Here is a 144179-nt window from a genome sequence, read left to right on the forward strand (position 1 = left end):
CACAGCTAGAAATTTCTCTTAGCAGAAAGTCAAAAAACAAAAGGTTTCATTGCATGACTCCAAACATTTTTTTTCAACTCTAGACTTTAAAAAGCTAACTATAAAAGTAGAGCTACATTTAGGTTAAAATCCATATCCTCACCTTTTCATCATCTAAGAAGCAAATAAAGCATACTAAGATTGAGATCAAATGTGCCCTCCAAAGAGGAGGAAATTAGATAAGCCAGACCTTCAGGCACAGACTTTACTAGCAGGAGAAAAATTTCTTATGCTATGCATAGGGCTCCAGAACAATAAGAAGGGAGATGAGCCATTTTAACAACAACCATTAATTTTTTATTAAATTTCTAGTCAAATATAACAAAATAACTTTTCTTTTATAAAACAACTTAAATACTTAAATATTTACAACATTGTCAGTTGGGAAAAAGACAAACAAAGAGAGGGAAAAATGAAGAAAAGTATATAAGAGACAAATTCAAGCACATAATAAATACAGCCTATTGGCATGCCTGGCTGGCCCTGATGCCTGCTGCCAAAGTGCCAGATCCTCAGCTTGATAATCAGTACATAAAAATCTCATCCAGTGTTGCTATGTCCAAGGGGGGAGTTTTGGTGACTTCAAAGAACTTTCTGCAAGAGAAAGAAAGGTCAGTTCAGTATAAAATAGGTCAAAGCCAAACAGACTTCAAGTGGTTTAAGTGGGACATAGAGCCCTTCGTTTGCTATCTTGCTTTAGTAGAAAGGAAGACAGAAAAGTGTCTGAGACCATTTCTCTTAAGTGAATGTAGTCTGTGTGTAATGTTTCAAAGCATCTCCAAGAATGACCACAAACCCAACCTCAGCTATGGCTTGGTACTTACTCGTGAGAATACTTCGTATACACAGTCTTGAGCCTATCACAATAATGGTAAGTCAGCAAGATGTTCAGCTGTCTAACCAGAGGGTGAAGCTCAAAGGTCGTGTAGCCACTGTAAAACTCCAAAAGAGGAGCCTGGAAGAAAAAGCATGAATAGTGAAGTCTACCACAGAAGGCTACCCCCTCCATCTCTATTGCCCCAAGCCCAAATTTCCCATCTATGGTATAGGCAGGGATGATATTTAAAACATTTCAACCAAGATACATCATGTAAAGGTACAAGATTCCAATGATGAATGTAACTGTATTGTATACCTAAAATGTACTGATAAACTTAATGGATAAAAAAAAATAAAACATTTCAAAGACTCTTATCTGGAATAGGTTTCCACTAAAATCTTTTCCAATGGCTATATCTATATGCTGTATGTATCAGTAAGAGGTTAGCTTTGATCACAGATATTCATGTAAACTGAAATCCATCAAAGTTCTAAAGTACAGGATTGATTTTATAATTTACTCACTCTTAGGCATATAATTAATGACCAAACAAACCCCAAAAGAAACTGGGTGTCAACTCAGCAGCTAAGAGAAAATAAAAGCTGCTCCTCATCTCTACCCCTAATGACTATCATTTAATATATACATTTTCTCACTCAACTGTAAGAATGCCTATTATAGGAAGAAAAGGGGCAAAGGGGAAGGAAGTGGGAGGGCTAAGGGAAAGGATAGAAGGGAATGAGATTAATATGAGAAAATGGAAAAACAGGAACAAAATCTTTGTAAATAGGGAAGAATGGAGGGGTTGAAGGGAGGGCTGGGCAAGGGTGAAAAATAAGAACCAAGAGAGATTATGTAAAGTTGCAAATTTCCAATGATGAATGTCATTATATTGTATACCTAAAATGTACCAATGATTAGAATGAATAGTTGATAATGCAAAATAGGAAGAAAAGGTCCAAAGGGGTAGGGGTAGTGGGAGGGGCAGGGGGAAGGAAAGAAAGGAAAGGAAAAATGCCGAGAAATGGAAAAAATGGAAATAAAGTCTTTGTAAATAGGGAAGGGTGGAGGGGGTGAAGGGAGGGCTAGGAATGGGGAAAATATAAGAACCAAGATGCATTATGTAAAGGTACAATTCCCAAAGAGAAATGTAATTGTGTTGTATACCTAAAATGTACCAATAAAAGAATTTAACAAAAACAAAACAAAAAAGAATGCCTATTATGTGGATGAAGCAATATAGTAATGATTAAGAGCAAAGTTTCTAGAGGCAGACTGGTTCTGTTTAAATTGCAGTTCTAAACCAGGTGTGGTGGCACACATCTGTAATCCCAGCACTCTAGAGGCTGAGGCAGGAGGATCATTGTGAATTCAAGGTCAGCCTGGGGTACATGGCAAGTTCAAGGCCAGCCCAAACTGCATAAGCAAGATCCTGTCTCAAAAAAACCAATAAATAAATAGATAGATAAATAGATAAATAAGTTCTAGTTCTACTAACATCATGGCTGGCAGCCAGTGATTTAACTTCATGGTGCCTCAGTTTTCCAATCTGGCAAATGGGGATCATTACAATAATTACATGATAGGATTAAATGAAAAAATATATTAATCACATAGGACAGGGTCTAGCATATAATAAATGCCCCCAAAATGCTAGATAGAATTAGTATTTCTAAGTTCTGTGTAGAATTCTGGGAATACAAATACAAAGATGAATAAGGTACCTGCCCTTCAGGAGTCCAGTCTGAAGGAGGAGAGAAACACGAAAATAGAGGCTACAAAATGTATGGTCAGTGCTGTGATGGAAGTGAACATGGGCTACTTGAGGAAGAGAGCAACAAGACACATGAACTTGTGACTTGGAGAGTCACAGAAAGTTTTACAGAAGGGGGCACATTTGCAATGGGTATTGAAAGTCAAGTAAGAACGAGTTCAACAGGCAGAGAAAGGAAAAGTTTTTTACTTTCCCAAAACTGCCTTGTCTTTCCTGAGCTCCTTCAAGTATGCTACCTGAAAGTCCAAACATTTTACCTGGAAGTAGGGATGAGGATTAAGAAGCCTATCCGTTTTTTATATGGTGGCCCCTGAGACACCTCTGCAGGAAACCCAGGGATTCCCTGAGTACTGTTTGGAAACCAATGCCATGAAGGTCAGTCATCCAGATGCTGAACAGAGACTAACACAATATACTGGGCATGTTAAGTAAGATTAGATATTGACATTGCGGCAATGCAGACCCTCAATGTTCACCTTGATTGCTAACAGTAGCCTACTCACTGGTGTTCTCATCTGTATAGTCTCCTTCATCTAATATTCCTTTTATACTGCTATACCAGTACTATTTCCAAAACCGTCAAAAAGGAACATGTCACTTTCCTTCTTAAAAAGCCCTCATTGCCCTAGTATAAAGTGGGTCTCTTCTGTTTATCATGCATATGGGCTAAGTCTCAATCCTCAGCACCACACAAGGACAGACAGACAGACATACACACACACACAAACACACACACACACACACACAAAGAGGTAAAGGGAATTCAAGATCTCTCACAATCTAAAAACAATCTTCCATCCTGGTCTCATCTCTTAACATTCCATTAAAATACACTCTGCTTATCCATAGGAAATGTCTTACTCTGCACCAAACACATCACATTCCTTCCTTAATCTTTTCAATTATTGTTCCCTCTACCTCGAATATTTGGTTTCTCACAAATTCCTAGTCATCTCTCAAGACCTAGTTAAAAGTCACTTCTTCTATGAAGCCTGCCAGAAGAGGCAGCGTGGAGCTAGACTACCTGAATTCAGATTAAGGTCAGCATTTAGTTGATATTCACTGGTTTTGCCATCAAATGTAAAAACACAGAAATATTTCTATCCTAGTTAGCACATAAGTTGCTGCCATAAGCTGCTCAACTTTCCCCTTCAGGACTCAATAAGCTACAGAACCCAAGGCTCAAAACCTGGCTCAGCATAGGGCCTCCAGTGCCATACTCTGGATCAATGCCCATATCCATTCTAATTATATAGTAGATTTAGATTTTTGAGCACGAGGTCTACCTCTACCTCTATTAGTTGTGTAAACATGGAGTGTCTTACCTGTAAATAGGGATAAAAGTACAGATTGTTAGGGTTGTAAAGATTAAGTGAGTTTAATATACAAAGTGCTTAGATTACTATTTAAGCAGCCAATAAATGCTAGCCATTATGATTGTTAATTATTTTCATTATAATCACTGCCATTTACTGAATGCTCTCTCTGCCCCATGAAATTTTGATATGACTTACCCAGGTTTATGCAACAGTTACACAGATCTTTCTCAGCATACAGAGGTTTTTACCATCAGTAGTGGCTAGGATTCTGGATGGGAGGGGCTGAGATACAGTACTGCACTTGTGAGCATATTATACCCACTTAGATTGCATGTTACACATCAGTAAGAATCCAAAGCTCCTAAAGTTGCTTTTATCTACAACTTTATAGTTGATAAAGAACCACATAAGAGTTTTACTTGTTTTGAGGTAGAAAGCTTTGGAGGTCTTTCTCTTCAGAGGACAGCACTATAGTCACGTATCGAAGTACCCTGTTATACACATAGACAAACAGTTTTGCTATTTTTCAGTAGTGCTTTTCAAATTCTATTTTAACAAGCTCCCTCAAGGGCCAACTTTGCTGAGGGGACTATAAGGAAAAGGGGTAGGCTAGGTCAGGGATATGAATCAGGCTCAACTTACGTCCTATGACAAGTAGATAGTCTTAGGCTTTCTGGGAAGCATTTTTGGAATAAAGAGTAAAGTGACTAAGAAAAATGAAATGAAATATTTTAAAACCATTGCTGTGGGAACACTTGCTCCTCAGTTATCCAGGTGCTAGATACTTCTATCTGTGAGAGTATGTGACAGTTTTGTCACTATTATGGTTATATCTAGGTGTACCCTAAAGCCTCATGAGATCATAGGCAGTACCTCTGAAAGGTGATTAGATCATGGGAGCTTATAGTTGACTTGCTATTAGGAGGTGGGGTCTGGTCCAAAGATACAAGTCACTGGGGGCATGACTTGGAAGGGTTTACCTTCGTTCCTCATCCCTCCTTTGACTCCATTCTTCCTGGATGCCATGAGGTGAGCAGCTTTTCTTTGTCCAGGCCCTCTCACAGTGCCATTCTAAACCTTACAGCCAGCACCTGGACTGAAACTTCTACTAACTGTGAGCCAAAATAAACCTTCCATCCTTTAAATTGTGGGCATTGAGTAGTGTCTCAGTGATGAGAAAGTGACTAAAACAGATTTTGGTACCAAAGAAGTGGAGTGGTTGTTGTGATTATCTCACCATGTGGTTCAGAAGCTGTTGGAACTGGTTTGTAGGAGTTTGGAAAGATTTGGAGATATTGCCTAGAGAAGTCCTAAAATGTTTTATGCCAAGCTTTGATGGAAGATTCTAGTGAAACTCAAGAAGACCAGAATGCTGATAAAAATGCAGACGGAAAAGATAAGGCTCAGGAGGTTTCTGTTGGGAACAAGGACTCCATTGGCAGTTGAACTCTAGACCATGTGTGTTATGCTCTGGCAGAAAATTTATCTACATTTTGCTCATGATCTGAGACAATGCAGGAGACTGAAATTAAGGAGGAAAAAGTATTTAATCTGGTAGAGGAAATTTCAAGACAGACTAATGTTCAGGCTGCAGCATGGGTACTGCTTGCTACTTTTAGTGAGATCTACTGTGAGAAACAGGAACAAAAACCCCATTTAAAATTTTCAGTTTTATCAGAGAGGAAGCATTTATACAGATGGAGCAGAGAAGAACTTCCTTGCTGGAAAGATTAGTATTTTTAAAAAGCCAAGTACTTTGGATCAGGACAATAGGAAAAATGGCTTGAGGGCATATCAGGAATCAACAAGACCCCACCCTTCACATGCTCTACTTTTGCACAAGTTGCAAAAGTAGAAGACTTCACATTGAGAAGAGAGACATAGGGCACCCTGCTCAATAAGTGCTGCCTAGGGACTACATTCACCAGGATTTAGTTTACAGTGTCATCTACCCAGGCACTCAGAGACCCCTGCAACTACAATCAAGGAAGCCTGGCTACTGCTGGAACTAGTGGCAGACCTTGGTGTCACCCACATGGTGTAGGTTTTATAGGCATACAGAATACAAGAGTTGTAGGGTCAGGAAGGTGTCTACCCAGATTTCAGTATTCCTGTGAGGTCAAGCAGTATGCCTCTCAGATGGCAGTGCATGATGTTTTAAGAATGAAGACAAGCATGCATTAGAAACCCCAGGAGGTGGAGAAGCCAGAAATATGAAACATTTGAGGAAAGCCATAAGGAGAGAGAAAAGCCAGCCCAAGAGAGATGTCATGAGGGCTGCAATCACTAGCAATGCCATAGGGGTGGGGCCACCTAAACCTTTTGGAGTTCACATCTCACTGCTACAGGATTTAATGTTTGTCCTACTTGGTTTCAGCCTTGTTTTGGCCCATTCCTTTCTATCTCCCTTTTTCTTCCTTTCGGAATGGGAACATTTACTCTGAGCCATCATATGTAGGGGCTCACATATTATAAGAGTTTGCCTTGAGTCTCTGAGGAGACTTCGGACCTGGACTTTTCAGCAATGCTGAAACTGTTAAGAGTCATGACTCTTAGAGATAGGCTAAATCCATTTTGCATAAAGAGATGCACATGAGTCTTAGGGGGACAGGGATGGAATGTTATGGTTCATATAAAGGTGCCCCCTTAAAGGCTCATCTGGGAGGGTCCCAAAATAGCAGGGCAGTGACTGTCAGCAACCTAGCTTCTCCAGAACAAAGCGTCTAGAGTCGGGAAAACAAAAGTGGAGAGAGGAAACAAAGTGAGTGGAAATAACCTGAGAACTACAAGGGAAATGACAGAAAAGAAAATTGGATTGAGTGATACAGAAGAAATAGATCACACCACAGAGGAGAGACCATGCAGTGCTGCTGACAGTGGCCGGTTAGGAATCAGATGGGAAGTAAAGTAAAACAAACAACTTTTTTTGCTCATGGAGAACCAGAGAACTGCATTGGGACTGAGAGAACCATCTACAGTTAGAAATAGCAGGGAGAGCCCAGAACACTGCTTCCAGATCAGCCTTCTGTGGTCAATGGTAGACTAGTGATCTCAGTACAAGTGCCTGCCATGTTCTGGTTTGAGCTCCACTCCTTAACCCTAGGATAAGGAAGAGAGCCACACGTCCAAAACAATGGAAAATTTTCTTCTACTATTCTTTGATTGCATTATTTTTTCATTTTTTATTTTTATTTTATTTTTTAAATTTAAAAAAGTTTTTTATTCTTTGCTATTTTCCTTCTATACATTTTACCCCACATTTTTATTCCATTATTTTACCCTTTTTTCTTTTAAGAGAATGTGTATGTATGGTTCTCTTCCTCTTGCCTTTTTGCTCCCAATATAGTTAATACAGGGTAAGGGAATGCTTCTTTGTCCCTTTATATCCCTCCTACTGTTATCCATATCTCTTCACCTGACTTTTGAAGTGGGAGGGGTAGGAGTAAGGAAAGAAGGGAAAAGAATAAATTGTTTTTCTTGTTTCTTATTCATTCTCAATTTTTCTTTTATTTCTACTTCCCCTTTTCATTTTTCTCCCTTTAACTTTTTCTCTAATATTTACATCAGTCATAGTATCTTTTCCCATCCTCATTTCTCACTACCAATTTTCTATTTGGTTTACCCTTATCTCTTGCTAAATATACAACACACCCCTACCATCATTAGGATCCTTTGCCTTCTTCCTATTTCCTCTTTCCTATACCACAGAGCAGAGAACTTAAAGAGGAGGAAAACAGAAAAAATTTTAATTTTCTTTTTTCTCTTCACTTCCCCTCTCTGACATTACCTAGTTCCCAACCTCCCTGAGCTTTAGATAACTGATTCTATAAAATTACTGTTGAATGATCCTTTTCACCATTAGAGGAGACACAGTCATCATATTTAGTGCACATTAGCTGTGTGTCAAGACTTGGGTTGTTATGATGCTTACACTGTAACTGTGGATTTCTTCTCCAGGCTAAAGGGAGACCCCAAACTGGGTCTCATCTCAACTGGATCAACAAGATACCATGGTAACAAATTAGCTTATTACTACTGTAGTTAACTGGATTGCATAGGAATAATCCTGACTCAGTGAACAATTTAGTGCCAGTGAACCTGTCTGCCAAATCCATCATCACACCCAGAGAGAAAGAGACAACAACAGTTCCTAGGCCCAAACTTGGAATGGATCAACTGCAAGAATGCCTGCAACCTGGCTGGAAGAAGCCCTGACTTTGAGTTAGCTTCAGTATTATTATGGTAGAGGGATCACAAGAGTCACTGGGGTGTGAGAACTCAGTGTCTGGCAAAGAAGCTATTGGGAATCACATATGCAATGTCTCATTGGAATATTTAATCTGTATTCCCATTAGACATTTTAAAGGTTTAAGTTTTTGTACATTCCTTGATTTATTTAGTAATGTGGGGTTATGTTATGTTCTTTTATACTTTTTGTGTTTGTTAGGTTGTTGCTTTTGTGTATTTGTTCTTTCATTGCCTCTGATTTAATAGATGTCTAAATTATCTCCCTCATCTCAGCTCTCTGGCTATTTCTTCACCTCAACCCCCAACCCCCAAGACAACATTATCAACATATTTCTTTATTCTTTTTCCAAACATGTAAACTCCTTCTCCCAAGTTTTTAAATTCCCCACAGTTAGCTCCCTCAGTTATTCCTATCTTCTCTAGTATTATTCCTCGATGCTCCCCATCCTAAGCCTTTGACTCCCATATCTTAGCTAGATTGCTGTCCTACTATCAGCAAGTTCTGACAACTTGCTTTCCTGAATCACAAAGTAAACACCCTTTCTCCCATATCTCACCTATGCTCTCACAAAATATTCTCTGAAAACTCAAAACCCCCCAACTCAACTAAAAGTACAGCAATAAAATCAGACCCATCAACTTTTTCTTCTCATTTACCCTATTCCACACTTCAAATCTCTCCCTTAGGTGTCTAACACTCCTCACACAACCACTTCCCATTCTCCCCACCCCACCTCAATCATCTCAGTGAAGAAAACCACAAATAATAAATTGTCAGAGTACTTAGAGAATAGACAAAGGGGGGAGTGTAACTGCAAGGACTATCATATAAAAGTGTTGTAAGATTGAATCTGTGGAGGCTGTTACAATCACAAGTAATTCTTTCAGCAAAACACAGTGACAGAGTTGAAATCACTTAAAGTAAATAACAGAAGGAGTAAATACTAGCACTGGACATACAAAGCTAAAATTTATTCTGGGGATGCAACATCCTACTCAAAATTTCCACACAACCCACAAACATTGCTCACTTCTTCAGTCCTCAACCTGCAGTAACATCCCCAAACAAGGAGGAGAGAAAGAGGGGCATATATATATATATATATATATATATATATATATATATATTACATATATATATATATATTAAAGCTATACACACAAACAAACACAGGTATATGTAGGAGAATGGGGAAGTTGGTAAATAGAACATCTCCAACCCCCCACCCAACTCTCTTAAAAGCAGAGCAAGCCATCACAAAGGGAGAAGAAAACAAATACCAAGTAGCAGAAATCTATGAAATGTTCAAAGAAAGGATGAAGAAAATAGATGAGTTCAAAGAGGACATGAACCAAAAGTTCACAGCAATTTCACTAAATATGCCACAGTGAATTTCAGGGAAATAAGTTAAAAACTGGATGAATTAAACAAAACAGTTCAAAAATTGAATAACAGATTCAACAAGAATGTGAAATCCTCAAAAGGATGTCAGACAGAAATACTTGAAATAAATAAGTGGTATATAGTCAGGCATGGTGGCACATGCCTATATCCCAGCAATCGGGAGGCTGAGGCAGGAGGATCACTGTGAGTTTGAGGCCTGCCTGGGCTACATAGTGAGCTCAAGTCCAGCCTGAACTACAGAGTGAGACCCCATTTTTAAAAAAAGTAGTATAGAATTCATAAATTGCAGAAATGACCAGTGTAAACACAGTGTCTGATACTGAGAACAAAATAGTGAAGTAGGATAAAGAGCACAAAGAAGCCGAAAGGAAAACAAGAGACTAAGAGAAGACTATCCAGCAGCTTCTAGATGATGAGAAGAACAATCTAAGGCTAATTGGAGTCAGAGAAAATCTAGAATATTGCACAGATGGATTCACCAACATGCTTACAGAAACCATAAAAGAACATTTCCCAAATATGAGGAAAGAGTTTAATGCAAGAATCAACTAGATCAAATGACACCTGCCAGCTGGGCATGGTGGTGGATGCTTGTAATCCCAGCACTTGGGAGGCTGAGGCAGGAGGATTAACACAAGTTCAAGGCCAGCCTGAACTGCACAGGAAGACCTTGTCTGGAAAAAAAGAAGAAGAAGACACCTGCCTGACCAAACTTGGGATAGTCAATACGTGAACAAACATGCTGGCTGACTGACACTCAGGGTAAACTGTTAAGTGGTTAAAATACAAGTAAGTGATGCTTATAGAATATCAAATAATTATAATGGAAAAAGAAGCTCACCAAGGCATATCCTTATTGAATTACCAGATATACAACAAAACAGAATTTTTAAAGTAGCTACAAAAAAACAAAAAATCACGCACAATGGTAAACCAATTAGAATCACAACAGACTTCTCAACACAAACCCTGAAGGCCAGAAGATCTTGAAGTATTTCAAGTCCTGAGAGCAAATAACTTCCGACCCAGATTAACTTACCCAAGGAAGCTATCCTTCAAAATAGAAGGACAAATAATGTATTTCCATGAAAAAGACCAGCTCAGAAAATAGATGAGTGCTAATCCGTTTAGCACTCAAGTATACTCTTGACAGAAACAAGGAATTGGATACAGCTAAAAACACAGAGGGAACTAGTGGAATCAATGGAAAAATAGCAACAAAGACATCAGGAAAAGAGAAAAAAACATTCACCAAAAGATAAAGAAAGCAATGATAATAAATAACCAACACATGGGCCAGGCATTTAACTCAGTGGTGCTGCCACCTCCCTTGCAAGCACAAGGTCCTGAGTTCAATCCCATTAACAACAAAAAAAAAAAAATTCAAAAAATAACTAACACACACATCTCAGTCATAGCACTCAATGTTAACGGCCTCAAATCTCCAATTAAAAGACACAGACTGGCAGACCAGATCACAAAACAGAACCCAACAATCCGTTACATTCAATCAACTCATCTAATCCAAAAAGATATTCCTAGACTAAAAATTAAAGGATGGAAAGCAACATTTCATGCACCAGGACCCTGGCAAGAAGCAAGGGTAGCAATTTTAATATCAGACATGACAAATTTTAAGCTAAGACTAATTAGAAGAGAAAAAGAAGGTCACTACATACTACTTTTAAGGGAACAATCCAAAAAACAGAGAAACATTGATAAACATATATGCACCAGATACTGGAGCACTTATCTTCATAAAAGAAAAAGTGTTGAAATTAAAAGATCAAATAAACATTAACACAATCATAGTAAGGGATTTTAATAACCCACTTTTACAAAGAGATAGATGAACTAAACATAAAACCAATAAAGACATTTGAGAGCTGAACCACACCTTTGAACTTATGGACTTAATGGATATATACAGAGTAATTCACCCAACTGCAACAGTACAAACAGCACACGGTATTTTTTCCAAAATATATCACATACTAGTCCACAAAATCAGCTTAAGTAAATATAAAAAAATAGAACTTACCCCATGCATACTACCAGACCACTGTCCAAAGAAAATAGAAATCAACAACAGAAGAAATTTTAGCAAAAGCTCCTGGAAAATTAATAATATACCCCTAAACAACAAATGGGTCATAAAGGAAATCAAAGAAGAAACTAAAAATTTTCTAGGAGTTAATGACAATGACTGTACAACTCATTGAAACTTCTGGGACACTATGAAAGCAGTTCTAAGAGGAAAATTTATCACATTCAATGCTTACATTAGGAAAAAAGAGCAAGCTCAAGATACTCAAGAAACAACAATAATCCATGGAAAACTGAAATTAATGAAGGAAATTATAAAAATGAGAGCAGAAATCAATGAAATTGAGACCAAAAAATAGTTTTTAAAAAAATCAACGCATCAAAGAGCTGGTTCTTTGAAAGAATAAATAAAATAATAAGGCCCTAGGAAGACTTACCAAAAGAAAGTGAGAAAAGACATCAGTGCAATTAGAAATGAAAAAGGTGAAATCACAACAGATATTGTTAAAATCCACAAGAGAGTAACTACTTCAAAAAATGATATTTCAACAAATTACAAATTTTGAAGAAATGGACAGATTGATAGACACATAGAAATTACCAAAACTAACCCAAGAATACATAAATATGCTTAACAACCCAATTACAAGCAATGAAATTGACACAGTAATAAAGAATCTAGCAACTATAAAAAGCCCAGAACCTGATGAATTCACTAATGAATTCTACAAAACCTTTAAAGATTTTATATCATCAATACTCTTTTTTTTTGGTACCGGGGATTGAACTTGGGACCTTGTGCTTGCGAGGCAGAAGTTGGAACCACTGAGCTAAATTCACAGCCCATCATTAATACTCTTTACGTTCTTTAAAGAAACTGAAAGGGAGAATGTTCCCAAAATCATTTATGGAAGCTAGTATCATCCTGATCCCCAAACCAGATAAAGACCCAACTAAAAAAGAAAACCATAGGCCAGTCTCCTGAATGAACAAAGATGCAAAACTCCTCAACAAGATATTAGCAAATAGAGTGCAGAATATTATCAAAAAGATTCTACATCATGATCAGGTAGGTTACATCCCAGAGATGCAAGGATGGTTCCACATCCATAGGTCAAAAAATTTAATACAGTGGACCCTTGACTTATGAACTCGATTGGTTCCCAAGGGCTGGTTACAACTCAAGTTGGTTGTAAGTCAATACAGCTGAGATCTGGATGTCTACCTGGGTATACCCTATAGATAACAAGAGGTAGATGAATCTTCCATTAACCCAAGTTGTTCGTATATCAGGCCAGTCATAACTTGAGGGTCCACTGTACATCACATAAAGTGAAGCAAACTCAAAAACTAAATCATAGCAATAGATAACAGAAAAGGCTTACTACAAAACAAAACACCACTTCATGATAAAAACCCAGAAGTAAACAGGTATAAAAGCATTTATGAATATAATAAAAGCTGTAGTATATGAAAAACCAATAGCCAATATCATAATAAATGGGGAAAAACTAAAAGCATTTCATCTAAAATCAGGACTAAAACAAGCATGTCCACTATCACTTCTTCTATTCAACATAGCACTTGAAATATTAACCATGTAGGCAAGAAAAAGAAATAAAAGGGATTCATATAGTAAAGGAAAAACTCAAATTATTATCTGCAGATGACATTATACTCTACATAGTAGGCTCAAAGAACTCCACCAAAAAGCCCTTAGAACTAATAACTAACTTCAGCAATGTACCAGGATACAAAATCAAGACACAAAAATCATTAGCATTTGTGCACACCAACAATGAACAGGATGAGACGGAAATTATGAAAACAGTACTATTCACAGTAGCTTCAAGAAAAATCAAATATCGAGGAATTAACCTAACCAAGGAAGTGAAAGACCTCTACAGAGAAAAATATACTACTCTGAAAAAGGAGACTGAAGAAGATATCAGAAAATGGAAAGATGTCCTTTGCTCTTGGATAGCCAGAATTAATACTGTCAAAATAGCCCTACTCCCAAAACTGTTATGCAGATTCAATGAAGTCCCAATCAAACTACCAACAGCAGGCTGGGGATGTAGTTTAGTGGTAGAGAACTTGTTCAGTAGTGTAAGGCCCTGGGTTCAATCCTCAGCACCACGAAAGAAAAAAATACCAACAGCATACTTTACAGCTCTAGAGAAGCCAATCTTTAAATTCATATGGAGCCAGATGAGACCCAGAAGAGCACAAGCAATTCTGGATAACAAGACCAAAGCAGGAGGCATAGCAATAATTGACTTTAAGCTACACTACAAAGCAATAGTAATAAAAACAGCATGGAACTGAAACAAAAACAAGTACATGGATCAATGGAATAGAATTGAGGATACAGAAACGTCTCCAGACACATTCAGCTATTTGATCTTCTACAAAGGGGACAAAAAGCATATGTTGGAGGAAAGATAGCCTATTCAACAAGTGGTGCTAGGAAAACTCATTAACTGTGTGCCAAACATTGAAAGTGGACTCTTATCTCTCACCATGTACTAAATTAAAAGTAGAATGGATCAAAGATCTAAATATTAAAACAGAAACATTAAATCTACTGGAAGATAAAGTAGGTAAAACACTCTAAGACATAGGTGTACAAAAGGATTTTCTAAATAGAATCTCAATTGCACAAGAAATAACAGAAACACTCAACAGATAGAAACATATCAGACTAAAAACCTTCTGTACAGCAAAAGAAGCAACCAATAGAGTGAAGGGACAAACTACAGAATGAGAAAAACTTTTGCCAGTTACTCCCCAGGCAGTAATATACAAAGAACTCAAAAAAATGAAACCACCTGAAATTAAAGACACAGTCAAGAAATGAGCTAGAGAATTGAACAGATATTTCACAGGGGAAGAAATACAAATGGTCAACAGATACATGAAAAAATGTTCAATACTCCGGCCATTAGAGATATGCAAATTAAAACACTAAGATTTCATCTTACTCCAGAAAAAACTAGCAATCATTAGGAAATCAAACAATAACAAATGCTGGTGTGGCTGTGGTAAACTACTACAACCAGCATGGAAATCAGTACAAAGATTTCTCAAAGAACTGACATTAGACATTCCATACGACTCAGTGATCCCCCTGCTAGGTATCTTCCCCTAAAGAGCTTAAGACATTATACTAGAGTGATAAATGCATACTGATGTTTATACCAGAACAACTTGTAATAGCTAAATCCTGGAAAGAGCCTGTATACCCAACAACAGATGATTGGATAAAAAAGTAGAATCTATATATAATGGAATACTACTCTGCTATAAAGAATGACAGATTTGAGACATTTCTAGAAAAACTGATGCACCCAGAAAATATAATTTTGAGTGAAATAAACCAGACACACAAGCTTAAGCACTGTATGGTATCTGTCATTTGAGTGAGGCAAAGTACAAATAAGTGATAAGTAATAAAGGATGGATAGAATCTGACATGGAGATAGATCTCTTGCAATAGGGGAGTGGTCCAAGGGGAAAAGCGTGAGAGGTAAGGAGTGAAAGGGAAGTAAAATAAAGACATGCCATGTATAGAAACCTAATAACCTCAATTAATGTAAACATTATATGTCATAACATGAGCTAAGATTAATGATATCAATAAGAATGAAAAATAGGATGGGGGAATTGAAGGAAGAGGGACGGAAGGGGAAGAGAATTTTAAAAAAACAAGAAACAAGGTATGGTATGTACACATAACCACTCCCCAAGATGATTGTAAACGGCCATGAACTTCGAACAGGTACTAATAAAAAAAGTCTCATGTCGGCATAGGCAGGACCTTTGGAAGTTGACTGGTTTATGGGGGCTTATAGTTGACTTGCTGTTAGGAGGTAGGTTCTGGTCAGGTGAGGCAGATGACTGAAGGCATGACCTGAAAGGCCTTACTTCCTTTCTTGGTTCCCTTGACTCTGTGCTTCCTGGATGCCACGATTTAAACTGCTATTCCTCCTCCATGCCCCTATGCTATACTGTCCTGCCCTAGAGCCAGCTGACCATGGACTGAAACATGAGCGAAAATGAACCTCCCCTCTCTTAAATTGTGGGAGTTGGTATTTTATCCCAGCAATGAGAAAAGTGATTAAGACAGCTCACCAAGACCTTCCCAGAGCCCCAGTTTATACAACCCCCTACTCCTCTCCCAAATACTTACATAATTTTTGAGCTTCTTCATGTAGAGGGCCAAGAGGAAAGAGGCAGCAGCTAGCTTGGAAGCCCTTTCGTGGACATAGTCATATTTCTGCAGGGTCATCTCGCAGATGAAGCGAGACAAAGTCAGTGTCTTCATGCTGACATTGAGACACTAAAGACAGCAAAAAAGACTTGTTCAACAATAAATTCATAAAAATAGTTCCAAGCAGAAGACCCCAACTCCAATTATCTCACCCCTCGTGTAAATAGCTCTTTGTGTGAACAGTGTACCTCTCCTGCCACTGGACTTACCCTAAAGTCCTTGTCTGCAAAAACAGACTCCTTATAGAGAGATTTTGAAATTACCAGTGAGATTTGCAATCATTAGGATTTTAAAAGAAATTATAAAATTTGTACCCTCCCACTTCCTCTTTCTATAGAAGCCATCCTTGGAAAAGTCTAAGTCTCCCAACTGTGACATTGCACCTCATTCTACCCTAGAAGTGTTCCATGCTCCAAAACCACCTTTTCTTCTTTGAAAAAAAAATTGTAACACACAGCATAGAGAAAAATGCACAGCACACACTTGTAGGATATAATAAATAATTTTATGTGGCCTCCTCTGAAACGAATACTCAAGAAAGAAAGAGAACATTGTCAGAATTTCCTCAAAACTTCTCATGTATCCCTACCTGATTAAAGATTCTTCTCCCTCACCCAACTCTGCCTTTATCTCAAAATCTTAAGGTACACTGTGTTAATTTGTAATGTGCCCTCTCCTCCATTGCTTCATAAAGATAGTTATTTGTTTTCAGTACTGGGGACTGAACTCAGGGCCTTTATAATGAGTTACATGCCCAGTACCCCTTCCTTTAATTTTGAGACAGGGTCTCATTAAGTTATTAAGTTGCCCAGGCTGAGCTCAAACATCTGATACTCCTACTTCAGCCTCCCAGAATGCTGAGATTATAGGGCTGTGCCACCAACACTGGGCTTAGACTGCCAACTTTTAAGTTAGGTAATTAGCAGTCTCTCTGGGTCAAGACTAACACAGAAGTAGAAAAACAAGGAAATGCCACCTCCCTCTTACCAAAGCATATCTGCGTAGATAATGATAGGCAACTGGAATGTTGATGTCAAACTTGAGGGTTTTCAGGATGCTCATTTCCATGGCAATCATCTCGTGTCGTTGATACATATCTTCACAGACATACAGGAAGTCATCCACACAAGGTGGAAAGAGCTCCTGTGGGTGAGGGGAGAAGCAGTCACAACCAGGCAGAGAGCTCTCTCCTCTCTGCTTATAGGTGAAAGGCAGAGGGGAAGAAGGGTGAAGGATAGGAGGCAATCATATTGCCTGCCACACACTTTCAGGGAAGCTCTGAAAGCCAGCTTCAGGTCGATCTGAGTGGTTCAACAGAAAAACAAAAGCAGAGAAATGAGAGGGAGGCCTGCTGTAAAACTGCACCACCATCAGAGGCAGACATAGCCTAATGGTATGGATTCTTACAGTGACAGAAGCAATATAAGAGGGCACAGGGCCTGACAGCAGCGATCTTCCCTCCTAATGAATGAGAACCAAGAATGCAAGATGTACGGTCCGTTCTGGGGGAGGAAGAGAAAGATACCAGCAGAAAGGAAAGTGTTACAGTTTAGATCTAAAATGTCCCCCAAAAGTCTCATGTGTTCAGAGCTGGGGATTTGGGAAGGTGATTGGATCATGAGGGCAGTATACTCCTCGGTGGATTGATGGGCTATTAAGAGATGGGACATGCCTTTGAAGGATATATATTATCAGCCCCTTCTTCTCTGGCTCTTTCCCCCTCTCTCTCTGCTTCTAGCTGCCATGAAGCGAGCAGCTTTCCTCTGCCATGCCCTTGTACCATGATGTTCCTGTCTAATATCAGGACTACAGTAATGGAACCAGCTGACCATGGACTGAAACATCCAAAACTATGAATCCAAATAAACTTTCCTCCTTAAAGTTGACTTTCTCATCACAGGGAGCCAGAGATGGAGAGAATGTACATGGGGCAGGATAGGGAGGTGCTGAGAGTTAAAGGAACCACTGCTCTGGGAGTGCTTTCCCATCTCCTGTCCTCTAGAGATTGAAGCTTGGATTTGGGGGAACCATCCGAGCCAAGAAAACCCCTGATTCTCTTCCTATCTCTCTCTCTCTCCCCTCATATAGTTTCAGATCACAGACTGGACCAACTTGGTATTGTAGAAAAAGAAACTGAGGTCCAGTGAAGGTAAGTGACTTGGTCAGGCTCATATACTAACTCCTTCCTTTCTCTCCTCATCCCATCTCCACAATTCCCCTCATAAAATATTCTGGTATTTTTTTAATTCTATGAGAGGAAGACACCTCTTATCCATAGGATTTAGCAGGAGCTCTTTGTCCTGGCCACCAGATGACAGATATCCCTGGTTCTAAGATTTGTTATGAAGTACCCCCCGCTTTCCTTCCCTTCTTCCTCTGTTCACCCTTCCTCTCTCTATTGACCAAGGTTCAACTTTGAGGCTGATATCTCCAGGAATAAGCCATGAGCATGAGCAGGAATGAGGGGGCATGAGATGGAGAGGAGAGGGCACAGGTATAGAGAGAAGTAACAAGGGTTTGGCAGGGGAGGGAGGGAGGGAGAAAGTTGGGGAGGGAGGGGGAGGACAGTATATGAGCTTCTCATTGTGACAAGCATGGTCCATTGCTGGGGCAAAAGACCTAACACCCACAAGTTAATAGAAGACAGGTTTATTTTGGCTTACAGTTTCAGTGGATTCAGTCTATGGTAAGCTATCTCCAAGGCAGAAATGGGGCACAGCAGAACAGTTTGGCAGAGGAAAGCTATTCAACACATGGCAGCCAAAAAGCAGACAGAGAAGAGAGGATCCAGGGACAAGAATACACCCTTCCAAGTCATGCACTCAGTGGTCCATTCTTTTCAACCAGGTTACACCTGTAGAAGTGAGACATTGTGGGAACATTTTATATCTAAACAATAATATTCTACCTCTGGCCCCCAAAAGTCTCATGTCCATCTTATTATGCAAAATGCATTTAGTCCATCTCTAAGAGTTGCCAAAGTCTTAACAGTTCCAGCACTGCTGAAAAGTCCAAGTCCAAAGTCTCTGAGACTCAAAGCAAACTCTTAGCTGTGAGTTCCTAGAAAAATAAAAAAGTTAAGCACTTCTCAACATACAACGGCACAGGGTAAACATCCCCATTCCAAAAGGGAGGAATATAGGAACAATAAGAAATCAGACCAATGCAAGGCTGAAAGCCAGCAGGTCAAACATTAAATCCTACAGCTGCATGTCAAGCACCAGGGGCAGACTTTGGTGAGATGTGAGCTCCAAAGGGCTTGGGCAGCCTATGGCCTTATTGGTTGCAGCCCACATAGCTTCTTTCTTGGGCTGGATTCGTTCACTGACAGCAGCATTCCTCCACAGCATTCCATGTTCATGGCATCTTCAACTTCCTAGGGTCTCCATTACACCTTCACTCTCACAGCTTTATGCATTGCCCTCTCATGGGCCCCTGGAAGGAACTGTGACTCTGCCATAGATTTTTGCCTGGCCTCTTAGGCCTTCTTTTGAAATCTGAGCAGTAGCCTCTGTGATCCCATAACTTTTGCATTCTGGATACCTGAAAAACTATCACCATATACCAAGATCAGTCACCAACTTGAGCAGTAGCTGGCCTCCCTTGGACCATGGTTTAGCAATTTCTGAGTGTCTGGATGCCCAAACTCAGGTATATACTTCCCTAGGCAATCCTGAATAAGCAGGCATTCCAGGGACACTCCTCTCAAATGAAAGATTTACAGTGTTGTACCCTTGAGCCTAGGATGGTTGGGGTCTTGCTGATTTCTGAGTTGCCCTTAAAATATCTTTCTTTTTGTCCTTGTACAAAATACTTGGCTTCTTTTTAATATGAATCTTTTTGGCAATCATGTTCTCTTTTGCCCCAACTTTGTAACCACTTCCTCTCTGGCAAAACTGCAAACCTTACAAAGTCCCTATCATGAATGTCATCATTATGTATATACAAATGTATTAATAAAATTTTTTAAAATCATTCAGCTCTGAAGTTTGCTCCTGATTCTCAGTACAGATCTGGCTAAAAGTAGACAGCAGTACCTATGCTGCAGCCTCAACTTTGAGCTGCTTTGAAATTTCCTCTTCCAAATTAGTCTGTCAGCCTTAATCTTCATCTTCCACAAGATCTCAGGACATGGGCAAAATGTGGACGAAATTTTTGCCAGAGTATAACACACATAGCCTCTAGTCTACCAGTGGAGTTCTTGTTCGCAACTGGAACCTTGAGTTTGGTCTTTACTGTGCACATTCCTGTTTTTTTGTTTCTTTTTTTTTGTATTAAATTCCTTTATTGGTACATTGTAGGTATACAACACAATTACATTTCTCATTGGGAATTGTACCTTTATATAATGCATCTTGGTTCTTATTTTTTCCCCATTCCTAGCCCTCCCTTCACCCCCTCCACGCTTCCCTATTTACAAAGACTTTATTTCCATTTTTTCCATTTCTCAGCATTTTTTCCTTTCCCTTCTTTCCTTTCCCCTGCCCCTCCCACTACCCCTACCACTTTGGACCTTTTCTTCCTATTTTACATTAACGATTATTCATTCTAATCATTGGTACATTTTAGGTATACAGTATAATGACATTCATCATTGGAAATTTGCACCTTTACATAGTCTCTCTTGGTTCTTATGTTTCACCCTTGCCCAGCCCTCCCTTCAACCCCTCCATTCTTCCCTATTTACAAAGATTTTCTTCCTATTTTTCCGTTTTCTCATATTAATCCCATTCTCTTCTACCCTTCCCCCTAGCCCTCCCACTTCCTTCCCCTTTGCCGCTTTTCTTCCTATTTCACATTACCTATTATACCTTTTAGTCCTTATTTACACTTTCAATTTCTCACACCAGAGAAACTATTAGGTATTTACACATGTGTGTCCTATCTATTTCACTTAAGAGTATTGCCTCAATGTGCATCCACTTAGCTATAAATGTCTCTCATTTCTCATTTTTTTTGGCTGAGTAGTACTCCATTTTATAAAAAAACCACATTTTCTTTATCCAGTCTCCAGTTGATGGGCATTTGGGCTATTTCCAAGTTTTAGCTATTACAAACTGCGCTGCTATGAACATGGGTGCACATATATCACTGTGGTATGATTCTTTTAATTCTTTGGGGAAGATCCCCAGCAGTGCAATAGTGGGGTCAAATGGGACTTCCAGTCCTAGTTCTTTGAGGTATCTCTGTACTGATTTCCACAGTGGTTGCACCAGTCTACACTCCCACCAGCAGTGGAGCAGGGTTCCTCTTTCCCCACAGCACTGCCAGCATTTCTTATTGGTTGATTTCATGATAGCAGCCATTCTTTCTGGAGTGAAGTGGAATCTCAGAGTTGTTTTCATTTGCATCTTTCGAATGACCAGTGATGTTGAACATTTTTTCATGTATTTATTTGCTATTTCTACTTCTTTGTCTGAGAAATGTCTGTTCATTTCAGATGCCCATTTTTGGATTGAGTCTTTAAATTTGGGAGGTCTGATCTTTTTAAGTTCTTTATAGATTCGAGATAGTAGACCTTTGTCTGAGGAAGAGCAGGTGAAGATTTTTTCCCACATTGTGGGTTGTCTCTTCACACTGCTGGTGGTTTCTCTTGCTGTGCAGAAGCTTTTTAATAAGAAGAGGTCCCATTTGTTGATTGCTTGTGCTAGTTCACGGGCAACTGAGGTTTTGTTCATAAAATCTGTTCCTACACCAATGTCTTCAAGGGTTCTACCTAACGTCTGTTCCAACTGGTTCAGAGTTTCTATTTTAATATTTAGATCTTTAGTCCATTTTGATTTTAGTTTAGTGCATGATGAGAGATATAAGTCTAGTTTTAACCTTTGGCAAGTTGAAGCCCAATTTTTCCAGCACCATTTATTAAAGAGGCTATCTTTCCTCCAGTGAGGGTGTTTGGCTCCTTTGTCAAAGATGAGATGGCCGAGTGTGTCTGGCATTGTTTCTGCATCTTTTGATCTGTTCCACTGGTCCTCAAGTCTGTTTCTTTGCCAGTACCATGCTGTTTTTATCACAATAGCTTTGTAGTATAGTTGTAGGTTGGGGATTGTGATACCCCCTGCCATGTCTCTGTTACCTAGAATTGCTTTTGCTATTCTGGGTCTCTTCTTGCTCCAAATGAATTTTTGGATTGTTTTCTCAAGGTCTATGAAGTATGCTGCTGGGATCTCAATTGGAATTGCATTAAATCTATATAGCAGTTTTGGAAGTATGGCCATTTTCACTATATTAATCCTTCCTACCCAGGAGCAGGGGATGTCTGTCCATTTTCTGATATCATCTTCAATCTCTCTTTTCAGAGTGCCATAGTTTTCAGAGAAGAGGTCTTTGATTTCTTTTGTTAGTATGATTCCTAGGTATTTCAGTTTTTTGGATGCTATTGTGAAAGGAATTATTTGCCCTATTTCTCTCTCAGTGAGTCTGTCATTCGTGTAGAGGAAAGCTACTAATTTTTGTGTGTTGACCTTGTAACCAGCTACTTGACTGAATTTGGTTATTAAGTCTAGAAGACTTTTGGTGGAGTTCTTGGGGTCTTCTATATAGAGCATCATGTCATCTGCAAATAATGACAATTTGACTTCTTCTTTTCCTATCTTTATTCGTTTTATTTCTTTCTCTTGTCTAATTGCCATGGCTGTTTCCAGAACTATATTGAACAAGAGTGGTGATAGTGGACATCCTTGTCTTGTTCCTGATTTGAGTGTGAAGGATTTCAGTTTTGGACCATTTAGTATGATATTGGCTATTGGTTTTTCAGAGATGGCTTCTATCAGTTTGAGGTAGAGATCATCTATTCCAATGTTTTGTAGGGTTTTTATCATAAATGTATGTTGGATTTTGTCAAATGCTTTTTCTGCGTCTATGGAGATAATCATATGTTTTTTGTCCTTGGCTCTATTGATATAGTGTATTACATTGACTGATTTGCGTATATTGAACCATCCCGGCATCCCTGGGATGAATCTCACTTGATCAGGGTGTATGATCTTCTTGACGATCTTCTGCATTCTGTTTGCCAGTATCTTATTAAGGATTTTTGCATCTATGTTCATTAGTGAGATTGGCCTATAGTTCTCTTTTTCAGTTGGGTCTTTCTCTGCTTTGGGGATCAAGGTGATGCTTGCTGCCAGGAATGAATTTGGGAGTATGGCTTCCCTTTCAATTTCATTGAAGAGTTTAAACAGCAGTGGCAGCAGTTCCTCTCTAAATGTCTTGTAGAATTCAGCAGTGAAGCCATCAGGGCCCGGGCATTTCTTAGGTGATAAGTTTTTAACTACGTTTTCAATTCCATTGGTTGATATTGGGTTGTTCAGAATTTTTAGGTCTTCTTCGTTCAACTTTGGTAATTCATATGTATCTAGGAATCTGTCCATTTCTTCTGTGTTGTCCATCTTATTGGCGTATAGGTTCTGGAAGTACGTACTGATGATCATTTGGATTTCTGCTGGACCTGTTGTAATTTCACCCTTTTCATTTCTAATTGCATGGATCTGGGTCTTTTCTTTCTTTTTTCTGATAAGGTTGGCTAAGGGTTTGTCAATTTTGTTGATTCTTTCGAAGAACCAACTCTTGGCTTCATTGACTTTTTATATCATTCTCTTAGTCTCCATTGCATTGATTTCTCCTCTGATCTTTATAATTTCCTCCCTTGTAGGAGCTCTGGGGTTGTCCTGCTCTTCCTTTTCTAGAAGCTTGAGGTTCGGCATCAGGTTGTTTAATTGGGCTTGCTCTGTTTTCCTAATATGTGTATTCACTGCTATGAATTTCCCTCATAAGACTGCTTTCATTGTGTCCCACAGATTCCAATATGTTGTATTGTCATTGTCATTGAATTGAAGGAACTGTCTGATTTCTTCTTTAATTTCCTCTATGACCCATTGGTTATTCAGAAGTGTGTTGTTCAATTTCCATGTGTTATGACATTTTTTGAGTTTCTTTTGCTTTGGATCTCCAATTTCATCACACTATGGTCTGATAATATACAGGGGATAACTTCAATTCCTTTGCACTTACTTAAACATGTTCTATGTGTGAGTATGTGGTCTATTTTGGAGAATGACCCATGTGCAGCTGAGAAGAATGTGTATTCTGATTTTGTGGGGTGGAAAACTCTGTAAACATCTGTTAAGTTCATTTGTTCAAGAGTTCGATTGAGTTCTAGTATTTCACTACTTATTTTTAGTATAGTTGATCTATCTATTTGTGACAGTGGGGTGTTGATGTACCCCACTACAATTGTATTAGTGCACATATGACTTTTCATGTCCGTTAGTATTTGTTTTATATAGTTGGGTGCACTAGTGTTTGGTGCATAGATATTTATGATTGTCATCTCTTCCTCTTGGATTCTTCCCTTTACAAGGATGTAGTGTCCTTCTTCATCTCTCTTAATCAGTGTTGGTTTGAAATCTACTTGATCTGCCAAGAGGATAGCCACTCCTGCTTTTTTTCAGGTTCCTGTCACATGGAGTATTGTTTTCCACCCTTTAACTTTCAGTCTATGAGTTTCCTTTTGAATTAAGTGTGTTTCTTGTATGCAGCATATTGTTGGATTTTGCTTCTTGACCCATTCTGCCAGTCTATTTCTTTTGATTGGTGAATTGAGACCATTAACGTTGATGGTTATAACTGAAATGTATTGACTTGTCATTGCCATGACTTTTTCTTTTTGTTGGGTTCTCCCTCTTTACATTTAATTTCTTGTCATGCCAGATGGGTTCATTCTGCTTTGCTTTCTGGGTTTGTGATCCTCCATGTCTGTTCCTAGGATATTGTGTAAAATTCTTTGGAGTGCTGGTTTGGTATTCATGAAGTTCCTAAAGTGCTCTTTGTCATGAAAGTGTCTCATTTCTCCATCCATTTTGAAAGATACTTTTGCAGGGGTAAATCAATCTGGGTTGGAGGCTGTTTTCTTTTAGGGCTTGGAATATGTCACTCCAAGCTCTTCTTGCCTTGATGGTTTGTGTTGAGAAGTCTGCTGTGATTCTCATGGGCTTTCCGTTGTATGTGATTTGTTTCTTTTCTCTGACTGCTTGGAGAACTTTGTTCTTCTGTTGTGCTTCTGGAATCTTAACAATTATATGCCTATGTGTAATTTTTTTTTGATCAAGGCTATTTGGAGTCCTATATGCCTCACTTATCTGTATGTCAAGCTCTTTTCCCCTGCTTGGGAAGTTTTCTGCCATTATTTCTGTGAAGACATTTTTTATGTCATCTGCACTCCCTCCTGTTTCTTCATTGAGCCCAATCAGTCTTATGTTATTCTTCTTTGCATCATCTAGCAGCTGCTGGATTGATTTCTCATGTTCCCTTATAATTTTGAAGCAATTTTTCTTTTCCTGGTCACTAATTGCAATCTTATCTTCTATATCTGAAATTCTGTCCTCACATTGGCTCATTCTGCTGTGTAGACTTTCAGTGGAGTTTTTCATGTCTTGGAAATCTATTTGCATCTGTTTTATGGATTCCATTTGCTTCTTATGTTGGGATTCCATCATGTTCCTGAGCTCCTCTCTAGATTTATTCATCATGTCTTGCACTAGGGGCACAATTTCTCCCGTTTTCTGAGAAATTATTTCTGATTTCATTTTTTCCAGATCCCCTTTTGTTGCCAGTTCAGTGGGTCCAGGTGGTTGAGTATCAGAGTGTTCTGTCTCATTTTCCTTTGGGGTTGCTGTAGGTGATCTGGAAGTCTGGTTTTGAGACTTATTTACATGTTTTCTCATTTCGACTGGGGTGGGGGGCTGTTAGCACCTGCACTGATTACCTCCTCTGAGGTGGGTGAGGTGGGACAGGGGCCGGGAGCAGGGTTAGGGATGGTGACCCAAAAGCCCTTTCCTGTGGGCTGGGAGCAGCCGGAGGGATGGTGGCTGGGAAACCCCTTCCTCTGGACCAGGAGCAGTGGGATGGTGGCTCAGAAGCCCCTCCCTCTGGGCCGGGAGCGATGGGAGGGATGGTGGCTGGGAAGCCCCTTCCTCTGGACCAGGAGCAGTGGGACGACGGCTCAGAAGCCCCTACCTCTGGGCTGGGAACAGTGGGACTCAGTACCTTGGTATGGTGGTCTGGTGTCCTCTGCGTCTTTGTAGTGTGGAATCAGGTGGCTGCCTGTCTGCTGCGGGGTGATTCGGTGTCTTCTGCACAATTTAGGACCTCGTTAGGGCGTGCACAGACCTGCCTGTCTGCAGCGGGCTGATTCGGCGTGTTCTGTGGGACTCATGACCTGCCTGTCTGCAGTGGGCTGATTCGGCGTGTGTTCCGTGTGACTGGGGACCTCGGTAGGGTGTGGGCAGACCTGCCTGTCTGCAGGGAGGTGATTCGGCATCTTCCGCGCAACTCAGGACCTTGGTAGGGCGTGCACAGACCTGCCTGTCTGCAGAGGGCTGATTCGGCGTGTTCCACGCGACTGGGGACCTCGGTAGGGTGTCTGTGCACATTCCTGTTAGTATTCTGGTCTCCCTAGCTCCAACCAGAATTTCCCATCAATCTATGCTTACGGCATTTCAGAACTTCTCTATCCCATGTCTCCAAATCATCCCCAATCCCTCTCACAAACCATTTCCAAAGAGTTTTAAACAGCATAGCCAGGTCTAGTCAAAGCAATGACCTCACTCCTATTGTCAATTTTCTCTATTAGTCACTTTTCTGTTGCTGGAACAAAATACCCAACACCCACAATTTAAAGGAGGAGAGATTTATTTGGCTCAAAATGTCACTAGATCCAGTTCATGGCCAGCTGGCTCCAAAGCAGAAATGGTATGGTAGAACGGCATAACGGGAAAACTGTTCACTGTATGGCAGCCAGGAAGCAGAGAGAAGGCAGGAGCAAGGAATGATAATACAGCCTTCCAAGTCGTGTTCCCAGTAACTCATTCACCCTAACCATGCTCACTTCCACATGTGAGATATTTAAGGAACATTTTAGATCTAAGCTCTAATACCAGCACACAATTAAACAAAACCACAGTTCTAAAATTATTTGATCTCAACAAAGTTGCTACTTCTCTGCTCTCAAACCCTAAGTTTTCATATAACCATCACTGAATAAAGAAAAAAGGGGAGTTGAACAAGATCAGTTAACACCTAGGAAAAGGGAAAGAATCAGAAAAGTTAGCTAGAGGGATTATAGTAATGAAGAAAAGACTAGCTACTGGCATTTATACCACTACTTCAAAAATAACTATTTCACCTGGATCATTTGACTCACTGCCTCCTCTACCAAGTCACTTTCTCTTGAATGTCTCTAGCACCATGGTTTGGAAATGCTTCGTTATATATACAGAACAAGACACCACGAAATGGGGATGGAGGTGGTACAAGAAAAGGAGGAGGTGCAGAAAATCATGGGGAAGAAGGAGGTTTTTTAAAAAAAACTACCCATTTAATTAGGACATATACACATAACATCTCTTCAAAGAGGAAATTAAAGAATTCTGCTGATGCCAGAAAACAAATACACCACCACTGCCAACCAGTACCAGCTTTGAGTTAAACAAAAAATTTGATAGGAAAATATTATTTGTATCTATAATTGGATAAACACAGATAGACACATATACACAGAATATGTGCATACATGTACATGTGTACGTGTGTGTGTGCATACAAATACATATATGTATTAATTATCTGTTTGGAATGAAATCCTGATTATGTTAATTCTCTCCACACCTTAAGGACACAAGACTCACCTCAAACTTTGCTGCAATGAGAAAGGCAGTTGAACCAAGGAGTTGCAGCTTGTCCTTCCTGCACAGTTCCTTCATCAGGTAGTGATCCACCAGTTTCACTGCCAAGTACAGAGTCTCATGACTCATATTAAAGCTCATCTGGAGGAATACAAAAAGAGGACAAGAATGTGGATAGTGTATGGAGCCCATCTCCAGATAGATCTCACTACCTGAACCATCTATGGCAACAAGGATGGTCCTGGCCAACTGGGACTCTGCTAGTCATGCAGAAGCTGATGGGTAAGGTGCCTATGCATATCTCCCATGCCTTTGAGGACCTTGGCATTATCTGTCCTTACATATTTGGATAGATGACAAGTCTTCCAAGCCAGAGAGACACTCTGCTTTCTCTTTGAGCATCTTGAGTGGACACACTCTCTTTCCTTAATCTCTAATACATAGATTCTTGCTTCCCTCCTTTTACTACTAACTTTTACAGTAAACTGTTAAAAGAGATCATGTTTATTTAACTCTAAACTACACAGATTTGTTTATTAGTATATTGATTTATTTGTTCCTTTTCCCAGTTAGATATACTATTAGAATATACTGACAGGGAGTATTATGGCTTGTATCTAGATGTGCCCCCTAAAGCCTCATGCACTCATAGGTGGGGCTTTTCAGAGGTGGCTGGTTCTAGAGTGTGTGAATATGGATTAAGGATGATAACTAAATTAGTTCACTGATTGGATTAGCATAGTTCTGGGTGTAGATAATGGGAAGGCCCATTCTGGGCGGCACCCATCAATAGGCTTATAGCTTGAATGGGATAAAAGGGAAAGGGAGGACCGATGCTGCTGCTTCTTGTTTTCTGCCTGACCTGCCATAGACTTTCTCCTCTACAATGCCCCTCTGCCATGCTGCCTTGCCTTAGAGTCAACTGATTATGTACAGAAACCTCTACAAACTGTGAGCTAAAATTATATCTTTCCTTCTCTATCTCATAGGTGTCAGGTACTGTGTTCCAGCAATGAGAAAGTAACTAAGACAGGGGGCAAGTACCAATAGCACAATTTGGAAGACAACTGCAGGATAAGAGAAGCCAGAGTAGGATTAAAGAATTAGGAATATAACCCTCTTCTTTTCTTTTTCTAATTTTTTTTCTAATTTATCACTGTCTTGGCTTCTGTGACTCGAAGAAACTTTCTGCTATAGTCCTAGTCTCATAGTTTATGCTGGCCCAACACAGCATCTTTGTAGATTTTTTTTTTAAAAAGGGTACCTTTGATTGGGCCGGGGATTTAGCTCAGTGGTTCTGCTGCCTGCCTCACAAGCGCAAGGACCTGAGTTTGATCCCCGGTACCGGGGGAAAAAAAAAGGGTACCTTTGGGTGAATGCAATTCTTCAAACACACATATAATAGTAGATAATGACTTTATATGAAAGGTGTAGCATCCCCACAGTCAGAATGCACAGCTTGGCAAACACAGTCTGAGTTACACTTCACATTTATACACAAAGAGTCCATCAATCCTCAGTGATACTTCTTCCTCCCAGCCCCTCAGTAAGATTCAAGAACAATAAAAGCTACCCTACTTCAACACCTCAACTAATGCATGAATATTCTCTATCATTTCCATAAAATATTTAGTTCCTGCTTTACAAAAAACAAATACAGCCCAGTCTCTCTTGTAAGGGTTTTAACAGAAAATTTTTCATCTTGGATGAAATCATCCTTTCTGTCTTCACTTCATTGGGTCTTCTCTTGTACAGGCTACTTTTATTGACTGGAACCTTAGGTGACCAATGAGATGCACTGGAGAAATGGATGTATATTTGTATAGGCAAATGGTTATCAGAAGATGGTTGAATAAAACAGTTCAGCAATACACATATTAAGTTTCTGATCACAAAACTACCAAGAAGTTCTATCTGTTCCTGGAATATGGCCTTGATTTTCTCAGAAATCTGCACTAGTTTCCTATTACTGCTATAATGAATTATCATAAACTCAATGGCCTAAAGCAACATAAATTTATTAGATTATAGATCTGGATGTCAGAAATCCAAAATGGGCTTCCCTGAGCTAAAAGTCAAAGAGTCAGCAGGGCTGTGTTCCTTTCTGGAGGTTCTAGCAGAGAATCCATTTTCTTGCTTTTTCTAGCTTCCTTGATTTGTAGCTTCTTCCACCTTCAAAGCCAGCAATAACTAGCCTAATCTTTCTTGTTACATAACCCTCTATATCCCTATTCCACATATAAGGACCTTTGTGATTACACTGGGCTCATCATAGTTTAGGATAGCTCCTCTGGCTTAAATTCAGCTGATTAGCATAGTAAATTAGCTGATTTACTATGTCAGGTAACAAATCCACAGGTTCTGGGAATTAAGGTATGGATATTTCACTCTGCACACCACACTGTCCAAAGGAATATTATATGGTAATAACCAGATGAGAAGAACTCATGCAGATAAAAGATAATGACTACCATCTAAGTATCCACTCAAAAAACAAAAATATCATAAAATCCACACCCATAAAAAAGCTGTACTTCAGGAAGAAGCAAGAGGATCACAAATTCAAGCTCAATCTAGGCAACTTAGTGACTTAAAGAGGTCTTGCTTCAAAATAAAAAGGAAAAAGGGGCTGGGGGGCGGACAGTTCAGTACAAAGGCCCTGGATTCAATCCCCAGTACTACAAAAAAAACTATTTCCAGGGCCAGGGATTTAGCTCAGTGGTGTTGTGCCTGCCTTGCAAGCACAAGGTTCTGAGTTTGATCCCTGGTACTGGGAAAGACAAAAAAAGCTACATTTCTCTATGTACTATATGTAAGTATATGTACACATTAATGTATTACTTATATAATATTTTAAAGACAGTCAAAAAATTAATAAAATGATAAGATATACAAAAAGGGTCTGGAAGAATATACTCTAAATGATTTAGAGTTGTTACCCCCAAAGAGTAAGAAGAGTGTTGAAACAAAATAAACTTGGGCTAAACCAGCCTCTGTACTTGAACAGTAAGTTTAGACCAAAGTGGCCTCTGGGAACTACAACTTTCTTGATACACAAGCAAGTAGTAACCTAACCCTTGTAACTAAGTAACTGAATCTCAATCATACAAGTTGAACCTCCAGCGAATCAGAGGACAAAAGGTGCCAAAATATGACCTCTTAAGGTAAATGCCACCTGTGGCCAATAAGATTTTTTCTGTAGGTCACTTCCTTGTCTCTGGCTATAAATAAAACCCGTATATGCAGGGGGATTAGGTATTCTAAACATGCTGGTTCTAGAATGCTGCCTAGTCACAAGAATATTTTCTTGCTCAAGTAAATTTTATTAAATTTGTCAGATTTTCTTCAAGCAGGAGAAAAGGGCTGATTTTATATATACATACACACATAAAAATATACACAAATACATAAACATAAATTGATTGCAAACATTAATTTTGTACTTTAAAAAATTACATGAGGGAAGTTAAAGTGAGACAGTAGAGAAGAAAAATGTCAAGAGAAAGTGTAGAAACTACAATAATTGTAGGTGGTTAACACAATGTTCCTAGTCTTTGGTTAGTGAAGCAGAAAAAATAAATTAGCATATAAATTATATAAGTTATTAAACCAAAATTGATATGATTTTTTTGCCCTTGAGAAATACAGTTCTAACAGACTCACTGAGACAGAAATAGGGCAAACAATTCCTTTCACAATAGCATCCAAAAAACTGAAATACTTAGGAATCAACCTTAACAAAAGAAATCAAAGACCTCTTCTCTGAAAACTATAGCACTCTGAAAAGAGAGATCAAAGAGGATATCAGAAAATGGAAAGACATCCCTTTCTCCTGGGTAGGAAGAACCAATACAGTGAAAATGGCCATACTTCCAAAACTACTATATATATTCAATGCAATCCTTTTGGAATTCTAATAGCATACTTCACAGACCTTGAGAAAACAATCCAAAAATTCATTTGGAACAAGAAGAGACCTAGAATAGCAAAGGCAATTCTAGGCAACAAAGACAAGGTAGGGGGTATCACAATCCACAACTTGAAACTATACTACAAAGCTACTGTGATAAAAACAGCATGGTACTGGCAAAGAAACACGTGTGAGGATCAGTGGAACAGATTAGAAGATGCAGAAACAACTCCAGATACACTCAGCCACCTCATCTTCAACAAAGGAGCCAAACCCCCACTAGAGGAAAGATAGCCTCTTTAATAAATGGTGTTGAAATAAACGGTTTTCAACTTGCCAAAAATTAAAACTAGACCTATATCCCTCACTATACACTAAACTAAAATCGAAGTGGATCAAAGATCTAAACATTCAAATAGAAACACTAAATCGTTCGGAAGAGAGGTTAGGTAGGACTCGTGAAAACACTAGTGTAGGAAAAGATTTCATGAACAAAAGCTCAGTTGCACATGAACTAACACAAAGAATCAACAAGTGGGATCTCTTCTTATTAAAAAGCTTCTGCACAGCAAGAGAAACCACCAACAATGTGAAGAGACAAGTCCCAGCGTGGAAAAAAAAATTTACCAGCTGTTCCTCAGACAAAGGTCTACTATCTAGAATCTATAAAGAACTTAAAAAATCCCATCTCCCAAATTTAAAGATCCAATCCAAACATGGGCCTTTGAAATGAACAGACATTTCTCAGATAAAAAAGTAGAAATACCAAAGAAATACATGAAAACATGTTCAATATCATTGGTCATTCAAGAGATGCAAATGAAAATAACACTGAGATTCCACCTCACTCCAGAAAGAATGGCTGTTATCATGAAATCAACCAATAACAAATGCTGGTGCGGCTTTGGGGAAAAAGGAACCCTTCTTCACTGTTGGTGGGATTGTAGACTGTTGTAACCACTGTGGCAATCAGTATGGAGATACCTCAAAAAACTAGGATTCGAGGTCCCATTTGACCTAGCTACTTCCCTGCTGGCTATCTTCCCAAAAGAATCATACCACAGTGATATATGTGCACCCATGTTCATAGAGGCACAGTTTGTAATAGCTAAAATGTGGAAACAATCCAATTGCCCATCAACTGGAGACTGGATCAAGAAGATGTGGTTTTTTTTTATATAAAATGGAGTACTACTCAGCCATAAAGAATGAGAAATTAGAGACATTTATAGCTAAATGGATGCACATTGAAGCAATACTCTTAAGTGAAATAAATAGGACAGACATGTGTAAATACCAAATAGCTTCTCTGGTGTGAGAAACTGAAAGTGTAAATTAGGATCAAAATGTATAATAGATAATGTGAAATAGGAAGAAAATGTGCAAAAGGGAAGGGGAAGTGGGAGGGGTAGGGGAAAGGAAAGAAGGGAATAAAATTAATATGAGAAAATGAAAAAAATGGAAACTAAGTCTTTGTAAATAGGGAGCAGTGGAGGCATTGAAGGGAAGGCAGGGGAATGGGGAAAAAATAAGAACCAAGATATATTATGTAAAGGTACAATTTTCCCATGCTGAATGTCATATTATATACCTAGAATGTACCAATAAAATTAATTTTTAAAAAGTCATTTCTGGCAGCAAGCATTACTTTACACTTGATCTTAGCCAAAAGGCCGAGAAGCGATAAGCATTACTTTAATTCCAAAACCCGAAAAGGATCCAACCATAAAAAAGAACTCCAGGACAATCTCTTTAATGAACATAGATACATAAATACTGAAAAACATACTGGAAAACATAATGCAGCAAATCATCAAAAAGATCATACACTATGACCAAATGGGATTTATTCCAGGGATGCAGGAATGGTTCAACATTCTCAAATCCATTATGTAATAAACCATATAAACAGAAGCCAGAGCAATAATTACATGATCATCTCCACAGATGCAGAAAACGTATGGGACAAAATCCAACATCCATTCATAATTAAAACCCTTAAGAAAATAGAAATAGATCTTTATTGCAATCTGATAAAAGCCACCTATGACGAACCAATGGTCAGTATCATACTAAATGAAAAGAAGCTAAAAGTTTTCCTTCTAAAATCAAGAAGAAGACAAAGATGTCCATTGTCACCACCCTCGTTCAATATAGTTCTTGAAACATTAGCTTGAGCAATTAGGCAACAGAAAGAAATAAAAAGGATATGGATAGAAAAAGAAGTTAAATTATCATTATTTGCAGATGACATGATCATCTTTATAGAAGACCCCAAAACTCCACCAAAACAATGTCAGAATTAATAACCAAATTCAGTAGTACAACAGGATGCAAAATCAACACTCAAAAAGCAATAGCATTCCTGCATATAACAAACTCACTGAGATAAAAATGAAGGAAATAATACTTTCACAATAGCATCAAGAAAAAATGAAATACTTAGGAATTAACCTAACAAGGAAGTGAAAGACCTCTACAATGAAAACTATTGTACCGTAAAAAAGGAGATAAAAGAGGATATCAGAAAATGGAAAGCTATCTCCTATTCCTGGGTAGGCAGAACCCATACAGTCAAAATGGCCATACTTCCAAAACTGTTACAGTAAATCCTTGGTTTATGAGATTAATTCGTTCTGCTTGCAATCCAAAGCACATGTATATCAAAGTAGAGCAAGAAGCAGGTGTGATCATGTGACATTAGGCATGATATACTACTCGTATTGCAAAATATCACTCGTTTATGAAGATAAAATTTCTTAGAAATGTTTGCTTGTCTTGTTGAACACTCACAGACCAAGTTACTCACAATCCAAGATTTGACTGTATACAGATTTAATGTAATCCCAATCAAAATACCAATATCATTCCTTACAGAACTAGAGAAAGCAATCTTAAAATTCCTATGGAACCAGAAGAGACCTAGAATAGTAAAAGCAATTCTGGGCAACAAGGGCAAGGCAGGGCCATCACAATCCTGGACTTCAAGTTATACTACAAAGTTACAGTGATAAAAATAGCATCATATTGGCAAAAAAAACCCCAAAAAACAAAAAAAAACAAAACAGATTTGTGATTAGTGGAACAGAATACAGGATGCAAAAACAAATTCTGGAACACTCAGCTATGTTATCTGTGACAAAGGGGTCAAATCCTTTCACTAAAGGAAAGATAGCCTCTTTTAACAAATGGTGCTGGGCAAACTGGCTATCCACATGCTGAAGATTGAACCTAGACCAATGTCTTATCACTATGTACTAAACTAAAAATAAAATGGATCAAAGATGTAAACATTAGAACAGAAACAATCTGCTGGAAGACAAAATAGGTAAAACACTTGAAAACATGGGCGTAAGTGAAGTCTTTCTGAACAGAACACCAGTTGCACAAGAAATAATACCCCAAATCAACAAATGGGATCACATCAAATTAAAAAACTTCTGCACAACAAAAGAAACCACCAACAGAGTGAAAAGATAACCTACACAATTGGAAACATTTTTGCCAGCTACTTCTCAGATAAAGAACCAATATGAATATATAAAAAACTAAAAAATGTTGGACATCCCCAAATTTAAAGATCCAATGGAAAATGAGCATGTGAAATGAACAGACATTTTTCAGATGAAGAAATACAAACAGCCAATAGATCCATGATAAAAATATTCAAAATCACTGGCTATTCGAGAAATTCAAATTGAAACAACACTGAGATTCCATCTTCCTCCAGAAAGAATGGCTATCATCAAGAAATTAATCTATGATAACAAATGCTGACAAGGCTGGGGGATAGGGAGGAGTAACCTTTCTCCATTGTTGCTGGGAATGTAAACTGGTACAACCACTATGGAAATCAGTATGCAGATTCCTCAAAAAGCTACAACTGGAAATTCCATTTGACCCAGCTATTCCTCCCTTCTAGGTATCTTCCCCAAAGAGTTAAAGCACAGTGATGTATGCATATCCAAGTTTATACCGGCACAATTCATAATAGCTAAATCTTGGAAGCAATCTATATGTCCATCAGCAGATGAAAATGTGGCATTTATACACAATGGAGTAGTACTCTGCCATGAAGGATAAACTTGAATCATGTGTTGGAAAATGGATACACCTTGAGACCATAATGTTAAGTGAAGTAAATCAGACATGTGAGCTTAAATATTGCATGTTTTCTCTTATATGAGAAAGTACAAAATAAAAGATAATAGGAAAAAAGAAAAAAAGTTATTATAAACCAGCATGGACAATATATCTAAAAATGTACCTTGATTTTATATACACTTGATCTTACCCAAAAGGCCGAGAAGTGATTCCTTGATTTAGTATAATTGTTTTATGTGTTTTATAAATTTTGGGGCTATTAGTCTGGTTGTTAATCTGTATGTATGATAATTAACTTTATAAAAGGACTTATGAATAAATGAATCTGATACTGGCAAAAAGGGGGTGAAGGGGAAGGGGAAAAAAAAGAATTGAGATGTTATGTACATGCAGCAATTCCCCACAATAATGTAATAATTATGTACTAAAAATGTATACTAATATAAATTAAGAATGGAATCATTACAAGGGATATAAAACAATGCCATGTACGAGGCCAGGGATTTAGCTCAGTGGTTTTGCCACCTGCTGTGCAAGCTCAAGGACCTGAGTTCAATCCCCAATCCCAAAAAAAAATAGCATGTACAATCTATGACAATAACTATGAAAATATCCATAAAATGGATATTTTTGGAAACTATATATTATGAAATTGATCAAGAAGGGTAAAAATATCTTATTAAGACAATAACCATTAGTGGTATCAGAAAAAGTTCTCAAAGAATCTTATATATAATGGCATGCATCAGTGGGTTCATGGGCAAGTTCTTCAAAGAAAATATAATTCCCGTGTTATCATTAGTAATGAAAGAAAATTTCTCTAATCCTATTAAGAAGCTAAAGCAACTTTGGTACCAACTTAGTAATGAAAGTATCTTTCACCAAAAGTTCACAAAGTATTCTTATTTAGGAATAAAGATACATATATTCTAAATAAGGTATAATCACATTAAATTCAACAGTTAAGTAATGACTAAATTCAGCAAAGTGGACAAGTAAAATATAATACATAAAAAGTATTGATTGCCTTCTCAATACACAAGCAATCCAATTTTAAATTAGAGGGAAAAGGTCAATATATAACAGTTTAAAAAATGTTCAGTGCCCAAGAAAAACATTTTAAGTTAGGGAGGCCAAGATAAAGACAAGTTTTTAAAAATTAAAATTAACAGAAAAGACCAGGTATCTAAAGAGGCATACCATAATTGGCATGAAATTTTCAATGTTGTAAAATCTGTGAATTCTCCCTAAATTAATCCCTGTGGGCTATTTTTGAAAACGTCTAAAACTCTTCTATACCTCACCTGAAAGCATCAATGTATAAAAATAATCAGCAGTATTTTGTAAGAGATGAATAAAGAGTCAATCAATGTATTACAAAGCCATAACAATATAAATAACGCACTACTTATGTTGGAATTGACAAACAGATCAATGGAATGGAATTAGAGAGAACACAAACTCAAGTAAATATGCTAAAGATATCATTTCAAAGAGTAGATAATGAAAACCAATAAAGGGTATTAGAATAACTGGATAATCCCTTGGTGAAGATGTTTAGATGTTGATATAAAAAACAAAATAAATTCCAGACAAATAATTTAAAAGTAAAAATGAAATTATAAATCTTATAGAAAAATTCAAATAAATATTTATATAATGTTGAACCAGAGAAGACTTTGCTACACAAGAAACAAATCTGAAAGACAAAAAGGAAAGAACTGATAGACTTGAATACTTAAAATGTCAATTCATTTGTATATCAAACTAAAATATACTGAAAACTTTCACTTACTAGATAGCAAAAAATATAACTTCCTGTGTTAGTAAGATTATGGGGGGAAAGGTGCTGTCATTTAGTATTATGAGCATGAGATATTTTGGTATAAATCTAACAAACATGTACACAGGAAATGTATGGTTAAAAAAAGAAATTGAAGAAAACTTAAATGGAGAGACTATAGTCATAAGTTGGAAGGTTTGGCATAGTAAAGTATTAATCTGCAGAGCTATTCAGGTACCAAACTACCTTCACAAGAACTAAGGAAATCAGGGGAGAGATTATAGTGTCTAGTTTTAATATAACAAAAAGAAAAGGCACATTGAAGAAGCAGGAAGAAAAGAGTTGCTCACATCACCCCTCCAAGCAGCCCAATTCTGAAAGACAAGTTTCCCACTTGGTAGAGGGAGAGAGAAGGAAGTCCTGGCTTTAGGCTTGAAATCCACTACTAGGATTAGCATGGTAAAACCACTGCTGGGAAGCCTGCTTAGTATTTCTTTAAAAACAGGTGTAAACAAAATAAGACTAAGAGACTGGAGTAAATACCAAATCCTTCAGTACCCAGATGGCTTCACATGCCAATAAGCATGAGGATTTCTCTGGAAACCATTACCTTACTTAATACTCAAAATACGGTTCTAAAAATTGACCAAGGGGAAATAAATATGGGAGAGCTTTCAGATTAAGAATTTAAATACCTGTTTTAAGGAAAGTCAATGCGCTTGAGGAAAACAAAGAGAAGTATTTTAATATTCTCATAAAAAACTTAACAAAGAGATGGAAATAATTTTTTTTAAATAACAAATTCTTGAGCTGAAAAATACACTCATTGAAATTAAAAACTCAGAAAGAAGGCATCAATAGCATGGCAAATCAAACAGAAGAATTGGTATCCTCAAAAACAGGCTATTTGAAAATCCATGGAGGACCCAGGCGTGGTTGTGCATGCCTGTAATCCCAGCACTCAGGAGGCTGAGGCAGCAGGATTGCAGTGAGTTCAAGGCCAGCCTGGGCTACATAGTGAGTTCAGGGCCAGCCTAAATTACAAAGAGAGAACCTGCCTCAAAAAAAATTGCATGGAGGAGAAAAATGAGTGAAGACCAATGAAGAAACCTTATGGGAATTTGGCATAGTATTAAAAGAGCAAATATGAGGGTCACCAGGGTTCAAGAACTTGAAAATGCCAAAATAACAGAAATAGTACTCAAAGAAATAACAGAACGCTCCCCAAAAGGATGCAAAATAACTAGGAACAGGAAGGAAAAAGGTCATAGTGAAATTTAACTTAACCAAATCTACTCCCAAAACATCTTAAAATCAAGCTCTCAAAGACAAGATAGAAGAGAAGATTCTCAAGGCTGCAAGAGAAAAGAAACATAATACACTGGAGTGTCCCAAATTGCCTGGCAGCAAACTTCTCAGCAGTAAGCTTATAGACCAGGAGAAAGTGACATGAGATTTGTAGTACCAAGGGAAAAAAAAACACTGTCAAACAAGAATACTGCCCACAGTTTGTAATAGGCAAAGTTTGGAAATAGCCCAAGTGCCCATCAACTGGAAACTGGATAAAGAAAATGTAGGGATTTTTTATAAAATGGAGTACTACTCAGCCATAAAGAACAAGAAGCTAGAGACATTTATAGCTAAATGGATGCATATTGAGGCCATAGTCTTAAGTGAAATAAATAGGACACACATGTATAAATACTGAATACTTTCTCTGGTGTGAGAAACTGAAAATGTAAATAAAGACTAAAATGATTAAAATGAATAAGTGATAATTTGAAATGGGAAGAAAAGGTCCAAAGGGGTGGGGGAAGTGGGAGCAGAAGGGGAAAGGAAAGAAGGGAAAGGAAAAAATATATGAAAAGGAAAAAATGGAAACAAAGTCTGTGTAAATGGGGAAGGGTGGAGAGGGTGAAGGGAGCACAGGGAATGGGGAAAAATAAGAACCAAGATACATCATGTACAGGTACAAGTACCCAATGATAAATGTAAATGTATTGTATATCTAAAATGTACCAATAAAAGAATTTAAGGGGAAAAAAATACTGTGCACAGCAAAGCTATCCTTTAGAAATGAAGGTGTGGTAGCACCATTCTAACCACAGAGGAGGAGGCTTCCAGGCCAGCGTACCACCACACCCAGCGCAGAACAGGAGGAGGCTTCCAGGCAGGCATAGCAACACTCCCAGTAAAGAAGAGGATGCTTCCGGGCCACATTAGCAATGCTCCCAGCTCTGAGGAGGAGGCTTCCAGGACACCATAGCATGGCTCCCAGCACAGAGGAGGAAGCTTCTGGGCTGCCTTAGCACTGCTTCCAGCACAGAGGATGAGGTTTCCGGGCCGCCATACCACTGCTCACAGTGCAGAGGAGGTGAGCCTCGTGATGACAGCACCACCAATCTCCCATACCACCACACCCTCACCCCCACTGAAATGAGAAGACATGTAAACTAGCCTCAAAACCAGACTTCTAGATGACCTATAACAACCCCAAAGGGAAATGAGATGGAACACTCTGATACTCAAACACCTGGACTCCCTGAACTAGCAACAAAAGATGATCTGGAAAAAATGAAATCAGAAATAATCTCTCAGATAAGGGCAGAGATTGTGCCCATAGTGCAAGACATGATTAATAAATCTAGAGATGACACGGATAAAAAAAATAGAGGAGCTGAGGAGCATGATGGAATCCCAACACAGGAAACAAATGGAATCCATAAAACAGATGCAAACAGATTTACAGGAGATCAAAAACTCCATTGAAAGTTTACACAGCAGAATGAGCCAATATGAGGAAAAAATTTCAGATATAGAAAATAAGATTGCAATTAGTGACCAGGAAAAGAAACATTTCTTTAAAATTGTATGCGACCACAAGAAATAAATCAAGCAGCTGCTACATGATGCAAAGAAGAATAACATAAGACTGATCAGAGTCAATGAAGAAACAGAAGAGAGTGTAGATGACATAAAAATACTGTTCAGAGAAGTGATGGCAGAAAACTTTCCAAGCAGAGGAAAAGAACTTGACATACAGATAAGGGGGGCAAATAGGACTCCAACTAGCCTTGATCAAGAAAAAAAACTATACATAGGCATATAATTGTTAAGATTCCAGAAACCCAGCAGAAGAACAAAATTCTACAAGCAGTCAGAGAAAAGAAACAAATCACATACAAAGAAAAGCCCATCAGAATCACAGCAGACTTCTTAATGCACACCTCAAGGCAAGAAGAGCTTGGAGTGATATATTCCAAGCCCTAAAGGAAAACAGCCTCCAACTCAGATTGATGTACCCTGCAAAACTATCTTTCAAAATTGATGGAGAAATAAGATGCTTTCATAAAAGGCCACTTTAGGAACTTCATGAATACCAAACCAGCACTCCAAAAAACTTTGGACAATATCCTAGGAAAAGACAACAAGAATAACAACTACAGGAAGCCCAGCAGAATGAATCCATCAGCCATGACAAGGAATTAAATGCAAAGTGGGAGAACCAAACAAAAAGAAAATGTCATGACAACGATGAGTTGAAACATTAAGTTATAACCATCAAATTAATGGTCTCAATTCACCAATCAAAAGAAATAGAATAGAAGAATGTGTCAAGAAGCAAGATCCAACAATATGCTGCATACACGAAACATACTTAATTTATAAAGAAACTCTTAGACTGAGAGTTAAAGGGTAGAAAACAATACTCCATGTGACAGGAACCCGAAAAAAAGCAGGACTAGCTATCCTCTTCGCAAATCAAGTAGATTTCAAACCAACACAGATTGAGAGAGACAAAGAAGGACACTACATCCTTGCGAAGGGAACAATCCAAGAGGAAGAGATGACAATCATAAATATATATGCACCAAACACTAGTGCGCCCAACTACATAAAACAAATACTAACAGACATGAAAAATCAAATGAGCACTAATACAATAGTAGTTGAGGACCTCAATACGCCATTGTCACAAATAGATTGAGCAACTAGACAGAAAAAAGCAACAAAATACTAGAATTCAATCAAACTCTTAAACAAATTAACTTAACAGATGTTTACAGTGTGCTCCACTCCACAAAATCAGAATACACATTCTTCTAAGCTGCACATGGGTCATTCTCCAAAACAGACCACATACTTGCTCATACACCATGTTTAAGTAACTGCAAAGGAATTGAAGTTATCCCCTGTATATTATCACACCATAGTGCGATGAAATTGGAGATCAATAGCAAAAGAAACTGCAAGAATTTCATAAAAACGTGGAAACTGAAAAACACACTTCTGAAAAACCAATGGGTCACAAAGGAAATTAAAGAAATCAGACAGTTCCTTCAATTCAATGACATTGACAATACAACATATCAGAATCTATGGGACACAATGAAAGCAGTCTTACAAGGGAAATTCATACCAGTGAATACTCATATGAGATAAACAGAGTGAGCCCAATTAAACAACGCGATGCTGAACCTCAAACTTCTAGAAAAAGAAAAGCAGGACAAACCCAAAGCTTGTACAGGGGAGGAAATTATAAAGATCAGAGCAGAAATCAATGCAATGGAGACTAAGAGAATGATACAAAAAAAAAATCAATGAAGCCAACAGTTGGATCTTCAAAAGAATGAACAAAATTGACAAACCCTTAGCCAACCTTGTCAGAAAAAGGAAAGAAAAGGCCCAAATCCATGCACTTAGGAATAAAAAGGACGAAATTACAATGAACCCAGCAGAAATCCAAAGGATCAACAATACCTACTTTGAGAACCTATACAACAATAACATGGAAAACACAGAAGAAATGGACAGATTCCTAGATACATATGAATTACCAAAGTTGAACAAAGAAGACCTAAAAATTCTAAACAATGCAATATCATTCAATGAAATTGAAAATGTAATAAAAAACTTACCAACTAAGAAAAGCCCGGGTCTTGATGGCTTTACTGCTGAATTCTACAAGACATTTAGAGAAGAACTACTGCCACTACTGTTTAAACCCTTCAATGAAATTGAAAATGAAACAATACTCCCGAATTCATTCCTGGAAGCATGCATCACCTTGATCCCCAAAGCAGAGAAAGACCCAAACGAAAAAGAGAACTATAGGCCAATCTCACTAATGAACATAGATGCAAAAATCCTTAATATAATACTGGCAAACAGAATGCAGAAGATCATCAAGAAGATCAAACATGTTGATCAAGTGGGATTCATCCTATGGATGCACAGATGATTCAACACATGCAAATCAATCAATGTAATACACTATATCCATAGAGCCAAGGACAAAAACGATATGATTATCTCCATATATGCAGAAAAAGCATTTGACAAAATCCAACATGCATTTATGATAAAAACCCTACAAAAAATTGGAATAGATGGTCTCTACCTCAATCTGATAAAAGCCATCTATGAAAAACCAACAGCCAATATCATACTAAATGGTCAAAACTGAAATCCTTCACACTAAAATCAGGAACAAGACAAGGATGTCCACTATCACCCACTCTTGTTCAATACAGTTCTGGAAACATTAGCCATGGCAATTAGACAAGAGAAAGAAATAAAAGAAATAAAGATAGGAAACGAAAAACTCAAATTGTAATTATTTGCAGATGACATGATACTCTATATAGAAGACCCCAAGAATGCCACCAAGTCTTCTGGACTTAATAACCAAATTCAGTAAAGTAGCTGGATATAAGGTCAACACAGAAAAATCAATACCCTTCCTCTACACAAACAACAGACTCACTGAGAGAGAAATAGGGCAAACAATTCCTTTCACAATAGCATCCAAAAAACTGAAATACCTAGGAATCATCCTAATGAAAGAAATCAAAGACCTCTTCTCTGAAAACTATGGCACTCTGAAAAGAGAGATTGAAGATGATATCAGAAAATGGACAGACATCCCCTGCTCCTGGGTAGGAAGGATTAATATAGTGAAAATGGCCATACTTCCAAAACTGCTATATAGATTTAATGCAATTCCAATTGAGATCCCAGCAGCATACTTCATAGACCTTGAGAAAACAATCCAAAAATTCATTTGGAAAAAGAAGAGAACCAGAGTAGCAAAAGCAATTCTAGGTAACAGAGACATGGCAGGGGGTATCACAATCCTCAACCTGCAACTATACTACAAAGCTATTGTGATAAAAACAGCATGGTACTGGCAAAGAAACAGACCTGAGGACCAGTGGAACAGATTAGAAGATGCAGAAACAATGCCAGACACACTCAGCCATGTCACCTTTGACAAACGAACCAAACACTCTCACTGGAGAAAAGATAGCCTCTTTAATAAATGGTGGTGGAAAAATCGGGTTTCAACTTGCCAAAGATTAAAAGTACACCTATATCTCTCACCATGCACTGAACTAACATCAAAATGGATTAAAGATCTAAATATTAAAACAGAAATGCTGAATCAGCTGGAACAGAGGTTAGGAAGAATTCTTGAAGACATTGGTGTAGGAAGAGATTTTATGAACAAAACTTCAGTTGCCCGTGGACTAGTACATACAATCTACAAGTGGGATCTCTTTTTACTAAAAAGCTTCTGCACAGCAAGAGAAACCACCAACAGAGTGAAGAGACAACCCACATTGTTGGAAAAAGTTTTCACCAGAGGTTCCTCAGCAAAGGTCTACTATTTTGAATCTATAAAGAACTTTTAAAAAATCAGACCTCCCAAATTTAAAGACCCAATCCAAAAATGTGCATCTGAAATGAACAGACATTTCCCACACAAAGAAATAGAAAAGGCAAATAAACATATGAAAAAATGTTCAACAATACTGGTCATTCGAGAGATGCAAATGAAAACAACACTGAGATTCCACCTCACCCCAGAAAAATGGCTGCTATAATGAAATCAACCGATAACAAATGCTGGTAGGGATGTGGGGAAAGAAGAACACTGCTCCACTGTTGATGGGATTGTAGACTGGTGCAACCACTATGGAAATCAGTGTGGAGATACCTCAAAGAACTAGGTCTGTAAGTCCTATGTGACCTAGATATTCCCCTCCTGGGTATCTTCCCCAAAGAATTAAAAGAATCATACCACAGTGATATATGTGCACCCATGTTCATAGCAGCACAGTTTGTAACAGCTAAAACTTGGAAGCAGCCCAGATGCCCAGATGCTTGGAAGCAAGAGACTGGATACAGAAAATGTGGCTTTTTTATAAAATGGAGTACTACTCAGTCATAAAAAATGAGAAATTAGAGATATAGCTAAATGAATGCACATTGATGCGATACTCTTAAGTGAAATAAATAGGACACACATGTGTAAATACTAATAGTTTCTCTAGTGTGAGAAACTAAAAGTGTAAATAAGGACTGAAAGGTATAATAGATAATGTGAAATAGAAAGAAAAGGGGCAAAGGGGAAGGGGAAATGGGATGGGTAGGGGAAAGGAAAGAAGGGAATTGAATTAATATGAGAAAATGAAAATGGAAACAAAGTTTTTGTAAATAGGGAGGGATAGAGGAGTTATAGGGAGGGCAGGGGATGGGGGAAAAATTTAAGAACCAAGAGAGATTATATAAAGGTGCAAATTTCCAATGATGAATGTCATTATATTGTATACCTAAAATATACCAATATAATTGAATTTTAAAAAAGATTTATTGATTTCTTACTATGTGCCAGGTACTATTCTGGGCTCTCTTTCCCTACTACAAAATAATATTTAAGTATTCATAGCTTATTCCCTTGGTTTCTATCCCTGGACAAACAGCTACCTGTCATGTCTATTGCACTGCCTTTCCTATTACCCATTCCACCCAAGCTTGAAAGACTTTGTCATTGATCCCATTCCAAATCCTTAGATTGGACTGATTTATAAGATTTTAAAAATAGAACTATCAGACTATTGCTGCCTTTTTTGGAAAAGGTCTCTCCTTCAACTGGGTTCTCACAGTATTTTATTCATAACATTCTTAGGGTACTTAGTACATTCTATTTATTATATTTACTTATCTGCATATCATAGTTTTCCCCCTAAATCATAACTCTTTGAGAGAAGGAACTATGGCTTTTTCAGCTCCGTAAATCCAGTGATAAACTTTTTCTGGTGGTGTTGAATAACTATCCAAGAAAAAGAGTTGCATCTCCTTAAGGAAACAGCTATCAGTCTTACCTGTACTTCCACCAACCAGTCCACAAGAATGGCCCTCATGTCACTGGTGATCTCAGTCTGTCTTTTCATGTATTTTTTAAGAATGAACTTTTCCTGGCATCAATGAGAAGGAAAGATTAATAAATTCTTTGTGTAGTTCAAAATTGTAACAACAATTAACTTCTCCCCCACAGTTCTAATTCATTATTTTCAGCTAGTATAAGATAGGGGCTGATCAAAGTATCTTTTTCCAGACAAGTTCCAGTTATCCTTGGGAAAGTGGACACACATAATATTCAAGTGTCAGAATTGACATTAAGGAATCCAGGGCATTAAGGTTAAGAGCACATCTATGGCTACAGATGAATGCCAAAAAGCTTTTGCCTCTTCTTTGCAATTCAACCTAAAAAGTACTACCCTGCTATGAAAAGCAGTTCTTTTCAGGCTTTAATGTAGGCTGGCTTAATTTAAGGCAGGCTTTCAAGACCCCTGGAGATCTTGAAAAACATCAGATTCTGATTTAGAAGATCTACAGTGGGGTTATGTTTCTGCATTTCTTACAATATCCCAAGTGAAACCAATACTGCTAAGCTAAGAATTACATTTTTAGGAAAACAAAGTTTTCTCACCTTCTCTAAGGTACAGATAGTTTCAAACTTACAATGGTCAACTTAGTAGTTTCTCAACTTTATGATGGTATGAAAGCAATATATATTCAATAGAAACCATACCAAAGCCTGATAAAAATTCTACTTAGTAGATAATCTTGGTATTGTCTACTCCATTGAAAGAGACAGAAGAAAATTTGGATCTTATGAACTCTGGTGGTAAAGGAAACTGGAAGATTTGAAAGGAAAAAGAAAACTGCACAAGGTTAGAGAGCTGAAATGAAAGGTGTGATTTTACATAAAGTGCAAGAAACATGCATAGAAAAGGAAATCTCAAAGAACAGCCACTCAGAAACAAACTACTTGACAATCTCTGTATCTGAGATTGTCTCCTTTGTACCTATCTTCAAGAAAATCAGATTTTAGTCCCTATGCCAGCTGTACCATACATTAGTTGTATGACTCTAGGCAGTTTTCCCTGTATGTAAAAGGGAGATGATAATGTCTGCCATCTTGAAATTATTGGAAGAATTAAACAAGATAATGTCTATAAATCCCTTAATACAATGTCCAACTGACAGAAAGATACCAATAGATGTTAGTTGTTGCTATTATTGTTTCTTTCACTATCATTATTATCTTGCCCTCCAACTTGCATGTTAAAGAATGGAATAATGAGGAAATGAGAACTATAAATTATTGCCCATCTCCAGCTATCTACACACCTCTCTGTCTTTCAAGTAACTGAAGATCTCCTTGGCATATACTGAGCTGAAAGATGGATCATGGTGGTCCTTGCCAATAGCTTCAAGTGTGTTTATCTGCTTGGAAACCATCAAAAAACATATTAGAAAAGAGTCCAAGGAAAGCTCATACACATTAAGAATGATGCTATTCTCCCCACTGTTTCCTTATACTAAGGTTCCTCAAGGCTCACGTATCTATCCTGAGCTATCCAGAGCACCCCTGGCCCTGGAATTCCCTATACTATACAATGATTCAGAAATACCTAATATATGCTTGCTCTGTCCTAGAAACAAGGCATCCTTTTATGGGTAAGCTCAACTCTCTAAGAAAGAAATTCTTGTTTTATTATTTCAATTAGGTCACCTGCCTTTTTAAATTCCCAATGCTTTGATCTGGCCCAATTCATCTTAGTAGCCTTTTCCTCCCTTCTACACCTTTATTCTGGTTGTTTTGCCTAAAAGAGGGATATTTCTCTGCCTGCTTGCTAAATTCCATTCCTTTATTCTTCTAATTTACAACTTAAAGGCCACTTTTCTTGGGAAATGCCCATGTGAACTTTGCCCATCTTTGACTGAAGTTCATGTGATGCTGAGTGAAATTACTAAGAAAGATAATGCCCTGAATGAAATTATCTAACCATTATTGCAAAGCCCAAGTATGCAACTCAATATTCCAGACCCTTGTGGATATAAATACTTTCTGATAGGTTAGGTATATCACTGTGCCAATCAGGAAGTCAAGATATTCTATAAGGCCAGCTTGATATAAGAGAAAATGCCAAAGAGCCTACTAAATTTATCCCATATTGCAGATAACCACGGGCTATAAAAATCAGAAGAGATTATTCTGCATTACCTATCATTAAATAAAACCAGAGGTAAACTCAAGGACTATCTCCTTCTTTCTAGGTAGAGGGACTTCCCATAACTTATTATATACAGCTCAACTGCCTAGGAAGGAAAACAAAAAGATCTCTTTGGGCCTAGGGATATAGTTCAGTGGTAGATTGCTTTGCATATGTAATGCCTAGGGTTCAACCTTGGGCACCAAAAAACTCTCTTTGCTAACAGCTACCTCCAGGAAAACAAAAAGCATTTCATCTAATTTAAGAAAAAAAAAAGAGATGAATACCTCCTTCTGTGTTCTGCTTTGAGGTGAGAAAGGTATTTTGGAACCAGATTCATTTGCACCGGACTTGCCCACACTGGACATATTAGCAGCATTGAACTTGTCTGTACTGGATTCAACAGCATTGCTAGACACACGTGGGCTGTTCTCAAGGATCAAGAATGTTTCTGGAAAAATATCTTCCTTGTTGGCAAAATTCTCTTCTAAAGCTAACGGCTCTTGAAAAGACAACTCATTCTCAATGGTGGGTTTCTCATTCATGGCTAACATATTCTGGAAGAAGAATGGTACATTTATAGTAGATTTCTCCTGCAAGGCTAATGGCTCCTTGGAGAGGACTTCATCCTCCATGTTGGACTTCTTCTGAAATGCTAATGGCTCTTTGAGGATAGCCTCCTTCTCAGTGCTGGGCTTCTCCTGCAAGGACAAGGGCTCCTTTAGAGCAGTTTCCATCTCAGTGCTGGGCTTCTCTTGCAAGGCCAAAGGCTCTTTCAGCATAGCCTCAGACTCAAGGCCAGCTTTCTCCTGTAAAGCCAAAGGCTCTATGAAGAACCCTTCCTCCTCAATAGTAGGCTTTTCCTGCAAGTTCACAGGCTCCTGAAAGACAGGCCCTATCTCAATGCTGGGCTTCTCTTGCATGGCCAAAAGTTCATTGAAGTGAGCCTCTATGTCAGTGGTATGCTCCTTAAAAGCAGTCTCCTTCTGAGTGCTGAGCTTCTCCTGCATGGTCAAGGGCTCCTTGAAGAGTCCCTTTTCACTGCCCACATACTCCTGCAAGGCCAGTGGCTCTTTAATAAGGTACATTTCATCATTGGTGATTTTCTCGTGCAAAGCCAATTGCTCCTTTAAAAGAAATGCCTGCTCATGAGCAGTGAGCTCGTTCTTTATAGGTAATTGCCTATCTATGCTTGCTGCTCCCTTAGCAGAGGGCTCTTTCTTCAAAACTGAGAGCCTATTGAAAAGGGATTCTTCTGTCATGGTGCTCTTCTCATGCAAAGCCAAAGACTCCTTTTTGGTATTAGTCTTCTCTTGCAAGATCACAGCCTTCTGGAAAAGGGATTCATCTTTGTTGGTAGGCTTAACATGCAAAGAAAATGGCTCCTGAAAGAGGAACTCCTCAGTGATAAGCTTCTCCTTCAAAGTCACTGCTTCCTTACTATAAGATTCTTCTTCAGTAGTGGTCTTCTCCTGAAAGGCTATTTGCTTTCTTGAGAGTGACACCTCCTGAAAAGTAGTATGTTTCTCTTTTGATGCAGATCGCTCCTGGGCGAGGAACTTCTCTTCAGTTGTAGGCTTCTTCTTAAAAGGCAACAGCTTCTTACAGAGTGACTCTTCTTCAGAAGTAGTCTTCCTCTGAGTGGTTTGCTTCTTCTTCAAATATGATGGCGTTTTGGTGAGGACTACCTTCTCAGTTGTACCCTTTTTTGTAGATGATACTTGCTTCATAAAGAAAGAATTCTTCTCTTTAACAATTATATCCTGCCAGTCTGAAAGATCTATCCATTGGGGTGTTGCTTCAGTGGTGCACTTTTTCTTCTTTAAGGACATATTTACTTCTTTAAAGGACAGTGGCTCCTTAATGGGTGACTTCTCTTCAGAGGTGACTGTCTGCAATACTAATGGCTTTTTCAAATGAGACACTGTCCCTTGAGTGGTGTGCTGCTGCTTCTTTAAAGGTAAAGGTTTCTTGCTAGGGGTTGCCTTCTCAGTATTACATTGCTTTTGAAAAGCCAAAGACTCCTGAAAAAGTGACTCTGTCTCAGTGGGAGATTTTTGCAGGGCCACACGCTTCTTCAAAGTGGACACCTCTTCCTGTGTGCTATCCTTCTCTTGGGATACAAATGGCTCCTGGGAAAGGGAATCCTCATCACTGGTAAATTTCTCAAAGGAAAATGGATCCTTAGTGAGTGAATTCTCTCCATAGGTGACTCTCTCAACTTTTAATGGCTTATAGCGGGAGAGCTTCCTCTGAATTTTCTGCTTCTTTTTTAAAGGTAATGGCTTCTTTGTATGGCTTGCCTCCATAGTACTATGCTGTTTCTTACAGGAAACTACCTCCTTAACACAGCTAGCTTCACTGTTGATATTCTCCTGCAATGTCCTCGGCTTCTTCAAGAGGCCTATCTCTGCTTGAGTAGTATGCTTCTCCTGTAATGCAGATGGCTCTTGGTAGAATTCAGTGATACGATTTCTTTTAAAGGACAATGGCTTTGTACTGAGTGACTCCTCCCCAGAGATAACCTCCTGTACTTCTAATGGATTCTTCAAGTGGGACTGCATCCCATAAATAGTGTACTTCTTCTCATGAGTAGTGCATATCTTCCTTTGAACTGTGCATTCTGTCCTTCCAAAAACTGGGCTTGCGGTGAGGGTTGCCTCCTCAGTGGTAGGCTTCTGCTTAAAAGTCGATAATTCCTTAACAAGGGATTTGTCTTTAAAGTCAGTCTTCTCCTGTAAGGTCAATGATTTCTTCCAGTTGGAGATCTCTTGCTTAGTAGTGTGTTTCTCTTTGAATGCAGATGGCTTACAGGAAAGGGACTCCTTGTCAGCAGTAGGATTTCTCATAAAGGCTGATGGCTCCTTAGTAATTAACTTCTTTTCAGAAGTGATCTTCTCCAATAGTACTGGCTTTATTGTGTTGGAGATCTTCTCCATAGTGGTACACTTACTACTTAAAGATAATGGCTTCTTAGGGGAGGATAACTTCTCAGTTTTAGGCTTCTTCTTTAAATTCATCAGCTCCACAGAGAAGGAACCCTCTTCAACATTGCTGTCCTGCAAGATCACCAACTCTTCCAAGCAAGACTGCTTCCTCTGATATGTAGACATCTTCTTTAAGGATAATGTCTTCTTAGTGATGGCTGCCTCATTGGATTTATGCTTCTTCCCAAAAGTCACTGGCTTTATAACAAAGTCATCATCACTGTCAGTCTCCTCCTGTAAGGATAGTGACTTCTCCAATAGGAATGCTTCTCCAGGATTTGTGCACTTCTTTAATGACTTCTTTATAAGGGTTGTCACTTCAGTACTGGGTTCCTCTTTTAAAATTAATGGTTTTGTGACAAAAGATACCTCCTCAATAGTAGGTGTTTGGGAGTTGGTGGTTACATCCAGAAGGAGCGATTTCTCCAAAATTTTTGGCACTGAGGCAGTAGAGGCTACTGCTGATGTGAGCTCCAACTTATATCTGTAAGGAAACAAAGGTCTGGGTAAGAAAAATGTATTTCCTAGAGTCCTCATCTACCATCTGATTTTGTGACTACATTTACTAAAGGTATGGAAGGGAAAAGTGGTTCAACCCAAGAGACAGGATAGAGGGTACAAAAACAATAAGATCCATGGTAAATTAAGTAAGTAGCACACTGTTCAGTTTCTATGCCTAGGTCTCTATACTTTTCTACAATTTTCTCCTGAAATCTATGTTATATTGTCTACATATGATTAATTACCTTTATTTATATATGAAGACTTTTATTATAATACTTATCACAATGTATATGTTAACAATTTATGTATCAGTTTCCCTCACTACTTGCATTTGTCTTGCTGAGCACTAGGCATCTGGTAAAATTCAGATTGAAATTAATATTGTTTGAAGGCTAATGAGAGAGGCTGGTTGGTAATTAACACTTTGGGTTACTTAGCAGACAATTTCACAATGAAAATAATAAAAAGATTAAAATAGAAATTTGTTGCTTATCAGATACAAAGTTTTGTTTTAAATAGGTTTTTATGACCAGAGTGACTAACCTAATGTGACCAAATCACTGGAAGACTAACAATCAGAATAAAAGAAAATAGAAGGCAAATAAAATCATCAATCTGAACACAAGGAGTAAGTACCTCCAAAGACCAGGTATCTACGATCCAATTTATGTAAAACATCCAGGATAGACATATTCCTGGAGATACATCAATAACCAAAGTTGATTTGTGGTTACCTGAGGCTGGGATAGGGTAAGGGGAAGAAAGGTCAACTGAGAAAGGAAAGGGATTCCTAATATTGCAGATAGGGGTTTCTTTTGAGGGTGTTGAAAAATTCTAAAATTAGATAGTGGTGATGGCTACACAACTCTAGGAATATAACAAAAAAACGAAGTGTAAAAATTAATTAATTAAAGTAAAAAGCAAGTGTTTCAAAAGTTCTGCCTGACAACACAGGTTCCAAGTCCTTCCTGATGAGATGGTCTTCAGATAGAGTAGTTATCATAAGAACATGCGTTCTGTCTGGCATTAGACTGCCTGGATTCAAATCCTGGCTCTTCCACTTACCACCTAGTTGACCTTGGGCAAGTTAACTCTCTGCTTCTATTTTTCTATCTATAAAATGGGGATCATAATATCTTCTTCATAGGCTTGTTGTAAAGACCTGACAAATTCGTATGCTTAAAATAAAGGAACGCTGCTAATTATGTGCCAATAAATTAGATGATTTTGATGAAATGGACAAATTCCTAGGAAGAAACAAACTACCAAAACTCATTCAAGGAGAAAATTAAAAATCTGAATAGAGTTATAACAAAGACATTGAATTATAACCAACAAACTGACAACAAACAAAAATTCAGGCTCAAATGGCTTTATTGGTGAATTCTACCAAATATTTAAAGAATTAATACCAATTCTTCATTAACTCTCCCAGTAAACAGAAAAGTTGGGAACAGTTTCCAACTTAACTCTTTAAGGGCAGTATTACTCTGATACCAAAAACAACAAAGAAATCATAAGAAAACTACAGACTAGTACTTCTTATAAATATTAATGCAAAAGCTCAACAAAAAAAAAATACTAGCAAATCAAATCCAGCAACATATAAAAGGTGTATACAGCATAACCAAGTGGGATTTATTCCAGTTATGCAAGGTTAATTTAACACCCTAAACTCAAGTCATGTACCATACTTATACTGATGGAATACAAAACAATAGCCACATAATTATTATCAATAGATCCAGAAAAATCATTTGACAACATCCAACATTTTTTCATGATATAAAGCACTCAACAAACTAGGAATAGAAAGAAGATTCCTCAGCGTGATAAAGGACATCTATGAAAAACCCAAGGTAACATCATAATAATGACAGGATTATGCCTTCCCTCTAAGATCAAGGAAAGTTCTACCTCGGGCAATTAGGCAAGAATATTAAATGAAAGGCATCCCTATTGGAAATAAATAAGATAAAAGTGTCTACATTCACAGATGACATGCTCTTATATAGAGAAAATACTAAGGAATCCACACAAAAACTACCAGAACTAATAAATTCACAAGACCTAAGGATACAAGATCAATACACAATAATCAAATGTGTTTCTATGTCTTGTAATTAACAGTTTAAAAAAGAGATTAAGAAAACAAGTTCATTTATAATAATGTCAAGAATAAAGTGTTTAGAAACAAATTTAACGAAAAGTGTAAAACTTATACCCTGAAAAGTTTGTAAAATGAAATAAATTAATGATCTAAATAAATACAAAGACACTGCATGTTCATGAATTGGAAGACTTGGTATTGTTAAGATGGTAATATTTTCCAAGTTGATTTATAGATTCAAAGCAATTTCTACAAGAATCCAAGCTGACTTATTTATAGAACTTGACAAGCTGATTCTGTAATTCATATGGAATTGCAAGAAACCCAGAAAAGCAAAATAATCTTTAAAAAAGAAAACAAGATTTGGAGGGCCACATTTCCCAATTTCAAAATATATTACAAAGCTATCATCATGACAATGTGGTACTGGCATAAGATAGGTAATAATAAACATATAGATAGATCAACGGAATAAAATTGAGAATCCAGATATAAATACTTACATTTACAGTGAATTAATTTTTGATAAGGATGCCAAGATAATTAAAGGGAAAAAGATTAGTATTCTCAACAAAAGTGGTAGGGAAACTGGATACCCATATGCAAAACAATGAAATTAGACCTCCTAACAACCAACAAGAAAAATTAACTCAAATTAGATTCAAAAACCTAAATTTGGGGGGGGGGGGTACTGGGGATTGAACTCAGGTCCTTGCAATTGTGAGGCAGGCAGCGGAACCACTGAGCTAAATCCCCAGCCCTCAAAAACCTAAATTAAGAGCTGACACTTTAAAATTCTTAGAAGAAAACAGCTGTAATTCTGTGATCTAGAATTTGGCAATAGTTTCTTAAATATGACATCACAAGCCTAAAAGCAACAAAAAATTAGACTTTATCAAAATTAAAAACCTGTGGTTCAAAGCACATCATGAACAAAGTAAAAATACAACGCACAGAAGGAAAGAAAATACTTGCAGTTCATATCTCATCAGTGACTTTTATCTAGAATATGTGAAGAACTCTTAGAACTTAATAATACAAACACTAATAACTAAATTTTTTTAAATAGCAAAGGATCTGAATAGATATGTATTTCTCCAAGGAAGATATAGTGCAGTCACTGTGGAATACAGCATGGCAGCTCCTCAATGTGTTCAACATAGAATTACCATTATGACCCAGTAACCACACTCTATGGTATAAATGGAAAAAAAATTAAAAATAGATGTTCAAACAAAAACTTATACACAAATGTTCATAACAGCACTACTGACAATAGCCAAAAGGTAGAAGCAACTTAATTCTCTATCATCTGATGAATGGATAAATATATGATACATCCATACAATGGAATATTGACAATCTTAAAAAATGAATACATACCTGTTACAATGTGTATGAAACCTGAAAACATAAGTGAACGATGACACAAAAACCCACACATTATGTGATTGCATTTATATGAAACATCCAAAATAAGGAAATCTATAGAGACAGAAAGTAAATTTGCAGTTCCCTAGAGCTGAGAAGGATGGGGAGATTGAGAGGTGATAGCTAAAGGGTAGGTCTGGGGTTGGTGAAAATGATATAAAATTGGGATGGCTGCATAACAGTGAATATACTAAAAGTCACTGAATTGTATACTTTAAATATGTGAATTATATGGTATGTGAGTTATACCTCAATAAAGCTGTTAATATAAAACTTACAAGATTATTTGTGTGATTATAATGAACACTCAATAAATGATACATATTACTAGTTCTAGTACTATTATTAGGGTCCATTCCACTGAACCCTAAACAAGGGAAGAATGTTCATGGCATTAGTGAGGGCTTCCTTGATAAAGTCAGAACAATGAAAGAAATTTAAAAGAAAATAATGCAAGGGACCAAATATGTATGTAAAGCCCAGGAATTCCATTTCAGCAAGAAACCAAGTAGAGATAAATGCTGATCTTCTGGCTTGATTACTTTCTGCTAGGTAATTAGCAGAGTGTCCCATCGACCTTGCAAGTTAATTTTCTAGGCTTCCCAACCTTTTTACTTTACATAATGGAACCCAAGTTTGGCCTTGTTATAGTCATCTATTTTATCTATTCAAGTGCAGGTTGGTCAGTCCCTGAAGAAATAATTCCCACTAGAACAAGGAGAGAATATAGAAAGGACTAATTTAAGTCTTCTTCCAGTAAAAGTTTTCTAGGGTTAAATTATTTTTCCATTTCTAGATGGAAATGTGCATCTCCCAAAGCTTCTAATGGAATAAGCAAACTGGTAAACTATCAGCCAGCTGATGAGAGTCCCTGAAGAGTTAAGTTGCATCCACACTCCCACACACAGACTAGTTCAGAGACTAAATTACTAAAACAGAAAAGATGAAAATATGATCTTTTGGTAAATTCCTCAATGACAACAGACCTTTTAACGTGTTCGTGTGCATGAGTGTGCATATACACACACACCATCACCACCACCATGGAAGAAGAGAGAGAAGAGGCCTGTAACTTTTTAGCAACCGTACCTAGGCTCACCTCTGCACCCAAAGTTAGCATGGTAGTCACTAAGCTAAGCAGTCACCTCTCCACACTAAGTTGGCGTGTGGCTCACTAAGCATGTTCTTAATGGGGACAAAAAGGATGTCATATACTCTCTGTTCCCATCTAACACAATACAATCTAAGTCCCCTCTTACCTTTTTTTGTTCATTTCAGTATATCTGGCCAACTCAAGAGCATGTTTGCTTTTGCTAATCGTCTTGGGAACGTCTTTTCCAAACTCCTTGTTGATTTCCTTCTTAGACTGGACAGGTTGAGTTTGAAAAGCCTACAAAAAAAAAAGAAGAGAGAAGGAGGCAGGAAAGTGAAGAGAATCACAAATTATCCAATAAGTTGTTCTCGTACGAAAGTCCTTAGAACCAGTTGCACTGTCCCCACTCTAAGTACATCAGAGTCTCCACCCTGCATTTTGCTAGAATCCTGGGAACAGTCCCTGCCTTGCACAGTGGGCCAGTCTTCTGCCTAGTTAGCAGCAAGGGTTAGGTTTGTACCTATTTCACCTGGTGCTCTAGACACCCATCAGACACCACCTAGTCCCCTGCACCCTCACCGGGCGTGCTAAAATCTCCCCACATCTCCACTGGGTGTCCAAAAGGCAACACAAGCCTCCACCTGGTGTCTAGAGCTGGTCCCATGGACACCAGAATATACATCATGTACCCAGTGTTGGCCTCCACCCAGCAGGAATCCACACCAAGAGCCTCAGAATCCAATGCTCCACACTTTCCTGGGCTGATGGTCCTGCGTGAACAGCTGCTACAAAGGTTTACAGACAGGGGACTCACTGAAGTGACAAATCTCCACACAAACCCAGACCACAAAGGAGGGCAGAGGACTGTGACTTGTAAGATTAAAGACTGCAAGTTCCAGAAGAAAACACTCTTCTGGAAATATGTTAATTTTTTTTTTCTCTTCTCTCTGCATTGAACCCAATTTTCTTTTTTTCTCCTGTATTGGTATTTTTTGGTTATAATAATAATTATTATTATTATTATTTATTATTTTATTGGTGAAGCTTGGAGTTCTATCACTCATTTTCTTGTTCCCCCCTTTTTAAATATAACTTTATTTATTTGAATAAGTCCTCCCTTTTTTCCATCTCTCTTCTTTTCTTCCTCTCTTTCAACCTGTTTTCTGAGCACTTATTTTCTCTTTCTCTAGTTTAATCTTCATTTCCTATTGTTTATCCTGACCTAGTCTGTTTTTTTCTGTTACTGTTATCTAACACTACTAATTTTCCTTTACTCCTTAATAGGACCTTTCACATCAATCTTACCACCTTCCTCCCATGTTCCATTGTTTAATTTTTCATACCCTATTTCTTTTTTCTTTTCTCTTCATGCTTCAATATCCACACCATTTATCCTTAAAAATTTGTAGGTAGTTAAGTATAACTTACTAAGGTTGAATACTGTTCTATTTTGAAAGGAGGTAAAATTGCTCTGTTGAGAAGATATTTACTGTATATAAATACCTGGGCTGTCTTAAGAGTTTGTTCTATAACAATAGATCTTGTTCTTATGGTTAAAGGTGGTACAGTGCAGGCTATTAGAGTTTGTCATTATCGAGTTGGTGCTTGATACTCTTGTTACTGTTGATTGTAACACTTTAGCCAAGGGGACATAGTTATTGCAATCCATTGGTGTTTCATGTTTGCCAATATCCACATGGTCTGGGGGTCATAAGTAGTACTACAGTCCATTACAAAAGAACTGGGTACTAGGCCAAACAGGCTGCAACCTTTGGCAACCTTTTGCTCCCTAGCAAATGAAGGTGGTGAGATCCTGGGAGAGACCCAAAGGCTAATAGTTAAGTAAGCCTAAAGGACATTTCTGAAAACTTTGTCCTATTATAACGAAAAGTAATTATCTCTGCAAAATATAGGGATAGAGACCAAATCACTGTAAACAGTAAGTAGTAAATAGTAGAAGGGGTAAATAGTATCACTGGACATACAAAGCTGAAAAGACTTCACGAGGAAGCAAAATCTTACTAAAATTCTTCATATAAACCACAAGCTTCCCTCACTATACTAGACCTCATCCTGTAGTACCCCCGCAAAAAAGGAGAAAAAGAGGGATGAATAGATGGAGATAAGGATATAGATATAGTTATCATAATATAACATATATACACATAGGAACATGGGGAAGCAAGGCAACAGAAGATCCCTAGGTCTCCCAATTCTCCTAAGGCAGAGCACAGGGTAACAAAGGGAAAGGAAAGTAAATACCAGGTAGCAGAACTCTGTGAAAAATGTATAAAAGGGATGAAGAGACTAGACGACTTCAAAAAGGAAATGAACCAAAAGTTCACAGTAGTATCACTCAATATGCCCATGGTGAATTCAGGGGAGGTCAGTAAAGCCTCGATGAGCTAAGCAAAACATTTCAAAACTTGATAGACTCAACAAGCATAGAGAATCCTCAAAATAATGTCAGACATAAATAGCTGAAATAAAAAACTTACAGAATTCACAAATTGCAGAAATGACCAATGTGAAGACAGAGCACCCAAAATTGAGGACAAAATAGTGAATTATGCTGAAGTACTCAAAGAAGCCAGAAAGAAAATCAGAAAAAAGAGAAGATTAACCACCAGCTACTAGATGACAGTCAGAAGACCAATCTAAGGCTAACTAGAGTTAGGAAAAAGCTAGAAGATAACATAGATGGATTTGCCAATAAGTTTACAGAAATCATAGAAGAAAATTTCCCAAATATGAGAAAGGAGTTTAAAATACAAGTAAGTGACACTTATAAAACACCAAACAAATATGATGAAAAAAGAAGCTCACCAAGACATATCCTTACTAAAATACCAGATATCCAGGAAAAAAACCAGAATTTTAAAAATGGAGAAAAAACCAAAAAAAATCACATATAAAGGTAAACCAATTACAATTAAAGGAAACTTCTCAACACAAACCTTAAAGGCCAGAAGAGCTTGGAGTGAAGTATTTGAAGCCCTAAGAGCAAATTATTTCCAACCAAGATTAATTTATTCAGCAAAGTTATCCTTCAAAACAGATTGAGAAACAAGGTATTTCTATGAATAAGACCAACTCAAAAGATACATAAGTGCTAACAATCACTGCAGAAAATACTTAAGAAGATTGCTGGAAAAATTGAGTTTCAACGTACCAAAGATTAAAACTAGACCTATATCTCTCGCCATGCACTAAACTAAAATAGAAATGGATTAAAGATCTAAATACTAAAATAGAAATGCTGAACCAGCTGGATCAGAGGTTAGGTAGAACTCTTGAAGACACTGGTGTAGGAAAAGATTTTATGAACAATATCTCAGTTACCCTAGAACTAGCACAAACAATCAACAAGTGGGATCTCTTCTTATTAAAAAGCTTCTGCACAGCAAGAGAAACCACCAGCAGAGTGAAGAGACAGCCCACAATGTGGGAAAAAATCTTCACCTACTGTTCCTCAGACAAAAGGTCTACTATCTCAAATCAATAAAGAACTTAAAAAGATCAGACCTCTTAAATTTAAAGATCCAATCGAAAAATGGGCATCTGAAATGAACAGACATTTCTCAGACAAAGAAGTAGACATGGCAAATAAACATATGAAAAAATGTTCAACATCACTGGTCATTCCAGAGATGCAAATAAAAAAAAACACTGAGAATCCACCTCACTCCAGAAAGAATGGCTGCTATGAAGAAATCAACCAATAACAAATGCTGGCGGGGCTGTGGGGAAAGAGGAACCCTGCTCCACTGCTGGTGGGAGTGTAGACTGGTGCAACCACTGTGGAAATCAGTATGGAGACACCCCAAAGAACGAAGACTGGAAGTCCCATTTGACTCTGCTATTCCCCTGCTGGGTATCTTCCCCAAAGATTTAAAAGAATCATACCACAGTGATATATGTGCACCCATGTTCATAGCAGCACAATTTGTAATAGCTAAAACTTGGAAACAGCCCAAATTCCCATCAACTGGAGACTGGATAAAGAAAATGGGATTTTTAATAAAATGGAGTACTACTCAACCATTATATTGTATACCTAAAATGTACCAATTATTAGAATGAATAATCGATAATGTAAAATAGGAATAAAAGGTCCAAAGGGGTAGGGGTAGTGGGAGGCACAGGGGAAAGCAAAGAAGGAAAAGGAAAAAATGATGAGAAATGGAAAAAATGGAAATAAAGTCTTTGTAAATAGGGAAGGGTGGAGGGCGTGAAGGGAGGGCTAGGAATGGGGAAAAAATAAGAACCAAGATGCATTATATAAAGGTACAATTCCCAATGAGAAATGTAATTGTGCTGTATACCTACAATGTACCAATAAAAGAATTTAATACAAAAAAATGAGAAATTAGAGACATTTATAGCTAAATGGATGCACATTCAGGTGATACTCTTAAGTGAAATAAATAGGACACACATGTATAAATACCAAACACTTTCTCTAGTGTGAGAAACTGAAAGTGTAAATAAAGACTAAAAGCTATAACAGATAATGTGAAATAGGAAGAAAAGGGGGAAAGGGGAAGGGGAAGTGGGAGGTTTAGGGGAAAGGAAAGAAGGGAATGGGATTAATATGAGAAAATGGAAAAATGGAAACAAAATCTTTGTAAATAGGGAGGAATGGAGGGGTTGAAGGGAGGGCAGGGGAAGGGGAAAAAATAAGAACCAAGAGAGATGATGTAAAGGTGCAAATTTCCAATGATGAATGTCATTATATTGTACACCTAAAATGTACCAATGATTAGAATGAATAATTGATAATGTGAAATAGGAAGGAAAGGTCCAAGGGGTATGGGAAATGGGAGGGGCAGGGGAAAGGAAAGAAGGGAAAGGAAAAATGATGAAAAATGGAAAAAATGGAAACAAAGTCTTTGTAAATAGGGAATAGGTGAAGGGAGGGCTAGGAATGGGGAAAAAATAAGAACCAAGATGCATCATGTAAAGGTACAAGTTCCCAATGGGAAATGTAAATGTGTTGTATACCTAAAATGTGCCAAAAAAAGAATTTAAATACAAAAAAAAGAAGATTCTTGACAGAAACAATGAAAACAACAGCTAAAAACCCAGAGGAAACCAAAACTCCAAGTAAGGTCAATGGTAAACAACAACAAAAAATTGTCAGGAAAAGAAAAATAAAGGAGTCACCAACAGAAAAAGAAAGCAATGATAGTAAATAATCAACATGTCTCAGTAATATCTCTTAAAGTTAATGGATTCAACTCTCCAACTGAAAGACACAGATTGACTGAATCAAAAAGCAGAATCCAACAATCTGCTGCATTCAAGAAATTCTTCTAATCCAAAAAGATATTCATAGACTAAAAATTAAGGGATAGAAAACAATATTTGAGGCTCCAGGACCCTGAAAAGGCATGGGTAGCAATTTTGAACTCAGATATGGTAAATTTCAACTTAAACTGCCTAGAAGAAACAAAGAAAGTCACTAGATACAACAATCCAACAAGAAGAGATAACATGGATGAATATTTATGCATCAAAAACTGCACCTATCTTCATAAAACAAACTGCTAAAAATAAAAGATCAAATAAACACTAACAAACCAGTGTAGGTGATCTTAACATCCCACTTTCAAAAAGAGATAAAACAACTAAAAAAATCAATACAAAAATTTCAGGGCCAAACTTGAAAAGACTTTGGAGTGGCTGTCTGGTTAGGCTGAGCAGTGCATTCTCCTGATCAGCTGTGGAAGTGAGGTGCATCCACGGCAGGCAAGTTACCCAGATAGTACAGGTTGCACTGCCCCCAGCCAGGAGGAAGGGGCTTCCGGGCCACCATTCCACTGCTCCCAGCCCAGAGGAAGGGGCTTCCGGGCCACCACTCCCACTCCAGAGAAACGGGCTTCTGGGCCACTGTACCACTGTTCCCAGCACAGAGGAGGTGAGCCGCGCAGGTGCCAACAGCACGCCCCCCACACCATCAAAATGAGAAGACACATAAAGAAGTCTCAAAACCAGACTTCCAGATCTTCTAGAGCAACCCCAAAAGGAAAGGAGGTGGAACACTGATACTCAACCACCTGGACTCCCTGAACCGGCAACAAAAGAGGATCTGGAAAAAATTTAATCAGAAATAATTTCTCAGGTAAAAAGTAGAGATTGTGCCCATAGTGCAAGACATGATTAATAAATCTAGACATGACACAGATTAAAAAAACAGAGGAGCTGAGGAACATGATGGAATCCCAAAAATAGGAAACAAATGGAATCCATAAAACAGATACAAACAGATATCCAGGTGATTAAAAAATACATTGAAAGTCTACACAGCAGAATGAGCCAATATGAGGACAGATTTTCAGATATAGAAGATAAGATTGTAATTAGTGACCAGGAAAAGAAAAATTGCTTCAAAATTGAAAGAGGCCACAAGAAATCAATCCAGCAACTACTAGACGATACAAAGAAGAATAAGATAAGACTGACTGGAGTCAACAAAGAAACAGGAGAGAGTGCAGATAATGTAAAACACTGTTCACAGAAGTAATAGCACAAAACTTCCAAAGCAGGGGAAAAGAAATTGACATACAGATAAGTGAGGCATATAGGACTTCAAATAGCCTTGATCAAAAAAAATCTACACATAGGCATATAATTGTTAAGATTCCAGAAACTCAACAGAAGAACAAAGTTCTACAAGTAGTGAGAGAAAAGAAACAAATCACATACAAAGGAAAGCCCATCAGAATCACAGCAGACGTCTCAATGCAAACCCTCAAGGCAAGAAGAGCTTGGAGTGATGTATTTCAAACCCTAAAGGAAAACAGCCTCCAACCCAGATTGAGGCACCCTGCAAAACTATCTTTCAAAATTGATGGAGAAATAAGATACTTTCATAACAAAGAGCACCTTAGGAACTTCATGAATACCAAAGCAACACTCCAAAATTTAGATACTACCCTAGGAACAGACACTGAGGATCACAACCCCAGGAAGCCCAGGAGAATGAACCCATCTGAAACGACAAGAAATTAAACGGAGACGTCCTACCGAGGTCCCGAGTCACACGGAAGATGCCAATTACCCCGCTGCAGACAGGCAGGTCTGTGCACGCCCTACCGAGGTCCCAAGTCATGCGGAAGATGCCGAATCACCCCGCTGCAGACAGGCAGGTCGGCGCATGCCATACTGAGGTCCTGAGTTGCATGGAGCACGCCGAATCAGCCCGTGCCCCGGCAACAATCCACTGGACCCCCCGCTCCTCTGTACAGACACCGGGTTCCATACTACAAAGACGCAGAGGACACCGGACCACCAGACCACGGTACTCAGTCTCGCTACTCCTGGCCCAGAGGTCGGGGATTCTGAGCCACCGTCCCACTGCTCCTGGTCCAGAGGAAGGGGCTTCCCGGCCACCATCCCTCCCGCTGCTCCCAGCCCAGAGGAAAGGGTTTTAGGGTCACCTTCTGTCTGGCTGCTCCTAGCCCAGAGGAAGGGGCTTCCGGGCCACCATCCCTCCCACCACTCCCGGCCCAGAGGTAAGGGGCTTCCGAGCTGCCATCCCACTGCTCCTGGTCCAGAGGAAGGGGCTTCCTGGCCACCGTCCCTCCCACTGCTCCCAGCCCACAGGAAAGGGCTTTTGGGCCACCATCCCTACCACTGCTCCAAGCCCCTGTCCCACCACTCCCAGCTCAGAGGAGGTAATCCGTGCAGGTGCTAACAGCCACCCGCCCCAGTCGAAATGAGAAAACATGTAAATAAGTCTCAAAACCAGACTTGCAGATCACCTACAGCAACCCCAAAGGGAAATGAGATGGAACACTCTGATACACAACCACCTGGACCCACTGAACTGGCAACAAAAGGGGATCTGGAAAAAATGAAATCAGAAATAATTTCTCAGATAACAGGAGAAATTGTGCCCCTAGTGCAAGACATGATTAATAAATCTAGAGAGGAGTTAAGGAACATGATGGAATCCCAACATAGGAAACAAATGGAATCCATAAAACAGATGCAAATAGATTTCCAAGACATGAAAAACTCCACTGAAAGTCTACACAGCAGAATGAGCCAATGTGAGGACAGAATTTCAGATATAGAAGATAACATTGCAATTAGAGGCCAGGAAAAGAAAAATTGCTTCAAAATTATAAGGGAACATGAGAAATCAATCCAGCAGCTGCTACATGATGCAAAGAAGAATAATATAAGACTGACTAGAGTCAATGAAGAAACATGAGAGAGTGCAGATGACATAAAAAAAATCTTCAAAGAAATAATGGCAGAAAACTTCCCAAGGAGGGGAAAAAGAGTTTGACATACAGATAAGTGAGGCATATAGGACTCCAAATAGCCTTGATCAAAAAATATCTACACATAGGTATATAATTGTTAAGATTCCAGAAACTCAACATAAGAACAAAGTTCTACAAGCAGTTAGAGAAAAGAAACAAATCACATACAAAGGAAAGCCCATCACAATCACAGCAGACTTCTCAACACAAACCATCAAGGCAAGAAGAGCTTGGAGTGACATATTCCAAGCCCTAAAAGAAAACAGCCTCCAACCCAGATTGATGTACCCTGCAAAACTATCTTTCAAAATTGATGGAGAAATAAGATACTTTCATGACAAAGAGCACCTTAGGAACTTTGTGAATACCAAACCAGCACTCCAAAGAATTTTACACAATATCCTAGGAACAGACATGGAGGATCACAAACCCAGAAAGCAAAGCAGAATGAACCCATCTGGCATGACAAGAAATTAAATGTAAAGAGGGAGAACCCAACAAAAGGAAAAAGTCATGGCAATGACAAGTCAATACATTTCAGTTATAACCATCAATGTTAATGGTCTCAAATCACCAATCAAAAGAAAAAGACTGGCAGAATGGGTCAAGAAGCAAAATCCAACAATATGCTGCATACAAGAAACACACTTAATTCAAAAGGAAACTCATAGACTGAAAGTTAAAGGGTGGAAAACAATACTCCATGTGACAGGAACCTGAAAAAAAGCAGGAGTAGCTATCCTCTTGGCAGATCAAGTAGATTTCAAACCAACACTGATTAAGAGAGACGAAGAAGGACACTACATCCTTGTAAAGGGAAGAATCCAAGAGGAAGAGATGACAATCATAAATATCTATGCACCAAACACTAGTGCACCCAAGTATATAAAACAAGTACTAACAGACATGAAAAGTCATATATGCACTAATACAATTGTAGTGGGGTACCTCAACACCCCACTGTCACAAATAGATAGATCAACTAGACAAAAAATAAGTAGTGAAATACTAGAACTCAGTCGAACTCCTGAACAAATGAACTTAACAGATGTTTACAGAGTTTTCCACCCCACAAAATCAGAATACACATTCTTCTCAGCTGCACATGGGTCATTCTCCAAAATAGACCACATACTCACACATAGAACATGTTTAAGTAAGTGCAAAGGAATTGAAGTTATCCCCTGTATATTATAGACCACAGTGCGATGAAATTGGAGATCCATAGCAAAAGAAACTCAAAAAATTTCATAAACACGTGGAAATTGAACAACACACTTCTGAATAACCAATGGGTCATAGAGGAAATTAAAGAAGAAATCAGACAGTTTCTTTAATTAAATGACAATGACAATACAACATATCGGAATCTATGGGACACAATGAAAGCAGTCTTACAAGGGAAATTCATAGAAGTGAATACACATATTAGGAAAACAGAGCAAGCCCAATTAAACAACCTGATGCTCCACCTCCAGCTTCTAGAAAAAGAAGAACAGGACAACCCCAAAGCTCATACAAGGGAGGAAATTATAAAGATCAGAGGAGAAATCAATGCAATGGAGTCTAAGAGAACGATACAAAAAAATCAATGAAGCCAAGAGTTGGTTCTTCAAAAGAATCAACAAAATTGAAAAACCCTTAGCCAACCTTGTCAGAAAAAGGAAAGAAAAGGCCCAAATCCATGCAATTAGGAATGAAAAGGGTGAAATTACAACAGACACAGCAGAAATCCAGAGGATCAACAATACCTACTTCCAGAACCTATACGCCAATAAGATGGACAACACAGAAGAAATGGACAGATTCCTAGATACATATGAATTACCAAAGTTGAATGAAGAAGACCTAAAAATTCTGAACAACCCAATATCAAGCAATGAAATTCAAAATGTAATTAAAAACTTATCAACTAAGAAAAGCCCGGGCCCTGATGGCTTCACTGCTGAATTCTACAAGACATTTAGAGAGGAACTGCTGCCACTGCTGTTTAAACTCTTCAATGAAATTGAAAGGGAAGCCATACTCCCAAATTCATTCCTGGCAGCAAGCATCACCTTGATCCCCAAAGCAGAGAAAGACCCAACTGAAAAAGAGAACTATAGGGCAATCGCACTAATGAACATAGATGCAAAAATCCTTAATAAGATACTGGCAAACAGAATGCAGAAGATCATCAAGAAGATCATACACCCTGATCAAGTGGGATTCATCCCAGGGATGCCGGGATGATTCAATATACGCAAATCAATCAATGTAATACACTATATCAATAGAGCCAAGGACAAAAACCATATGATTATCTCCATAGACGCAGAAAAAGCATTTGACAAAATCCAACATGCATTTATGATAAAAACCCTACAAAAAATTGGAATAGATGGTCTCTGCCTCAAACTGATAGAAACCATCTATGAAAAACCAACAGCCAATATCATACTAAATGGTCAAAAACTGAAATCATTCACACTAAATTCAGGAACAAGACAAGGATGTCCACTATCACCACTCTTGTTCAATATAGTTCTGGAAACATTAGCCATGGCAATTAGACAAGAGAAAGAAATAAAAGGAATAAAGATAGGAAATGAAGAAGTCAAATTGTCATTATTTGCAGATGACATGATACTCTATAAAGAAGACCCCAAGAACTCCACCAAAAGTCTTCTAGACTTAATAACCAAATTCAGTCAAGTAGTTGGTTACAAAGTCAACTCACAAAAATCAATAGCTTTCCTCTACACGAATGACAGACTCACTGAGAGAGAAATAGGGCAAATAATTCCTTTCACAATAGCATCCAAAAAACTGAAATACCTAGGAATCAACCTAACGAAAGAAATCAAAGACCTCTTCTCTGAAAACTATGGCACTCTGAAAAGAGAGATTGAAGATGATATCAGAAAATGCACATACATTCCCTGCTCCTGGGTAGGAAGGATTAATATAGTGAAAATGGCCATACTTCCAAAACTGCTATATAGATTTAATGCAATTCCAATTGAGATCCCAGCAGCATACTTCATGGACCTTGAGAAAACAATCCAAACATTCATTTGGAACAAGAAGAGACCCGGAATGGCAAAAGCAATTCTAGGTAACAGAGACATGGCAGGGTGTATCACAATCCCCAACCGGCAACTATACTACAAAGCTACTGTGATAAAAACAGCATGGTACTAGCAAAGAAACAGACCTGAGGACCAGTGGAACAGATTAGAAGATGCAGAAACAACGCCAGACACACTCAGCCATCTCATCTTCAATAAAGGAGCCAAACACCCTCACTGGAGGAAAGATAGCCTCTTTAATAAATGGTGCTGGAAAAATTGGGCTTCAACTTGTCAAAGATTAAAACTAGACCTATATCTCTCACCATGTACTAAACTAAAATCAAAATGGATTAAAGATCTAAATATTAAAATAGAAATGCTGAATCAGCTGGAACAGAAGTTAGGTAGAACTCTTGAAGACATCAGTGTAGGAAAAGACTTTATGAACAAAACCTCAGTTGCCCGAGAACTAGCACAAACAATCAACAAGTGGGATCTCTTCTTATTTAAAAGCTTCTGCACAGCAAGAGAAACCACCAGCAGTGTGAAGAGACAACCCACAATGTGGGAAAAAATCTTCACCTGCTTTTCCTCAGACAAAGGTCTACTATCTAGAATCTATAAAGAACTTAAAAAGATCAGACCTCCCAAATTTAAAGGCCCAATCTGAAAATGAGCATCTGAAATGAACAGACATTTCTCACACAAAGAAGTAGAAATAGCAAATAAATACATGAAAAAATGTTCAACATCACTGGTCATTCGAGAGATGCAAATGAAAACAACGCTGAGATTCCACCTCACCCCAGAAAGAATGGCTGCTATCATGAAATCAACCAATAACAAATGCTGGCGGGGCTGTGGGGAAAGAGGAACCATGCTGCACTGCTGGTGTGAGTGCAGACTGGTGCATCCACTCTGGAAATCAGTATGGAGATACCTCAAAGAACTAGGACTGGAAGTCCCATTTGACTGAGCTATTCCCCTGCTGGGTATCTCCCCAAAAGAATTAAAAGAATCATGCCACAGTGATATATGTGCACCCATGTTTACAGCATCACAATTTGTAATAGCTAAAACTTGGAAACAGCCCAAATGCCCATCAACTGGAGACTGGATAAAGAAAATGTGGTTTTTTTATAAAATGGAGTACTACTCAGCCATAAAAAATGAGAAATTACAGACATTTATAGCTAAATGGGTGCACATTGAGGTGATACTCTTGTGTGACATAAATAGGACACACATGTATAAATACTGAATAGTTTCTCTGGTGTGAGAAACTGAAAGTGAAATAAGGACTAAAACATATAATAGATAATGTGAAATAGGAAGAAAAGGGGGAAAGGGGAAGGGGAAGTGGGAGATTTAGGGGAAAGGAAAGAAGGGAATGGAATTAATATGAGAAAATGGAAAAATGGAAACAAAATCTTTGTAAATAGGGAGGACTGGAGGGGTTGAAGGGAGGGCTAGGCAAGGGTGAAAAATAAGAACCAAGAGAGATGATGTAAAGGTGCAAATTTCCAATGATGAATGTCATTATATTGTATACCTAAAATGTACCAATGATTAGAATGAATAATCGATAATGCAAAATAGGAAGAAAAGGTCCAAAGGGATGGGGTAGTGGGAGGGGCAGGGGAAAGGAAAGAAGGGAAAGGAAAAATGATGAGAAATGGAAAAAATGGAAATAAAGTCTTTGTAAATAGGGAAGCGTGGAGGGGGTGAAGGGAGGGCTAGGAATGGGGAAAGAATAAGAACCAAGATGCATCATGTAAACGTACAAGTTCCCAATGAGAAATGTAATTGTGTTGTATACCTAAAATGTACCAATTAAAGAATTTAAGTAATTTAGAAAAAAAAGATACTTGGTCTAAGTATTATGTTATAGGAGCCCAAATGGAGAAAGACACCTTGCACAGTTCCACTGCAATCCTATCAGGGACTCTGGGGGCTAAGCAAAGTTACACTAAAATGAACTGCATCTTCTTCTGATGTATGTGGCTACCTTATGTCAGCCAACTTTCTATATCCATAATTAACTAACCAAAGAAATGAATCTAACCTTACATATGTATGTACATATTTTGGAAGACAAATAAATACTCTATTTTAGATGGCAAGAATAGCTCATCAGGCTGCTAGCCTAGGTAAGATAAAACTTCAAAACCAACATTGGAAAAGTCCTCATCTGTAAAGTAGAGATGAGCAGAGTACCTACACAGACTTAGATGAGGATTGAGTTGACACAGGAAAAAGTGGTTACACTAGCGCCTGGTATACAGTAAGCACTCAGTGGCCATCAGCCATTAATATTTTGTTAGACTAGAGACTAACTCTGGCCTAATTCTATGCTCAATTAGCAACATTATATTCTGATTTTTGCTATTACCTTTGTAATACCAGAAGGCAGATGACTTGGATGTGAACTCAAGAATTCCAGTTAAATTGAGATTCTAGATTTTCATAGTTGAAGACCAGATCTCTGAACTGTGGCTTTCAATGGTTCTGTATATTCAGGAGGTATTTTTGATTATCACTATGACTGAGCTAATGGTATAATTTAATGCCTGGGTGACAGACATGTTACCTGAGGTCAGTCCTACACAAGAGAAAACTTGCCCAAAATGTCCATAGTCCAACTGATAAGCACTGCCCTAGACTAAAATGATTCCACAATAGTAGTTACCTTCAAATCCTAGGTGGCCAGCTGGGCCACTGCTGGACTTTACCTAAATACAGTACAATATCCCATTTTTCTTATAATTATCTGCAGTTTCATACCTGTTAATCACTCTATCTGCTGTTCCTGAGAACCCTACCAATTAACTCAAATGGTATGTGTTACAGAAGAGGCCCTGTTGTTTCTGAGATTGGGTCACTGATTCTAAATAAAATCTTCTCTCAACACTCCAGGGAGGGTCAGGGGTCTGGCCAACTGAAGAGATTCTTCAAGGAAGAGGCTATGTAAGATTTATGAAAAACCATAGCAAAGAATTGAACTACCATACTCACATTTGTGAGATCTTCAAAAGCTGATCTCTTTTTGAATGTCCTCTGAGGTGAGGATGGAGATATTTTTGCTTGGTAATTCTCTCCCATCTGAAAAAGTAAAAGAAGTAAATGGGAGGAAAAAAATGGAAATAAAGCTTTTGTACATAGGGAGGAGAGGGGACTTGATGGGGAGAAATGGGATAAAATAAAATAAATTTTTTTTAAAAAGTAAATGGGTATATCTAATAGTGAACAGTCAGTCCCCTTTCAGCAACTTTGGGTCATCTTCAGGGCTTGGGAAAACTGGGAATATACACACCAGATCCCATAAACTACAACGAAAAGATATTCTGGCACTCAGAGCTTCAATGATGATGGAAACAAGACTGTTAAAGATATAAGATTACCTTTAGTGTAACTTTCAGAATGTGCACTATAGGCTGGGGAGGGTAATTTTTCCTCTAATTCTTCTCATATTTATGGTTATTTATCATATTATCCAAAGCTAACCACCATGACTCCTAGTCATTCCTTTAATATGGGTGTTTTCAGGTAAATGTGTTTAATGATTTCAGAAATATTTAAGCAGGACTTAGGTTAAAGTAGCTGATTTAAAACAACTCTAATAAAGATAACAGTACACATACCTAGATATTAGTCCAGAATCAGCTCTTTATTAATTGTTGACTTTGGACAAGCTACTTTATCTCTGAGCCCCAATTTTCTTATCAGTAAAAATGAAATGTTAACTACTTTACAGACTGTTTAAGAATTAAAAAGAGAATATATTTTTTAAAAGTCTAGCAGGAAATAGTAATACATGCCTGTAATCTCAGTAGTTGGGAGGCCGAAGCAGGAGGATTGCCATAAGTTCATGGCCAGCCTGGGCTACATAGTGAATTCAAGGCTAGCCTGAACTACATAGGGAGATCCTGTCTCAAAAACGAAAAAAATTCTATACGAACTATAAATGAACAGAAATAGTATTTTAAAAATATGTAGCCTGAAATGACTATAAACCTCACAGGAAAAGTTTTGTGTTTGAAAAAATGTCTGGTAATCCATATTAATCTCTAATTGTTAGTGAACATAAAGGAGGGAAGGAGAGAGAAGTGAATATGCTAGAGCAGAGGGGGTTTTCTTTCTACCTACTGTTTATCTATGTATGACTTACCCCACTCCCAAAGGAATAAGATCATCTCTATGAGGTTCGAAGTTACCACATTGTAAGGCTCTTCTATTCCCTAACCGCTTTTATTTGGTGAAAGTCTAATTCTCAGACCTCCCTTAAGAATTCCTGAGAACAAACCCTGCCTTCCATATATTAGACAGTTCTTACTATGTGAAGCAGGACACTGAGACCTGACCATCTGCTCTGTTCTCCAGGTACTCACCCCATTGATGGTTAGTACATAGTACAATAAGTTGTTAGAAATTTAGAAAATTGGATTCACAACACAACAGACAATTCCAGAAATCCTGAAGATCTGAAAAGAATTACTTCTGTGTTCTAACTGGCTAAGAAATAAGTAAATATTAGTCTTTTACCTTGGTCATGATAAATCATCCTAATAGAAATAAAACATTTTCTCACAAAAATGAAATATTTTCTCACAAACTACCTAAATAATAAACTGTTGTCCAATTCCCACTTAATATTACTGGCAGAGATAATTGGTCCAATATATAATTAATACTGGAAACTGAATGCATAAAATTTAGATTTGCAAAATGTGCTCCAAAAAGTTGGGTTGGGAAAAATAAATGTCACAAAAGAAAACTTAATGAAAGAACTCCAATTAGAAAATTTTATATGGACAAAAACTTGATCAATGTATCAAATTTTTCCTCATAATTTACATGGGAAAAATATTTGAGCCTTCCATGAAAATAATTTTAGTGAAAATGATTAGAAAATATTTCTCTGCATGAGAAAAAAACCCAACCAAAAAAACTAAATTGGCCTAGTGGTGTTTGATCTGGGAAACACTCTCTTGATAATTTACCAGTATTAACGTAATTCAAGTTAAAATATATATGGCAGCTGGGCATAGTGGTGCACACCTGTAATCCCAGCATTTGGGAGGCTGAGGCAGGAGGATCACTGCAAGTATGAGGCCAGTCTGGACTGCATAGTGAGTTGAAGGCCAGCCTGAACTACAAAGTGAGACTGCTTCATAAAAAAGTATGACAATGAACATGGAATATACCAGGGTCAGAATGACAATGTCAAACTATCCCCAAGGTCAAAACAGCACAGTCAAAATGTACTCACATTTTTCAAATTTAGTACAGGTTGATCATTATTTATTTGAAATACTTGGGACTAGAAGTGTTTGGGATTTCAGATTTTTTCAGATTTTCAGGTATTTGCATATACATAACAAGATGTCTTGGAGAATAAGACCCAAGTTTAAACACTAAATTCATTTATATTTCATATATATACACTTTATACAATTGGCCTGGGGTAATGTTAGTGCATCTATAGTTTGACTGTGACTCTGTCATAGGAGATGAGGCATGGAATTTTCCATTTGAGATTTTCAAATTAGAGATACTCAACCTGTATCTGTAAAAACCATGATAATGTATTTGTTGATACAATCTTCATATTAGCCCCAAGATGCACAGCCTTCTGGTAAGATGCTTGGTGCTTCTCAGAGAAAGTAGGAGTGATCATTAATGAGGACTAGATATTGTTTGGTTTTTAAAGTTGTGGAGGGTGGCCTTCATGTGAGTCATGTATTTACCAAAGAGTTCACTCTTTCTTTCCAAATTCTAACTTACTTATATTTTCCACCTACAAGGGCTGCCACCTCTTCACGATTTCTCAGATTAATCCAGACATGCTGGTATTTTAAAACAAGCATGGGTCCTACAAGGGAATGTAATCATTAGGTATAACAAAAGTGTACCAATAAAAATAATTAAAAATAAATAGAATATGCAAGGCTGAGGAAAGGTCATAAGCCAATGTACAGAGACTCCATGAGACACTAGTGGGAAAGACAGCTTGCTCTAACCTTCTTGGATTGGCTATGATCGCTGGGCACAATTTTGCTGGACTGAAATTTCTTAGTCTCAGGCTTGAAGCTTTGGGGTGGCAGTGGCATCTCTTACAGATTCAGCAGTGTCTTGTCCCAGGAAGGGCTGCAATCAGAAAATAACTCTTTAAAACAAAATTCACAAGAAACATCACAAAATTCTCTGGAAACTTTTGAAAAACCTCAATTTCTCTATAGCATCCCTCGGAGAAAACATACTTTGAGGTTGGGTGGATCTGGGTTCAAATCTTGGTTACGTCACAACCTTGGGAAAGTATCTTAAACTCCTTGGGATTCAGCTGTCTCATCTGTAAAATAGAAATAAGTATATCTAGTTCTACAGTTAAATGAGATACTCTATGTAAAAAATTCCACACAGTGCCTGCCATTCTATATAGGCACTGGGACTGTGGCTTAGCATCTAATTTAGGCTTAGGAAAACTAGTACACGTTAACATGACAATTTTGCATTGAAAACAATCAAGTATACCATGACTCCTACAGTATGGAGGTAGAGTTAATGTTCTTTAAAAAGGCATAGGGTTTTGGCCACAGCGATTAGAATGATGCTACAGAGAAGACAAGAGAATGACTGCATACACTTACCTATGCATGGTAGGCCAGATATTATTCAAAGGCTGTGTTCAATCAGAAGAAACTATAATCCAATTCAAAAGACAATAGTACAAGGATCTAAATTGCTGAAAATTATTTGTCGTAAGAATTTAACGTTCATTACATCCCTTAGAAGAATCCTTTGCCCATCTCAGTATGGGTCCCTATCTTATATTCCTGAAGATTCTTTCAGTGAGTCCTCAATAGTTAGAATATACACCTGTATCTTACAAGCAAATACTTTGTTATTATAAGTAGTCATTGTTTGAATAAACAAGAGACACTTTACTCCCAGATAGAAAGGGTCCTTCCAAACCCATCTACATTCAATTTTCAAATTCATTTGACAAAGAACAGGCTTCCCTAAGAAAGACCCTCAAGGCAATGCAAACTCACCTCTATGTAAGGGATGCTTTAGGCAAGAGACACAAACATACATAAAACATGGCTCTTATTCTAGAAATATCTATATGTACAATTCTAACATTAACATAATAACATGACAAATGAAACTGGCATGATGGTGCATGCCTATATTCCCAGAACACTGGGAGGCTGAGGCAGGAAGGGCTGAGGTAGGGGGATCAAATTCAAACCCAGCCTGGACAACTTAATGAGATTCTGTCTCAAAAATTAAAAGGAGGATGGGGGGCTGCGGATTTAGCTCAGTGCAAAGGTCCTAGATTCAATCCCTAACCTCCCCCCCCCACACACACACATACAAACAATAACAAATGGTTTAATAGAGGGAGATACTTGTTATGGACCGAATGTTTGTGTCCCTTGCAAAATCAATGTTGAAATTCTAACATTCTAACCCCCAACAAGATGGTATTAGCAGATGGGGGCTTTGGGAGGTGATAAGAACAGACCCCTCATGAATGAGATTAGTGCTTTACACAAGACCCCAGAAAACTCTCTTGCTCCTTCCTGGCATATGAAGATACAAGAAGATGGTCATCTATGAACCAGAAAGCAGATCCTCACCAGACACATAATCTGCCAGCATGTTGGTCTTACACTTTCTAGACTCAAGAACTGTGAAAAATAAATGTTTACTGTTGAAGCCATCCAGTCTGTGGCACTTTATTATAGCAACTCAAGCTAAAACAGTACTATAGATAGATAATGGAAAGTCAGAGGTAGAAGAAGGCATACTAGAGGAGGTAACATTTGATCTGGACTTAAATGACAGAGAAGTTCTGAGTAGACTGAGAAGCTTCCAGGCAAAAGCCCAAGCCCAGAAAGAGGTGTGAACAAGCAGAATTCAGGGACAATCCAGTTGTTTCAAGTATGAAGCATAAAAAATATATTGAGAAACCATTAAAATGGAGCTGAAATGCTAGGTTGGGGCCAGGATGATTAGAAAGGGAAGCAGAGAAGACTGTGGCTTGAGAGGAAGGCTTAAGAAAGAAAAAAAGCTGATTGGGGTTTTGCTTTAGATGGAGAAGTATTAAACATTTTGTAGGTGAAGGGAGGTCTGTCCAAGTACATGGCTTCACATATATTACTTCAGTTAAATCTCGAAACAAAACCATAAGGGTAACCAGGACAGGTACGATGCTCTCTTATGGACAAACTACTATGCAACACAGACCACCCAGCTCTTTCCAAAATACCAGTTTCTCAGATCACACTCAAAAACAGTACAAAAAAGTGAAAAGCTGTAGGGTTAGAAAGTAGAATGGGCATAGGTTTTAGAGTTTGTACAGCCAGCTTCTAAAGCAGCTAACTTAGCATTTCTTAGCCTTGGTTTTCTCATTTTACAAAACAAGTACACCACATGTAAACAGGAGTCATGTGACTCAAATATAAATATGCATATACAAAGCACACATGGTAGGCACTCAATAAATAGCATGTTACTGTCCTTCCCTTCCCTCAGATGAAAACCTATTTTCCATCTCATCCCTCAAAACTCAGGCAAGCCGCAATAAAGCTAAATTGGGTGCACCCACTCTTAACTACACTGTTTGAAAACTACTTACACTATTATTATTCCTGTCTTGTACAACTTTTTAAGGATGACCAAAGACATGCTCTGACACCTTTACCTTTCAAAGGGAAAGCAGAAATCTGGAATCAACATGTTAGAAAACTCTCAGCTGACAACATCACAGATGAATTAAACTTCAAAGAAAATAAAGGTATTCAGATGATGATCATATACCACATTCACTATTCTGAACACTAAACACTTGCTTTGGGGGGGGCGCACACACTGACTTAGGTAAACTAATTTCTCTGCTACTGGGAGTAGAGGAAGAGGAGAGATAAACTGACACCACCACGAACATTCATAAAAGGACACTCAGACTTCTACCCTGAGTCTTACTTGGACAAGAAAATTAGAATCCTTTCCCTTTTCAGACTTCCATCTCCCCTATGCACACACTGATAATTATTGAAGACTACTGGGCATCCTAGGGCTGATGCTGTAACTCACACAGTGCAACAGAGCTAAACTGATCCAAATAATCTACAGGGGGAGTGGTAACTTCATTTTATATACAAAGGCAAGTTACATATGGCAAAGCAGTGGAGAAAGAATGCAACGTTGTGTCAAGGAAAGCAGCAGCAACAGGCTAGGATGGATTCTTTGGGTCTAGTTCTGGCCCTGCCCCCAGCTAGCTGAGTGAAACTGAGCAATCTGGGTTTCGGTTTCCCCACCCAATAAAATGAGGCAATGGGACCAGAGTTTCCTCCACACTAAAAAAAAAAAAAAGTGGTCAGTGGAAATGCAACATTAGCATCACCTGGGGGCTCATTAACGCTTTAAAATCTCAGGCCCCAGGCTAGGCCTATCAAATCTTAATCTGCACTTTAAGAGGCACCAGTCTAGGTTTCCTTCGACCTCTGAACTTCTAGGATTCTAAGTGGACTTCAGCAGAAGGTTGTGGGAAAGCCAGAGCTGAGTAGAAGTAACCCAATGGAGAATAAAAAAAGATAACAAGGGAGAGGACATGCTTCCATCCTTCCTTCATGGCCTTCAATCTGTGGTTCAAAAGATCCTTCAAGTAACATTCTCTGACTTAAAAATGCATCTGACCCCACTACACTTGTAAATGAAATCGATCCTGCAACACTTTCACTTTGAAAGACCTTTTGTAAAAACACTCTGATTCAGGCACGTGGATTGGCCATTCCTTCTAAAAGCTGGGACCTAATCTTTTCTTTGCTATCTCACCCCCTCACACATTCACTCCCTGCCCAACCTTGTACAGGGTTCACTCCGTAGACTGCGGACTGCCCAGGGAAGGAGACAAAGGTTGTAACGGGGGTGGAGGGATGCCCACGGACAGAACGGCAGGCAACAGAGCCAGACACTCGAGCTGGTAGTACAACCCAAAGGCGCCTACCTCAAACCGAGATTGAGGACAGAACAGGAAACACCAAGACGCAACCCTAGACCAGGAGACACAGGGAAAAGAACAGAGATCCGTGCCCCTGCCGTAGCGACCGGACTCCTCAACCTGGTTAGTGCGCTCTCCAATCGGCCCAGATTTTGAAAATTACAGCCCCAGGAAGCGCAGTGGTGATTGGCCAGCAGAGGACCAATCAGAGTACACAGTTACTTTGTTCCCCTCGCAAGGGTTTTGAAGCTGGGTAGTTTTAAACTGAACTCCGTGGCTAAGGGACTTTGTGTTGGGGCGTGGTTTTTAGTAAACTGGCCGGACCAGGTCTTTCTAAAACACACGTTTTAATTTAAATAATCCTACTGGCGGATGGGGAGAAAAGAGCAGCTGAATAATGTGATTGCAGACCAATCAATTAACATTAATAACGCCTTTTAGAATCAAACATTAACTCCTGCGAGCTTCACAAATGGCCTTATGAGGGAAGCAGGGCATCAGTTATTGCCCTTATTTTGTGAATGAGCACTCAAAAGCGTAGGGAGGTAATCAAAGTCAAGATTAATTCAGTACTACCTCTGTGCTAAATGCTATAAAAATTTTATTGCTTTAAATCCTACACAAAAGATAGGTAATTTTATTGCCATTTTACAGATGACAAAATTATAGCTTACTAAATGCTCAATATTACAAAGCTACATTGTGGCAGAGAATCTATTACAATCCAGATATACTCATTTATTTCATTCATGAATTAATTCAGTTTAACAAATACTTAATGAGCACCTGCTTTCTACCAGGAACTAGAATATATCTGTATCTATATATCATATAGATACAGATATATAGATATGTGGAACTGACAAATTTGTAGAATTGATAATCCTACTTTATCCTCTGAAGAGGCAGAGTAAATGGAGATGCCATGAGTGTAATCTAGAAGTTCCTACATATACAGCAGGCTTTCTACCACTGAACCACGTTCTTACCTTTATTTTTAGCCCATTCTCCTTTTAGTCTCTTACAGCCTCTACTTTAAAGATATTTGTATGAGGGAAGATTATTAAAGAAGAGGAAGGGGATGAGGAAGGGAGGAAGAAAAGGGGGTAAACGATCAAACTATGGTATATCCAAGTATGAATAAACCAAAATGAGACCCATTGGCTTGTATAGATAATAAGCACTAATAAAAATATAGATATTCATATGATCCCAGGTTTTCTTCTATTTTTAAATCTCCCTAGATTATCTCATCTAGATCCAAGACTTTAAATATAAAAGCTGGCCCTATCACTTCTCAGCCTTTCAGCTAAGGCCTAGTATCTAAAAGCTGTCCCTAAACTCCAGCTTCATACCTCCAAATGACTACTCTACTTTTCCACTTGTACATCTAATAGACATCTCAAACTCAACATATTCACAATAGAAGTCTTAATAATCAACTCCTTCCCCAAACCTGATCCTTCTCTCCATGTCCCGAATTTCAGAAACTGACACCACATCAAATCTTACTCAAGACAGAAAACTGGGTATCATCTTTGATTCAAAGTCCTTTTCATCACCTTACCCTTCTATATCCAATCCTTCAGTAAGCCCTGTTAATTTTACCTCAAAATATATCTTATAGTCATCTACTTTCCATCCCTGCTGTCACCTAGTCTCTCACTTGGTGCACTATCAAGAACCTCCAAACTGTTCACCCCCTTCCCAATCTTACGCGTCTCTAATACAAATACAACACGACAACAAGAGCAACCTTTGTGAAAAAGAAAAGTAGTATCCTGTCCCTCTTTAGATCCAGTAGTTTCCCATAGCACTTAAAGCAAAATCCATACTCCTCGCCCTGGTCTATAGGGTCCCTCCTACCATCAACTATTCCATTTTTCATTCACTCCACTTCAGCCATAATGAAATTCTCCCTCTCTCTCTCTCTACTTTTTTTTTTTTTTTTGGTCCTGGGGATCGAACTCAGGACCTTGTGCTTGCAAAGCCAGGCAGGGTGCCGCTGAGTCAAATCCCTGGCCCCCTGGCTATTTTTTTATTTTTTATTTTGAAACATGGTCTCTCTAAGAGTTTGAGCCCAGGCTGGGCTCAAACTTGCAATCTTCCTGTGTCAGCCTCCTAAACTAATGGGATTATAGTCATGTACCACTGCACTCAGCTCTCTCCATTTTTTAAGTTGCTAGATTTTTCTTAAAGTTTGTTTTACCTTAAGAGACATTTCTTAATCATGTTATCTAAAGGAAAATTCTCCTCCCACTCTACTGTGAAACTGTATCTGTATCACTATTTATACCTTTGTAAACATCTCCTCACTCAGGAATTTGAGGTCCATAATGGCCAGGACCATATATGTTATGCTCTATCTCAAAGGATTTAGCACTAATAGTAGCTCACTTTTATCAGTTGCTTACTATATGTATACAGTACTAGCACTTGCAACAATCCAATGAGGTATTAATAGCCTCATTCTGTAGATAAAGAATGAAAAGCACAGAAAAGTTTAGTAACTTACCCAAGATCACACAGCCAGTAAGTGATCAGTTTGGGATTTAAACACAATCAGAATGATTCCAGAGACCAAAGACATAAGCATAACCCCCTATACCTGCCTCCTTGATATGTAATTAGAAAATATTTGTTAACTAAGTAAATGTATATTGTCCTGTAAGTCATCAATGGAGACAAGTGTCCCACCAGGATCCACTATGAAAGCAGTGCAATGTCGGTATGAGTCACCACAAGTCTTTTTTAGTCAAGAGGGAAGGCTCATCCACCAATCAACAGCAACACAAAAATTGTAAAAGTATTAATTTTATTTTTCCTATTTCTTCTTAGCCTTTAATAAAAACAAAAATGATATTGAGTAAAAGTTGCGGCTTTTCTAAATCTTTAAATGTATTTTCCTCAGCCTTCACACTTCCAATTGACCTAACCTTTCCCTTGCATAGAATCCCAAAAGAACACTGAGAAAAGAAGAGACAGCCCTTCAATGCCAGTTTTCTAATGTTTCCTTTCTCCTAGGTATACAATGCACTCATAAATGGTTGCATTTCAAAACCTGATAGAAAATGCCTATTACTGTCTCACTTTTACATGAAATTATGTTCCAGATGAATCCAAGATTTTAATTGTGAAGACTTTTGGAGGCGTTCTTGTGGTCTTCTATATAGAGTATCATGTCATCTGCAAATAATGACAATTTGACTTCTTCATTTCCTATCTTTATTCCTTTTATTTCTTTCTCTTGTCTAATTGCCATGACTAATGTTTCCAAGACTATATTGAACAGGAGTGGTGATAGTGAACATCCTTGTTTTGTTCCTGATTTTAGTGTGAAGGATTTTAGTTTTTGACCATTTAGTATGATATTGGCTGTTGGTTTTTCATAGATGGCTTTTATGAGATTGAGGTAGAGACCATCTATTCCAATTTTTTGGAGACTTTTTATCATAAATGCACGTTAGATTTTATCAAATGCTTTTTCGGCATCTATTAAGATGATCATATGGTTTCGGTCCTTGGCTTTATTAATATAGTGTATGACATTTATTGATTTGTGTATGTTGAACCATCCCTGCATCGCTGCATCCCACTTACTCAGGGTGTATGACCTTCTTGATGATCTTCTGCATTCTATTTGCCAGTATCTTATTAAGGATTTTTGCATCTATGTTCATTAGTGAGATTGGCCTATAGTTTTCTTTTTCGGTTGGATCTTTCTCTGCTTTGGGGATCAAGGTGATGCTTGCTTCCAGGAATGAATTTGGGAGTATTGCTTCCCTTTCAATTTCATTGAAGAGTTTAAACAGTAGTGGCAGTAGTTCCTCTCTAAGTGTCTTTTAGAATTCAGCAGTGAAGCCATCAGGACCCGGGCTTTTCTTAGTTGGCAAGTTTTTAATTATGTTTTCAATTTCATTGATTGATATTGGGTCATTTGGAATTTTTTAGGTCTTCTTCGTTCAACTTTGGTAATTCACACGTATCTAGAAATCTGTCCATTGCTTCTGTATTTTCCATCTTATTGCCATATAGATTCTCAAAGTACATATTGATGATCCTCTGGATTTCTGCTGGGTCAGTTGTAATTTCACCCTTTTCATTGCTAATTGGACCAAAAGTCTTCTAGAGTTAATAAGCAAATTCAGTAAAGTAGCTGGATACAAGGTCAACACACAAAAATCAATACCTTTCCACTACACGAACAACAGACTCACTGAGAGAGAAATGGGGCTATCAATTCATTTCACAATATCATCCAAAAAATTGAAATAACTATGAATCAACCTAAAAAAAGAAATCAAAGACCTTCATTCTGAAAACTATAACACTCTGAAAAAAAGAGATTGAAGAGGATGTCAAAAAATGGAAAGACATCCCTTGCTCCTGGGTAGGAAGAATCAGCATAGTGAAAATGGCCACACTTCCAAAACTGCTATATAGATTCAATGTAATTCCAATTGAAATCTGAGCAGCATACTTCACAGACCTTGAGAAATCAATCCAAAAATTCATTTGGAACAAGAAGAGTCCTAGAATAACAAAAGCAATTCTAGGCAATAAAAACAAGGTAGTGGGTATCACAATCCCCAATTTGAAACTATACTACAAAGCTTCTGTGATAAAAACAGCATGATACTGGCAAAGAAACAGACCTGAGGACCAGTGGAACAGATTAGAAGATGCAGAAACAACACCAGACACACTCAGCCATCTCATCTTCGATAAAGGAGCCAAACACCCTCACTGGAGGAAAGATAGCCTCTTTAATAAATGGTGCTGGAAAAATTGAGTTTCAACTTGCCAAAGATTAAAACTAGACCTATATCTCTCGCCATGCAATAAACTAAAATACAAATGGATTAAAAATCTAAATATTAAAATAGAAACTCTGAACCAGTTGGAACAGAGGTTAGGTAGAACTCTTGAAGACAACGGTGTAGGAAAAGATTTTATGAAAAAAACCTCAGTTGCCCGTGAACTAGCACAAACAATCAATAAGTGGGATCTCTTCTTATTAAAAAGCTTCTGCACAGTAAGAGAACCCACCAGCAGTGTGAAGAGACAACCCACAATGCGGGAAAAAATTTTCACATGCAGTCCGTCAGACAAAGATCTACTATCTAGAATCCATAAACAACTTAAAAGAATCAGACCTCTCAAATTTAAAGACCCAATACGAAAATGGGAATCTGAAATGAACAGACATTTCTCACACAAAGAAGTAGAAATGGCAAATAAACATATGAAAAAAAGGTTCAACATCACTGGTCATTCCAGAGATGCAAATGAAAACAATGCTGAAATTACACCTCACCCCACAAAGAATGGCTGCTATGAAGAAATCAACTAATAACAAATGCTGGCAGGGCTGTGGGGAAAGAGGAACCCTGCTCCACTGAAGGTGGGAGTATAGACTGGTGCTACCACTGTGGAAATCAGTGTGAAGCTACCTCAAAGAACTAAGACTGGAAGTCCCATTTGACCCTGCTATTCCCCTACTGGGGATCTTCCCCAAAGAATTAAAAGAATCATACCACAGTGATATATGTGCACCCATGTTCATAGCATCACAATTTGTAATAGCTAAAACTTGGAAACAGCCCAAATGCCCATCAACTGGAGACTGGATAAAGAAAATATGGGGCTTTTTTTTATAAAATGGAGTACTACTCAGCCATAAAAAACAAGAAATTAGAGACATTTATTCCTAAATGCATGCACATTGAGGCGATACTCTTAAGTGAAATAAATAGAGGGAGCTGGGGATTTAGCTCAGAGGTTCCACAGCCTGCCTTGCAAGCAAAAGGTCCTGAGTTCGATCCCTGGTACCAATAAATAAATAAATAAATAAATAAATAAATAAATAAGACACACATGTGTAAATACCAAATAGTTTCTCTAATGTGAGAAACTGAAAGTGTAAATAAGGACTAAAACATATAATAGATAATGTGAAATAGGAAGAAAAGGGGCAACGGGGAAGGGGAAGTGGGAGGGGAAGGGGAGAGGAAAGAAGGGAATGGAATTAACATGGGAAAATGAAAAAAAGGAAACAAAGTCTTTGTAAATAGGGAGGGATGGAGGGGTTGAAGGGAGGGCAGGGGAAGAGGGAAAAATAAGAACCAAGAGAGTATGTAAAGGTGCAAATTTCCAATGATGAATGTCACTATATTTTATACCTAAAATGTACCAATAAGAGGATATACAGTTTAAAAAAAGGAAAAAATGAAAAGAGCTGTCAACTCAAAAATTTATGAGATAATGTTCTTCAAGAGTGAAGGGAAAATCAAGACACTCTCATATATAGGAAATAAGAGAATTTGTCACCACCAAACCTACCCTTAGAGAAAAAAAAGTTTACAAACTAGAATAATAAACTAGTAATAGGAAGAATATTGGAACATCAGGAAGAGTAGTGAAAAGATCTAAGTACAGATAACATAATAGACTTTATTTCTGATCTTAAGTATTCTAGATTATTTGAATGTTGCCCCAAAAATTAGAATATTGTCTTATGTGGTTCTCACTGTATGTACAGTGGATTTTAAAACAATTACATCCAACTATGATGGTACATGCTTGTAATCCCAGCATCTTGGGAGGTTGAAGAAGCAGGATTGCAAATTCAAGTCCAGCCTGAACAAATTAGTGTCTTGGTGAGTCCATGTCTCATAAATAGATTAAGAATGAATGAATAAATAAATAAATAGGGCTGGTGTCTTACTTTTCTCATTGCTGAGACAAAATATCCAACACCTATAGTTAAAAGAGGAGGGGTTTATTGTAGCTCACAGTTTGTAGAGGTTTCAGTTCATAGTTGGCTGGCTCCAAGGCAGGGTGGCATGGCAGAGGGGAATGACAAAGGAGAAACAGTTTAAGGCAGGCAGAAGATACCAAAAGCACACAACAAGCAACAAACTACAAGTAACTAGCAGCAAGTCTCTTTCTGTCCCTTATATTGTATCCAGGCTATCTGCCCTTAGGGTGGATAGCACTCACATTCTTAATCCTAGCACCCTTAATCCTAGCATTGCACCATGAATCAATCACACACTCTAGATCCAGCCACCTCTGAGAAAGTGCCACCTATGACCGTGTGAGGCTTTGGGGGAACATGTAGACACAAGCCATAACAGCTTGGGATGTAGCTGGTGTTAATGCTCTGAGTTCAATTCCCCAGTACCAAAACAAAACAAAAAGGGGTGGAGCTATATCTCCGTGCAAAGACCATGGGTTCAATTTCCAGTACCACAAAAACCCAGAGAATATCACTACAGGCCCTACTGAAATCAAAAGGCTAATAAGAGATCACTTATATAGAGAAAAATTTGACAATTTAAATGAAAAACAGCTATTTCTTGGAAAGCACAAAATACTATTATAATATACCCAATATGAAATAGATAATTCTAATAGCTCAGATGATTTCAATGGAGAATTAAATTAAACATTTCGTGTGTGATACCGGGGATTGAATCCAGGGACTTCACACTGAGCTACATCCTCAGCCCTTTTTTAGATTGTTTTATTGTGAAACAAGGTCTCACTATAGTGCCCAGGCAGAACTTGAACTTGTGATCCTCCTGCCTCAGTCTCCCAAACGTCTGATATTTCAGGCATGAGCCACCATGCCCAGCTTTAACTAAATGTTTAAAGAACAATGAACATCAATTTACACTTATCTCTTCCCCCAAAATAGAAGGGGCAGGAACATACCAACTCATTATATAAGAAGACTTTTACTGTGATACCAAAACCATTCAAAGACACTTTAAAAAAGGAAAATTATAGGTACTCAGTATCCCTCATGATAGAAGCAAAATCTTTAGCAAGATATTAACAAAATGTTTTTACCAATATATAAAAAGTATTATATACTGTGAGCACATGAGTTTTATTACAGGGATGCAAGGCTGGTTCCAAAAAATCAACACATGTAGTTCACCATCTATGTAGGCTAAAGAACACAGGCATGCACACACACAACTCAAAAATTATTATAGCTGGGCTGGGGATCTAGCTCAGTGGCACTGTGCCTGCCTGGCAAGTGCATGGTCCTGAGTTTGATCCCCAGTATCAAACAAAAAAATTATTATAGCTAATAAACAAGCTCATTGTTGCAAGATATAAGATCAATAGCAGAAATCAACTAAATTTCTATACACTTACAAGCAAAATCAATCTGAAAATAAAATTAAGAATTAAATTTACAAAGGCATCAACAAGAATAAAATACTTAGAGACAAATTTTACAAAGGGAGTATAAGATTTGTAGACATAAAACTATAAAACATCTGAGAAAAATTAAAGACCTAAATAAATAGACATCCTCCATTCATCTATCACATTGTTAAGATACCAATTCCCCTCAGATTGATACACAGAATCAACATAATCCCTACCAAAATCTGTGCAGAAGAGTTAATGTATCAGGCCCAAGCATGCTATCATTTGAAAACCCTGCTTCCTAGTTTGGCCCTTGGCTAGCATCTGCGAACTTGGATTTAAGATGGGTTCCCACCACCCTAATAAGACTAGCTCAGTTTGCCTTATGGTTTATGGTGAATACGAGGTTTCCTCCTGGGCTACATAGTGAGTTCAAGGACAGCCTGAACTGTACAGCGAGATCCTGTCTCAAAAAACAAAACAAACAAACAAAAACCAAAAAAGGTTTTTTTGTGTGCAGTATTGAGGACTGAACCCATTACCTTATGCTGAGCTACATCCCCACCCCCTCCCCTTTAAAAAAATTTTTTTTGAGACTAGGTCTCGCTAAATCACTAAGTTGCCCTGGCTGGATTTAAATTTGTGATCCTCCTGCCTCAGCCTCCCAGAGTGCTGGGATTACAGATTTACGCCCCCAACCCTGCCTACTCCCGGTGGGCTTTTGTATCGGGGGTGGGGAGTGGGGGGGGGGGCTGTAAGTGTGTGGAGAAACATATTCCAAAAACCTCAACGCCCTCGTGGCCACATAAACTCATTACTCCGATTCACCATCTTGATCTGAGAGCAAGTAGTACAGGAGATCTAAACCTGACTGACTTCTTCACAACAGGACTAGCTGTCGAAGTCCAAGAGTAAACTAATCTCCACCTTATTTTAGTGTCTCTAAAACCAGGAGAACCCTTAAGGACTTGCAGATGTGCAGACGTGTGTATGAAGAAACAGAAAATACATCATGCTTCCGTATCTCCTTTACAGTTTTTGTAAAGCTTAACACATTCATTACAAAGATAATATATCTAAAGGGGAAGATGAAGACTTTATCACCAATTAATAATATATTTAAGTACTTTTTTAAAGGTTTATTTTGTCAGATATTCCAGACTGGTTTGTTCGTTTGACAGGAAAAACGTTCCGATTAACAGTCTAATTCCCTCAGCCAATTTTCCTCCCACATCTCCAACCTCCACAGAATTTTTTATACGTTTATAAACATGTAAGGCATAAAGCTCTTGTAACGGTTTGTAAAAACAAGTTGTACATTTACCAAGCCATAGTCGGATTAGAACAAATGCTACACATGGAAAAAAGAGTTCTCCTCAAATCGGAAATGGCAACAAACAACAAAAACAAAACAAGAATGAGGGGCAAAGGGAGAGGGGACTAACCAACTAACCGCCTCAGCCAGCGAACCACCTCCTCAGAAAACCACCTCAAACTGCCTGAAGAGAAAACGCGCCTCACAAAAACTGAGCGCAAAGCCTACCGGGATGAGCACGCGATTCCCACCAGTAGGGGGAGACAACAAATCAGTGCTTTTGTTCAGTCGGAGTGGAAATCACCAGATGGGATCAGATCAGAGTAGGTACCCTTTATGTTTTTCTTCTTCTCAAGTTTATTTTCTGGCTCTCTATACTCTGGAAAAGGCATGCTAATTTTCTCACTCACACTTGCACCCCCTACCTCCAAGGCAATGGAAGTGGCCAGTGCCGCTCCCCTACCATCACCCATAGGGCTTTGCGCATTTATGAAATCAGGATCTGAATAACTCTGTTTCAAAGAGGAAGGGTAAATTCTGGTGTTCTTTTGCACAATAGGGTAGCTATAGTTAATAATAATGTATTATATATTCCAAAAGAGCAAGAAGAGATGATTTTTTTGTTTTGAAGGGGGGGGCGGTCTTTGAGCTAGGGTCTCGCTATATAGTTTAGATTGACCTTGAACTCACTATGTAGTCCATGCTTGCAGCAATCCTCCTGCCTCAGCCTCCCAAGTGTTGGGATGACAGGCATGCACCACCACACTCAGCCTGAAGAGAGACTTTTTGGATTTTGGTGGGTTTTTTGGTACCAGGGAAAGAACTTGGGACCTTGCACTTGCAAGGCAGGTGGCAGAACCACTGAGCTAAATCCCCGGCCCTGAAGAGAGACTTTTTAATGTTCTCACCACAAAGAAATGATGTTTCGCTGGATAAAGAAGACGTGTTTTTTTTATAAAATGGAGTACTACTCAGCCATAAAGAATGAGAAACTAGAGACATTTATAGCCAAATAGATGCATATTGAGGCCATACTCTTAAGTGAAATAAATAGGACACACATGTGTAAATACCGAATAGTTTCTCTAGTGTGAGAAACTGAAAGTGTAAATAAGGATGAAAATGATTAAAATGAATAGTTGATAATTTGAAATAGGAAAAGGTCCAAGGGTTTGGGGATGGCGAGAGGGGAAGGGGAAAGGGAAGAAGGGAAAAGAAAAATTATGAGAAAGAAAAAAAAAATGGAATCAAAGTCTATGTAAATAGGGAAGGATGGAGGGGGTGAAGGGGGCACAGGTAATGGGGGAAAAAATAAGAACTAAGATACATCATATTCTGGTACAAACACCCAATGATAAATGTAAATGTATTGTATACCTAAAATGTACCAATAAATATATATAAAAAATAAAAATAAAAAGTAAATGATGTTTCAGAAATGGATATGCTAATTACCTGTAGTGATTTTTTTCACTACAGGATGCATACTTGTATTGAAACATCGCATTGTATCCCTTAAATGTGTTGCATGTCAATTAAAAATAAAAATAAAATATACAACCCATTTCATAAGTCTGTATGGAAAATAAGAGAATGCTTGTAAAATACAGTACCAAGCAGATTCTCAGGCCCCATTCATACCCACGGATAGAAAATTTGGGACTGGATCCAAATATCTTGTTTTAACAAGCCTTCCAGGTAATTCCGATGGAATGTAAAGTGTGACATTTAGTGCTCTGGGAAGAGGCCTATCTACTCAGATAGATGGCCAAGTTGTCTGTTGTCATTAATACAGATCCCATGACTCCATGGCTCCTGAATTATATTTCCTACTTGAAATTACAAAACCATCATTTTCTTCTCGAGCCCAGCTTTGTGCCTAATATGATGATGGATACCAATGAAAAAGAGACCAAGAACTTGCCCTACAGGCTTACAGTGTAGGTGATCTAGGAATAAGAAAAGTTAATTAACTCTACAAGCCTAGTTCTAGTAAATGTCAGATAAATTATACTGACAGTAACCAAATGTCCAAGAAAATCAGAAGAGGAAAATATCACAATTATAATGGGAGAAGAGTTTGACCAGAAATGGCTATGACCAAGCCAAGCCTGCCTCTCAAAAATAGCTTTAAGTCATTTTCTACAAGGCAATAGAACAGACCTTAGATGCCTAATTAAGCCCCTGCCTATAAAGGACCTCCCAACATATTTGAGTCCATGTACTTTTAACAGCTGCCTCCTGAATTTTTTAAAAATGAGAATGCTTATAGTTTCTAACTCCTTTATTTACTCTCCTCATTCTTTCAGTCACTCATATGAAAAGACAGATATGCACAATACTGGCATAACATAAATACTCGACAGAAGTAATTATGCAGCACTGTTGCTGAGATGTTCAGAATAGCTGTCCAATTTTTCACTTTAATATGGTTTCAGGAAGCTGTTCTAAATGGCATTGTGCATTCTTATGGCTGAAAACAATTCAGGAGAAAAAGATGAGGGATTCCCAATTGTGCTGGTCCACAATGAATGATGTCTAATAATCACTGGCATCACTGCTCATTTCCAAATAGTCACAGTATCACTACATAAACTACATGTGTAGGCTAAATCTGAGGCTGGAAGATACTCAGCAGGACTGACAGGCAGACAGTGACTTCGTGAAGGCTCATAGTTCATTTCATTTCATTTCCTTTGGCCATTATTCTGAATAATTACATTACAGACACAAATTTCATTTTTATTACTTTAATAGCTTTTTTTTAAAAATGCAAACTGAACACATTTAAATTTTTGATTTTTACTATTGTACACAGGTTTGTGTGGAAGAAAACATGACTGGTAAAATAAAGTTAGATAATAGATGACAATGATGGTTAGGAAAAATGATGATCAATGATTTTATGTTTAATTTCTATGTATTTGACTATTAAAGGTTAACCTAAGAGCAAACTATTCCCACATATTCATTCTCTAATATAGCATATTCTTTATTTTTGACTCTTTGTATATCCTTTTTAGCCCCCTTACTCAGTACAGGCCAATTCGAGACCCTCAGTAGCTTACAACAGAGAGTGGATATATTGTGACCTATGACTGAGCCACATCTGTCTTGATTCTTTCCATACACTTTCATTATTGGTCTCACATACAAATATTGCTCTTGTCTGCTTTTGTCTGATTCGCCTCCAGAAAGACAAGATTAGGGTGCCATGGGACAGCACTCTAATCATCCATAGTTCTCTCTTTGTTATTTAGAGATTTGGTAAGATATTTTCCAGACATAGATTATGGTTGTTCCCTCTGTGCTGGGAAACATAGAGTTGCCTTTTTAAAAATTTCTTACAGATATGTGTTCTGTTTATGTAAAACATGTAAACATTTTCTTTCTTTGCTTCTTATTCCACAGAGAAGAGCCAGGCATAGGAGTTACAATTTTGTCTTTAGTCCTCAAAATTTACCCCTTAAATATTTGGCTATTAGCTCCTTGTCAGATATATAGTTTGAAAATATTATTTGGCATTCTGTAGGCTATCTCTTCACTTTGTTGATTGTTTCCTTTGCTATGAGAAAGCTTTTAAGTTTGACATAGTCCCATTTTGTCTTTTTTTGCTTTTGAGGTCTTGTTCAAAAGCTCCTTGCCCATTTTAAAGTCCTGAAGCATTTATCCTATGTTTTATTCTAGTAGTTTGATAGTTTTAGGTTATACATTTAAATCTTTAATTCATTTTTAGTTGATTTTTGTAACTGATGAGATAGAAAGGGGCCTTTTTTCATCCTTCTATGTGTGGATATTTAATACTCTCAGCACCATTTATTGAAATAGACATTTCACAAAGAAAACATACAAATGGACAACAGGTACATGAAAAATATTCAACATCACTAGTCATCAGATAAATGCAAAATGCAAATCAAAACCACAGTGAGGTATCATCTCATTCCAGCAAGAATGGCTACTATTAAAAAGACAAAAAATAAGTGCTGGTGAGAAGGTGGAGAAAAGGGAAATACTCCCACACTGTGGGTGAGAGTGTAAATTAGTACAGCTATTATGGAAAAGAACATGAAGATTACTCAAAAAATTAAAAACTATCATATGACTTAGCAACCTTACTACAAGAGACAGAGGGAGAAGGAAGCTACAGGAGACAGAGGGGCAAGGAAGGTAGACAGACTATATAAAAAGAAAATGAAATCAGTATGGTGAATATATTGTAAATTTTTTCTCTGTTTGTTGAGGTGTTATCTTCTATAACCCAAGAGACCTGATAGCTGTCTCTTTGGGAGGCCCTTAAGAACGATAGGGCCCATATCTCTCAGACTCTGTAAGAAGGTAGGATCACCTTCCTTAGCATCAAGTAACTAACACAGATGTCCTAATCACATTACTTACACACAAAGTCACTCACTACTTTTTTATTAGCACTCCCTGCCTCTTATTTCAATGGTGTTAGGCTCTGTTCATTTCGTCTGTCCCCCTGACTGTGGTGACATGAATAAAATTTGTCTTGCCACCTGTATTAGTCAGCTTTTTCATCATTGGAACAAAATACCCAACATACCAAACATAAAGGAAGAGAAATTTATATTCAGTCACAGTTTCACTGGGTTCAGTTCATGACTGGCCAGCTCCAAGGGAAAAATGTCATGTTGGAAGGGCCTGGTGCAGCAAAGCTGCAAACATCATAGCAGCCAGGAAGCATAAGAAAAAAGGGAGGGTCCAGGGACAAGAATATAACCTTCCAAGTCAGCCCTCAGTGACTTGCCTTTTCTGACCAGGCACCACCTCCAAATGTGAGACTTTGGGGGAAGAGACCACTTTAGATCTAAACCATAGCACCAACTTTAACAAATGTATGGCTATGTTTCTTCATGACACCATTGTTGTGGTTTGTGCCTAAATATCCCCCTAAAGTCTCATGCACTCATAGGTGGAGCTTTTCAGAAGTGGCTGGATCTAGAGTATGTGATGCTGGGAGTAAATGTGTGATGTGGGATCAAGGATGTGTGGTTACTAAATTAGTCCACTGATTGGTTTGACATCTTTCTGGGTGTGGATAATGGCCCTCACTGGGTGTGCGTGCTACCTGCCCTAAGGATGGGGAACCTGTACAGAATATAAGGGACAGAAAGAGGGCTACTAGAGCTGCTTGGAACTTGCTGCTTTTGCTGCCTTCTGCCTGCCATGAACTGTTTCTCCTCTGTGATGCCCCCTTCCATGCCACCCTGCCTTGGAGCCAGCCAACTATGAATTGGGTGTCAGATATTTTGTCTCAGCAGTGAGAAAAGTAACTAAGACAGAATTTGGTACCAGAGAAGTGGAGTCATTACTGTGACTGTACCTGACCATGTGGTTCAGGAGTCTTTGTAACTGGCTTGTGGGAAGAGTTTGGAAAGGTTTGGAGATGTTGGCTGAAGAAGCTGCCCTGGAATGCCTTAAGTTGTACTTAATGGGAGATTCTGGTCGGAGCTCAGAAGACCAGAATACTGATAGAAATGCTGCCAGTAAAGACCAGGCTTGGGAAGTTTCTTCTATGAAGGACTGCATTGGTGTTTGAACTCCACATCATGTGTGTTATGCCTTGGCAGAAAGTTTGTCTGCATTTTGCTCATGTCCAGCAACTATGCCGGGGACATTAAAGGTGGTGGACTCATTAATCTTGCAGAAGAAATTTTAAGACAGACTAGTGATAAGGCTGTCACATAGCTACTGTTGGGGTCTTTTAGCAAAATCTATGTTGAAAAAGAGCAAAGAGCCCAGCAGAATGATTTAAAACATTGTGAGTTTGGCCAGAAAGTAAGCTTCAGTAAAGGTGTGGACTGCAAAGATAGAGCACAGGAGAACTTGATTGCTGAGAAGGAAGAAGACAGTAGAAAAGATGGCCTGAGGATATCACAAGAACCAGGAGGACTGCAGTCTTTGCAGCCTCCAAGTTGCAAAGGTGAAAGTCTTTGCTTTGAGAAGAGATCCCCAGAACACCATGTTCCAGAATGGCAGTGGCCTAGAGAACTTGTTCCTTGGGATTGAGTTCAGAGTGCTCAGCACTTGACCCCCACACCCAAGAGAGAAAAAAGCCTGGCCATGGCTCCAGCTGGCAGCAGACCTTAGCATCATCCATGTGGTGCTGATTTTAGGTGCAGAATGCAAGAGTTGTGGGGTCAGGAAGACTTTCTTCCAAATTTTAGAAGGTCTGAGAGGCTAGGAAATGTGCTCGTAAACGGGAAGTTTGTGAAGCTGTGTGAACCCCAAGGTGTACTAGAGACCTCAGAAGGTTGGAGAACCCTGGAATGTGGATCATTCGAAGAAAGCTACAAGGAGTGAGCTAAGTCGGCCCAAGAGAGAATCCCCAAGTGTTGCAATCACACACAGTGCACACCCAAGCCCTTTGGAAGTTCACATCTTCCCACAGGTTGCCTTGGATGCTGGACATGGAACTACAGGACTTAACATTTACCCTGCTGGATTTTGGACTTTCTTTGGTCCCTTTCCTTTCTATCCCTCTATTTGTACCTTTTGGAATGGAAATATCTATCTTGTCCCATTGTATGTTGGAAGTGTTTAACTTTCTCTTTATTTGTACAGTGGCTTGCAGCTAAGAGTTTGCCTTAAATCTCAGAGGAGACTTTAGACTTGGACTTTTCAGCAATGCTGAAACTGTTGAGACTTTGGCAACTTCTAGAAATGGACTAAATACATTTTGCATAAAGGGATAGGATAATGGGGCTGGAGATTTGGCTCAGTGGCGCTACACTTGGCTTGGAAGCACAAGGCCCTGAGTTCAATCCCCTGTACCAAAAAAAAAAAAGAATACAGTGAGTCTTTGGGAGGCCAGGAGTGGAGTGTTCTGGCTTATGTCTAGATGTCCCCCCCAAAGCCTCATGCACTCATAAGTGGGGCTTTTCAGAGGTGGCTGGATCTAGAGTGTGTGATTCTGGGATTAAGTGTATGATGCCAAGATCAAGGATGTGTGATTACTAAATTAGCCTACTGATTGGTTTGGCATAGTTCTGGTAGTAGGTAAGGGAAGGACCTCCCTGGGTGTGAATGCTACCCATCCTAAGATAGTATAAAAAAGTAAAAAGTACTGTGACCAACAATCAGCACTGACTAGAATGGAAAAAGATTAAGTAGAGCTTAAGTCTTTTCATGGATTGAGGAGTTTGCAAGTGGCCGACCTGATCTAAACGAGAACAGCTTTGCTCTGGGGTTCATAAGTACCATGGGTTAAGGTCAGAATTTACTAGATCACTTAGAACACCTACAATTTTAAGAATAAAGCCCTAACTTTGTGCTGTTATCATTGTTCTCTATAGAAAGAGCAAGGCCATGAAACTGAGGTTCTAGTACCTGCTGGAAGTTAAGACTTTAGGAGAGTATGGAGAGTTGAGGAGAGACACAACATCTTGAAGCAGACTGAAAGAGTCATCAGAGCATCCACATTGACAAGAAAAATCATTCAGATGCCCTACAAAACAGCCTACTGTAATACTACAAAGGTAGGGGAAACTTCTGGTTTCTTTTTAACTAGCTAAGGGACCATCTTAAGGTGAAGTGATGCCATAGCAGCTGCTAAGGCAGCCTCCAACTTTCTATATTCATAACTTTATTTAAAATACTCAGAAAAGTCTTTATCAACATTTCTGTTCAACACAATCCAAAGACCTCTTGCCACATAACTCTTGAGGTTCTAGTGGGAAACTCAAAGAGAAATAAGTTAAAATATGAAAACAATTTTGTTCATAAAGACGAGTGGCAATTCTGTATATGAAAACTATAGTCCTCCACCAAATTAGTAACTAATATGATTAGATTATTCTGGAGATCTAGAAAGGAAAAGAAAGATGGGTGATCTTGAGGGGTTGTAAACTGTGTAAAATGTTGTGAAACATGTATACTCTCCTAGACATAATGATAAAAGTTGGCCCTATAGTCAGCAGCAGCCTGATGGGTTTTTAATGTGAAAATGTTACTGAGTTTCCTAGTATGCCCTGCCTTTGCTCAGGTTGCTATAGCATCAGGCATTGTGACCTAATAAACCCTGCTGTTACACCCTGAGTCAAAGCCAGCAGGAAACATCCCGGCCCATCAGTCTGCTCCAACAGCTGAAGGGGGTGGCAGCCAGCTGCAAGTGACCAAGAACTTGGCACTGCCCAGTTCCATCTCTAGGGGAACATCTCGCTTCTGGGTGGTACATTCGTGGCCAAAAGTCTAGAAGAACTTCATTATCAAGGTAATGAGTTTATAAATTTGTTACAGGTTTTTTTTTAAAAAGATATAGACTGAAGTTGTGTCCAAATCATATGAGGGAATCCTCTGCTTCCCTTCCTGTCTTTCTAAGCTAGTGTCCACTAGTTCTTGATAAAAAAGAAGAAAAACTTCCTCTTCTGAGGATATTAGAAGACTTTATCTGTAACTTTTCCCATATTTTATAGAAATTCTTGAAAGAAGAGCAACAAAAGATCTTGGAGAATGGCCAGAATGGTAAGGGTAGGAATATAGTGTTATTATGTGAAAGGATAGCCATTAGATGATAACTATTATAAAAATATTTGAAGCAGGGAGAAAATAAGGCAGGGAGAGGAAGGGAGAGAAGGGAAGAAGGGAAAGAGGGAAGAAGAGAGGGAGGAAAGATGGGAGGGAGGGGGAAAGAGAGGGAGGGAAGGAGGGTAACAATGAAAGGGAGGGAGAAAGGGAGGGAAGAGAGGAGGGAGGGAGAGAGGCAAAGAGGAGGGAAGATGAAAATTTGAGACTGTTTTGAAGTGATAGAGGAAAAAGTAGGTCTAAATTTTGAAGGAAATTGTTTCCTTAGTCTTTCCATAAAAGACTTTCCTGTGCTTGAACTTCAAATATTTCAGTGTATCCTTCCCCATGGTTCACTCCTACCCCACGCCATTCCTAGCCTAAAGACAAATGAGATGAGTTTCAGGGGCCCTTCCAGAGATTCTTGTCCAAACTGACCCCATTTCTAAAAAAGCATTTATAAGCATTTCAGATTTCTTTTCATTTCTCTTTATAGATGTCTGATATAGACTGGTTACACAGCTGCAGGGGAGTGTGCAAAGTAGATCTCTACAGCCCAATAAGACAGCAAGATCAAGAACGAAAAGTGGTAAGATACAAAATGACTCCTAACAAAGAAAGAGTAGAAAAACTGGCACATGGGTATAGATATACTAGGGCCCCAGGTAAACTCATGGAGGCTGATGCTGTGATTTCTCCAAGCAAGCAAACTCAGTAAGGTTTGGCAGTATACATCACAATTATACATCACAAAGGGATTGGGGAGGGGGAAGAGCCAAGTGAGGAGTGATGGGGGAGGGGGAGGAAGGAGCCTGAGGGGAGGGAGGAGTGTTGGTTGCCTAGGAACCTGCCTTTATTACATAAGACCTCTTAAGTCATAAAGTCCAATTATCAGTAAGTTACACTAGGTCCTCTCAGGAGGGCAAAATACTACAAATACTAACATTCTGTTTCCAAAACTTCAAGTGATTTGCATAGTACTTCACATTTTATCATGTTTGAGTAGCACCCATACTATTATCTACTTGATATGTTTTTTAATATTTTACAAATTGATTTACGTTTAAAATAACCATCACCCTAAGCAATATTATCCATAATATCACAGGTTTGATGTTCTAGGACAATGTACACAGAAATGTTTATCCACATACTGCCCAAAATGTTTTATATCATCAATAGTAAAAATACCACTACAATCTAAACATTGATGTAATAGAAAGTGCTGTAAACTAGAAACCAGAGAAATCAAATTCTAATGCAAGCTCCACCTTTAAGTTTCTGTCAGTTGAGCAAGGAACTTCTCAGTTTTCTCAATTAATGTGTATGGACATTGTCCTTTCAGCCTCTCTATGACTGGATAGTATTCTTATTTAGGAAATGTAATGTTAAGCTTCCATTTGCCTAGTAATATCACAATATTAACGTTTATTGAGTACCATGTACCACATTCTGTGAAGAGCTTTACATACCTCATTTAATCCTCACAAAAATCTTATAAGTGCTGTTATCGCCAAGAAAAAGAAATTAAGATTTTTATCTAGAGTTTATCTAAATTTACCCTCCTAATTTGATGCAGATATGTTTTGTTGATGTGTCCAACCTGAATGCAGAAGATAAAGATTCAAAGGTGGGTATTTCCTGCTCAGAGTGGGAGAGGGTGGGAAAACTGCTGTGAAATGTTATCAGTGAAGCATGAGGAAAGAGAAAGGTTGCAGCAGAGGGTGGAAAGGTGGAGAGGACTCAGGTGGAAGGCCATCATTCTCATGAGCCCAGGGTCCCTGGTTCCAAATTTATTCTCACTGTTGATATAAACTCTAATTTTGGAAGCCACTTAAGTTGCTGATGAGGCTAAAACAATTAAAGCATGGAAGATAGCAGGTTAGAAAAGTTTAAAAAAAAACTAGTCTGTCCAAAAGGGCGATGGCTAGCAGAATATGGTTCTTGAAACTAAGAACCTTATGAACATCTTCATAGAGGGAAGAAGTAACTTGTGGGAGGAACTTTGTGTCATTCTTCAAAGACTAGCTAGCATTACAAGGCTACAGAAAGAAAAAGGATAATAGAAGGACATGATGTTCATAATTTGAAGTTGTAGCCTCGGGGACCAGCTTGAAGAAGCCTCAAAAAGCAACTGTTCATAAGAATTTTATTCTTGAAATCCATAGGGTGCTACTGGTTCTAGTTCAGAATTCAACTTTAACCTGCAGACTCTAGAAGATAAAGAGATCGTCGTGATTAAGGACACCGAGAAGAAAGACCAGTCTAAGGTAGATTTAGCCACATTAAGACATAAATACACATCACTCCTAATTACTAGGGCCCAATATTGATTTGAGTCTGAGGACTCTTGTTCAGAGATGGTGAAGAAACTATTGCCTAAGTCCATCCATTTGAATAATATGACATTCTAGAGAACAAAGGACTTCATTTAGTGACATATGGTAAGTTCAACACCCAGGTACTTAACAATGACATTCATAAATCACAGATCAGAACACCATCTCCTCATTTCTATACAACTACTCCAAACAGAATCTTGCTGTTATTACTCTAACAAAATGTGGGCTTAGAGGTAGCACCCTTCCTGATGTTCTTTCCTGGTTTGCAATGGACTCGCATGTCGTGTATTTCCCAGCATCCAGCAAGGAAGCAAGAAGAAAAGAACAAGAGCTGAAAGAATCTGTAACAACCAAGAATCTGCGTGTCTAGTTCTTATTTTGGTGTCTAAGAGATAACTCAGGTTTTTAAATAGCTTTAAGTTAGAAGCAATTAGACTTGCATGCTGCTTGCACACAAAAATTCTTTTTTTTTTTTTTTTGTATCTTGAATTATATATCTGTTAGGCTCTAGGTTTAGGGAGGACAGTGTAACACACAAGAAGTCACCCCCACATTCCCAGAAGCCTGGAGAGTGGCTAGTATTTAGTTTAGTGTTCTGTGTCTCTAGGTTCACATGTTATAACCAAACAATCATTTCTGGTCCCAGACACCTTCAGAGTAAGGGATGTGAACCCTAAGGAAGAAAAACAAGTTATGTAACATTCTTCAAAGATTTTGAGGTTTAATTGGGTATAGCCAATTCCATTTTGGAGTCTTAAGAAAGAGATACATTTCCAGTGGTTCTGCCGCCTGCCTTGCAAGCACAAGGTCCCGAGTTCAATCCCTGTACCAAAAAAGGAAAGAAGAAAGAAAGAAAGAAAGAAAGAAAGAAAGAAAGAAAGAAAGAAAGAAAGAAAGAGAGAGAGATACATTTTATCTGGTGTTTATTTTCAAAAGAGCAGCCCATATTTCCTACCCCCAGTGCAGATCATCTTCATTGTAATTTAAGCCCATTTCCAAATAGATGGGCTTATGACTTCACGTTCCCAGAAATTCTGTGAAAAGAGAGGCAATGAAGCAATGTAAGAGGCAAAGGAGGCAACAGTACTTAGAGATGAATGGAAGATGCATCCATAGTGTATACACATATCCAGACATGAGTATACATAGTCACAAAGCAGAAATATACATCAAAGTATACACTTTAAAATAATTTATACATACATATGTCTGGCTACATGTGACATTTACAAACATGCAAACGTTGATATAACAAACTAGAATACACTGTCCTACTCATAAACAAAAATTTAAAATACAAAGATATAGTCTGATATAGCGAACATGCCCACATGTGACACCCATAAACACTCATATTCACATTCATGGACACAATTCATAAACATACACGCTAACACATTCTAGCATTGATCAAAACACAGTGACCATACAGACTCAGGTATTAGCATATATGCTTATAAATACACATGTTTGTGTAAAAACCTATATTATCATGCATAATCATGGTGATATACATACATACAAACTAACACAAAGTGATATGTATTCATTAACACCTCTGTTAGTATGCATTGATACACACATTGACATAAATGCAATGACATACTCACTCATGTTAGTCACATGCATATTCAAATGACAGAGTATATGCAACACTGACACATTGCCAGTCGTTGACATAGCATATATATAGCATAATCTGTTAATCAATCTATTGACATACAGTCATTATAAAATCACCTATTTATACATATTCACATTTTAACACACATTCATTAATATATCAGTTATATATTAATGAATATATAAGTTAATATCTAAGTTTATATACATTCATTATCAATGTTATATAATATTAATAAATGTATGTGTTAATATGTGAATTTATACTTTAACACACAAATACATTTATAGGTGCATGATGCATAGTAATGATTTATATCATAAACCTGTCAATTATTCAAAAATGACATATTCAGAGACACACTGATATACACAAGAATATTTTGGCATTCACACACATGTACAAATGTACACACTAACATGCACATGTTGGCCTCTACAGTAGACATTCACAGTTAGTGGTGATGTCAACACATGATTACACAGTTACATATATGCACACACACATTGACACACTTTTTCACTAGCAATACACAAGACTGACACATTCTCACATCTATTGAGATGTTCAAACACATTGATATATTGATCTCTACCTATACACACACAACATATACATTGACACATTGAATCAAATACATACTCATCTGGGATCAAAAAGCATATTAGGGGACGGGGATTTAGCTCAGTGGTTTCGCCACCTGCTGTGGAAGCGCAAGGACCGGGATTCAATCCCTGGTACAAAAAAAAAAAACGCATATCAGTAACACTGGTGTATAGTTAAGTATACAAATTTGTATACTCTGAGCTTATGTTGCTGCCACTTGTGACTGAATATATTAATGGATATAACTGGATTCTATGTTCCCATGCAAATTCAAAAATATTTAAACCTCTAATCTGTGCAATTTAGAAGATATATCTTCGGGAAAGGAATACATATAAGAAAAGGAAAAAATGGAAGCAAAGTCTTTGTAAATAGGGATGGGTGGAGGGGATGAAGGGAGGGCAGGGAAATGGGGGAAAAATAAGAATCAAGATATATTATGTAAAGGTACAAATTCCCACTAATGAATGTCAGCATATTGTATACCTAAAATGTATCAATAAAATTAATGAAAAAAAAGAGAGAAAGAAGTAGCCTACCCAAACACTCATAGATAGGTGTTTTTCTTTTTTTAGATAGAAGGATCTGTGTGTCTTTTCAAACAAGCTCCCTTTGATCCTCTTGTTGTCCTCCATTGGCTCCTCATTGATCTCCAGAAGCATGCCTTAGGTTTTCAACATGCACTCAGCCCTTCAGCCTCTAGCTGTAAACATAAAGCAGGAGACATAGACGACTATCACAAAACTGGGAACTGCTACAGTGTATATGCTGATAAATTGAGCATTGATCATACGGCCAAAGGACCTCAATGCCTCCATCTAGAAATGACGGCAACTAAAAACACCAACAATAACCAAAGTCCTTCAACTCCTGTAGTCAAGTCTTCTAACACTCAGAAGGAAGTTAAGTCCCCTGATGGCGAATGTAGTATGGATGACCTTTCCTACTATGTCAACCAGCTATCTTCGCTGGTAATCCAGATGGCTTGTAAAGAAATCAAGGAGAAATTGGAAAGTGGAAGCAAAGGTCTTCATCATTCAGTGTATCAACCCACTGGAGAAAAGGGGAAAAACAGCCCCCACAGTCCTCTCAGCAAGATTGCTTCTGAAATGGCCCATGAAGAGGTGGAATTGACTTCTTCAGAAATGTGTGGCACTGGTGAGGAAAATCAAGAAGGTGGCCAGAAAACCTTTCTGTATAGTGAATTATCCAACAAGAGCAAGTGTGGGGAAAAGCAGATGTTTCAGAGAGATAGTAAAGAATTTGCAGATTCCATTAGCAAGGGGCTCATGGTTTATGCAAATCAGGAGGCATCTGACATGATTGTCTCTGTTATGAAAACTCTGAAAGTGCATAGCTCTGGGAAGCCAATTCCAGCCTGCGTGGTCCTGAAGAGGGTATTGTTAAAGCACACCAAAGAAATCATGTCTGATCTGTTTGATTCCTGCATGAAGAACCTGCATAATATAACTAGAGTTTTGATGACTGACTCAGATTTTGTCTCCGCTGTCAAGAGTAATCTGTTCAACCGTGGAAAACAAAATGCTGCAGACCTCATGGAGGCCATGTTGAATCGTCTGGTCAGTGCCCTTCTCAGCGAGAAGGAGACAGAGTCTCAAAGTCTGTCATATGCAACTTTGAAAACTGGATCTCAGGATCCTAAATGCAAGAATCAAAGCCTTGAATTTTCATCCATGAAGGCTGAGATGAAAGGGAAAGATAAATCCAAAATGAAATCAGACCAGTGCAAGTCATTGACCAGTGCTGAGAAAGTCAGTGAACACATCCTCAAGGAGAGTCTGACCATGTGGAACCAGAAGCAAGGAAATCCATGCAAGAGGGCTACTAAACTATGTGCCAATAAAGATGAGAAAAAAGAAAATATCAGCCCTTCTATGGATTCACTGGCCAAAGACCTGATTGTATCTGCCCTTAGGCTAATCCAATACCATCTAATCCAGCAAGCCAAAGGCAAGGATACACTTGAAGAAGATTGCCCTGGTTCCTCCCTGGGCTATGTGGCTCCAAGTACCCAATATGAAAAGTGTGGAGGTTGCCAAAGTACCAGAACACTCTCAGTGAAGCATCTTGAATCTCGTGGAACTCCTGGTCCATCCACTTCTCTAAAGGAGAATCAACAGCTGGACTGCCAGAAGCTGGATATGTCAAACATTGTTCTGTCGCTGATCCAGAAACTGCTGAGTGAGAGCCCTTTCAGCTGTGATAAGCTATGCGAAGGTGAGAACAAGAGTTCTGAGCCCAGAACAAACAAAGCATCTTCCATGGCCAGAAGACCAGACAGAGAAGTACAATGTCAGGATAATGCAGAACTGGACTCTATCAGTGGGATGAAGCAAATGAACCATCAGTTTATAGATCAATTGGTAGAATCTGTTATGAAGCTGTGCATGATCATGGCTAACTGCAGCAACAACAGGGAAGCCTTTGCTGAACTGGAAGAACGAGAAGCAGGCTTGACAAACAATGCTGGTAGCTCCAGACATGGTCAGGAAACCACAGTGTTAAAGAACCAAGATTATCCTGGGCCCGAAGTTATTGTCAACAATCAGTGCTCTACAAGTAACTTGCAGAAGCAGCTCCAGGCTGTCCTGCAATGGATTGCAGCCTCTGAATTTAACGTGCCCATGCTCTACTTCATGGGAGATGATGATGGACAACTGGAAAAGGTAAGCAGTCCACCAAAGAACAAGAAGAAAGAATGGGTGGAGGTGGGGAAGTCAGCATTCATACATGTGCAAATTCTCTCATTCTGTTTATATCCACCTACATACACATCACAGCTGCATTTTCCACATTAGATGGATTTCAGAGAAATCTAACACTTAGCCAAATTATTTTCAGTCCAGAAGCCTGAACTCAGGCAATCCTTCCCACTCCCAACCTCATACTTTTTTAGGGGAGCAGAGAAATGGCAACTCCAAACCAGCAATCAGCACATACTAACTTAAGGGTCCAATACCTGGTGGGAAATATTTAATGAACACAATTTCAGAGTTTGTTTTTAAAGCATGAAACAAAAGTACCTTTGACATTTTGATCTATGTCATTAGAAAAGTTTCAAAGGAAACAGAAAAGCAAGTCAGTAGCCTCTGGTCCTATTTTCATGACATGCTTTACTCTAATTGTAGAACCAAGGTTCTGAAGATTGGGTAAGAGGCCTGGGGGTGTTAGTTCATTTTTCTCTAGCGAGGTTTTCCTCCAGAAAGCATCAAATGACTCAATCTGCTCTCTTTACAGCTTCCTGAAGTATCAGCCAAGGCAGCAGAGAAAGGCTACAGTGTAGGAGATCTGCTTCAAGAAGTCATGAGGTTTGCCAAGGAGCAACAACTGGATGAAGCCGTGGTGAACATGCCTAAGAAGCAACTGCTAGATTGGCTCCTCACTAACCTGTAAAACTAAAACTTCAACTCCTCTTTTTTTTGGCGGGGCGGGGGGGCTACCGGGGATTGGACTCTGGTCCTTAGATTTTCCAGGCAGGAAGCGGAACACTGAGCTAATTCCCCTGCCCTTCAACTCCTCTTCATCTTACCCCCCCCAGCAGCATTCCATCTCAGCTGGAGCCACCCCTACCATCATGCTGGTGAACTGCACAATACACAATTGTGCTTCCCAATACATCTGAGCAGTTGCAGTGTGCAAATACAAGGTGCCCTGGCTGGGAAAAATAAATAAATAAAAATTTAAAAAAGTTGTCATTTTCTTGGTCAAACTTGTCTGGGGCAAGGGAGAGGAATGGGTTCTATTTCTAGAGACTGTGATACAGTGTTGGATTCGTGTCCAGATCTCACATTATTTTCTATGCTAAACACTCAAAATAAAGGAATATTACTCAGGTGCAAGTTCCTAAATAATCTGATTTGTCCAAATAATCTCAATTCAGAGTCTATTTAGAGTTTTGCCACCTGTAGCTTCTCTGTTTCTTCTAGAATGACACACCTAATAATCTCCTTCCCAATTCCAAGGATGCAGCGTTCTTAGTTTTTGTTGAGTGTGCAGGTGGGCTAGCTTAGATGAAAAGCAAGTTGAAGAAAGTGCATTACTCATGGATATTGTCCCACCTTGTGATACACACACACACACATCCTATTGCTCATTGCCATGGCTAAATACTACCCAGAACTATAATAGGGTCTGATTCTTTCTCATGTATGAATAAAGCTTCCTTATAAGACATTTCCTTCAGTTGGTGATATTTTATCTTTCACCAGTCTGAAAGAAAAATTTTCCAAGAATATAAAGCTATTCTTTGTGAGTCCCTATATCCCAGTGTCCCAAAGTCCCTTTGGGATTAGTACTAAGTTCCTAGATTTGCTCTATGCTTCCCAGGCTTCAACTGCATTGGTAGAATTCATTGCAGATCAGATTAAGACAGTAGTTTGAACCCTACGGCTCTTGGTTAGCTAGTTCACTATGTGCCTTCTTGGCTTGCCTTGACACCTGTAAGGTGCTGAGGCTTAATAGAACAAGCACAGAAGAAGTGTCCCACTGGACTCAACAGACAAAGCTTTGCCTCATTCTAGTCACATCCTTTCAGGCAGTCGTCCAGACCCGGAGCCTGTTTCTTTAAGTGTAAAATGTAGCTAAAAATTATTCTCACACACTTTAGAGGTTGAACTGGGAGAATGACGTGATGGTGTTTTGTACTAGATGGATCTTGTAACAAATGCAAATATGTGAAGGAACTTGTCCTACCACAATAGTTCTGACATTTGAGGATTAGAACAAATCTCTTTTCCATAATTTCTCCAGGAAACTTAGGTGGATGAGTTAAGCTCAGGCTGAAGAAACTTGAATTTTGCCAGAGCTAACTGACAGATTCCAGCAAATAAAGGAATGCTTGAGGCTACAAGGATCCTGACAAGGAAGGGTCTGGAGGAACTTAATGGTTCTTGACTTTTATTGCTGGAGACTGAGACCCTGGCCTTTGACCTCTGTAAATGAGAAGTGACCCCAGGCATTCCAAGAGCAATATGGCTGCGCTTAATGCCATCATTTAGAAGTACACAAGGACTTAGGCTGAGAGAGAGCCGTGTATATAGTAAGAATGGGTCTACAGGAGAAGAAACAAAGGGAAACGGGCTTCTCTTCTGGCAAACAGTACAATTGGCATGATATCTCTTGACAGTTTCAGTCTCTCTGCCATCAAGCCTCCATTCTAAAAGTTGTGAGCACAACTTGTCTGGGAGATTATTATAGGGCCAGAACTAGACTGAGGTGAGGCAAGACAGTTACTTGCTTCAGGGGCAAAAACACTTAGCAATTAAGAAAAATACTATTTTAACACAACATTTTTTCAAAAATCTAATTTAATGTCTCAAACCCACAATGAACAAAATATCAAATGTTTTAACACAGAGGATCAGTAGCCTTGCCATGCCAAGCTGTAATATAGAACTTGAGGCCACAGGAAGCATTGGGAAGCCCCCAACCCTTTCCCTTTCACTCTCTTCCCCAGAGCTTTGCCAGAGGCCACAAGGCCCCTCTGTCATCACCACCCTATCTTGGCTTTGTCTGGCCGCTTTTCTGCATAGCCCCTTCAGCTGCCCAGGCCCCAAACTCCGCCCAGGCTCCCTTCGGTTGAGAGCAGAGGCACTGCAGGGCCTCCGCAGCCTGGTCCCATCCCTGCAGCTCTGAACAAGGCTGATTTTGTGGGACTTACACTTTATTGGAGATAAGTAAAGCACTTTTAGAGAATGTGTCGCCCTGAAAGCCTATATCTGTATAAATAATTAATAGTGACATTCTTGAAGAACTTAGGAAAGAAAGAAATAACAATTCAAACAAGTTTAGGAAAGAAGAAACAAAATTTGGAGCAAGGAAAAAATAGCAAATTTTCACTTAAGCCTTTAAAACTCAGGAACTGGGGTATATTGCAGTGTTTTCTCCCCTGCTTAACATGATAAGGGTACAACATTCCTAACAAAAGCTCTTATTAGATAAATTCCAATTAAAAACAAGAATCACAAAAGATTACCCCTATGCAAATTTTACCTTACAATAGTTCTAATAATGTAAGAAGAAGAATAAATATAAAAGTAAAAATAAAAGGGTGGTAGAAATAAAAATACCACTTTTGCAAATAGTATTTTTGTCCTCCATGAAAATCAAATTCCCAAATACCAGAGGCAATGAATGAATTTTGCAAAGGGACAAGATAGACAATACTTTTGAGCTGCAAGATTCTGCTATCAACTAACAAAACCCCAGCCACTTTATCGCCTGTGACTCAGGGAAATGTAAAAATTTCAGCAGTTTCCTAATACTAAAGTCTGCAGTGTCAGAACATAAGACAAATCTAAAAGAATCTATCCAATTCCGATATCCTAGAACAACCCAGTCAGAAAGAGGGCAATTTACAGTAGTGAAAATATATTCCCTTTATAGGGGGTATCAGACACTACTATGTGTTTTAATTGTTTCAAAAACCTTGTAAGATGGCTTCTTATTAGATGCTTTATTATGGATGAAAAATTAGAAGCTTAGATTTAAATTCCTTCCTCAAGATCATGCAGCCAGTAAGCAGGAGAGTTGGGATTAAAATCCAGGCTTGCCACATGTCAAATTCTATGCTGTTATCAGTCTACCATATTCTTTCCCTATTAATACATATTCATGCTTATTAAAGAACAAAACTATAAAATATGAATGAGAATAATAAAGAAACACAGAAGTAAAAAAAAAAAACAACTCTGACTGATAGAACTAAATTAAATAAAACCACATTCTCCAATTCAACCCATAGTTCTTATTTAATGCCAATTTAAATCTTTATGGGATAGTTTCAAAGTATATCCACCAAGATATTTACTAATCACAAAGTTAAAATAGTAATGTTTTTCTTAAATTCTTTTATTGGTACATTTTAGGTATACAATTCACTTACATTTATCATTGGGTGCTTGTAGCTGTACATGATGTATCTTGGTTCTTCCTTTTTCGCCATTACCTGTGCACCCTTCACCCCCTCCACCCTTCCCTATTTACATAGACTTCATTTCCATTTTTTTGTTTTCTCATAATTTTTCTTTTCCTTTCTTTCCTTTCCCCTTCCCCTCCCACCACCCCTACCCTTTTGGACCTTTTCTTCCTATTTCAAATTATCAATTATTCATTTTAATCATTTTAACCCTTATTTACACTTTGTTTCTCACACTAGAGAAACTATTTGGTATTTACACGTGTGTCCTACTTATTTCACTTAAGAGTATGGCCTCAATATGCATCCATTTAGCTATAAATGTCTCTAGTTTCTCATTCTTTATGGTTGAGTAGTACTCCATTTTATTACAAAAAACTACATCTTCTTTATTCAGTATCCAGTTGATGGGCATTTGGGCTGTTTCCAAGCTTTAGCTATTATGAACTGTGCCGCTATAAACATGGGTGCACAAATATCGCTGTAGTATGATTCTTTTAATTCTTTGGGGAAGATACGAGCAGGGGAATAGCTGGGTCAAATGGGACCTCTAGTCCTAGTTCTTTGAGGTATCTCCATACTGATTTCCACAGTGCTTGCACTAGTCTACACTTAACAACAGTGGAAAAGGGTTCCTTTTTCCCATCATCCCCTCCAGCATTCGTTATTGGTTGATTTCTTGATAGCAGCCATTCTTTCTGGGGTGAGGTAGAATCTCAGTATTGTTTTCATCTGCATCTCTCCAATGACCAGTGATGTTGAACATTTTTTCATATGTTTCTTTGCTGCTTTTACTTCTTTGTCTGAGAAATATCTGTTCATTTCAGATGCCCATTATTGAACTGGGTCTTTGAATTTGGGGGGGTCCGATTTTTTTCAATTCTTTATATATTCTAGATAGTAGTCCTTTGTCTGAGGTACAGCTGCTAAAATTTTTTCCCCCATTGTAGGTATTCTCTTAGCTCTGTGGATGGTTTCTCTTGCAGTGCAGAAGCTTTTTAATCAGATGAGATACCAGTTGTTGATTTTTTCTGCTAGTTCCCGTGCTACTGAAGTTTTGTTCATAAAGTCTTTTCCTATGCCAACATCTTCAGGTGTTCTACCTAACTAATCTTCCAGCAAGTTTAATGTTTTTGTCTTAACATTTAGATCTTTAATCCATTTTGATCTTAGTTTAGTGCATGGTGATAGGTATGGGTTTAGTTTTAATTTTTGGTAGGTTGAAATCCAGTTTTTCCAACACTATCTATTAAATAGGCTATCTTTCCTCCAATGATAGTGGTTGGCTCCTTTGTCAAAGATTAATTGGCTGAGTATGTCTGGAGTTGTTTCTGCATCTTCTAATCTATTCCACTGATCATCAGGTCTGTTCTTTTGCCAGTACCATGCTGGTTTTTTTATTAAATAACTTTATTATCAAACACACACAAACAAAAAATTAAAACCACTCAAAGAAGAGCAATGCAAGGGGGAAAAACTACAATAATATTCAAATACAGTAGAACTCAACCAAAACAAAACTGAAAAGAACTGAAACATTTTTCCATATAACTTAAAAAAGCATCTCAAGCACCGACAAGGCACCAGAGGATGTGATTTCTTTCAGAAAGGTCCCCAAAACCAACATTGAACAAATAATGATCTGGGAACAAAACTCCAGTTAGTTAGCAGGCTCCACATAAGCCAAATTTCTCCCTAGTTTAAATTTCGATTCAGTCATATAACACGCGATGGAAACACAATCCGAGAAATATGCTATTAGGCCATTTCATCCGTGTGAATCCTTAATTACACTTTCAGTTTCTCACACTAGAGAAACTATTCAGTATTTACACATACATGTCCAATTTATTTCACTTAAGTGTATGGCCTTAATATGCATCCGTTTAGCTTTATATGACTCTAGTTTCTCGTTCTTTATGGCTGAGTAGTACTCCATTTTATTAAAAAACCACATCTTCTTTATCCAGTCTCCAGTTGATGGAGACATGGGCTGTTTCCAAGCTTTTGCTATTAGGAACTGTGCAGCTATAAACATGGGTGCACATATATCGCTGTGGTAAGATTCTTTTAATTCATTTGTGAAGATACCCAGCAGTGGGATAGCTGGGTCAAATGGGACCTCTAAGCCCAGTTTTTTGAGGTATCTCCATACTGATTTCCACATTGGTTGCACCAATCTGCACTCCCACGAACAATGGAGAAGGGTTCCTTTCTCCCCATACCCCCACCAGCATTTATTATTAGATGATGTCTTGATAGCAGCCATTCTTCGTGGGGTGAGGTGGAATCTCAGTGTTGTTTTCATCTGCATTTCTCGAATAACCAGTGATGTTGAACATTTTTTCATATATTTATTTGCTGCTTTTGTTTCCTTGTCTGAGAAATGTCTGTTCATTTCAGATGCCCATTTTTGAATTGGTTCTTTGAATTTGGGGGGTCTGATTTTTTTTTCAGTTCTTTATACATTCTAGATAGTAGTCCTTTGAGCTACGGTTGCTGAAAATTTTTTCACACATTGTAGGTTGTCTCTTAGCTCTGTTAGTGGTTTCTTTTGCAGTGCAGAAGCTTTTTAATAAGATAAGATCCCAGCTGTTGATTCTTTGTGCAAGTTCCCATGCCACTGAGGTTTTATTCATAAAATCTTTACCTATACCAGTATCTTCAAGAGTTCTACCTAACTTATCTTCCAGGAAATTTAGTGTTTCTGTCCTAATACTTGAATCTTTAATCCACTTTGATCTTCATTTAGTGCATGGTGATAGGAATGGGTCAAGTTTTAATCTTTGGCAGATTGAAATCCAGTTTTTCCAACACCATTTATTAAATAGGCTATCTTTCCTCCAATGAGGATGGTTGCCTCCTTTGTCAAAGATGAGGTGGCTGAGCATATCTGTAGCTGTTTCTGCATCTTCTAATCTGTTCCACTAATCCTCAGGTCTGTTTCTTTGCCAATACCATGCTGTTTTATCACAATAGCTTTGTAGTATAGTTTCAAGTTGAGGATTGTAATATCCCCAGCCATATCTCTGTTGCCTAAAATTTCTTTTCCTATTCTAGGTCTCTTCTGGTTCCAAATGAATTTTTGGATTGATTTCTCTAGTTCTGTGAAATATATTGTTGGAATTTCAATCGGGATTGCAATGAACCCATATAATAGATTTGGAAGTATGTCCATTTTCACTATATTGGTTCTTCCTATCCAGGGACAAGGGATGTCTTTCCATTTTCTTATATCCTGCTCAACCTCTTTTTTCAAAGTGCTATAGTTTTCAGTGTAGAGGTCTTTTGCTTCCTTTGTTACCATGCTGTTTTTATCACAGTAACTTTGTAGTATAGTTTCAAGTTGGGGATGTGATACCCCCTGCCATGTCTCTGTTGCTTAGAATTGCTTTTACTATTCTAGGTCTCTTCTGGTTTGAAATGAAATTTTGGATTATTTTCTCTAGTCCTGTGAAGTATATTGTTGGAATTTCAATCAGTATTGCATTAAATCTATATAGTAGTTTTGGAAGTATGGCCATTTTCACTGTATTGGTTTCTACCCAGGAGCAAGAGATGTCTTTCCATTTTCTTATATCCTCTTTGATCTCTTTTTTCAGGGTGCTGTACTTTTCAGTAGAGTGGTCTTTTGCTTCCTTTGTTAGATTGATTACTAGATATTTCATTTTTTTGGATGCTATTGTAAAAGGAATTGTTTCCCTAATGTCTCTCTCAGTGAGTCTGTTATTTTTATATAAGAAGGCTATTGCTTTTTGAGTGTTGACCTTGTATCCAGCTACTCTACTGAATCTGTCCATTAAGTCTAGATGTCTTTTGGCTGAATTTTTTGGGTCTTCTATGTATTGTATCATATCATCAGCAACTAATGACAGTTTAACTTCTTCCTTTCCTATCTTTATTCCTTTTATTTCTTTCTCTTTTCTAATTGCTCTGGCTAATGTCTCCAAAACTATATTAAAAATGAGTGGTGATAGTGGGTATCCTTTTTCCTGATTTTAACCTTAAAGTTTTCAATTTTTGACCATTTAGTATGAGGTTGGTTGTTGGTTTTTCATAGACAGCCTTGATCAGGTTGAGATAAAGAACTTCTATTCAAATTTTCTGTAGGCTTTTTATCATGAATGGGTGTTGGATTTGTTAAATGCTTTTTCTGCATCTATTGAGATGATCATATGGTTTTTGTCCTTGGTTCTGTTAATATAGTGTATTACATTTATTGTTTTATGTATGTCGAACCATCCTTGCATCCCTGGGATAAATCTGACTTGGTCAGGGAGTATGATCTTCTTGATGACCCTCTGTATTCTCTTTGCCAGTATCTTGTTGAGGATTTTTGCATCTATGTTCCTTAGGGAGATTGGCCTGTAGTTTTCTTTTTGGGTTGGATCTTTCCTTGGTTTTGGAATTGAAGTAACACCTGCTTCCAGGAATGAATTTGGAAGCCTTGCTTTCCTTTCAATTTCCTTGATGAATTTAAAGACTAATGGTGATAGTTCTTCTTTAAATGTCTTGTAGAATTCAGTACTGAACACATCAGGACCTGGGCTTTTCTTTGATGGTAAATTTTTTATTACATTTTCAATTTCACACATTGTAATTTGGGTGTTTAGAATTTTTATCTCTTCTTCATTTAACTTTGGTTAACTTTGGCAATTCGTAAGTATCTAGGCATTTGTCCATTTCTTTGTGTTTTCCAATTTATTAGCGTACAGGTTCTCTAAGTACATATAGATGATCCTCTGGATTTCTGCTGGGTCTATTGTGACTTCATGTTTTTTGTTCTTAATTGCATGGATTTAAGCCTTTTCTTTCCTTTTTTTGATAAGGTTGGCTAAAGGTTTATCAATTTTATTTATTCCTTTGAAAAACCAACTCTTTGATTCATTGATTTTTTGTATCATTCTCTTAGTCTCCATTCCATTGATTTCTGCTCTGATCTTTATAATTTCCTCTCTTGTATGAGCTTTGGGTTTGCTATGCTCTTCTTTTTCTAGGAGCTTGAGGTTCTGCATTTGGTTGTTTATGTGAGTTCTCTCTGTTATCCTAATATGGGCATTCACTGCTATGAATTTCCCACATAGAGCAGCTTTCATTTGTCCCACAGATACCTGTATGTGGTACTGGCATTATTATTTACTTGTAGAAACTGTCTAATTTCTTCTTTCATTTCCTCTGTGATCCATTGGTTATTTAGGAAGGTGTTATTCCATTTCCATGTGTTTGTTGGGGTTTTGCGGTTTCTTAGGTTATTGATCTCCAATTTTATTGCACTATGATCTGATAATATACAAGGAGTAACTTCAATTCTTTTGCATTTACTTAGACATGTCCTATGAATTAGCATGTGATCTATTTTGGAGAATGACCCATGTGCACCTGAAAAGAATGTGTATTCTAATTTTGTAGGGTAGAACACTCTGTAAAAATCTATTACAAGAACACGCAAAATCAGCCCGCTGCAGATAGGCAGGTCTGAGCACACCCTACCAAGGTCCTGAGTCACACAGAACATGCCAAATCAACCCGCTGCACACAGGAAGGTCTGTGCATGCCTTACCAAGGTCCTGAGTCACCTGGAAGACACCAAATCACCCCGATGAAGACAGGTAGCTACCTAGTTCCACACTACAAAGACGCAGAGGACACCAGACCACCAGACCAAGGTACTGAGTCCCGCTGTTCCTGGCCCAGAGGTAGAGGCTTCTGAGCCGCCGTCCTACTGCTCCTGGTCCAGAGGACGGGGTTTCCCGGTCAGCATCCCTCCCGCTGCTCCCAGCCCAGAGGAAAGGGCTTTTGGGCCACCTTTTGTCCTGTTGCTCCTGGCCCAGAGGAAGGGGCTTCTAGGCCACCATCCCTCCCACTGCTCCTGGCCCAGAGGGAGGGTCTTCTGAGCCACCATCCCACTGCTCCTGGTCCAGATGAAGGGGTTTCCTGGCCACCATCCCTACCGCTGCTCCAGGCTCCTGGCCCACCTCATCCAGCTCAGAGGAGGTACTCCGTGCAGGCGCTAACAGCCCCCTGGCCCAGTCGAAATGAGAAAACACATAAATAAGTCTCAAAACCAAACTTCCAGATCACCTACAGCAACCCCAAAGGGAAATGAGATGGAACACTCTGATACTCAACCACCTGGACCTACTGAACTAGCAACAAAAGGAGATCTGGAAAAAATGAAATCAGAAATAATTTCTCAGATAACAGGAGAAATTGTGCCCCTAGTGCAAGACATGATTAATAAATCTAGAGAGGAGCTCAGGAACATGATGGAATCCCAACAGAAGAAAAAAATGGAATCCATAAAACAGATGCAGATAGATTTCCAGGACATGAAAAACTCCATTGAAAGTCTACACAGGAGAATGAGACAATGTGAGGACAGAATTTCAGATATAGAAGATAAGATTGCAATTAGTGACCAGGAAAAGAAAAATTGCTTCAAAATTATAAGGGAACATGAGAAATCAATCCAGCAGCTGCTAGATGATGCAAAGAAGAATGACCTAAGACTGATTGGGCTCAATGAAGAAACAGGAGAGAGTGGAGATGACATTAAAAATGTCTTCACAGAAATAATGGCAGAAAACTTCCCAAGCAGGGGAAAAGAGCTTGACATACAGATAAGTGAGGCATATAGGACTCCAAATAGCCTTGATCAAAAAAAAATTACACATAGGCATATAATTGTTAAGATTCCAGAAACACAACAGAAGAACAAAGTTCTCCAAGCAGTCAGAGAAAAGAAACAAATCACATACAAAGGAAAGTCCATCAGAATCACAGCAGAATTCTCAACACAAACCATCAAGGCAAGAAGAGCTTGGAGTGACATATTCCAAGCCCTAAAAGAAAACAGCCTCCAACCCAGATTGATGTACCCTGCAAAACTATCTTTCAAGATGGATGGAGAAATAAGATACTTGCATGACAAAGAGCACCTTAGGAACTTCATGAATACCAAACCAGCACTCCAAAGAATTTGACACAATACCCTAGGAATAGACATTGAGGATCACAACCCCAGAAAGCAAAGCAGAATGAACCCATCTGGCATGACAAGAAATTAAATGTAAAGGGGGAGAACCCAACAAAAAGAAAAGTCATGGCAATGACAAGTCAATACATTTCAGTTATAACCATCAATGTTAATGGTCTCAATTCACCAATCAAAAGAAATAGACTGGCAGAATGGGTCAAGAAGCAAAATCCAACAATATGCTGCATACAAGAAACACACTTAATTCAAAAGGAAACTCATAGGCTGAAAGTTAAAGGGTGGAAAACAATACTCCATGTGACAGGAACCAGAAAAAATGCAGGAGTAGCTATCCTCTTGGCAGATCAGGTAGATTTCAAACCAACACTGATTAAGAGAGACGAAGAAGGACACTACATCCTTGTAAAGGGAAGAATCCAAGAGGAAGAGATGACAATCATAAATATCTATGCACCAAATACTAGTGCACCCAACTATATAAAACAAGTACTAACGGACATGAAAAGTCCTATATGCACTAATACAATTGTAGTGGGGGACCTCAACACCCCACTGTCACAAATAGATAGATCAACTAGACTAAAAATAAGTAATGAAATACTAGAACTCAACCAAACTCTTGAACAAATGAACTTAACAGATGTTTACAGAGTCTTCCACCCCACAAAATCAGAATACACATTCTTCTCAGCTGCACATGGGTCATTCTCCAAAATAGACCACATGCTCACACACAGAACATGTTCAAGTAAGTGCAAAGGAATTGATGTTATCCCCTGTACATTATCAGACCATAGTGCGATGAAATTGGAGATCCATAGCAAAAGAAAGTCAAAAAATTTCATAAACACATGGAAATTGAACAACACACTTCTGAATAACCAATGGGTCATAGAGGAAATTAAAGAAGAAATCAGACAGTTCCTTCAATTAAATGACAATGACAATACAACATATCGGAATCTGTGGGACACAATGAAAGCAGTCTTATGAGCGAAATTCATAGCAGTGAATACACATATTAGGAAAACAGAATGACCCCAATTAAACAACCTGATGCTGAACCTCAAGCTTCTAGAAAAAGAAGAGCAGGACAACCCCAAAGCTCATACAAGGGAGGAAATTATAAAGATCAGAGGAGAAATCAATGCAATGGAGACTAAGAGAACGATACAAAAAAATCAATGAAGCTAAAAGTTGGTTCCCCGAAAGAATCAACAAAATTGACAAACCTTTAGCCAACCTTATCAGAAAAAGGAAAGAAAAGGCCCAAATCCATGCAATTAGGAATGAAAAGGGTGAAATTACAACAGGCTCAGCAGAAATCCAGAGGATCATCAATACCTACTTCCAGAACCTATACACCAATAAGATGGACAACACAGAAGAAATGGACAGATTCCTAGATACATATGAATTACCAAAGTTGAATGAAGAAGATCTAAAAATTGTGAACAACCCAATATCAACCAATGAAATTGAAAATGTAATTAAAAACTTATCAACTAAGAAAAGCCTGGGCCCTGATGGCTTCGCTGCTGAATTCTACAAGACATTTAGAGAGGAACTGCTGCCACTGCTGTTTAAACTCTTCAATGAAATTGAAAGGGAAGCAATACTCCCAAATTCATTCCTGGAAGCAAGCATCACCTTGATCCCTAAAGCAGAGAAAGACCCAACTGAAAAAGAGAACTATAGGCCAATCTCACTAATGAACATAGATGCAAAAATCCTTAATAAGATACTGGCAAACAGAATGCAGAAGATCGTCAAGAAGATCATACACCCTGATCAAGTGAGATTCATCCCAGGGATGCAGGGATGGTTCAATATACGCAAATCAGTCAATGTAATACACTATATCAATAGAGCCAAGGACAAAAACCATATGATTATCTCCATACATGCAGAAAAAGCATTTGACAAAATCCAACATGCATTTATGATAAAAACCCTACAAAAAATTGGAATAGATGATCTCTACCTCAAACTGATAGAAGCCATCTATGAAAAACCAACAGCCAATATCATACTAAATGGTCCAAAACTGAAATCCTTCACACTCAAATCAGGAACAAGACAAGGATGTCCACTATCACCACTCTTGTTCAATATAGTTCTGGAAACATTAGCCATGGCAATTAGACAAGAGAAAGAAATAAAAGGAATAAAGATAGGAAATGAAGAAGTCAAATTGTCATTATTTGCAGATGACATGATACTCTATATAGAAGACCCCAAGAACTCCACCAAAAGTCTTCTAAACTTAATAACCAAATTCAGTCAAGTAGCTGGTTACAAGGTCAACACACAAAAATCAATAATTTTCCTCTACACAAATGACAGACTCACTGAGAGAGAAATAGATCAAATAATTCTTTTCACAATAGCATCCAAAAAACTGAAATACCTAGGAATCATCCTAACAAAAGAAATCAAAGACCTCTTCTCTGAAAACTATGGCACTCTGAAAAGAGAGATTGAAGATGATATCAGAAAATGCACAGACATCCCCTGTTCCTGGGTAGGAAGGATTAATATAGTGAAAATGGCCATACTTCCAAAACTGCTATATAGATTCAATGCAATTCCAATTGAGATCCCAGCAGCATACTTCACAGACCTTGAGAAAACAATCCAAACATTCATTTGGAGCAAGAAGAGACCCAGAATAGCAAAAGCAATTCTAGGTAACAGAGACATGGCAGGGGGTATCACAATCCCCAACCTGCAACTATACTACAAAGCTACTGTGATAAAAACAGCATGGTACTGGCAAAGAAACAGACTTGAGGACCAGTGGAACAGAATAAAAGATGCAGAAACAACACCAGACACACTCAGCCATCTCATCTTTGATAAAGGAGCCAAACACCCTCACTGGAGGAAAGATAGCCTCTTTAATAAATGGTGCTGGAAAAATTGGGCTTCAACTTGCCCAAGATTAAAACTAGACCTGTATCTCTCACCATGTACTAAACTAAAATCAAAATGGATTAAAGATCTAAATATTAAAATAGAAACTCTGAACCAGCTGGAACAGAGGTTAGGTAGAACTCTTGAAGACATTGGTGTAGGAAAAGACTTTATGAACAAAACCTCAGTTGCCCATGAACTAACACAAACAATCAACAAGTGCAATCTCTTCTTATTAAAAAGCTTCTGCACAGCAAGTGAAACCACCAGCAGTGTGAAGAGACAACCCACAATGTGGGAAAAAATCTTCACCTGCTCTTCCTCAGACAAAGGTCTACTATCTCAAATCTATAAAGAACTTAAAAAGATCAGACCTCCCAAATTTAAAGACCCAATCCAAAAATGGGCATCTGAAATGAACAGACATTTCTCACACAAAGAAGTAGAAATAGCAAATAAATACATGAAAAGATGTTCAACATCACTGGTCATTCAAGAGATGCAAATGAAAACAACACTGAGATTCCACTTCACTCCAGAAAGAATGGCTGCTATCATGAAATCCACCAATAACAAATGCTGGCGCCGCTGTGGGGAAAGAGGAACCCTGCTCCACTGCTGGTGGGAGTGTAGACTCGTGCAAGCACTGTGGAAATCAGTATGGAGATACCTCAAATAACTAGGACTGGAAGTCCCATTTGACCCCGCTATTCCACTGCTGGGTTAAAAGAATCATACCACAGTGATATATGTGCACCCATATTCATAGCAGCGCAGTTTGTAATAGCTAAAACTCGGAAACAGCCCAAATGCCCATCAACTGGAGACTGGATAAAGAAAATGTGTTTTTTTTATAAAATGGAGTACTACTCAGCCATAAAAAATGAGAAATTAGAGACATTTATAGCTAAGTGGATGCACATTGAGGCAATACTCTTAAGTGAAATAAATAGGACACTGTGCAAATACTGAATAGTTTCTCTGGTGTGAGAAACTGAAAGTGTAAATAAGGACTAAATGTATAATAGGTAATGTGAAATAGGAAGAAAGGGAGCAAAGGGGAAGGAAGTGGGAGGGCTAGGAGAAAGGATAGAAGGGAATGGGATTAATATGAGAAAATGGAAAAATAGGAACAAAATCTTTGTAAATAGGGAGGGCTGGAGGGGTTGAAGGGAGGGCTGGGCAAGGTTGAAAAATAAGAACCAAGAGAAACTATGTAAAGGTGCAAATTTCCAATGATGAATGTCATTATATTGTATACCTAAAATGTACCAGTGATTAGAATGAATAATCGATAATGTAAAATAGGAAGAAACGGTCCAAATGGGTAGGGGTAGTGGGAGGGGCAGGGGAAAGGAAAGAAGGGAAAGGAAAAATGATGACAAATGGAAAAAATGGAAATAAAGTCTTTGTAAATAGGGAAGGGTGGAGGGCGTGAAGGGAGGGCTAGGAATGGGGAAATAATAAGAACCAAGATGCATTATGTAAAGGTACAATTCCCAATGAGAAATGTAATTGTGTTGTATACCTACAATGTACCAATAAAAGAATTTAATACAAAAAAACCTATTACATCCATTTGGTCAATACTTTGGTTCAGTTCTAGAATTTCATTGTTAATTTTTTCTCTAGATGATCTGTCTATTTGTGATAGTGGGGTATTGAGGTTCCCCACTACAATTGTATTAGTGCTTATTTGGTTTTTCATGTCCATTAATATTTGTTTTGTATAGATGGGGGCATTCGAATTTGGTGCATACATATTTAGGATTGTCACCTCTTCCTCTTCGATTGTTCCCTTCACAAGGATGTAGTGACCATCTTTGTCTCTCTTAATTAGATTTGCTTTGAAATCTACTTTGTCTGCAAATAAGATTGCTACCCCTGCTCTTTTCTGGGTTCCTGTGGCATGGGGAGCTGTTTTCCATCCTTTTACTTTCAGTCTATGAATTTCCTTTTGAGGTACATTTCTTGTATACAGCATATTGTTGGATTTTGCTTCTTAATCCATTCTGCCAGTCTATTTCATTTGATTGGTGAATTGAGGCCATTAACATTGAGAGTTATAATTGAGAGATATTGACTCATCCTTGTCATGATGTTTTACTGCTGTTAGCTCTTTTATTTCTTATTTTTCCCCCTTTCCCTTTTATTTCTTATTTTTCCCCCTTTCCCTTTCATTTCTTACCTTGTCTGGTGGCTTCCCTTTGTTGAGCCTCATGGAGTTGTGATCTTCGTTGCCTTTGTCTAGGATAATACTTAGAATTGCTTGGAGTGCTGGTTTGGTGTTCATGAAATTTCTCAGGTGTTCTTTGTTATGGAAGTATCTAATTTCCCCATCGATTTTGAAAGATAATTTTGCAGGATACAACAGTCTAGGTTAGAAGTTGTTTTCTTTTAGGGCTTGAAATACTTGACTCCAGGCTCTCATTGAGTTGAGGGTTTGTGTTGAGAAGTCTGCTGTGATTCTGATGGGCTTTCCTTTATAGGTTATTTGTTTCTTTTCTCTAACTGCTTGTAGGATTTTGTTCTTCTGTTGGGTTTCTGGGATCTTGACTATTGTATGTCTAGGTGTAGATTTTATTTATATTGTGACTAGCTGGAGTTCTATATGCCTCATTTATCTGTATTTCGAATTCTCTACCTCTGTCTGGGAAGTTTTCAACTATTACTTCTGTGAACAGTTTTTTATGTAAATTGTACTTCCTCCTGCTTTTTCGTGGACTCCTATCAGTCTTATGCTTTTCTTCTTTGTATCATCTAGCAGCTGCTGGATTGATTTCTCATGGTCCCTTACAATTTTTAAGAAATCTGTGTTTTCATGGTCCTTAACCACAATCCTGTCTTCTATATCTGATATTCTATCTTCAGATTCCCTTAATCTGCTGTGCATACTTTCAGTGGAGTTTTTAACCTCCTGAATATCTGTTTAAATCTGTTTCATGGATTCCATTTCTTTCTTATGTTGGGTGATCATGGTTTACATTTCTTTCTTATTCTGGGCATTCAAGCTTCTAGTATGTTTCTGAGCTCATGTTTTTTTTTTTTAATCTGTTTCTGTTCTACAGCCTCTAATCATATCTTTCACACTGCTCACCATCTCTGTAGTTATCTGGGAGATTATTTCTGCTTTGAATTTTTCTAGAGCCTCATTCACTGCTTTGTTACTTCCTGTGCTATCAGTTCAGTGTGTCCAGGTGGTTGATTATCAGACTTTTCCACCTCATTTCCCCCAGAATTTACCTTTGGTGGGGTGGAAGTCTGAGTTTGTGCCTTGCTTAAATGTCTTCTCATTTTTGTTTTTGGTTCTGTCCTTGGTTCAATTCCTGGGTTGATACTTCAAAATTGCTTATTGTAAGTATCTTTGTTGCTTGTAATTAGAACCTTTATGGAATGATTGCTTCTTAAAGGTGTCTTCCAGATATAGCTGGTCTTTAGGTTTTGAGTCTGTAATGACTCTGAGGCTATCTCATTTTCATTATACGAGGAAAGACCACTGATTAGATCAATCACAACCTTAGCCCAAGTGATACAATCAGCAGTACCATAGCATCAAGTACATCTTAGAAAATGACAATTTATGAAAGTTATTAATCTATTGCCTTTAAGTGTGTGAATTAAATCCAAATCTAGGACCAACCCAACATATATTTATAGTGTATAAACTCTTCAACATAGCAACTTTGCCCTTTGGGATGGGGAGTTAGAAGGAGTTGGGAAGGGAGGGATAGATAGAAGGATAGCAGAAGGTCAGCAGTGAGGCCAGAGGACACAGGTGAGAGAAGGAAAAAAAGAATAAAAGACAAATAAAGAAGAAATTTGAATTAGGGCCAGAACAGGAACAAAAATGGAGATGAAGAACAATGTGGGATAGCAAGAGAGTGAGTGTGAGAGAGAGAGAAAGGAAAGAGAAAGAAAGAAAAAAGAAGAGAAAAATAAAAATTTGAAAAGAGCAAGAAAAAAATTAAAAATAATAGCAAAAAAATCCCAATAATAATAATTTTGGGAATGAAAATGAAAATGAAGGGCCTCCTTCAGCATATTTCTTTGCTGTCACAATAGACAACGTGGGCAGCAGTGTGCAGATATATCTCAGTGAGTCTCAGCAAGCCAGTTGCAGACCCCTGGGATTCAGGCAGATTTCTGGTGGCAAGTCCCAAGTTGAGCTCCCTGTCCTCCTGTAGGGTTGAACTCTGCAAGGTTGTACTGCAGATTCCAGCTGCCCTTGCCCTGAAGATAGTCCAGGTTCTGATAGGAGGTGATGATCTCTACAACTTACCCAGTATGGTGACCTGGTGTCCCTTGTTTCTTTGTAGTGTGGAACCAGGTAGCGGTACAGCCAAGAGGCCAGAGTCGGGGGGGGGGGGGGAGTGTCCTGCAGGTGCCCGTGGGGCTAAGTGGATTGCCGCCATGGGTGTGGTGAGTGGTGAGGGGTCCTCACTTTCTGGCTGGTACCCGCTGGTGTGCTTGGCACAGGCTGGATGGAGAGGGGCTCCCGGCAACCTGGGACCACCCTCTCTGGCGCCCCACCAGTGTGCTCAGTGCGGGCTGGATGGAGCAGGCTAAAATAGTAACTTTACAACAAAGAAACCCTTCCGGCACACTTTAATAGATAATCAAGGTAACATCACCAGTGAAAACATACTGATGTCATATATCTCTTGATGTGATATGAAGATGGTATCACCTGTGTGTCATTCTTGTCACAAAACCATAACCCCCGTATAATCATGAGAAACCATCGCCAAACCCAAATTGAGAGACATTCTGCACAATGTCTGATCAGAATTGATATAAATGGTCATAAAGGGACATTTTGGGGTGATGGAAATATTTTATATATCTTCATAAGCGTGTTTCTCAAGATGCATAAATCTATACTCTTAAAATTAGTTCATTTATTATATCTAAACTATCTCATGGTGCCTTAAAAACGTTTAAGCCTGAGGATGTAGTTCAATAGTAGAATACCTGCTTAACATTTGTGAGGCTCTAGGTTCAATACTCAGTTCCAAAAAAGAATAAACTTAAATTCAATAAATACCTATAAGGGAAAAAATTCCCTTTCACTGTTCACAAGATTCTTTCTTCTCCTGCCTTTTCCCAGAAAGTCTCCGACTTAGCATCTTGCTAGCTTTGGGCTCTGAGCCATCCTTACTTTGCCTCCCTCCATCTTGCTCCTTCTACTTGACAGTGGTGCCCCATGGTAGGACCTTGGGTGCCCCCTCTTTATGAGAAATTCCCTCTCAGATCCCAGCCAGCTACATATAAAAGATGGGAAAGCCTCAATCTTGACTTCTTGTCATGAAAGTCACCCCCTTAGAAAAGCCTTCCTTCACCACCTTGTCTTCTGTATTTGGGTTCTCTAGAGGAGTAGAATCAACAGAAAATATATGTATAATTATACAAAGGAATTTATTAAGTAGGCTTACAGGATCAGATAGGAGGGTCCACAATGGCTGTCTGCAAGATCAGAGGTAGGAGAATCCACAATGGCCATCTGGGCCCTGGAGAGCTGGAGGATCCAGTAGCTGCCCAGCCAAAAAGATGGAAGCCGCAGAATACGTGATCCCAAGACAGGGATCAAGGATGCAGCACCAAAATTACTCCTTTACAATAGCATCCCAAAAAATGAAATACCAAGGATTCAACCTAATGAAAGAAATCAATGACCTTTACTCTAAAAACTACAGCACGCTGAAAAAAGAGATCAAAGAGGATATCAGAAAACAGAAAGTCATCCCTTACTCCTGGGTAGGAAGAATGAATATAGTGAAAATGGCCATATTTTCAAAACTGCTATATAGATTCAATGCAATCTCAATTGAAATTTTAAAAGCATGCTTCACAGAACTAGAGAAAACAATCCAAAACTTCATGTGGAATAAGAAGAGACCTAGAAAAGCAAAAGCAATTCTAGGCAACAAAGACAAGGTGGAGGTATCACAATCCCCAATTTGAAACTATACTACAAAGCTACTGTGATTTAAAAAAAAACAACATGATACTAGCAAAGAAACAGACTCAAGGATCAGTAGAACAGGTTAGAAGATGCAGAAACAATTCCATACACACTCAGCCACCTCATCTTCGACAAAGGAGCCAAACACCCTCGCTGGAGGAAAGATACCCTCTTTAATAAAGGTACTGGAAAAGTTGGGTTTCAACTTGCCAATTAAAACTAGACCTATACCTCTCACCATGCACTAAACTAAAATCAAAATGGATCAAAGATCTAAATATTCAAACAGAAACACTAAATTGTTTGGAAGAGAGGTTAGGTAAAACTCTTGAAGACATTGGCGTAGGAAAAAGATTTCATGAACAAAACCTCAGTTGCCCGTGAACTAGCACAAACAATCAACAAGTGGGATCTCTTCTTATTAAAAAGCATCTGCACAGAAAAAGAAACCACCAACAGTGTTAAGAGACAACCCACAATGTGGGAAAATATTTTTACCACTTGTTCCTCAGACAAAGGTCTATTATCTAGAATATATAAAGAACTTAAAAAAATTGGACCTCCCAAATTTAAAGACCCAATCCAAAAATGAGCATCTGAAATGAACAGACATTTCTCAGACAAAGAAGTAGAAATGGCAAATAAACATATGAAAAAATGTTCAACATCACTGGTCATTCGAGAGATACAAATGAAAACAATGCTGAGATTCCACCTCACTCCAGAAAGAATGGCTGCTAGCAAGAAATCAACCAATAACAAATGCTGGTGGGGTTTGGGGGGAAAAGGAACCCTTCTTCACTGTTGGTGGGAGTGTAGACTGGGCAACCACTGTGGAAATCAGTATGGAGATACCTCAAAGAACTACGATTAATGGTCACATTTGACCCAACTAGCTCCCCCCCCCAAATTAAAGAATCATACTGCAGAGAAATATGTACACCCATGTTCATAGTGGTACAGTTTTTAATAGCTAAAACTTGGAAACAACCCAATTGCCCATCAACTGGAGACTGGATCAAGAAGATGTGGGGTTTTTTTTAAATATAAAATGGAGTACTACTCAGACATAAAGAATGAGAAACTAGAGACATTTATAGCTAAATGGATGTGCATTGAGGCCATACTCTTAAATGAAATAAATAGGACACACATGTGTAAATACCGAATAGTTTCTTTGGTGTGAGAAACTGAAAGTGTAAATAAGGATCAAAATGTACAATAGACAATGTAAAATAGGAAGAAAAGTTCCAAAGGGGAAGGAGGATGAAAGGAGAGAAAGGAATAAATATGAGAAAATGAAAAAATGGAAACAAAGTCTTTGTAAATAGGGAGGGGTGGAAGAGAGGGCAGGGGAAGGGGGGAAAAATAAGAACCAAGATATATCATGTAAAGTTACAAATTCTCAATGATGAATGTCATCATTCTGTATACCTAAAATGTACCAATAAACTTAATGAAAAAAAAAAGGATGCAACACCAGTCAAAGGTCTTAGGCCTATAAGCTCACTGAAGGGTCATCAGTAAGTCTGAGTTGGAAGACTAAAGAAATTGGAGACTTGGAAACCGATGTCCCAAAGGTGATAGCAGCAAAGGGCACAAGAAGACTGGAGCTCTTCTAAATAGGTGCACTTCTTCCTTTCCCTTTTTATACCACTCAGGATAAGTCTTCTCCCCTAAGTTGGCTGGTCTACATCTCAATCATCCATAGACTCACCCAGAACTGTGCTTTACTATTCTACTAGGCATTTCTTAAATCATTCAAGTTGACATATCATGATTAATGGTCACATCTACCAATAGTTACTTACAATCACATCACTTTGTTTTATTTTTATCACACTCACTAGTATATACTATGTATTGTTGTTTACTTGCTTATTTACTGTCTGCTACTAGAAAAATAACTTCATGAACAGGGACTTGTCTGCTTGCCCACTACTGTATTCTCAGTACCCAGTACAGTGCCTAGTACATAGTAACTAGTCAATAAATGTTTATTGCATAAATAATGATCCACCTCTTCACTGGTGGGGGAAAATAACATTGAATAGGAATCATAAAATTTGTCCTTAACCTTGATACCTCACTTACTATATAACCTAGTGTTAGCTTTCCCACCTCAAAAAAGGAGATGCTAATCTTTATCATTCGTATCTATCTCTCTGGAAGTGTTGTGCAGATCAAAAGAAGCAACTATATTGACAATGTTTCAAAGTAATGCCTAAATGTGTCCATTAAAGCTTCAGAACAAAATAATAGTAAAAATAATAATGTTTAACATTTGTAGGGATTTTACTGAGCCAAGCATTCTTCTTCTAAGTGCTTTCCACTATAATATAATTTGTGCTTCCATTATGATATCATTTAATCATCCCAACAACCCTATGAAGTAGTTACTATCATTATACTATTTTTAAAATGAGGTAACTGAAGCACAGAAATGAGAGTAACTTTCCCATCATCACACAGCTAAGAAGTGGCAGAGCTGGGATTCAAGAACAGAAAGCTTCCACTCTATTCTGCTTCATAGAACACCAGGACCTTCTCCATAATGTTAGTGTCGGGATGAATCCTGTGAACAGTGCAGGGAACACTGACAGAATGGAGTAAGCACATCTAGAGGGCAAATGAACCTCTGCAGTGAGATGCAGGGTGGAATGGAAAGAATCTAGCCAGGTGAACAGGCACAGGTTGTCAAAAGTACAGTATTTCGGGAATAGACCATAGCACGGTGGCCCAGACAAAGGCCTGAAGCTACCCTAAGTCAGCCAGCATCCCCTCAAAAAGCAGACACAACTCTTAGGATTCAGAGCAGGCAATAGGCCCAAATGCAAGCAGAGGTCATGCTCAAAATGCAGCCTCACAGAACAGATAGGGATTTCTCATTTGCTCACAGGAATCGAGGATGCTCATTGTATGGGGGAGGGGGGTACAGAGTGAAAGAGTACCTGAAGACAGGCTGATACACATGTACATTGGTGGGGGACAAGGGCAGTTCCTGGTAGTATCCAGCCAGTGCACTAAAGAGCCAGAATGTGTGAGATGGAGGAGAAAGAGATGTTATGGAACATTTGGGGTACTCAGGGCATTTGCCAGTCACCATGAAAGTATTTTAACATTTTGATAGCTAGTAGGCAGGTATCTATACCTACAGTCTGAATGCCAACCCTAGGTTGGGATTGATTGATTTTTTTTTTCTTTTTGTACCAGGGATTGAACTTGGGACCTTACACTTGTGAGGCAGGTGGCGGCACCACTGAGCTAAATCTCTGGCCTTGATTGATTTTTGCAGTACTAGGGATTGAACTCAGTGGCACATTACCTAAACTGCGTTCCCCAACCTTTTTTATTTTCACTTTTTATTTTGTGGACTCATTAAGCCACCTAGATAGGACTTGAATTTGTAATCCTCCTGCCTCAGCTTCCCTCACTATTAGGATTACTGGCATGTATTCGGTACCTTGCTTGAAAATTCTGTGTGTGTGTGTGTTACTAGGAGCCCTCGCACTGAGCTACATCCCCAGTCTTTTTTTAAACCAAGTCACACAAAGTCACTAAGTTGCCCAATCACCAAATTCATGATCCTCCTGCCTCAGCCTCCCAGAGTGCTGAGATTATAAGCGTGTGCTACCACACCTAGATAGAAAAGCTTTACCATCTTTTATCTCTCCCAAGGCTTGGGGCCTGGCAAAGAATTGAATTTGGAGTAATACCTAAAACGAGGACAGCTAAAGGAAAAGGTGGGAGGGACCTCATGAGTTGCTCCTTACATAGCTCTAGCCTTACTTCCCCTTTGTTTTATTAAGTACTCGTTTTAGGCTTGGTTCTCCACTAGACTGTAAATTGCATTAGTTTTCTCATCTAGGACAAAATAAATACCCAATATTTGTAACTTAAAAGAAGAGATGTTTAATTTGGCTCATGGTTTCAGAGCCAGGTCAGCTTGCTCCAAGGCAGAAGAATATGGTCGAGAAAGCTGTTTGGCTTGTAGTGGCTGGAAACAAAGCAGGTTGGAAAGAAAGTCAGGGAGAGCTAAACCCTCCAATGCCATGTCCCCAGTGACCCATCTCCAACTGGGCCCCACCTCCTAACAGCACATTCAGCTATAAATGATTCAACCATCTCTCCAAGAGTCTTTTCAACTGCTTAAATTGACAGCTAAGCTTAACCATCACAGATATAGAGGCCTCCCATAAACCAGGCACAGTGATGCAAGCCTGTAATCCCAGCACTTAGCGGGTCTGAGGCAGAAGAATTGTAAGTTGGAGCCCAGCCTGGACAATTTAGCAACTTAGCAAAACCCTGTCTCAAAATTTAAAATTTAAAAAAAAGGAATGGGGATGTAATTTGGTGGGAAAGTCCTGGGTTAAATCCTCAGTACCAAATAAAAAATAAACAACAACAACAAAAACAGGCCTCCCTACCAGGCAGCTAGTCAATCAATGTTTGTTAAGTAACAGCAAACATTTCATGCATTCTGACTTTTTGTCAGGCCCTGTTGCTGAGCTCTTTTCACAGATTTTTCTCATGCGATCCTCCCAGCACTCATTGTTAGCTTCAATTTGCAACTGAGGAAATGAAAGCAGAGAAACTCAAGTTCACCCACATCTGGGATTAAGCCAAGGCAAAATGACTCTGGAATCTGTACCCAACTGCCATGCTTGACTTAAGTGGTTGGTGGGTGACCAAACATGTGAGAAAGGCCAGAGGTGAATGGCTTGTTTGGATACTAGGAAGAGATAGGGTAGCTGGAGTAGAGTGTATGAAGGGGAAGAAGCAAAGGATGGCATCAGATTTCAGAGTCTTGCATATTATGTTTAAAATTTGGAGGAAGGGGAAAGGGAAATAAGAATCAAGACACCATATGTGTATATAGCAATATTCCATGATGAATATGTTCATTATGCATTGCAAACATATACTAATAATTTTTTTTCAAATTTGGACTTGTTCATAAGGTCAAGAAGAAGCCATTTGAAAGATCTGAGCCCCACAGTTTCACAGTGAGATTTGTGTTCTGGAATGCTTACTCAGTCTACTATGAAAAGGATGGATTAGAGGGAGCAATGTGCTGTTCAGTTATTCTTTATTTTTCCTTTCATTTTTCTGTTTTGAAAATGCCAGCCTCACTAGACTTTACTAAAGGTTGAAATGATTTATCCACACCAGGGGCCATCACACCTCTTGGGAGGCAGTGGGGAAATGATGGACAGAATTAGTGAAGGAGAAAGTGGCAGATTTTCACTTTTCTTCCCTATGGCAATACTTTCTCTCACTCCCACCAGTGCAAGAAAGAGTAGACTTCAGACTATACTCTCCCCGACTCCAGATGACAAATGGATGTACTTTCTCCTGAAGTGGTTTCACACAACACCTCCCATAAATCCTACCTCTGAACTCAACAGGAAATGGGAAGCAAAGGCAAACACCTTGACCAGCTAACCTTTTAAGGGTTGGGTAAGGGAATTGATAGTACCTGTGTCCCAGAGACCTGGCTTTTGGAGAAGAAATTTCCTCTGTCAGAAATTTCAGATGTCTTTGCCCAACATTCCTGTGGCACAAACTGTCTGCTAGAGGGTAGATGAGGCTTGTCAGAAAAGTCCCTGGTACAAATGATCTACTTCTGAACTGACAGAAAAACTTAGTTCTCCTGATTCTCATGTAACCTCTAGCCAGGCACACCTACAGCGACTTGTTATCTCTTTCCGTCCTCCATTGAGTCCACACTTGGGGGTTCTTTCCAACTTTCCTGGCCCTTCCTTCCTTCTCAGTCTCTTTCATGACCATCTGTGAAGTGTTGGAGTGCCCCAAGATCAGCCTCCACTTGCCATTCTTTTCATCACTCCCACTCCCTAGCTGGGACTCCTTTACAGAGGCTTGGTGCCATGTCCAGCTGGAACTTTGCCAGGATTGGGTCCTAAAAGATGGCAAGAACCAAAGGAGGCAGGAGAAGGTGTGAGATGATGCTCTCCAATTGCGTTTCTTTGCTGTGGTCCTGAAACTTTTTTTTTTTTTGGTCCCGGGGATCGAACTCAGCACCTTGCGCTCGCGAGGCAGGCAGGAGAACTACTGAGCTAAATCCCCGGCCAGAAACTTTTAAAATATGGTTTTCCAGCCTGCACTGCCCTCAGAGAAACTCTTAGTTCCTTAGTTTAAGTCTGTAATGTGGGCATATGCACTTCTAAAAATCTTTACCAGTGTTCTATTATACCTTTCTGTTTTGAAGAAATTAAAATCTACAGAAAAGTTGTTAAGACTAGTACAATGAGTATCCATACCTTTATCCAGGTTCACCGGTTAACATTTTGCATCTTGTTTTATTGAGCACACAACTGACTATACATACATAATATGCATATATATAAAGTAATTATATAAATTATTATTATTTTGATGAACTATTTGAAAGTTAGTACAGACATCATGATAATCAACCCTAAACCTTCCAATGTGTATCCCTTAGGAACAAGGACATTCTTCCACATAAAATCCATATTCATCTTCCTTAAATATCCCAATAATGGCCTCTATCTCTGTTCTCCTGCACCCCATATAAGCTCCATGCATTGCATTTACTTATCATGTTCCTTTAATCTCCTTTAATCTAGAACAGTTCCTTGCCCTTTTTTTCTGGACTTTCATGACATTGACAGTTTTTAAGAGTCAAGGCCAATCATTGTGTAGAATGTCTGAGAAATTTTCTTTCACAGCCATGGTTGAAAATAGCTTAAGTAGTTTGGAGAGATCATGACCAGTCAATGAACTAAAGACCAAAGTGATGACAGTGCCACCAATTAGGAGCTATGCAAAAACTGGAAGGTAGTCAAGCATGAAGGAAAGAAGGGTAGTGGCTATAAGAGTTGGATGTGCTAAAAATGTAAGATCAGTATATTCAAACTCCTGTCTTGTATTTTGAGATATACAATGCATTGCTAACTATATTCACCCTACTGTGCTATAGAACACACCTGAGTTGATCATTACTCAATGTACACATGTTTTGAACATCACATTGGACCCCATAGATATGTATGAATATTCTGTGTTGATCAAAAATAAAATAAATTAATCAAAAGTACATCAAGTTACTGCAGCCATTCTTCCTGTGACTACAAGTAGCCAAATATAGCCAACACTGATTCACAGGGTGAGGTCTTCCACTCTCTCACCCGTCTCCAGCACCCCAGCCAGGCCCTTACATTGAACCATCTACTGGACACAGATGTTTACTGAGCATATATTATGTGTTAGGCACTGTTCTAAGCACATTTTATGTATTATCTCACTTAATTTTCACCACAACAAACCTTCTAGAAGGCAAAAGCTATGATTGTACCTGTTTGATAGGTTAGTATCAAATAGCTGATAAGTGATAATATCAGAATTTAAACACAGGCAACCTCAAAATTGAGGGTCCAGAGCTGTCACATGTTTTAAAATGTACTTTTCATTTTTCCCTAAAATTGGCTTTTGTTCTTTTGGTTTACATTTTTAAAAATTTTACTAAATTTATAGATTCATGCCTCTTCCACCAGTATCAGGATACAGAACAGTTCCATCACTTCAATGAAATTCCCTCTGCTGTTCTCTCCCCTCCCACCTATGGAAAATATTGCACTTTTTTCCCCTACAAGCCTGTTTCCAGTGGCAGTTGAAGTTTTCAAAAATTTACCAGGCAAATCAAATCTTTCTCATTTGACAGACCAGTGATCAATTAGGTCAATTCAGTCGGTTGTGTCCCTGAGGAGGCCTGTTTATATCAGTTAGGAGGCTTTGTTATACTAATTAGGACCAGGAAACACACACAGAGGTCAACAGTAAACCTTAGAGTTCATAACAGCTTTATGGAGAGAGCCTGCTTTCTTGAGGTTCTCATTTTCCATTGGCTGTTAACTTCCCAGTACTTTCTGGTTCCCTGGGCTCTCATTTGTGGCTTAGCAGGCCAGATATAATCCACCCCCAGGACTGCGCTGTGCCTGGGCCACGCAAGAAGGTATAGATCAGGGTACAGGAAGGCAGAGATCAAAACAAAACAAAAAGCCACAGGTTTTGGCCCCTCCCAGAGCCACAGCTCCATTGAACAGTAAAGAAGTCTCCTAGAATTTGGATGGTTTATTTGTTTGTTTTTGCAGTACTGGGATTTGAACCAAGGTCATCAGGCTGACCTACATTCCCAGCCCCCCTCTTTTTTTTTTGAGACAGGATTTCGCTAAATACATAAATTGCCACAGGCTGGACTCAAATTTGTAATCCTCCTGCCTCCATCTCTCAGAGTGTTCTGTTACAGACATGTTCCACCAGATCCTGCTAGACTTCTTTTCTTTTCTTTTTTGTACTGGGGATTGAATCCAGGGCCTTTTAACTGAGCTACATCCCCAGTTCTTTCATTTATTATTATTATTATTATTATTATTATTATTATTATTATTATTATTATTTTGAGGCAGTATCTCACTAGATCACTAAATTGCCCAGGTTGAGCTCAAACTTACAATCCTCCTGCCTCAGTTGTAAGTATTGGGATTACAATCAGATACAGCTTCCCATTCCTAGTTGCTCTTTACCACTGTCACACCACCCCAACTGAGACTGCCTGCCGACCTGGTAGCAAGAGAATAGGAGAAAAAAGAAAGAAAAAAGGTATCCACCTATTTCCTCCAGTTTTCTTTTATGCTCTTTGATCCAGAGCTACACGATCTCTGTCAGCTCCAAAATGCTCATTTCTAGTATTAAAGTGTTGAGTTCCTGCTGGAGGATGCTAGAGCAACAAAAATAGTAAACTCACCACTAGTTTTCATGGGTTATTTTTAGGTCTAGGGTTCTTCTCTGGTCTGCCTTCTGGTATTTACTTTACAGAGTCCTCAAATAGTTACTCATGCATTCTGCACATGTTTTTTAATCTAATAAAGTGGGAGATCAAGGGAGGTATGTGTTTATTCTAGAAATTAGAGAATCAAAAAGTATTCTTCTTTTTAAACTCCATATCATTATGCCTCCCAGACTCTACGAATACATTATGTGCCCATCAGATTCATTACCTATGTACTTAGTTTTACCTCTTCCAATTTTCTTTATCTCAACGAATCCCACCATCATTTGTTCAGTTGGACTCCTGGGCATTGTCTGGGACTCCTCCCACTCTCTAGTGTTCATTCAGTTCTTGTTTCCCTCTCCTTTCTACTATGTATCTAAAACTAATCAGGCCTTTATTTTTTCTTGCCTATATTATTAAACTTTTTATTGGCTATATATAGAAAAGTGCACAAAGTTATGAGGATTACATATTAATTTTCAAGAAATTATCACAAACTGAACCCACACATGGTAAAAAAACAAACCAAAAAAATGAGAACATTCCCAGCCTCTAAAAGCCCATCTGTGCTTCCTGTCAAACAGTACCTCCTTCGCTTCTCCCCATGGGTGACCACAACACTGACTCAACACCACAGTTTGGTTCTGCCATTTGAAAAACTTTGTATATAAAGAGAATCATACTATATGATTTCTCTGTTTCCTGGGTAGAGTATTTGCTTATTTTCCTTAGTTCAACATTGTTTGTGAAATTCAGCCATGTTGCTGCATCTTGTTTTATTTTCACTGCTGTATATAATATTCCAGAGTATGGTTATATCATCCATGACTGAAGGACATTTGGTTTGTTTCCATTTTGGGCCTATTAAGAATAGTGCTACCATAGGGCTGGGGATTTAGCTCAGTGGTTCCACCACCTGCCTCGCAAGCACAAGGACCTGAGTTCAATTCCTGGTACCAAAAAAAAAAAACAAAACAATGAATTGTGCTACTATGAATGCTCCTATCATGTCTTTTGGTGGTCATAAGCAGTCATTTATATTGGACGTATATCTACAGATAATATTTATGATATACATTTGTTTGACCTTAGTAGTTACTGCAAAACTCGACCAAAGTGGCTGTATCAATTTACACTACCACGAATGGCATATGAGAATTCCTTTTGCTCCGTAACTTGATAATATATTAAGAGATTAGTATATCTATGTATTGGTTTTCCCCTGTTCATTCTTCTTTTTTTTCTCTGCCTCATCAAGGAGGTAGTTGGTTCTAGCCCTCATGACCTCCAGGGTGTCTGCAGCAGGGCAGAAAACTGATATCTGCCACACAGTTCCTGGCTTTTGTTCATAACTGCCTTGAGCCCCAGAGGGAGGAAAATTTACCAGTAAAGACAACAAAAAATATTAGAAGAAACATGAAGGGGAAAGGATTTTCTCAAACTGAAAAATATATATATTTTCCCTGATATAAGAGAAGAGGAAATTCCAGAGTGACAGAGCTTAGTCTGGCTTCTGGGTAGTATGCAGGGAAGGCAGCGAGAGAAACAAAAGGGATGTGCATTGGAAAGGAAGAAGTCAAACTATCCTTATTTACTGAGGACATGATCTTTTACATGGAAGACCAACAAAACTTCACCAAAAGACCCTTAGGATTAATAAACAAATTCAGTAATGTGGCAGGAGACAAAATCAACACATACACAAAAAAAATCAATACCATTCCTATACACCAACAATGAACCTATGGAGAAAGAAATCAGGAAAACAATCCTATCCATGGTAGCTTTGAAATAAATTAAATATCTAGGAATTAATCTAACCAAGGAAGTGAAAGACCTCTATATAATGGAAACTATAGTACTCTGAAAAAGAGATTGAAGAGGACATTAGATGGAAAGATATCCTGTGGTCTTTGTTAGGCAGAACCAATATTGTCAAAATGGTCATATTACCAAAAATGATTTACAGATTTAATGCAACTCCAATAAAAATACCAACAGAATTATTCACACAACTAGAAAAAAATCCTACAATGTATATGGAGCTAGAAGAGACCCAGAATAGCTAAAGCAATCCTGTCCAAGAAAAGCAAAGCAAGAGGCATTACAATCCCAGATTTCAAGATATACCAGAAAGCTACATTAATGAAAACAGTATGTTCCTGGCACAAAAATAGACATGTTGACTAATGGAATAGAATTGAGGACACAGAAACAACCCCATTCACCTTCAGCCATCTGATTTTTGACAAAGGGGCCAAAAACATACATTAGAGAAAAATTAGCCTCTTTTAAAAAATTATACATATGTGTGTGTGTATACGTGTTTACAGTTTTCTCTCTGGAAAGTATTAAAAACTTGATCAACCTTCAATCTATAAAAGTACCTACTTTGCATGATAAAAGAAAATCTCTCTTCCACGTTTGCACTGATTTATACCCAAGGGTTTCCTCAAAATGTACAACATGAGGCAACATCTTAAATTGTAGTATAAAAGGGCCACGTGGAAGCAGGCAGGGCAGCATGTGTACACACACCTGTGTGCACACTCAGGCACATGTGCATGCACACACTTGAACACAGTGTGTGGCTAGTCTTTAGGATGGGTCTTGGTCGACCTGGGAATCCCCAGAGGACCCCAGGCTCAGGGAAGGCCCAGTAGCCAGTAGGGTTACACTGCCCTCCTGAGTAGGGTAGGAGCAGTACAGCAAGACTGCCCACTGTCCCCAGTGTCCCTGAAGAGCAGCCCTAACCACTCCCCATCTGTGACACATCCCCAGAGAAGAAAATCCACACATCCAGAAGAAAATGTGGTTCCAGATTCCTGGACTCTGGCCTGGGAAATGCGGACTTCACCCAGAGTAGCGATGGTCTGTCTAGGGAGGATGTGGACTCCAAAAAGCCAGAGAAAATCACACCTACAGAACAGCAGTGCCTGCACCTGGGAGTCAGAGGGGTCAGCAGTGTCTGTCCCATCCAGGGAGTGAGTTCTACACAGTTAAGATCTCAAATCCTGATATCAAAGCAAAGGATCACAGAACCCCTGAAGATTACTGCACTGAGGCTCAGGATGTAGGGTCACTGTGTGGCTTGGAGGCTCCTGGGCCTGAAGCTGAACTGAGGTTGCTATCTGGCTTAGCAATGCCCTGAGCAGCTCAAGTAGAGCTTTGGGATCCTACAGCTCCCAGCCAGACACTAAACACGCCAGGCTGGCCTGCTGAGAGTTCCCACACGACCATGTTGCACAGGATTCAGAACACATATGGCATGAGGGAGTGGCCAGGCAGAGTGGAACCATGTGAAGGCACTTGTGTGGGTGGTTACAGCCCTGTAGGGACACATTTTCTTTTTCTCTTCCTGACAGGGCTGCATGGCAGGAAAGGGGGTCTGCCATGAGGGAGTCAGAGGGCTTAGCCCAGCCTGATGGTACCCCCAACTCTGCACAGAGTTCAAGAGCCCATTCTTGTTGAGCAGATGTGGGTGTTATGTCTGGCAACTTGAAGCAAGGAGGTCCTGCTCTACCCCTCGCCTTCCGTGAGCTCCCTTCCCAGGGACTTCCCTTCTTCCTACCTTCCCCACTGACCTCTGTCCTCTACAGTCTCCATCTTCTTTTGCCCCAGCCCTAACACCCTGGGCTCAGCTGGCTGGGGATCTACTGTCTCAGCTGATCCTGATATACTGGGGTGCTTGGAGTGCTTGTAGTGTTCTGAACCAGCCCAGGCTGGGATCTGCTGCCCTATTTGACCTCCAAGATGGACCAGTTGGTCTCCATGCTGGCTACAATCAATAATCCTGTCAATGTAGTCCAGCAGGTAGAAATTTTCCACTTCTGGATGGTTCCATGAGTTCATTGAGGGAGATCGAGCTGACCTCTGCAACCAATGACTTGAAGAAAGCCATGGAGAAGTGGTTCCCGGAATCCTGGCTGCTGAAGGTAATGATCTGCCTATTCAGCTCATCATCATTCTGCCCCTTACTGATTGAGCCTGCAGACTTCCTGCTCCAGCTTGCTCTCCCTGGTGCTGTGGTACCTCTGCCGGCCCAGGCTGCTACTACAGCCGCACCTCTGCTCAGCCTCCAGTGTAGTAAGGAGCTACAGGTGCTCCAGCAGCTTGCAGAGGTCCTCCATTAGCTCCTGGGTCACTTCTTTGTCCCTCTGTATCTGGTGCTGCTAGTGGCTCAGTCTGTCACCCATCTTCTCTTGTTCTCCTGCTCCTCACTGAGCTGCAGCCTAAACCCTTCAATCTCATCCAGCAGCTTCTGCTTCTCCTCCTCCAGAGGCACTCAATGTTGACCTTCATACAAGGCTTGCAGCACCACAGCTTTCTGTTCTCACCCTGCTACTGTAGCCTGGGGCATGAGAACAAAGCTGAGATCTGCTATCTAAAAACTGTGCCTCTGCAGAGGAAAGGAGGCCCAGGGTCTGGAGGAACTCTCAGTGGAGTTACTTTGTCACCTACAGATGGCTGCAAATGCCTACATGTGTCCTGACTCTATGAGAGTGCTCCAAGCCAAGGCTTCTATCTAGCCCATGCCAGGCTGGCTTGTAGGCTCACAATGCTTTTCTCTCACTCCATCCAGACATGCATACCCACATTTCTGGGACTCTTCCAGTACTGTCTTGCAGGTTTCCAGCTCCTGCTCCTCCAGAAAATTGGTTCTGCACCAGCTGGAAGTTCTCCTGCCTCAGCTAGCTGTGCTGCTCCCCAGCTGCAGCACTGTCCTTTATAGCTCTGACACACCTCTCCAGGAAAATGACCTTGTCAGCAGTGCACTCCTCCAGGCTCTCTACTGGCTCTGGGGGAGTGTCCTCTAGGGCTTCTATGGTCAGAGCAAAAATTGGTGCATGTGCTTGCCAAGAAGCAGCAACAGTGTGCCATTGTTAGGCTCATCCATGGTGTCCAGGCACTCGGAGGGCACATCCCAGCACCCGTACTGTCAGAATATTTCTCCAAGATAGCCTCTTTAACAAACAGTGCTGGTAAAATTTCTCATCAAAATGAAGAAGAATGAATTTAGACCCTTATTTCTCACCAAATCAAAATCATTTGTATCTGGATCAAAGACCCAGATACAAATACCAAAAAACTGAATCTGTTGGAAGATATAAAAGGTCAAATTCTTGAAGACATGGTCCTAGTCAAGGAGTTTCTGAACAGAACTCCAATTACACAAGTAATAATACCAAGAGTCAATAAACAGGATTATGTCAAATTAAAAAGCTTCTGCACAGCAAAAGAAACAACCAACAAACTGAAGAGACAACCTACAGAATAGGAAAAATATTTCCCACTTACTCCACGGACAGAGGACTAATATCTAGGCTATATAAAAAACTTTTTAAAAAGACGCACCCCCAGAAGTCCCAATCAAAAAGTGGGCAATTGAGGGCCGGGGATTTAGCTCAGTGGTTCTGCCTCCTGCCTCACAAGTGCAAGGACCCAAGTTCGATCCCCAGTACCAAAAAAAAAAAAAAGTGGGCAGTTGAAATGAATAGATACTTCTCAAAAAAAGACAAATGGCCAATGAGTACATTTTTAAATGTTCAGCATCTTTGGCCATTAGAAAAATGCAAATAAAAACTGGGGTTCCATCTTACCCCAGTAAGAATTATAATCATCAAAGACTCAAAAACAACAAATGCTGTCAAGGTTGTCAGAGAAAAAGGAATTCTTATACATTGTTGGTGGGAATGTAAACTGAAAAAGCCACTCTGAAAATCAATATGGAGATCGCTAAAATCCTAAAAATTAAAATTCCATTTGACCCAGCTATTACTTTTCTGAATTTCTTCCCAAGTTAAAGTCATCATATTACTGTCATACATGCATACCCATATTTATAGCAGCAGAATTCACAATAGTTACCTTATAGAAGTGGCCTATGTGCCATCAACAGATGAATTGATAAAGAAAATGTGATTTATATAATAATTGGTTATATGTTGAAATTATTAAAGTTGATTTTACCTCCTCTTTTGTTGGTATTGGTGATTGAACCCAGGACCTTGCACATGCTAAGCACATGTTCTATCACTAACCTATGCCTTCAATCCATTCTTTTTTCATTTTACAATGTGACTAACTAGAAAATTTTTAATTGCATACATGATTCACATATTCTCATCAGATAGTCGTGGTCTAGGTAAAGTCCAAACTCCTGACTTTGACCCTAAAGCACATTATATTCTGGTCTTTGCTTCTTTTATAGCTTTGCCTCCCCTCCCATTGTCTTCTCTTCCCCCCATTCCTCCAACACATGCATGCACACTCATTTATCTGGCATTGCAGCTGCTCTAAATCCCTTATCATTTCCTTTCATGCTTTTACTTTTGCACAATTTTTTCGTTTTCCTCAAAAGCACTTGTAGGGTCCTTGTGTGTCAAATTAAGAGAAAGCAACAGATTTCTAACATTCTTTTCAGTCCAGTGGTTCTATAATTTGGCCTCAGAGAAGTACACAGTGGCTTCGATAATCCAACAGTCATTTGAATTTGCATTAAATGGGAAAAATGATGATAGTTACTGTGCTCTGGTGGCCTACTTTATTCCAGGTACTGTTCCCATTACTTTCCATGTCACCTAATCTCATCAGCAGCCCCTGAGGTAGGTACTGTCATTATTCCTCTGTTACAGATGGAGAAACCCAGGCTCTAAGAGATTAAGTGATTTGTGAAAGTTGCTAGAGACTCCAGAGCTCATACTTGTAACACTTATGTTGAAAATAGGGCAACTAATAGCACTTTCTGTCAAAGGAATCCATCCACAAAGTAAAAGGATAACTCAGGAAATGATGGTGAGCTACCCAGAACTCTTGTCCTGTTCTTGCTCTTTTAACATCCTGCTTCCTGGTCTCTCTGACACTGGCAGATAGGTGTCTTTCCCTCTGTCACCGTCTGACTTTCTTCCCATGTTTCTATTCCCATAAAACTCAATCATAAAGGCTCAGCCTGCACTGCCTGTGGACTCCTTTGAGTGTTTTCTCCACACCTTTGCTTAGCTGTCCCCAGAGTCCCAAGTGTATGACTAGAGGAGATTTTCAATATTCCTGAGGCCCTTCTCCTCAAAGTTTATAAATTTCCCCATGTCCTCTTGAATTAGGTTACCCCACCAACAAGAAATACATTAATTTAATAACTCCATCAATTCATAAGTAAATATGAGGGAAATAGGCAACTGAAAGAGCAGAAGCAAATCTATGCTAATTAGGTTTCTCCTCAACACACTGTCACTCTCACACACACATACATTCACATTCTTTTTTTAAAAAATCATTTCAAAAACAATGTAACAGCAACTTCAAAGAATTGTGGGGGAAATCATCTTGGGTGATTTACTAGAAAGGGTGAAATCTGTCAGATGTGAGTCCTACTCCTGATTTTGCCACTCACTAGCCATGCGGCTTTGAGCAAGGTAACTGCTCTAAGTCACTTTATAAGGCACCCATGTGGCCATCTGATAAAACCCTGTTCATCCCTCTAATCCCCCATCATGTCTCCAAATAGCTTGTCCCTCCTACCCTTTGAGGATTCTTCCACAAACTCAGGCATTCAGTTGCTTTTTTCTCCTTTAGGAGTGGTAGACCCTCACTTTGTTCTGAGCTTCAGCTTTCTCTGGCTTCACTGAGTTGTGGGACCCAAGCCTTCAGGTCCTCATTCTTTGCTATCCCCAAAGACAAGTAGCCCATGCCTGGCGCATGATAAATTATTATTAATCTGGGACTTTCATGGTTTTCATTCAAAGGTGTTCATGTCAGCCCCCTCAGAGAAAAAGAGAGGGATTACCATAAATTAACACTGGAATATTGGTGAAATTTCCAAAATACCAGAAAGTTCTCAATGTCTTGTTGTAGGCCTTAAATTTATTCAATAAAATAAATAAATAAACACATATATAAAAGAGGAAGTTCTCCAAGTCCCTATCTCTGTTGTTTCATCCCCAAGTCTCTTGCTACTTACTACCTTGAAGCTCCCAAAGCTTTCTGTTCAATTTTCTCTCTTTGGATGGAGTACATTAAACCCTCTCATTTGTCACTGACAAGCTGTGACATTTAACCTGGTTCACTAGACAGAATATCTCCTATTCTGCCTGTTTCCATTCGTGCATCCTTAATTTTAAAAGAAATATTTGTCTCATTGCTCCCATCACCTGTAACAGTCTCCCCAATGCCTACTTTGAGTTTTTGCTTTGGTAGTGACTCAGTTTTTAAGTCTCAGCTTAAATATTCCCTTCTCAGAGAGGCTGTAGTCACATGCCAAGTCCGAGTCTAAAGTAAACCCTGTACCACATTACTCCTGTTTTTCTTCTTATAATCAAGTCCATAATTATGAATTTACCTGTTGTTCATTTATCTGTCGCATCCCTAGACTGTGAGCCTTAGGTACTGTGGATCACGTACCCTGCCTCATCCATCACCACCATCGTACTCACTGCTGGGCACTTCTGCATAGACAGCAGTCATTCGCACGAAACTGCAGTGGCAGAACTCTGAGGACAGGGCATACTTGTTTTGTTTTACATGTTTTCTCTGGATTATATAAGCAATCCAATGACATCCAAGCCTTTGTCTTTTTAAAAACTTGGAAGCCAGGAATAAAACTACAGAATATAAAAATACTTGGGAAACAATCATTCTTCTTACCTTACTACTTCTTTTTTTTTTTTAAGGGAACTTTCAACTTTATTTTCATTTTGTTAAGGTTGAAAGGAAAACATTTAAAGCAGAAACACAATGACTGCTTATAAATAACATTCCAAAACGTTGTATTCTCTTTTTTTGTTATACCATTAATATAATTTTCTACCAAAAAACTAAAAATAATCCAAAATATTCTTTTCTAACAACTTCATTTTACAGTTTAGATCACCTTTCTTTTTAAAAAACAAAAAAAGATGAAAATAGTTTTAAAATGTATATCAACAAGGATTTTTCTCTTTCATGAAATATCTGCCCAAAAGGAAATGTGCTAAAGAGAATTTATAGTTAATTAAGAGAAAACCAATTAATAATGTTGAAATGAACATATTAATGAAACCAGTATTTTGCAATCATGTCTGTAAACTGCATACATGTGTGCTATAAATATACTTATATGGACATATTAACTGTAACCCTACTGTTTTTCTGAGACAGGGTCTCACGATGTAGTTCAGGCTGTCCTCAAACTCACTAAATAGCACAGGCTGGCCTCAAAGTCTTGGAGATCCTCCTGCCTCAGCCTTCCAAGTGCAGGAGTGCATCACAATGCCCAGCTGTAACCCTACTGTTTTAACTCCTGTCTGATAACCATAACATGAGTTATAAAATCTATGTCTTCAAATGCTAAGACCAATGAACTGGTAAATTTTAGTAATGAATTTTCTTTTAAAGAGGTGTCAGATAATTTAAAAATAAAAACAAATCTGAAGGGTATGTAGCCTTAAAAATGGTACTGAGGATAAAGAGAGGAAGGAAGGAAATGACTGCAGCACATAGTTTGGCCCACATCAGGAAAAACAAATATATAAAGAAAAAAAGTCCAGTTGTTAAGGTGGTCATGCCCTCCTCCCTGAGCTACTGTGGGGATGGGTCATTGGGTAGGGAGGAAAGAGATCTACTCACAGAAAATAATTTGTAGCACAATGAGTTAATCTGTAGAAGATAAGATGGCTTCATGCGGGAGCAGGAAAAGACCCCGCCACTTTTTCAAGGTGATTCGAATGATGCTTTCTAAACTATGAACTGTTTTGGATTCTTTGGGTTCTAGGGACATATTTATTAACAAAAATTAATATAACCACATATGCAACACAAGTTGGTATGTTTTGTATTCTAGAAAGACACACTAAATGTTTCATAAATATTCATTTCTCCAGGGAAGCCCAATGCGATCTTTCCTCGGGACTGGTCCTGAGAGCAGGCCCAAGAGTTGGGGCGGCTTGGGGTGTCGCCTTCTCCACGCTGCTCGCCGATGCTCAGATTCTGACAGGAGATAAATTAATTCTTCCGTGAGCTGCATGGAGGGCTCTAGGTGTCAGATAAAGAACTCTCCCTGTTTCTAGCAAACAGGAAGGTGTGTTTTTTGGGAAGCTAAGTGAACATCTTTCAGGAGTTGTTCTAGATTTGTGCCTGTGCAGAAGGGGACAAAAAGAACCCCCCATAAAGACAGCTTATTTAACTGAGGCCCCCTGCCCACTCTGATACATGCAGTGTCCTCTACTGTGAGTGTTTTGCAACCATTAGGACACGATTGGGAGAAAAGCAACAGCCACATCATCAGCCTTGTCGCGGCCTCACTGTTTACCAGTGGCTCAAAACTGGGCTTTTTGAAATGCTAGGACTTTAGAAGATCTTCAGGAAATGGAATTAAACAAAACAAAACAAATTTTCAATAGATCTTTGAACACCATACAGTATGACAAATAAGTTTTAAAAGTCCGTACATAATCTCCACCATCATCCCCCCTACATAAATACCATAAGCATTTAGAAAACACAATTTAAAAATTTCTAGTGAAAAACTTTCAGAAAGAAATCAGCTAAGGTCAGTTTAGCTCCCACGAATGCTTCAAGGTGCAACTCTGGCAGTCTACAGTCCCCTACATGTCCTCTTCTTTTACCACATGCCCTGAGGAAGAAAGAGAATTCTTAAAAGAAATGTGCACATCCGGCAAACCAGCAAGTCTTTGAAATCACAATGTGCCTCTTCCTTCCCTATTTGGCAGGGAAGCATTTTTGGTTAGGGAACCACTGGATAAAGATCTGTTCTCTATTTTCTTTAAAAACTCTTTTTGGACAATTTACAAATTTTTTTTAAAAACTACTAGAAAAGTGATTCATATAGGCTATCTTGACCTTTACCCAACAAATACAGGCCATTGTAAATAGAATAATACAGTAATTATTAGTTCTTAATGATGAAGATCATGAAGATCACTAACAAATCAACCCGTCAAACTAAGAGCAATTTAGAATCTGACACTATGAAGCACATGATTGAGAAATAATTCAATATTGAGCATAAAATAAAAATAACTTGTTTTGCTTAGTTGTAAAGTGACAGCTTAGATCTTAAAAAGGGCATTAGGTTTCTTTCACTTTCTCCTGTTCACCTTGTAAAGGGGTCAGGCCATTGCCAGAAATCTGAATTCTTGGGAGAGCCATTTAACCCTTCAAGTAAATTGATTCAATCGACTAATGATTTACTCCAGTGATTAAAATTTAAAATCAATTTCTTACACTTAAATTGATTTTTAAAAAATATCAGCCTTTGGGAAGAGAGAGGTAGATGTCAGGATGAATAGAATTTACAGTTCAGTCGTGGTGAATTTTAAAAACACATTCTCCTTTCAGTAATTACTTCACAAGCTACATGAGGTAAAATTTATAAAATCTGCACTAAAGTAATGTTGAGGGCACTCTGGTGATAACAATGATGAGGTTTATTTTTGTCAAAATGTCCAAGGCAATTATTAATTACTCTTTGCTAACTGTGAACATCATACTACATTGTCCAAAGACACAAAATTAAGCCAAATTCAAGGAGTATAAAGTCTCCCAGCCTCTCAGAGTTTTGCTTAGGACTGGGAGGAGAGGATGACAGGAGACAAGATCCTACATTGGAGACAAGCGGTGCTCATCGGTCCGGGAATCACATGCATACAGGATTGAGGAAAGCATCAGCAAGAATCGACATCTGAGATAAAAATAAGTAAGAGAAATCAACTGCTCTTTCTACCTAGAAATAGTTGGAAATTACTGAAAAAAATGATAGGGTACAAGTGTTCGCTTTAGCACCATGGACAGGGACACGCTCCCGTTTCTGTCCCTGTCCTGGGACTGTGCATCAGGAAGCTAGGATGAGTTTGAGGCAATGGTGACTTCTGCTTCGAAATCAGAAAGTGTACAGTAATTCAGAACAAAGGGGCAGGTGAATAAAAATGGTAACACAGTTCTTCCTTGCTTTTCTTCTTAGAGGGATTTTCCTGAAGCAGGGGTAGGAGTTGAAGAAGTACTTTTTGGAAGAGGAAATCCAAGTCCTAAACCTTTGGGCCTCTGCATGGCTTGGATTGACTCTGCGATCCCCTTACCGTTTCGGCCGAGGCCTGACCCTGGGGTCTAGCCCATATTCTGCAGCATTTGGTTTCCAATGTTGTTTTCTAGGATGGGCTGGGCATTTTCACCAACAAATCCTGAGGCAGTAGATCAAGGCAAAGGTGCAGCTTTCCTCCTCCTTTTGATATCTCCTGTGTATAAGGACCCTAAATGCATGCTTGTTTGCCTGCTGGCTGTTTTCCCTGAACAGCTTTTCCTGTGTCCTCATTCGGCTTGGTTATCTCTTAGAAGCTGATGCTGGCCATGCTCTGTCCTAGCTCTAGTGCTAAACCAGTGGTCGTGGTGATGTGAGTCCAGGGAGAAGTGGACCATCCTCTTGTTGCTCACCAGGTCCACAGTGGGCACCATTGAAGTTGGAGTCTCTCCAGATTTTTTAATATTCTTTGAAGGCATTCCTTGAAGGCGACTGAATCTAGCTCAGAAACCTCTTCTCCCCAGATGCTACGTAAGGGGGAAAGAACCAGTTATGATACTTTCAAAGATGGGATATGGTAAATTTTTGTCCAGCTCTGTGAGAACTTCCTTCTCCCACCAGGACACGACACCAGTGATGCCAGTCACTCTGCTCATCATCGCCTTGTCTTCCTTCATCATTGATAAACAGACCAGCATCAGTGCTGCTGAGACTGCTGGAGTTGCTTTCGCTCATGAGCTTGTCTGAGA

General features: G+C 38.7%; 2 protein-coding genes and 3 pseudogenes across 10 annotated transcripts; 1 reads left to right on the forward strand and 4 right to left on the reverse strand.

Moving 5' to 3' along the window:
* Positions 1–318: 318 nt before the first annotated feature.
* Positions 319–86915, reverse strand: Ccnb3 (cyclin B3). 6 transcript variants are annotated; one of them, XM_021249993.2, is made up of 13 exons: positions 77221–77365; positions 73466–73554; positions 73226–73352; positions 70221–70307; positions 56043–56173; positions 48039–51222; positions 46886–46984; positions 45574–45666; positions 27612–27749; positions 16912–17067; positions 15844–15993; positions 864–994; positions 319–633 (listed from the first exon to the last, which is right to left on the reverse strand). In XM_021249993.2, exons 3-13 carry the CDS (start codon positions 73313–73315, stop codon positions 564–566), a joined length of 4329 nt encoding a protein of 1442 aa, XP_021105652.1. In that variant the 5' UTR covers positions 73316–73352; positions 73466–73554; positions 77221–77365; the 3' UTR covers positions 319–563. The 6 variants fall into 6 exon arrangements, with proteins under 6 accessions (XP_021105652.1, XP_021105651.1, XP_021105654.1 ...); XM_021249992.2 differs by lacking the exon at positions 77221–77365 and adding an exon at positions 86829–86915 and having other exon boundaries at positions 367–633; XM_021249995.2 differs by lacking the exon at positions 77221–77365 and adding an exon at positions 83942–84039 and having other exon boundaries at positions 367–633.
* On the reverse strand, positions 33036–33203 carry LOC147824381 (U2 spliceosomal RNA; annotated as a pseudogene).
* Positions 86916–94768: 7853 nt separating the features above from the next.
* Akap4 (A-kinase anchoring protein 4) lies at positions 94769–103477 on the forward strand. 4 transcript variants are annotated; one of them, XM_021250028.2, is made up of 8 exons: positions 94769–94934; positions 95137–95185; positions 95721–95813; positions 96804–96854; positions 97393–97494; positions 100372–102483; positions 103055–103206; positions 103356–103477. In XM_021250028.2, the coding sequence occupies exons 2-8, from the start codon at positions 95174–95176 to the stop codon at positions 103399–103401; spliced, it is 2568 nt and encodes an 855-aa protein (XP_021105687.1). In that variant the 5' UTR covers positions 94769–94934; positions 95137–95173; the 3' UTR covers positions 103402–103477. The 4 variants fall into 4 exon arrangements, with proteins under 4 accessions (XP_021105687.1, XP_021105688.1, XP_004872068.1 ...); XM_021250029.2 differs by having other exon boundaries at positions 103359–103471; XM_004872011.4 differs by having other exon boundaries at positions 103055–103471.
* A 31683-nt stretch (positions 103478–135160) lies between these two features.
* Positions 135161–139782, reverse strand: LOC101705789 (rab11 family-interacting protein 3 pseudogene; annotated as a pseudogene).
* Positions 139783–143372: 3590 nt separating this feature from the next.
* LOC101705411 (G patch domain-containing protein 2-like) overlaps positions 143373–144179 on the reverse strand; it is a 1580-nt pseudogene continuing 773 nt past the window's right edge.

The sequence above is a fragment of the Heterocephalus glaber genome, unplaced genomic scaffold (genome assembly GCF_053883595.1).
Source record: "Heterocephalus glaber isolate CG9 unplaced genomic scaffold, H.glaber_assembly_v1.0 deba00001546, whole genome shotgun sequence".
Taxonomy (NCBI): domain Eukaryota; kingdom Metazoa; phylum Chordata; class Mammalia; order Rodentia; family Bathyergidae; genus Heterocephalus; species Heterocephalus glaber.

What these genes read in the sequence shown, in the direction of transcription:
- Akap4 (XM_021250028.2), top strand. An exon ending in AGAAGAAAGACCAGTCTAAG is followed by an intron (nt 97,495 to 100,371) that starts GTAGATTTAGCC and finishes TTCTTTTTTTAG; the next exon opens with ATAGAAGGATCTGTGTGTCT. An exon ending in GATTGGCTCCTCACTAACCT is followed by an intron (nt 103,207 to 103,355) that starts GTAAAACTAAAA and finishes TACCCCCCCCAG; the next exon opens with CAGCATTCCATCTCAGCTGG.
- Ccnb3 (XM_021249993.2), bottom strand. Translation starts at nt 73,315, where the DNA reads ATGCCACTGCCACCCCAAAGCTTCAAGCCTGAGACTAAGAAATTTCAG. An exon ending in ATCATAGCCAATCCAAGAAG is followed by an intron (nt 70,308 to 73,225) that starts GTTAGAGCAAGC and finishes TTACTTTTTCAG; the next exon opens with ATGGGAGAGAATTACCAAGC. An exon ending in ACTGGTTGGTGGAAGTACAG is followed by an intron (nt 27,750 to 45,573) that starts GTAAGACTGATA and finishes GTATTCCTCCAG; the next exon opens with ATGAGCTTTAATATGAGTCA.